The following is a 121,896-nucleotide window of genomic DNA, read 5'->3' as shown; positions in this document are numbered from 1 at the left end:
GAATACTGCTGAAGGCAATGTGGATAATAATAAGGCTAATTCTTCTTGCGTATGGCATGCACAGCCAAAAATTGTGGGACAACTTGTTCTATTTGATCGTGCACGGCCAGTTGATTGCACTCGTTGAAACAGGGCGGACCACATGAAGGTTGCAATCTCCCACCACAGGCCAATTATTGCTGTGTTCAGAGGGGTGACGCAATCCCATACAGGAAACATCTTCCCCATGGAGATAACCCATGCCATTATTCTGGTGGAGATCATGAGGCACTGTGCAAACTATACGTTGAAACTGGAGCTGGCTTCTGTGGTAGAGGGTGGAATGTAACTAGGCTAAACCAGCCATTTACCAAAGCACTATCACCACAAGGGCGACATTGCATGCAAACCGACAGTTATGGGCAATAGACACAAAATGCTGGAGTAACTCAATGGGACGGGCAGCATCTCTGGAGAGAAGGAATGGGTGACGGTTCAGGTCGAGACCTTTCTTCAGACTGAAGAAGGGTCTCGACCAGAGACATCACCGATTCCTTCTCTCCCGAGATGCTGCCTGTCCTGCTGAGTTACTCCAGCATTTTGTGTCTATCTTCGGTTTAAACCAGCATCTGCAGTTCCTTCTTGCACAGATATGGGCAATACAAGCAAGCTTAGCAATGCATTTCAAATCTTGTGTACAGATATTTGGGAGCTTAATAAATTTTATTAACAGTATAATTCCACAGTTAATATAACTAACATTTGGGCATTTCATTGTACAGGTTTCAACAAATTTGATTACTTGAATTGACCTCAAATATAACAGTCTTTAATATTAAACAGCAGAGTCTCAAGCAAGTAACAATTGCTCTCAGGTCACTTTATACAAGGTTTCAGATCATAAGACATTAGTTTAAATACACTTCCACAGTTGGGGGAGCTTAAAAAAAAAAATGGTCCAAGATATTAAATTCTGTTAATCTTCACGGATATTGTTTCCATTCTACTCACGCACTTGGAGCGTACTGCAACGCCAATCGATCAAACTCATTCTCCTGTGGGACAGTTTAGAACACATTTATTTTTGAAGTACGCGAACATATGGGGCAGCTCTTGCATACTGAATACATCTTTAGTACACACACCATAGAGAATTGCATCAGAAACTCAATTCACATCACAAATCACAGAACCCAGAAGGCGATGTCTGCTGGAAGGAGCTCTAACTATCTATAATAAAGGTGCTGTTCTTTTTAATATGTGTGCTACATTCACACCCTTGGGTATTCCCTTTGAGATGAATAAGAAGGCTGCACTTTGCTCCATATCGGCTGCAGAATTATAAATTACTGGCAATAAACACAAACAAATTATATAAATCTAATGCTGGAAACGTCCTTGGAATCTAGCCATGCAAGGTCTTGCTATCTATTGAAATATCGGATCACAGCCATATTTTTCAATTCCATTAATTCAGTGTGACATACATGTCACTAGAATCATATCTGATGTTCCCCAGCATGTCAGTTAGAGCCAGTTACAGTCTGTTGCCGTCGGGAAAATAGTATACCGAAATATATATAGTAGAGCAAAATTCGACTTATTTCTTGGATAAGTGAATGCGTCTATTGGTTAACATAATCAGAAATGATCTAGTTCTTGTCCAGCTATGTCTTGTGGTGTAAATTGCCTCTTGGATTTCCTACTGCTGCAGGTAACCATGAAGCTAAAGTACTTGTAGAGTGAAGCAATTTGAAATGTCCGATGGGTTTAAAAGGTGATGAGTAAGATATCATTTTGTTAATTATTCAGCATGAAATGCATTTTGCACAAAGGTGTGGACTAACCTGAGATGGCCATAACAGACATCGTTAAGACAACCTTGATGATGCATTCAAAGGCATTATGAGTCATGGTTCCACAGTTTAGCAGAATGCTCAGTAATATTGATAAGGGCCCACATACAGTGTCTATTAATCTATAATTAATATTCTGAACCAGACAGCAAGATCTAATGGTATCTTTGAGGGTTTTTAATTGTAACGTAATTAGTATGAGGCTTACTGAATAGCAAAGTACTTAACACTGACAATTCTAACATGTCCTAGCATGACTCAAGTACATCGTGGATTTCCCAAATCACTCTTCTATCCGAATAAAGATTTGAGATCAAAATAGTGATATTTTACTGGAAATGTTTAAAAACATTTTTTTAAACCAGACACCTTCATTAAATTTGCTAATGATAATGCATATTTGATTTACAAGTTTTCACATACCTTGGTCATATATTCTTTAACAAAAGGGTGCCCTCTGTGTCCATCCTTTAGCTGAGAGAGGTAGCGGTTACTGACCTGTTTAATAAAGACAGTGCACCTTAGTGTGAGGAGGCAACACCAACAGCGATGGATTGCATGTGGCATGACCTGAAATCTCACTGTTGGTTATAATTATCATAGGAATGCAGACAATGCAGCAAGAAATCTGAAATAGCAGTTAAAACCAACAGAGCAATTCAAACTTGAAGCCTGTGCCACTTACTGATGAATTGGAGCTCAGGGCTATTTTGTGTACCTGCGTAGGCCATTTACCATTGTCAATATACGGTTAGGATTATTGTCACGTGTACTGAGGTACAGTGAAAAGCTTTGTTTTGCATGCTATCCAAACAGTTCAGATATACTACACAATCAGTTCAAATTAAAGTACAATTGATCGAGCAAAGGGGAAGAAGTGTAGAATATAGTTCTCAGCATTGTAGTGCACGAGTTCCAGAACAAAGTCAAATGTCCACAATGGGGTAGAGTATTGGGACAGTACCCTAACTTACAGAAGGACCGTTCAGAAGCCTGGTAACAGAGGGGAGAAGCAGTTCCTAAGTCTGGCAGTGTGCGCTTTCATGCTTCTGTACCTTCTGCCGGACAGGACCAGGTGGGAGAAAGATTGTGAGCAATTTTGGGCACCATATCTGAGGAAGAATGTGTTGCCTCTGAAGAGGGTTCAGAGGTTTACAAGAATCTCAGGAATGAGTAGGTTAACCTCTGATGAGCGTTTGTCAGCACTGGGCCTGTACTCACTGGAGTTTATAAGAATGAGGGGAACCTCAGTGAAACGTACAGAATAGTGAAAGGCTTGGATAGAGTGGATGTGGAGAGGATGGTTCCACCAGTGGAAGAGTCTAGGACTAGAGGTCATAGCCTCAGAATTAAAGGACATTCTTTTAGGAAGGAGATAATGAGCAATTTCTTTAGTCAGAGGGTGGTGAATCTATGGAATTCTTTGCCACAGAAGGCTGTGGAGGCAAAGTTAGTGAATATTTTCTAAGGCAGAGATAGATAGATTCTCGATTAGTACAGGTGTCAGAGGTTATGGGGAGAAGGCAGGAGAATGGGGTTAGGACGGAGAGAGATAGATCAGCTATGATTGAATAGTGGAGGTTTGATGGGCTGAATGGTCTAATTCTACTCCTATTCCTTATGATAACATTCAAAATGATTTGTATGGGACGTCTTTGATTATGTTGACTGCTTTTCCGAGGCAGCATGAAGTGTAAATGGAGTCAAGAGTGGGAAGTGTAGACTGTGTGATGGACTGGGCTGCATCTATAACTCACTTAGAGCCTCAAAGGCCCATCTCCCACTACATTGAAAATTATATTGATGGCTTCCTGAAACTTCCTAACAACTTATCAAAAACATATAGAACTTCACTTCTGACATGTGCAAAGAACTGTTTTAACTGTTCTAAACCTACACTAGGCCCGCTTAGTGTGGTTTGCCTGGGGCAAGTGTATTTGACAGCTAGTTTAGTTTATTATCACGTGTACCGACGTACAGCGAAAGCTATGGTAGACAAAAATGCTAGAGAAACGCAGCGGGTGAGGCAGCATCTATGGAGCGAAGGAAATAGGCAACGTTTCGGGTTGAAACCCTTCTTCAGACTATGATGCCTTCCACGGATGATAGGGATAAGAGACTGTGGAAGAGATGGGACTCTGAACATAGAATCACATGAATTACGTGGACAATTTTGCAATCCCTCCCGAGCCCACTTGAACGTCATCTCTCTTCATCAGGGATGCAATACAAATTTTTGTGTCCCTTGGTTTAGTCAAGGCGTATGCAATTTTGTTCAGAAGAGATTAGGAATTCAACATGGGACAATACTTGTCAGAGCCTTCCATTTCCACAACGCATAAAGTATTTACTGACTGAGCAATGAGGAAAGATCAAATGAATGTCATGCCAATTTTTTTCAGAAGCCTTACCTCAGGAGCCTTGCCTAGATGCTGAGAAAGTGCGATCAGGTTGATGAGTGTTTCTGGATGATTGCTGTCCTATGAGGATTGAAGATATGTATTAATGGTTTAACATTCAAAGTAGATTCCGAACATACGACTCAAGGAAGTGTAGTTGCATTACGACCTCATTGATAAATCAGTATAGATAAATTCACTCAATTCTTCTAGGAAGAAAGAAGCATTGGGACCAGAAGGATTCAAAATACAGCAAGACCAGCACAAATGGCTGCGTTGAACATTCAGAACAAGGCATTTAACTCCAAAAAGACAAAGTGCCAGAGCAATTCAGCGGGTCATGCAGCATCTTTAGAGAAGATGGGTCGGGGATATTTCAGGTCAGGACCCCTCTTCAGACAGAAGGGTCACGTCCCAAAATGTCATCTATTCATGTTCTCCAGAGATGCTACCTGACCCACTGAGTTACTCCAGCTGTGTCTTTTTTGTAACTAGCATGTGCAGTTCCATATTTCTGCATTTATAGCCAACCTGTTTATTGGTGAAAGCTAGAAATTTCACCTTGCTTCACATACAAGGTTAAGCAAAATTAGAAAGAAAATCTTCCCACGTGCTACAGAACACATTGATAATGAAACATTGGTTTTAAGTTTAACATTAAATCATCCTACTCCACAAATATCAAAGATGCAGCTGTGTCAATAAGAAGGTTCTAGGTATCATGGCAAGTCTGCAAAGCAGCTCCTGGTACAAGCATACATGTGGAAAAGATAGGATTGACAGCAGTAGGTCGGTTATGGAAGAATCAATAAGTGTTGGATATAAAGGTTACTCGAGGGAAATCAATGGCATCTTATCGCATCTATGTGTGGCAGATCCCTGTGAGACTTCGGTGAGTAAAGAGCAGGCAGATGACAAGCGAGAAATCAAGTTAACTAAAGCCAAGGTGCTGCATCTGAATAGTTATAATTTATAGAAGATCAACAGAAATATCAATGAAACAAAATTAATCTCCATTAATTTTTGTCACTGCTTTAGCATTTAGTAAGATCATGGCTCAGCTGGTTATAACCATAAATCTGCGTTCACATCTACCAGTGATAATATTTTACTAACTTTCTTACCAAGTATTCATCTCTGCCTCAAAGATGTTTATTTTTCGATAAGGCAGAAATAAAACGATTAATATAGAGTGGGCCAGAGAGGACCTCATTTTAAAGAACACAAAGCAAAGAATATGTAGTTTGGACTCGCATGGGTGAAAATGATAGAATCTATAACTGTCAAGTAAAAGCTGAGTTACGGTGTATTTTCATGAAGGATTTTCATGAGGTAGATAAAATATGAGGAATTAATGTAGTAATTCTGAACCCTGGATATGCAGTGCATGCTGAAATATCTGAACCACCTTTCATTTGAAGTCTTTAGTAGAACATGATTGTAGACGGAGTTTTATTCTCCACAATCCAGACTAATTCAATATTTTTCATTGCAAGGTAGACAAAATTGCTGGAGAAACTCAGCGGGTGCGGCAGCATCTATGGAGCGAAGGAAATGGGCAACGTTTCGGGCCGAAACGTTGCCCATTTCTTTCGCTCCATAGATGCTGCCGCACCCGCTGCGTTTCTCCAGCAATTTTGTCTACCTTCGATTCTCCAGCATCTGCAGTTCCTTCTTGAACATTTTTCATTGCAACATCACCACTAGATGGCACCAAATCTCCTTTTGTACATCTTATTGGGACGACAGATGGCACAATGGGCTAAGTGTTCGGCTGGCAACCGGAAGGTAGCCGGTTCGAATCCCGCTTGGAGTGCATACTGTCGTTGTGTCCTTGGGCAAGACACTTCACCCACCTTTGACTGTGTGTGAGTGATTGGTGGTGGTCGGAGGGGCCGTAGGCGCAGATTAGCAGCCACGCTTCCGTCAGTCTGCCCCAGGGCAGCTGTGGCTACAGAAGTAGCTCACCACCACCGAGTGTGACTGAGGAGTGTATGAATAATGCGATGTAAAGCGCCTTGAGTATTCTAGAAAGGCGCTATATAAATCCCATCCATTATTATTGTTATTATTATTATTGTCAGCCCCATACAATCACATTGCACTTAGTTCAACTTTTAAATATTAAAAACATCATTGATTTATGAATGTCACAGGTGACACGGATAGTTACATCAGCCATTCATCTGATGCAACCCTAAGCAACACACTGAAAATTCCTACAGCGTCTGTACCAGCTTGCTGATCTCACCTGCCCCATCATCCCATTCTAGTTCTCCATAACACATGCTCAGTTTGGTGGCAGAAACTTGCCCAGTCAAACCAAGCTTTATCCAAACCCAATTCATCCACTGTTCCGCAATGACAGGAGCGGAGCAGAGCAGGTACTACGCCCGACTCTCCCCACCCTTCCTCACAAGGCCAAGGTTCAATTTCCTACCGCAAGTGATGATTAACTAACAACGGCACAACATTAGGGGTTGAAATTTGGACTTTTGATCTGCGTGATCAAGAAGGCTGAGTGCAAAGACAATAAACCATTTATAAATATAACAACAATACCCTTCAAACTTCCGGCCCAATCACCTTCCCCTGTAGATACTATGAATGACACTTCTGGAAGTGTCAAGAGAAACGCTCATGGTTTAGAATGATCAATTTAAGAACATTGAATATGTAGTTTTGATTTACCAGAGTGACATTCATTCAAAATCTGGGATAATGAGATTATTTCCACTGGAAGTGTTTTTTTCCCCATGAAGGTTTTGATGAAAAGGTAAATGTTGCTTCCTCTGGTTGGGGAATTTGCAAATGAAACATTAATTTTATATTAATTAGTAAGAGTTTTGATGTTTGGAGATAGGGATTGTCGAGTAGGAATATTCCCCTCCTTCACCTGGTGCACACCTACATCTCCCCTCCCCAGTGACCCTGCTCCTTCATACACTCATCTTTCATTCCCAAGACATCAATTCCCCTTTATCCCTCCTCTTTCTCTGCAGCCCCCAACCATATACCTCCCTCCAGCTGTACATGTCACTCATGCGCCACTCTTCTTTTCACCTCGAGCCTTTGTCACTTACTCCATTTGCCAATGAAACCCCTTCACCTATATCCACGTGCCAGGCTTTGACCTGCCTCAACCTCTCTGTTCCAGCTTTCTCTCTCTATTCCAATCCGTCTGAGCAAGGGTCCTGGCCCAAAATGTGGCCTGTCCATTCCCTCCAGATGCTGCTTGACCGGCAGAGTTCCTCTATCACTGTTTTTTTTTGCCACAGACTACAGACACTAGAATCTAGAGCAAAAGATTTCTGGAGGTACTCAGTGGTTCTGGCAGTATCTGTCGAGGAAAGCGAATAGTTGACATTTTGAGTCGAGACCCTTAGAAACATAGAAAATAGGTGCAGGAGTAGGTCATTCGGCCTTTCGAGTCTGCACCGCCATTCAATATGTTCATGGCTGATCATCCAACTCGGTATCCTGTACCTGCCTTCTCTCCATACCCCCTGATCCCTTTAGCTACAAGGGCCACATCTATCTCCCTCTTAAATATAGCCAATGAACTGGCCTCAACTACATTCTGTGGCAGAGAATTCCAGAGATTCACCACTCTCTGTGTAAAAAATGTTATTCTCATCTCAGTCCTAAAAGATTTCCCCTTTATCCTTAAACTGTGACCCCTTGTTCTGGACTTCCCCAACATCGGGAACAATCTTCCTGCATCTAACCTGTCCAACCCCTTAAGAATTTTGTAAGTTTCTATAAGATTCCCCCTCAATCTTCTAAATTCTAGCGAGTACAAGCTGAGTCTATCCAGTCTTTCTTCATATGAAAGTCCTGACATCCCAGGAATCAGTCTGGTGAACCTTCTCTGTACTCCCTCTTTGGCAAGAATGTCCTTCCTCAGATTAGGAGACCAAGACTGTACGCAATACTCCAGGCGTGGTCTCACCAAGAACCTGTACAAGTGCAGTAGAACCTCCCTGCTCCTATACTCAAATCCTTTTGCTATGAATGCTAACATACCATTCGCTTTCTTCACTGCGTGCTGCACCTGCATGCCTACTTTCAATGACTGGTGTACCATGACACCCAGGTCTTGTTGCATCTCCCCTTTTCCTAATCGGCCACCATTCAGATAATAGTCTATATAAGGGATAATAATCCCATCACATGGACTGATTATTTTTTTAAAGTTGGTATATTGGTGCAAAGAATAATTTGACAAAGGTTGTAGCTGAAGCTGACGAACCATTTTATCTCGAAAGAAAGATTAAATATTTCAAGCGAAGAGCAAAAGACATTAGGCAACGAGACAGGTTTGGGATTTCTATAGCAAAAAGTTGCTACAAATATAGTGGCACAATTTGTCAGGTTGAAAGCTACTGTAGTTTTACTCAGCCACTTTTAAGACCCTTGTGTAGAACGCAAAGTGCTGGAGTAACTTAGCGGGTCAGGCAGATTTTCTGGAGAACATGGATAGGTAATGTTTTGGGTCGGGACCCTGACCACTGGGTTACTCCAGCACTGTGTTCGAGGCAAGATTCCAGCATCTGCAGTTCCTCGTGTCTACACTTTAAGAGTTTCTTACCTTGTCCAGTGCTTCCTGCAGAACTCCTTCTGCATCATCCCACTTCCCCTGTGCCATCTGGCAAGCAGCTTGTCCATTCAGGAGCAACAAGGTTGCTGTGTACTTATCTGCCATTTCTTGGAAAATGTAAAAGGCGTCCTGCAGCTTGTCCCCACCCTGTAGAGAGCAGTCAATAAAATAGATTTGCCAGAGGGACAGCAAATTATACAGCACAGTAAGAATTCACAGAACATTTACAGGTTATTGTAATCGCAACAACGAGTGGTTTCAACCTACCAATACAGTCAATTAGTAATGACGTCATGTGCCTGGACTTTGTAGGGATCTCAATAACAAATCAAGCACACCATTACTCATCCCTGCCCCCAACACTTGACAGCATTTAGAATCATAGAATCATCCAGCACGGAAACAGAACCTTTGGACAAACATACACATTGACAAAGATGTCCCATCTGCACTAGTGCCACCTGCCCAGGTTTGGCCCATATCCCTCCAAACCTGTCCAAATGTATTTTATATGTTGTTAGGGTAGGAATACTTTATTGTCACATGTGACTAAGCACAGTGAGATTCTTTGCTTGCATACACAATGTATACAAATAGCAACCACCCACGGTGCTGACAAAGTTACAAAGCACGCCGGCTCCCCCTTTTGTCTCCCCCCCCCACCACAGCAGTTCCCCCAAGCCGGGTCCCCATTGTCCATATACCCATGGTATATCCCGTCCCCGTTGGCTCAAGAAATTCCTCTGGCTGCTCATTCTATTTCCCCACCACCCTTGGTGTGGAAAAAATTGTCCCCCAGGCTCCCCTCTAACCTTAAACCTGTCTTCAGGTTCATCTGAGATATCAAGCCTTGGAATAAGTTGGAGACATCCCTAAAGCAGAGATGTAGGTTCACTAACTAAATTGAACTTTCGCTTTATCTCTCCTATCGTCACATCACCAACTCTCTACCCACCCAATATCAGCAAATGTATCCAGGTTGCTAATCCATTACATATCATAAATCTTCACTAACCATAACGAGGTTCATCCAGGCTGTTGATAACTGTGTCAGGGTGGCATCTTCATCTGATTCGTGCATCTTCTTCAGTTCCTTTCTAAATTAGATATTGTTATTAATTACTCAAAATGAATGACTCAACTATGTAGACTGATAATAACAATGCAATTTATTTTCCTCAAAGTTCCCTTTTCCTCCCATTTGGAGTGCATCCTACTGATGCCATCCAATAAGTCTCAAAAGGTTTCTGTTTTTGATGGGACTCAATGTTCTTCAATTTGCTGGTGGTTAGAGAGAAGTTGAAGTGCCATCCTTTATCCCAATGGGATAAAGGAGGAAACAACTTGTCACTCAATAGAATCAATTACCTGGTCAACCTCCCTCTACCTTGCCCTGTGTCTTGAAGGCCAATTGTGGCATCCATCAACATTCAACAGTAGATATCACAAACTAAGAATCAGGACTGGAAGCTTCTTGGACAAGTCTCAATCTAGCAATAGGTACAAAAAGCAGGAGTAACTCAGCGGGACAGGCAGCATCTCTGGAGAGAAGGAATGGGTGATGTTTCGGGTCGAGACCCTTCTTCAGATGGTGCCTGTCCCGCTGAGTTACTCCAGCTTTTTGTGTCTATCTTCAGTTTAAACCAGCATCAATCTAGCATTCCAGAATAATTACATTGTGTCAGTTTCACTATTGGTTTGCTTAACTATCTTTGTTCAAGTTGGGAAAGAGACAGTAGGAATGACCTGAAAAATTATTAACTGCAGTGCATCAGTACCACCAAATAATTTCTTGTTTAAGAGTTCCGTAACATTAGTCAGTTATTCTTCTGCAAATGTGACGGTTGGATTGGATAAAACCTCTTGCTTTAATTGTAATTTTTGCTTCTATCTGCAGAATTTATCTTGAATAGGTGAGGGCAGGAATGCTATCAATCAATAAATGATCAGAAAAACCTAGAGCATTTGTCAGGATTGCAATGAGAATCCAAAATGTCTTTTTAAATGACAGTGGTCCAATATGAAGTTAGAATTATTCTTTTAATATTGCAAACCATTTAAGCAAAGAATATTTGTTCATAATAAACACTAGGTCTGGTAAAGTAGACAAATATAGTCCCTGTGGACAGGATGCTTGGGCAAGGTTGATCTTCAATGAGTCAAATAGCTTTTTCCAACTTCATGATTGTTCACACATTAAAGAAAATTCACAGAAAATAAAACAATCATTATCTGGGTTTGCACCCGAGTAAAACAAATTTGTGTGAATTCAATCTTAGACTGAAGTAGAAATTCCATATTTTCATCACCGTCCATTTAATCTCAAAACAATAAAGGAGAACAGAAGCCAATAAAATTAATTCCAACCACTGACTAGAATCTTTAATCCAAAAAATAAAAGAATACCTAATTCACTGTGGAACTGCTTCACCAAGCTATGTATCTGTTTTCACAAACCCACGCTGCTTTCCTGGAAAAGGGCTGGACTGAGCTGTTGTTTTTGTCACACGAGGGAGCCAAATCATTATCCAATTATTTGACAGCTGATTCTATCCAGCAGCACTGCTAAAATAGCATCTCAATGACATAATTGGGATCTGGTTCAAACAGAATGTATTAAAAAAGAAAAAGGATGTTTAATTAATTATTTTTTAAAAAGTTTAATTAATGTTCTGCAGTGAGGACAATTACTCCATATCAAGAAGGTTGTCCTTTGAGGCAGGGGGAGGAAGGAGAATGAATCAAGACAAGCAAAATAGGTGGCATTCTTAGCTGCAACTGTTAATCTCATTCAGATAATTTATTTGATTTATAACATTCCTGCCCTCACCTATTCAAGACGAATCATGCAGATAGAAGCAAAAAATTACTATTTGCAGAATAATAATTAATTTTAGTATTGTTTAAGAGATACAGTGCGGAAACAGGCCCTTCAGCCCATCGAGACCGCGCCGACCAGCGTTACCCTCGCACCAGCTATCTTACACACAGTAGGGATAATTTGCAATTTTACCAAGCCAATTAGCCTACAAACCTGTACGTCTTTGTAGTGTGGAAGGAAACTGGAGCAGCCGGAGAAAACCCACTCAGATCATGGGGAGAACATAAAAACTCCATACAGACAGCACCCGTACTCAGGATCAATATGGAACACTTAAACAAGAAATTATTTGGTGAGGCTAGTGCACTGCAGTTGCTACATTTTTCAGGTCAATCTTACTCTCATTCACGAGTTGTCATTGAATAATAGGGGTAACATAGGTAATTTGAGATATAATGATAGTGACAGGCGAGAAAAGATTTTAAGCAGCAATCCTGCAAACCATTCTTTGAAATAACCTAGCTAACTTGATAGGTTAATGTACGACAATTATTCACAATTCCTTAAAATTAACCTTTTCAGTCACCTCAATGAGAGGTATTTAGAAGTGATAGTTCATTCTCCAGCCATGATTTCTCAGAAAAGTGTGCAAAAATTTGAACTTAATCAAGTGATGCAATATATTTTCTTTTGAACTGCTATTTTGATGTATTTACCGAGCTAGATCCAGCCTGTCGAGCTTCAAAAAGATCTGTATTGACATGGCCATGCTGTAGAGGGTGAAAGAGACACAAATTAACCTAGGTTATTGACAGAATGAAAAACATTCTGTTAATAAAACTCCAAGAATTCAAAGGCAAGCAGAGATATTCTTAGTACATAGTTTAAATTCAAGAGAGTACAATTTAGCTCTTAGGGCTAACTGAATCAAGGGATATGGGGAGAACGCAGGAACGGAGTACTGATTTTGGATGATCAGCCATGATCGTATTGAATGGTATCAGCAGTGCTGGCTCGAAGGACTGAGTGGCCTACTCCTGCACCTATTTTCTATGTTTAATATGTTTCTAATTCATTTCCAAAAAATATATGTAAATAACAAAATTCTGCGAATGCACCATCACGATTGCTATTTCAGGAATCCAGATTGGGAAAAGCTGCAACATGCCATTAGTAAAGCAAGTAGCGAATGGAGTAAAACTGTTTCAAATCCATCCTGCTTGCTCTTGGGGTGACTCAGTATCAGCAGTGCTCAATTGATCCCATTGTTGTGTGCGAGTCAGGAAGAATAGTCATAGCAAAAGGATTTGAGTATAGGAGCATTCATAGCGAAAGGATTTGAGTATAGGAGCAGGGAGGTTCTACTGCAGTTGTACAGGGTCTTGGTGAGACCACACCTGGAGTATTGCGTACAGTTTTGGTCTCCAAATATGAGGAAGGACATTCTTGCCATAGAGAGAGTGCAGAGAAGGTTCACCAGACTGATTCCTGGGATGTCAGGACTTTCATATGAAGAAAGACTGGATAGACTTGGCTTGTACTCGCTAGAATTTAGGAGATTGAGGGGGGATCTTATAGAAACTTACAAAATTCTTAAGGGGTTGGACAGGCTAGATGCAGGAAGATTGTTCCCGATGTTGGGGAAGTCCAGGACAAGGGGTCACAGTTTAAGGATAAAGGGGCAATCCTTTAGGACCGAGATGAGAAAAACATTTTTCACACAGAGAGTGGTGAATCTCTGGAACTCTCTGCCACAGAAGGTAGTTGAGGCCAGTTCATTGGCTATATTTAAGAGGGAGTTAGATGTGGCCCTTGTGGCTAAAGGGATCAGGGGTTATGGAGAGAAGGCAGCTACAGGATACTGAGTTGGATGATCAGCCATGATCATATTGAATAGTGGTGCAGGCTCGAAGGGCCGAATGGCCTACTCCTGCACCTATTTTCTATGTTTCTATGAATATTGTGCACACAACTCCTGCTACAAAGGCTTCAGCAGAGGAGGCTGCACGTATAAAGGCGACTGAGATTTGCCTGCCAGGTACTCCTGACTTTTCTCTTGGACATCTAAATGCCTTGGCAATTTCATCGGCTGCTTAAACAGAACATTGCACGGGGGGGGGGAAGAGTCTTGTTGATAAAGTAGCGATGATAGGGAAGGCATGTTGGTTGGAAGGAAAACTATACCCTCTGGCCTTCAGGCAGTTGAAGGGAATCTCCTTGAAATGTATACAATTCTGACAGGTTCTGGCAGGCTGAATACAGTGAATATGCTCTCTGGCAGGGCAGGGTTGGAATGACACCTAGAAGCAGTGGCTAGTCTCAGGATGCGGTAAAAGTTTTTCAGGACTGATGAGAAATATCTTCATTGAGGGTGAAGCTACAGAATTCTCGACATAAAAAGATCTGGAGATTAAGTCACTGCATATATATCTAGACAAGAAATAAGGGATGTGGGTGTATGGAGTACTAAAGCAAAATTTTAAAGACATTTTGACAGGTACATGGATAGGAAAGGTTTAGAGGGATAAGGAAACACTGGCACGTGGGAGTAGTGTAGAAAGGATATCTTGGTCGGCATGGCCAAGTTAGGCCGAAGGACTGCTTCCATGCTGTATGACTATTAAGAGGCAGTTTGTGAAAAATTTAGTTTCGATATGTCGGGTCAGTCGATATGGTGGAGCAGTCTAGAAAGCCCTTGCTACCTTTTTAAAATTGTTTCAACGCTCTGTAAGTATGAAGTCATGAACTGGATAAAATACCGCTGTGACTGTCAGAAGATGATCTTTTAAAGCGAATGCATAGCTAAGAGATCAGCTGTATGTTCAATTGCTCACATAAATCTTAAAAGATCCCATTTGAGGATGAGCATGGTTCTCTGGTACTATTCAACATCTTCCTTTAATTTATTGCATGAGATAATCTTCGCTCATTGCATTTCTGCTCAATGCCGGCTTATGGCACATTTAAGACAATTCAGTGTTTATAAAATACTGATATATGAAAGATGTGGCCTGCACACACATACTCACCATTCCAGACTTTCTCCTTGGTGTAATGTGCGCAGGGCTGCGTCAGTGTTCTGTTCATGTAAAAAGATTGAGGATGCCATCAACAAGAATGTGATGTTGCTCACATCAACATTCTTTGCCATCTTCTTGTCCAACTCTGAAATAGTGTTGTCCCTGCATATGAGGTAACATTAAAAGTTTTATTTTTATATTCTTACACTTACCTTGTTTATATAGACTAACCATGAGTATTTTTATTAAATGACCAATGTAGTAATTAATATGCTCTGCCAAATTAGATCATGCCAGCCAGATTGTCAATTGCTCTCAACATCTCGGGATAGAGGTTAGAAATAGACAGATAGTTCTCCAATATTTTTTTCGAAGAAAAATTCAAAGACTTCATAGGTAATTATATAATTGGACTTGAATGCAATACCCTAAGCTGACAAGAAGCAACCATGCTATTAGAACTTAGCATATTGTATGCTTAAAAGTGAGCTATACTTATTCAGGATAGATCAAACACAAAATGCTGGAGTAACTCAGCAGGACAGGTAGCATCTCTAGAGAGAAGGAATGGGTGTTGTTTTGAGTCGAGGCCATTCAGGACAAATTAAACCAGATTTGCATCATCGCATCAAAAAAATAAACACGGGTTAAAGTATGGTCTCTTACCTGTGATCCTCACTGGACAAATATTCAGCAAACATTTTTACAGCCTGTAATTCGGGGGCAGCTCCTGGTTTGATATCATCCAACACCACACCATACTTTCGCTAAACAGGAAGATAAAAATAATGTTTGTTTCTGAACAGTTCACATTTAAATTCAGTGGCTTTGGCAGAAATGTTCACATTGAAAAGCAAGATTAAAAGTCTCCAGTTAAAGCTACGGCAATTTACATTCTTCACTTTTTATCACCATAACAAAGAAAACCTAGAACCCCCCCCCCCCCCCCCCTCCCCCCAGGAAATTCTGGTTACGGAAATTCCCCGAGTTAATTTCCTACCCAAAAATTTGTGATACAAAATAAAATTTGATGTCATAAAATGTTTTTTTATATCTGTATCTTATTTTAGTTGCAATATTATACGCCCATGCAATTGGAAGGCAACTGTCTAATCTCATCTCTCATCAAGCTTGCACAGAAGATGCTCCTCTCAGTCCATTCACAGGAGATAAACGCATTAACCTGATCGAAGGCCAACGCACCATGGGTGAGTTTAAACAATGGGGGATAATATTTCTATAGACACAAATGGGTGAAAAAGCTGGAATCTGGTGCAAATTCAGCAGTATCCGTCAAGCAAGAGGGATGGTCGATGTTTCGAGTCAGTTTTCCAGGAGTTAGTGTTTTGCTCCTTAGTTCTACAATGACAGTGCATGACCCAGCAGCATCAACTGAGAAGTCAAGTCAAGTTTATTCGTCACATACACGTACAAGATGTGCAGTGAAATGAAATCAGGTTACATGCCGTGCACATGCCAGGAATTTCTCTACGGGAAGTGGAAAATGGAGAAGGCATCAGCCTTGACCCTACCTAAACGATTTTGCACTGGGAGCCTAATACATCCTAATGGCCAAGAAAACACATCAATGCCTCTACTTCACTAGAAGACTTAGGAAGTTCAGCATGTCCCCAACAACTCTCACCAACTTCTACAGATGCACTGCAGAAAGCATTTTATTGGGATTCATTCATCACAGCCTGGTTTGGGAACAGCTCCATCCAAAACCACAAGAAGTTGCAGTGAGTTGTGAATGTAGCTCAGATCATCTAGCAAACCAACCTCCATTCCACTGACTCAATCTACACTCCACACAGCCTCGGCAAGGCCACCAGTATAATCAAGGACCAGTCTCAACCTGGTCACTCCCTCTTCTCCCATCAGGCAAGGCACAGAAGTTTGATAATGCATATCTCCAGATTCAGCGACAGTATCTTCCCAGCTGATATTAGGCAACTGAACGGTCCACTCATCAGCTGGAGTGCTGTCCCAACCACCCATCTACATCAATGGATACCTTGGAGGAATCTTTAATTGGACTTTATCTTGCACCAAATGTTATATCCTTAATCTGTACACTGTGGGGTGGGGGGTGGTTGTAATCATATATAGTGTTTTATTTGACTGTATTGCACGCAAACAAAAGATTTTTAGTGTCCCTCAGTACACATGGAGGCCAAGTCAGTGGATATTTTTAAAGCGGAGATAGACAAATTCTTGATTAAGATAGGTGTCAAGGGTTATGGGGAGAAGGCAGGAAAATGGGATTAGGAGGCGGAGATCAGCCATGATTGAATGGTGGAGTAAACTCGATGGGCCGAATAGGCCTAATTCTACTCGTATAACTTATGAACGTGACAATAATAAACTAAACTGAGTAACTCATAATCTACATCTCTTGAAAAAGGCAAGGTTGAAAATGAACATAGATATTCTGTAATGATCAGAATACCATCCGTACCTGTGCAATATAAGCTCTATAAAGGAAAACATCGCGCTCAACTTCTTTCTCGGGACTAGAGAACTGAAAAACAAATCGACCTGTTATTGCCACAAAGATAAACAGCAACAAAGACATGTAATTAACAAAACCTCTGCCTCCATTATCTGGAAGAAATGATAGTTCGCTGACATAGATCCACCGCTGTTGTTCTTCTAAAACTTTATCTAAATGCCTCATTCTTTGTGGATTCATCCCCAGACAATAAATTGGAAAATTGCTTGACCATGGATGACATCAAATTGATCAAGTTCAATCTCATTCTGGTTCATTTTCCACAGATCCATACCTCCATCATTATAACAAGACTGTACCAAGTGAATTCTATTGTCTGAAATGCCAATTCTGGTTAACAGCAGCTAATTCCAAAGTTTCAGTTTCAATGTTGTGTTCTACATCAAGTGGTGCCTTTATTTAGAGCATCAAGTCATTAAGTCACTATGTTTTAAATTGATAATCACTCAAGGAGGAAAATTTAGATGGTGGAATTACACACACCCCAAATTAGTTGATCGCAATTAAATTCTGTGAGAAAGCTCTGACAAAAGGGCAAATAAACATAGTTGATGATAGTATTTTTAGTTAAGGCAGTTCACTTTACTTTGGAATTTGTAAATGTATTTTCTGCTCCATTTAGATGGACTTTTATTGCAGTATAAAGTCAGTGAAAAGATCCACCTATCATTAATATGAATCCAGATAACTTCACCTCATTCTATGTTCAATATTTGCACACACAGCCTACAATTAACTATTTGAAAATTAGCTCAGATTTTATGTCAACAGAACCAATGAATTGTATCTTATTTTATATGGTTTAACAGGGCTCAATATTAATTCAAATTATATCATAAGATTTATGGTTTGCTCCAATAGTTTAAAGCTTTTGATAAGTAAACTTTTATTTTTTTTATTTTTTTTATTTTTATTTATTTATTAGTAGACATATTATAAAATGTAGTTACATATTATAGTAAAAAAAAACTTTTCATATACATCAGTCATACATTATTAAAATTTTCCATTATCAATTACTTCTGCTTCTAGTGTTTTTATTTTTTATAGAAAGAGGGAAAAAGAGAGGGTAGAAAGTTACAAATAAAAAAGAAAGCAAAAAAAAACACAACAGAAAAACAAGGGAGGTGGAATGGGTTACCTGTAATACATCAATGGAGATAGGTTCGTAGGTTAAAAAGTATAGCTTTTCATCTATTCCTGAGTTCAAGTTTCAGCTGGGTCCTCGTGCTGTGCCAATCTATCCCTTCAGATAGTTAATGAATGGAGCCCAAATTTTAAGGAAAAGATCTTGTTTGTCCATTAAGACAAGTCTAATTCTTTCTAAGTATAGGGTCTCCGACATTTCCGTAATCCACATTTTAATTGTGGGGGTTGTAGGGCCTTTCCAAAATTTTAATATTAATTTTTTTCCGGTTATTATACTGTAATTGAGGAAGTTTCTTTGGTTGTTGTGAGTGTTAAGCTTTGTTCTGATATTCCAAGTATTATTAATTTTGTGTCTGGGTCCAGTTTTGTATTAATAACTTCTGAAGTTATTTCAAAAATATCAGTCCAGAAAATGTTTAAGTTTTATACAGTTTGCAAACGTATGTGTTAATTAGCCTCTAAATGTAGACATTTATCACAAATAGGAGAGATTTGTGGGAAGATTCTATTTAGTTTTATTTTAGAGAAGTGTAGTCTATGTAAGACCTTGAATTGTATTAAAGTATGTCTGGCATTTAATGAACATTGATGTATTTGTTGTAAACTTTCGTCCCACATATCTTTCGTGATAGGATGACCTATTTCATTTTCCCATTTGTATCTATATGGTTCGGTCGGTGGTACCTCGTTATTTAGTAGAGTGTTATAAATATAAGCTATTAGTCTTTCAGTATTAGGATGCTTGTTCAGACATTCATCAAGAATTTCTGATTCCCTATTCCTGTAAACTTGTGTATTAGATTTAACATAATCTCTAATTTGTAGATATCTGAAGAAATTATTTGAGTGCAGTCCATAATTCTGTTGTAACTCTTGAAATGAAAGAAAAGTACCTTTCCCATAAAGATGTCCTATATTTTTGATTCCATAATTTTTCCATTGTGTGAAACCTTTGTCCATAAAGGATGATTTGAATAAAGAATTATTTACAATGGGAAGGCAGAGTGGTATATTATTCAATTTTAAAGCTCAGATTTTATGTCAACAGAGCCAATGAATTGTATCTTATTTTATATGGTTTAACAGGGCTCAATATTAATTCAAATTATATCATAAGATTTATGGTTTGCTCCAATAGTTTAAAGCTTTTGATAAGTAAACTTTTCTTAATGTTAACTATTGGGCTGGTTAACAGAAGATTTTAAATAAGACACAAAGTGCTGGAGTAACTCAGCGGGCTAGGTGGCATCTCTGAAACATGGATGGGTGACATTTCAGGTCAGGAACCATCTTCAGGTTGATTCCATTCATCAGTATGAAGAAGGGTCCCAACCCAAAACATTGCCTACCCTTGTCCTCCACAGATGCTGCCTGACCTGCCAAAGCCACGACGCTTACTGGGGCTGAGTGCTACAAAGGTAAAATATAGCACTGCAAAAGAAATATAGTAATAATAATGTAAAATGAGACAAGTTGATTCACGACAGAATAGTAAAATATAAAGTATTTTAAAATGGTCTTAAAATTAAGCCATAACACACTGTTAGCTCTGGCTTTTACTCTGGTTGTCATTCAGTCCTGTGTGTCAACGCCTCTCCATCAAGCCCTGATAAAGATAAAGCCCTGAAACCACCTCCAATATCCCCAATTTGTGAAGTCAACTACACATGAAACTGCATTTTTTAAAATAAAGAAGCAAAACTCTACCAAACCAAACTGACCACAAAGAACCCACCGGGTAGGGTGCTGAACCCCATGTCCCCCAGTCCTCACCCTTCCTCAGGTATCTCTTCTCCACGACACCCACCCCCCTCCCCCCATTTCTCTCCACGCACATCCCAACCCCATATTTCCCTCCCCCTTCCCCACATAATACTCCCTCCCATCCCCACATACCCTTATACCCCATCCTTACACATCTCCCCCCCACATTTCCCTCCCTTCTCCACATATCCCACCCTTCCATCCCCACATACCCTTCCCCCTCCCCTCCATCCCCACATACCCTTCCCCTCATACCCTTCCCCCTCCCCTCCATCCCCTTCCCCCTCCCCTCCATCCCCACATACCTTCCCCCTCCCCTCCCTCTCCACATACCCTTCCCCCTCCATCCCCACATCCCCTTCCCCCTCCCCTCCCTCCCCACATACCCTTCCCCTCATACCCTTCCCCCTCCCCTCCATCCCCACATACCCTTCCCCCTCCCCTCCATCCCCACACATCCCACCAGCCAGCTCCCTGCTGCCCAGGATCCCATCGCCTTTCCCTGGGCTCCCCGGCCCTCGCCTATCCTCCGACCCCGCGGCTGTTTACGTGCTCGGTTGCCGGGCGCTGTCAGGCTGCTCGGCCGCCTCACCTTGAGTTTCTGCGCTTCATTGATGCACTGCTGGTAGCTGCCGATGTAGAAGCTGTTCCTCACATCGAACAGTTGATCCGCCTCCCCCTGCTGCAACGCCGCCATCTTGCCCCCGTCGCGCCGAGTGCGCAGGCGCGACATACGTGGCGCCGAAGAGAACCCGGCGGGCCCCTGCGCATGCGTGGAGGGAGGCGGACACTTCCCTCCCCCACACAGACACTGCCCGACCGGCTGGGCCGCCCTGTCCCACTGACGATGCCCGACCGGCTGGACCGCCCTGTCCCACTGACGATGCCCAACCTGCGGTTCAATCCCGACCCAAACTGCCCCCCCCCCCCCCAGCAAAACATGAAATGACGCTCCTGTTTGACAGTTCCTGCACCTAAAATATTAGCACTGCAACACTGGTGGTTGCTTTGTACAGATTGACTATTGGATGGATATTCTCCGTTGTGGCTGTGACTACACTTCATTGGAGCTGAAATGCTTTAGGTCATTTTCAAAAAGTTGTTAAAGGTGTCATAAAAAATAAAGTCTCTAAAAAATAAAATAACATATTTTGTGCTTGCATGGGTGTGAAGTTTTTGGCTGGATAACATGTCTTCAGATGCTGTTTTACTGTCTTTATTTAATGTCCTTGTGAATCATTCGTTCACCTGACTAATCCCAGGGCAGTGTCTCCAAAGATGCATTGTTCCCCTAGAGCATCAATGAAGATTACTGGATCAATTTATTTTATGTGGTTTAAAATGACACCACCTGACAGAAGCAAGTTTCCCGACGACTGAGTGAAGCATATTTCAAATAGACTTATGGGAATTGATAACAGACTATATCATCTTGGTTTAGTACTCCATTTGTTAACTTCAGAACTGTTCAATCTACTTTGACACTTCAGCATGCCTATGTTAGGCTTTACTTTGTTCTGGGACAGTAATTGCCTCAGGAATATTTTCTAGAATTTCAAGAGACCAAACCTTTTGAAATGGAGACGATTCATCTTCCTCGGAGTTTGATATCCCATCTTAGAATCTCCCTGAACCTATAGACAAAAGCTTTTGATCTTACTAACCAGACTACCTTGGAAGTGCGATTTAACAGTGAATTCTTTTTTTCCATGTTGTGGCCTTTTGTCAGGTGCCAATAAATTACTGCAGTCCAAAAATATAATTGTGTTAAAGTTCATGGGCTCTCAGCAATGCATGCCCATATAAATTAGGGCAACACTTAAATTCAATACTAATCAGTAGCTAAAATAAACACAGATAAAGGTGGATCTGCTGTCAGGCTGCATCTTCAAATAAAAGAGTTAAATGTTTCTGGTCAAAGCCCCTTCCTTCAGAACAGTGGTGCTGCTGGTAGATTCACTGCCTCGCAGCACCAGAGACCCAGGTTCGATCCTGACCAGTGTGGAGTTTGCAAGTTCTCACTGTGACTGCTTGGGATCTGCGGTTTCCTCCCACCTCAGACTTGAGGGTTTGTAGGCTAATTGGCCTCTGTAATATGTCCCTGGTAGGCAGGGAGTGAGAAAGTGGGATACAGAACTGGCGTGAATGGCTGATCGATGGTCAGCGTGGACTTGGTGGGCTGCCATCAGACCTGCCCCTTCCATCGACTCTTTTAAGTCAAGACTAAAGACTTATCTATACTCCCAAGCCTTTCCTGACGTCCTCTGAGTGAGGGCTACATGTATATATGTATGTAGTTTGTTTTGATGTGCTATTCTTATAACAAATGTAAAGCACTTTGGCCAACGAGTTGTTTTTTAAATGTGCTATATAAATAAATGTGACTTGACTTGACTTGAAGGGCCCGTTTCCATGCTGTAGCTCTAAACCATCTCCCAGGAATGCTTACCTGAAGAAGGTCTATTCTGCACTCCAATCGGATTTCTGTCAGTCGTTTTTGCTTTGTTCACCCTTTTCCGTGGGCAGGAATTCTCTGCCTCAGAGGGCGGTGGAGGCAGGTTCTCTGGATGCTTTCAAAAGAGAGCTAGATAGGGCCCTTAAAAATAGCGCAGGGGATATGAAGAGAAGGCAGGAACGGGGTACTGATTGGGGATGATCAGCTATGATCACATTGAATGGCAGTGCTGGCTCGAAGGGCCGAATGGCCTACTCCTGCACCTATTGTCTATTTCCACTTAAGGGTCTTTGACCTGAAATTTTATCACTGTCTCTTATCCTGTAGTTGTGACCTGATCGGCTGAGTATTTCCAAATATTTTGTTTTTATTTTAGATTTCCAGCATCTGCAGCTTATTTGCTGTCAATCTGATCAGTAGGTATGATGTTCAAAGTGTCATCGATTGGATGAGACCCTGGATTGAAAGACAGTTAAGAACATTTAATTTTGTTTATTGTTTAGTGCAAGAGGTTGTATTAAGAATCCTGGTTGTCAGAGGGTGTTGGTGGGTGAGTATAGGGAGATCAATGCAGTATTTATGAAGAAGGACATCATCATCCTCATCTACAAGTTGAAGAGGGAGAGGGAAAAGATTAAAATAAGTGCCCTATCTATTGCTAAATGTCAATATAAGATTCCGTCCGCAGGGATTGCCAGTTGATCAAGGCTACTGTGGGGCAAGTGGTTCACTCCGACAGATCAGCATTGTACATTACAGAAACATCTGAGTCTTGTGCTACTCAGATAAATGGCTGATCGATGGTCAGCGAGGACTTGGTGGGCGTTTATGTGAGACAGGCAAAAAATTAGCACTGAAGAGACAATTTGCAATTGAATACCATTGCTTTACACATATGATAGGTGAGGGGGGAAAGATTTAATGGAAATCTGAGGGGCAACGTTTTAACCCAAAAGGTGGTAGGCGTATGGAACGAGCTGCCGGAGGAGGTAATCGAGGCAGTTACTATCACAACGCTCAAGAAACATTTGGATAGGTACAATGAGGAGGTGCTTTTTCAAGTTATCATTGATTAATTCACAGAAACATATCCAGCCAACTTGTGCAAAACAGAGGTCCTCCACCTGCCCCCATTGCACTACTATCTACCGACAACAAAGACTCATAGAAAAGCCTTGGACAACACATTCCATATTTCAGGAGCTACCTCTCGGCAAAGGCAGACATCTATGATTAAAATCATAGTACTAACATAGCATTTCACTGACTGATGAAAAGTGTATTTGAAGACCAAGACCTCAAACCCAGCATACAACTCTGCCAGGCAGCAATGATGCCTGATCTATTTGGTTCTGATGCTTCTCTACCTGCAACAAGCACATCAAAGTCCTGGAGAGATCCCATCACACTGTCTTTCCAAAATCCTCCATGTCCACTAGAGGAACATAAGGAAAGAGAAGCAGGAATGGGCCACTCAGCCCCCCATGCCGGACCCGCTATTCAATATGATTAGGGTTGATCAGCCCCAGATGTTATCTCCTCTTCCGTGCCAGTTTGCCATGACTCTCGATTCTCTGATATTATAAAAATCATCTACTTCCTTTCAGAATACCCCTAACATCTCACTTCAGTTTTAAATAACTATCGTTCTCTCATTCACGTTTCTCCCATTAGTGGAACACATCAACATCTACCCTGTGATGCCCCCTAAACATTCGTTTCAATAAAATCACCCCTCATTTCCTAGACTCTGAAGAAGTTATACGAATCAGCCCGTGTTCTTTCATACATCAATTTCCCCAGTATTGAGACCCTAATTATACTCAGTTAACTCATTTGGGCTGGACACACTGCTCACATATCGTATACCAATTTCCTGAAACAGACATGCAGAAGTCAAGTTCTGGAGTAAGATGAATGCCAGAGATGTAGGTAGGGGTATCAGGATATTTAATTTCCATTATGGTGCTTTAAAGAGAGCATTTTATTGACATAGTTGGATGTGTGTCAGATTCAGAAATCATATTATGCTAGCTTTTCCTTAACTTCAACTACTTAATTTAAAATTCCCCAGTGGCCATGATGTGTTAAACCCAATGGTCTAGAAGTATCGTTACTACTCGTGCAATTTTTCTACAGCATCAATTTACCCCCATATTGCTCACCTCAATATGGAATCAACTGGAGTTTCACCTGTGAATTCTTCAAGTACTGGTCCAAGACTTGAACACACAATCCAAGCTAGCATACGTCTTGAGGGGATGTTGAACAAGCTTTGGGATGAAACATTATATGGAGGTCATCTCATGTGGACACAAAATGTTTTATTACACAATTCAAATCAAAGGAATTCTCCCCCCCAGTGCCCCGGCCAATAATATTCTTTAATCGCCTTCTAAAATCGATTATTTGGTTAATATCTCATGCTTCTGGGCACATAAGGGTTGGCATCTTCCCAACAATAAGAACTACATTTTACGGTGTAATTTAGTGAAAGCCCTTTGGTACTTGGAGATCATGAAAGGTGCTATGAGGTAATGTAGTTTTCATTCTTCTTAATTTTAGAATAAAGAACAGTACAGCACAAGAACCGTTTTGCCCGTAAAGTCTGTGCCAATACCACTCATGTATTTTTTTGCAATAATGTGGGGCAGATTATTTTGGCAAGGATATGGGAAATTGTAAAATGTGTCCATTAAACCAGCAAAGAAAGCCACTATTTTTCAAAATCGATATTTTCCACTGCTAATTTTATTTTATCTGTGCTCTTCCTAATGCAGGTATCTGGATTATTACTTGGTATTTTGTTCAGATATAAGAGGCATAATTAGCAACAGAACTCACGTATGAATATTTCCACTGAATTAAAATATACTGATGCCGGTGTTATTTGATGAAAACTGTTTTGTGAAAGCAATAATAACCAAGGCAACCCATTGATTTCCTCTTCCCAGTTTTGTTCACATTATTGAAGTCATTGCTGATTCATATTAAGCCTACACAACAATTTAAAAAAGATTAAGGCACTGACTCCCTCGCCCGAGTTGTCATTCTTTACAATGCAGCCTAAATAACAAGTCAATTACTTGTTTTTCACAAAAATGGTGGCATCACAATTAAATCCAAATCTGTTCACATGACGCACTTAACACACGCTCACATTATACTCCCTCTCCGGAAGGGATCCATAGACACAATTCAGGAGTGGGATTCTGAATGGCTTTACAATTTAACATAACAATTAAGATTTTTCATCATGACTCTACTGGTGCAACACTTAAAACGGCACCATGGCTTGAAATCTAAGGCACTCAGGATCACTTTAGTGTTTCGTTTCTTGGAAAGTATACATTGCAACAATTGCTGTAAATCTGTGAAACAATCTGTTAATTTGCTGAAGAAGGGTCTTGACCCGAAACGTCACCCATTCCTTCTCTCCAGAAATGCTGCCTGTCCCGCTGAGTTACTCCAGCATTTTGTGTCAACCTGCTAATTTGACAGTGTATCAATAGATTTCAGCATAACTGAAGCAGGGAAAACAGATCACAACTAAAATAGTGAGTAGTGCTATTAACGCTTTTGTACAATGAGTCAATTAAGAAGGTAATAGTATGTTGATCTTTATTACAATACGAATTGAACATAAGTGAAATAAATTTTGCTCCAATTATATAGGGCCCTGTTGACACAGCAGCTGGAGTATTATTTACTGGTCTGGTGATCCGACAAAAGAATATTAGCAATCGCATTAGTTTGCCATGTGTCTGAAGCTACATTCGTGTGCATTTGGAATAGGTGATTTTTATTGAAAAATACAAAATATTAAGGTGGCCTGACAGTGTGTATGCAGATTCAATGTTTTTCCTGATTGGTCTGGTCAGAACAGATATCAAAATAAATGTATTTATCCAGAAAATGTGAATTCTCTCAAGAAGCTTTGAGGTTCAGTCACCAATTATATTTTTAACAAAGATCAATAGATTATTGGATATTAAAGGAATCAATAGATACAGAGTTAATGCTGGAAAGCAGAACAGATTAACCACGATCTGCTTTAATAGAGGAGCGGATGTGCTGAACCCAACAGCCTATTATTGCTTCCAGTATGTTCTTATGCTTGGAAGGGGTACAAAAAGGAAACACATCTGGCATAGGATTAAATTTTAAAATCTAATTTAATTACATTGTACAAAAAAATTACTGAAATTGTGTTTGTTGGAATACCCCAAATAAAACAAGGCTTTGAATTAGAAAATAGCATTCAGTAAAGATTGTCATTGGACATGTGTAAGATTTATAACAAGATGTTGATGTAGCATCTCTTCATCAACAAGAAGATTTTATTCCAAAAATGTTTCATTTTAAAATATTCTTTAAAAATATTTGTTTTTTGCAGTAGTTGTTTTAAAAGGCAGCCACCGTCTTTGCAGACTTTAACACAACAAAAATCATATGATTTTTTTGTTTAAATCCACTTTTCATACAAGAATTGCTTGCACATTGAAAAACGCTAATTTGAAAATGGGTAACTTTTTGATTACAGTATTTACAAAGCAGAGCTGTACAATTTGAAAATAATTCAAATGGTTTTTCACAGAAAGCCAGGCTGGAAGAGTTGGGACAATTAGGCTAACTCTTGGGCCAATTTTCATTGTGATTATCTCACGCTCATGTACATTAGATTGTTCTTTGCAGACTATTTTCTTCCCCTGGGTATTACATAAGGCTGACATCTATAACATTATATTTTCCAAACCAGTTTTCCCTCTATCCATTTGCTCCTGAATACAGATTCCTGCTGGGATACTTTCCCATAAGCACAGCCTCATTGTGCTGCTTCATCAAAATAATCATTTCTCTGATGTGCTTTTGTTCCATTGACCAAAAAGGACATTATAGTCACATTTAGCCTTGTTCTGATTTTCCATTACTTTGCTGGCCATGAAGATGCAGAGCTAGACGGTAGTCCTGAAGTTTTGGATTACCTGGTATTCAGTTACATTGTGATATTTGCATATGAAGCCAAAAGATTTCGCAAATGTTTTGTGGACAGAAATTAATGGTCATTTTGAGCCCCTTAAAACAATAGCTCCCTGCAGTAAATAGATAGTGAAACATTTGTTTAATGTTTCACTATCTATTTACTGCATGGAGCTATTGTTTTATGAGGATGTGTTTTCACAGGATTGGGTGTAGGCCCAAATTATGGTGTTTATAATTTTCATGATAGGCCCATGCATGTGAATTAGATTAAAAATATATATAAACTACGTAAATTTTATTAATCCAATACATATTCAGAAGGAAAACCTGTAATAAGACCTATCTCATAATATGACTTGGTTTATCAGGATTCTCTCCCAGTAATGTTAACAACATGCATTGCTAGTTTTCTGCTCTTCTCCCACTTGTTAAGGCAAACCACAAGAACTATCTTGCCTGCAGTCTTTATCTTGCGGCGATTGTCACAATGGCCCCCATTACTCACATTTTTTATTTATAAAAGGACGCATTATGCCCCTCAACTTAAAAGCATTGAATTTCTTCTCACTCATCATTACAGAAAAAGATGTGATGTAAACAAGTTGCAAAAAACCTATTTGAGCAAGGTTATAACATAATTCACTGGGTCATGAGAGCCAAAGTACGTAGCACAACAGCTCCTTGACCATGGCAAATAGAACATTACGGCTGTGGCTGATATTATAAGTTCCAGTCCTGATTTAATTATGCTTGTGAGACCAGTGACAGACTGTAGGCTAGACACTTCCTCACAGGAAGAGAAAAGATAAAAAAAACATACTCTGGGTCAAAAGTCTTTAAGTTGTTAATTCCCTGCTCTCTGCACATTGAATACTTGGGTTTCCTCCTACTCTACTTCCTACATCTTTTTATTATGTAGGACACTATTTGCAAGCTTTGTTCACACCCTACAATATGGAATGCCAAAAAACGAAGGCCAATAAAAAGCATGGAACAGCAGATTTACAGAGAATGATAGCAGAGTTGGGAGAGAGAGGAGTGTCACAAATAACACCTAATATTAATTGTAAAACATATCAGCAAGCGCAGAATCTAAATATCATATTTAACCAAGATGATTATAGTGTCCCACAGATCTACAGGATCATAAATTTTCACTGGGAAATATAATTTTCACCCTTCAAAAATATTGATGGCGTTTGACAAATATTGCCCTTCGATGATGTTACACGATGCATAGCTGAATTGGCACTTGAAAGAGTTCTCATATCTATGTACACGATATAAGCTTACCAAATCATCAACATTTACATGTATAAAAATATAAATTTGGCTGTACAATAAGGATTTTATGTGGTATCATCCGATAGAGTGAAAAGCAGCGCTGCATTTACAGCCAGAATATGCACATTTAATGTGAATTTAGTAACAATCAATAAATCCTCCTTCAAGAAAAAACAAAGGAAAAGTTACATTTTCAATATAAACATGTTGCAATGCATTTTCAAGACTGCTTTGCAGGACCGACCACAATAAAGCAACTTCCATTTGAACGCAAATCCAATCGGCTCAACTGGAATAGCAAACAAATCTTGACATTGAGATCAGGACACAGAACTAAAGTTTCGCCAATAGCTAGGTTTCAATATTCACGTGAAAGGAAGAGAGAGCTAGACAATTATTTAGGGAGAAGATTTTTGGGTTTGAAGTGAAGCTGATGAAGATATGCGAGTGGCTGGTGATTTTGGTGATAGGAAAGTGTGAAGACCACAGTGGATTGAAATAACTGAATTGAAAGACACCAATAGTCAAAAGTAAATGTTGGGGGCTGGGCAGTGAGTTAAAAAACAGAGCCTTCAGGATTATACTTTCAAGATTATTCCCTGTGCCACACACTAGTCTGGCAGGGTATTTTGGGAAAGGGGGGGGGGGGGGGGGGGACAGGGGTAGGACATAAAGGAGTAGTATCAGAGGAGAGAAATGAAGCAAATATTGAGCTTAAAGTGTGCAAGGCCAGGACATGGAACAAAGAAAGTATGATTATCTGAACATTTATTTTACTCAAGCAGCCTGATTGGTATGGCAAATGAACTCAGCACACAAATCACCACATGGGATTTTTCTATTATAGCCAATATGGAAACATGGCTGAGGGATGGGCGGGATTGGCAGCACAATGCTCCAAGATACAGCTGTTTCCAGCGCAATAGTGGTAAGAAAGGAGGATGAGTTGCACTAATGATTAGGGAGAACATTATAACAGCATTTAGAGAGGATATCCTGGAGGGAAATGCCCAGCGAGGCCATATGGAACTCGGAAACAAAAAAAAAGGGAGATCACTATTATTTTATGGTATTATACTTTTGGCCCTCCACTATTCGACAAGAATTGGAGGAGGAAATATGTGAGGAAATCACAGATAGGTGTAGAAATAATAAGGTTGTAAATAATAGGTGATTGTAATGTCCCTAATGTTGACTTCTTAAGGAGCACTAAGGGATTAGGGCAACATTTGTTAAGTATACCCAGTAATGTTTCCTGAAACAACATGTAGATGTCCCTATCAGAGAAGCGGCTACATTTGACCTGCTGTTAGGAAACATGGCTGATGAGTGAGCTGGGGAGCACTTCGGGATAAGTTACCATAATTCTGTTAATTTCAAGATCATTAAAGATAGGACTGGTCCACAAGTTAAATGTTCTCAATTGGGGCAAAGCTAATTTTGATGGCATTAAGAGAGGAACTTGCAACGGTTCATTGGAACAGTCTGTTAGCAGGCAAAAAGGAATGTCTGGCAAGTGGGTAGCTTCTACACGCAAGACTGGGTCCGAGTTCAGGGTCAGCAGGCTCCTGTTAGTGAACGACAAAATTGGCAGGATAAGAGAACCCTAGCAGATAGGAATATTAAGGCTCTGGTCAGGAAAAAAAGGAGTCACAGGTCAAGGGGGGTCAAACAGGTTCCTTGAGGAGTATTAACATGGTGTGCTGCAGAGAAGGGAATGTAGGTAGATGATCAGTAACTACATATTGATGCTATCGTGGACAGTTAAGAAAGTTGTGTAAGGTTACAATATGATCTAGACCAACTGGGAAAGTGGGCATTGAAATGGCTGATGGAATTTACTCAGCCAAGTGCAAAGTTAAACCAGGTATACATCTGGACCTAGGAAAGTGTGACTGATCAGAAAGTCCTTGGGATATAGTACATAGTTCCCTGAAAGCAGAAACAGAGGTGGACAGAGTAGTAAAGATGTATCATATAATGTTATAGTTATACAACTCATTGGCAAGACTGCACTTGGAGGATTATGTGCAGTTTTGGCTGCTACAGTATAGAAAGGATGCAATTAACCCAACAAGGATGCAGAAAAAGTTCAATAGATCATTGCCTGAGTAATAAAAAGAAATTGGATAGCTAGGATTACTTTCTCTGGAGAAAAGGAGGTTGAGGGGTGACCTTTCAGATGTTTATAAAATTATGAGGGACATAGATAGGGTAGATAGTCAGGTCTTTTTCCCAGGGCATGGGTGTCCAAAATAAGACCATAGGTTTAAAATGAAAGGGGGAAGTTTTAAGGGGATTTAAAGGGCAACATTTTCCACACAAAGAATAGTGGGTATATGGAATGAGCCGTAAGACGTTGTGGTATAGGCAGGTACAATTACAACTTTTAAAAGATATTTGGTCAGGTACATGAATAGGCGAAGTTTAAAGGAATATGGGCTAAACACTGGTAAATGGAATTAACATAGATAGGCATTTTTGGTCAGCATGGAAGAGTTGGGTCAAAACGCACGTTTTCTTATTGCAAAACTCGGTGAATGAATTGTGTTCGGGTAAATAACTCCATAGGATTTCTATAGAATCAGGAAACCAGCAACACTTAATGGTTTATCACATCCACTGTAGTACTAAACACTAACATTTAGAATAGTTGCAACTTTTCAAAATATTTATTTTATGATTTATTAGAATTGAGAAGCTGCGAAGACACTTAGGTTTGCATCTTACCGTCGATGAAACTGTTCTCCATGAACATTTTTCTGCCTCATTATTTCTCCACAGATAGTCTAACTTATGCGAGATTATGGATTCATGACACCGTTCCAGTAATTTACCATTCACATGAGTTAACTGATGAATTAGGGTCTGCAACTGGATGCACGCAATCAAGAATGGAATCTCGGCAGCTTTGATTATTCTTGTGTAGTCTAGAATCACTTAAATATATTTGAGTCACTTTTACTATATTTTACCAAATCCTGAAAATTAAATATTTAAATTTCACCTCAAGTTGCAAAAATACCTCAAAGTCATACCTCATGTGTCAATTCTCTGCCCATAAGAGAGATGCATTGATAAGATGGCCAAAATTATCCTTTTTTTTTGTTTAACATTTTGAACAATGAATCTTAAGGAAACTCTAAAAATCATATATTATTTCTATATCCTCAAAAGAGGCTTGGATGCTATGAAATATCTACAAAATTTGAATTTTGTCTGCATTGGAATCAGTAGGCTTACTGGACTGGAACCAGTTCCTACTGGACTTAGGAATCTCTGCAAAGCAAACAGGAACAACGACTATAGCTCATCCATCACCTTTCCAACAATGTGCAAATGTGACTGAATTGTACAAGTCTGGCTTGCTGGCTTAAAAAAATTAAATGTTATTCTCAATAACAAGGATGCACTCCACTAATCACAGAAGGTCCTCCTTCAGTGCGATCCATGCTCAAACATAACCTTGGAAAAGGAGCAGGTAGTCAAGATAGAGGAATTCCTCAACAACCACTTACTGGATCTCTACATCCCACTCTGTCCTTTTCAGGAGCAGTCTCATAAATAGGTTCCTCTGAACTCTGTATCTAAAGATCAAGAGCATGGGACTAAAGTGCAAAGAAAGATTTGGGAGCAACCATTTTTAACTGATGACTTAGCTAAAACTACATAAATCCTTGGACATTTTACCCGGTTTAACTCAAGATGAACTCCGTCTAACTGGATCAAGGAAATGTGGGGTTTGTCTGGTGGTTTTGTTCAGAAATTCAATCATTCAAGATGTGATTGGCTCACTACCAAAGATCGAAAGATAGAATAAAGAAAAAGGGAGCACAATTTCATTAAAAGTATTATCCAAGGGAAGGGATTGATAGATATGATACGAGGGTTGAACTAGCAAGTTTGTTGGACAGTGGCTTTCCCCTGTTCTTAACATTTCTTATTTCCTGCATTAAAATAATTTGTGCCATTGCGAATCATTAAACTAAAAGTTTGTCAAATGTGTATTCACTGTGATAAAATGGACATTAAGTGTTAATCACACACATTTCAATACTTCATGGAAGGGCACAAATGAGAGAAAAACAGATCCAATTGTCAGAACATGTATTTGCATAAAACACACAAAGGAGAAATTCAGTGATTTCCTTCTCCCAGGGATCAGCTAAACTCACCACTTGTGCATGAGAATTAAGGCTACAAAGGTGTATTCTTCACAGTGACAATGAAATAGCAATTCACAGTGCTTTTAAGCAAGCATGTTGAGTACATGAACACTGAGCTAACCCAATAGTACCTACAGTATCTGTTCAAAACCCAGTGCTCTTTTCAGTTGGGTTTATAAAAAAAATGCATAGACCAAAGAAAAAATATTTTTTTTCCTGAGGTGAAATATGCACAACATAGATTATGTAATCTTTTGTGGGACACAGAGAGGTACAGTATATTACTGAATACATAATATGGCTTATTCTTCCACATTTACATTCGTCCAGATATAGAGCCTCATTCATAAGAATAGGAACGTGGAAGATAGGGGCATGTGGGAGGTAGAAAATGCAACATTACATTACCCAATATTCATGACGTGCATTTCTCAAATAATTAATGTAATTTCCTTAGGCTTATGCTTTTGATTCAGTCTGATCAGCATCAATGTATTCCAATTCGTCAAGAACAAGCAATGGTCTAGCACAGCTGGAGTTTGCATTCTCTAGTAGTATAGAATTATTGTTGCTGTTCTTCTCAAGTGGATCTGCATTGGCGGTACTTGTAAGTGGGAGGTCAACATTGCTCAGTGCACCCTTTAATTGAGGGCCCTCTGAAAGTGATATTTTCTCCTCCACCTCCTGCACTGAGTTGTTCAAAATAATAGCTGATGTTCTTCTTACATTTTCATTTCCAGATGGCCGCAGTGGTAATGGCACATGACCTTTATAAATATTCCATGCAAGAAGAAATATGAACATCATGATAAAGAGTACCAGGAAACCTTTCAATGTCAATTCAGTTTGAAGGTAATTCTGTATCATTGGCAAGGCAGCCTTGCGACCAGTATTGTCTGGTAAGGTAGACACACCAAGATGCACCTTTGTTGGAAATGGATGTTGATCTAATCCATGTTTAGATGTAGATAACTGCAGAAAATAGCTTGCTGTGACTTGTGAAAATTGTTTCCCAGCCACTGTTTCAACAGAAAGGCAGTCATACTGTCCTTCATTTTCCGTAGAAACATTAAATATTAATAATCCATCACTGAAGTGGAGGTATCTTGGATCTGTTATTGTAATTTCTCTTTTTTTGTGTAACCACTGCATTTGAGCCAAGTTGGATGTAGGATAACAATTCAAAACCATATTGTTTCCAGGAATAATAATTTGCTTTTCAGCTTTATAGATTTCTGAAGAAGATAATATTTGTCAGTATATCAGCAAAACAGGATTTCTAAGAAATACTAAACAGCACAAGCTATTAAAGATGACTTCAGTAGAAATTCTAACAAATGCAGAACAATTAAATTCTTTGCCAAATTTGCCAGTTAAAATAGTGTACTATTTTACTATGCAACACAGTCCAGTCACATCTGGCTATCATATGTGAACTTTGCAACATGGATCATTGGCACTCAATAGCAGAATTCCACCTGATTCTATGTTTTCTGGGCCAAAAGGTTCAAACCCCATTGTGTCAAGATTTTGCTGGATCATGGCCCTTTCAATTTTGTAAATTGCCAATCATGTTCCAACATCTAAATGTACTTGAGACAGGGCATTGATGGAACAATCTATTCTGATACTATAGTCAGTTTAAAAAAATAAACAAATGGTAGTATACATTTAGTACAATCCACTATTTGAGAGTTTTAAAAAGATAATTTATTTCTATGATTGTAAGCAGGCTTAATGATAAATTAATCAAAACAGACTTATCAAATGGTTCACATTATTTTAAATTTAATGTTATTCTCCAAAAATTCATTGGCCATCATTTGGGTAATACAGCATTTGTTGTTTAGTTTAGATTCATAGAGTGATACAGTGGGGAAACAGGCTTTCGGCCCAACTTGCCCACACCGGCCAACATAGCCCAGCTACACTAGTTCCACCTGCACGCGTTTGGTCCATATCTCTCCAAACCTGTCCTATCCAGATCTCCCCTCATCTTCCTGCGCTCCAAGTCCCAGCCTACTGAACCTCTCCCTATAGCTCAGACCCTCTAGCCCAGGCAACATCCTTGTAAATCTTCTCGGTACCCTTTCCAGCTTGACATCTTTTCTATAACATGGTGCCCAGAAATGAACATAATACTCTAAATGTGGCCTCACCAACGTCTTATACAACTGCAACATGACCTCCCATCTTCTATACCAACTTCTAGTTTAGAGATACAGCCCACTGACTCCACGCTGACCTTTTTCAACCGTTCACACCAGTTCCCTGTTATCCCACACTCCCAACCATTCCCTACACATTAGGGGTGTTTTACAGAGGCCAACTGACCAACAAACCCACACGTCTTTGGGATGTGGGAGGAAACTGATCAGTCGCAAGGAGAACATGCAAACTCCACACAGAGTTCATGATCAAACCTGATCCGTTGCAGGTGATAATGTCCCAACTTTGGGAAAGCTTATGAATGTGCAACATTAAATTGTCACAAATATGTGTAAAATCAACAAGTCTGAACTTTTAAGGAAACAATCCTGGGAAGTTAAGGTATGGGTGAGGTTAATGGGGCAGGGGGGTGGAAGACAAAGGAGAAAGAAGCACAAAAAAAAAAAGGAACAAGTGAACAACCTAGCATTTATGCCATAACTGTGAAAAATATAACTATGGAACATACCATGACTGGGACATTTTGAAGGATCTCCATTTTCTATATTCTGAACTAAGTTCCTAAAAAATTTTTAAAAATGAGAACATTACACACCAAAAATATACTGCACCAACAAATAATAGTCTAAATAAATTGATCAAAACTCTGCAGATAAGCAGTCATGGTCTTATCAATAAACAGCTTTCCAACTCCAAATAATGACAAATAAATGTAAAAATATGGCACAATGATATTCATATTCTTAGTTTACTCACTGTATGTCAAACTTAATCTCTGAAATGTGAATACATTGGCTTGTAGTTTTATCCCATCCACAGTAAGGGTCTCTAGACAGTACACAATCCCAACAATTGATATGTTTAGTGCAAATGGCAACAGGCACTTGGACCACCAGTGATGGGGATCCAACATACAAATGACCCTAGGAGACAAACGTAAGTTCTGACATTAATACATTGTCCAGTGAAATCCATATTCAAAGTTGAAAACCACAAAAGCAATAAATACTTGACTTTATATTTGTTATACCCTTTTTGAAGAAAGCTGTAAGTTTTGTACAGGCTCTGCAGAAAGGAACAGCTGCACCTCTTCAATAATAAACATATCCTTCTCCAAGCTAAGGGCTTTGTGCAGGTATCCACTATCTGTAAAAGAAAACTACATTAACATGCAAGTTTTGAGTATGACTATAAAAAATATATGCTCACGATTATAATTGCCTTTGCTCTACCTGGAAATGCCACTTTATATCCCAGAGAGTTGCAGAGATTTGTCGATGTAGCCCAGTCCATCGAATAGACTAGACCTTCCACCATTGACTGCATTCTCATTTCACACTGCCTCAGAAAAGCAGCCAACATAATGAGAGACTTATCCCACCCCGGTCATTCCTTCTTCTCCGTTCAGCAGAAGGCACACATTGCCAGACTCAGGAATAGCTTCATCCCTGTTGTTAACAGGCTTCTGCAGCTTCCTTCGATTCCCCACTGACGTCAACTACCATGAAGCACAAGGGGCATGCTATTGCATTCCTCTGATGACTTGCATACCCAGGAGACTATTTCCCCCCAGAGATAATTAGCTTTAGATTATCATTATTGTTTCTGGGTCCATCACACAAGAAAATATATGGTGTTATTTATTTTCACCATTCATAACTTCAAATTCTTTTGGTTCATCTTGCATGAGGAGAAAAATCTCCAGCACAAATTTTGTGTGACAATACAAATTTAAGTATTTGATCTTCTCCCATCGGGACAACAATGAAATCAGCTTGACTGCCATATCAAATAATGTTCTAATAGTGGAATATGACATAGCACATGTGGGGGAAAATTAATCTTGTGATATCGTTATCCAGCCAATCCCACCTGGAATATAAGCAGTCTTGCAATGTAATTACTTAATAGGATGATAATTATATTTCAGTCGTGCCCTTCGCATCCCTTGCACAACATCCCAAAGCATTCTCTAACCAAGTTGCAATGGTGGAAATAAAATATTAATTTTGTGCACAGCAAGTTACCACATAAAGCAATATAATAGTGCCAAAAATCATCAGTTTTAGTAACGTGGAAGGAACTGCAGATGCTGGTTTACACCAAAGAACGACACAAGATCAGTGTTCGTAATGTTGCTGTACCTAAATTATATCTATTTTATCAGTTGAAAAGACATTGCAATGCAACCTACAATCTGAAACCAAGTCAAATAAGTTTATAATAAAAGGACTTCATCAAAAATTTTGTATATCACTTCAATATTGCATGTCAGTGATATTGTCGAGTTTCATGGAACAAGGTTAATTGCAGTTCAGGACCATTTCTGCTTAGCACCCAGAGATTCTTGCTTGGAAAAATCAGGTTTCAAACTCATTTATACAGCAAATGATAGTTGGGCTTTCTGAACTAAAACAGCAAATTAAAAATAATCACACCATGCAATGAAAAATAGATATTGGAATATGAATTTGAATTCATGAAGTTATCAAAAACTACCCACAGCATTAGTAATTCCTCAGTAAAAATGACAAACATATTTCATTTGGTTTACACAAGGGATAGATTATCATAATTGTTTCTGGGTCCATCACACACATAGAACCTATGATGGTGAGGCACAAGCCATGTTGTACATGCAACCTATTATAAACTTGGCACAATGGAATAAAATAGTAAGATTAAACGAGAACTTACCAGTTTGAAGTTTGATCTGTATTTTATGAGGAGTTACGATGAGGGATTACGTGAAGAACCCGCTCAGTGCGCAGGCGCGGCATACTTCCAAGCAGCGGTGTGGAATCACAGATAGACACAGTTATTTTGAAGTAAACATAGTAAAGATAAGGAGACATCAATTTATTAGTTTGATCCATATAATGAGGGTGGGAGCGGAGGGCACGTAATTCCCTCATCGTAACTCCTCATAAAATACAGATCAAACTTCAAACTGGTAAGTTCTCGTTTAATCTTACTATTTTACTTCGGAGTCACGTGAGTGACTACGTGAAGATTTCAAAGCTCTGTGATTTCAAACCGTGTAACAGTTTCATTTCACTCACTGCCGAAGTTCTTGAGGGAGGAAGTGTTATCGTAATGAACCAATGAGTCTATTTGTAGAAAAACACAATGGTATTTTTTAAACAATAACAACAAAGAATTAAGTTGCTCCCCTGGGCTTAAATTAAATATTTGCAGTTCGTAAATCTTTACTGCAAATAAACCAGGTTTTGCCAACGGCTTATTATAAAATTTCTGAACGGTCTTTTCCCTTCCCACCATCCTGCTGTAGCCAGGATGTGGTCTATAGGCATGTCCATTCTTTAGCCGTCGACATGGATGCTGCCCTGGTGGAATAAAATTTGTACATGTTAGTGTTTATCCCAGCAGTTTCTAGCACCTGCTTGAGCCATCTCGCAATGGTTTGGCTCGTACCCCACCATAAGGTTTTTGTGACTGACCCACAAGGCTTTTCATCTCCCTCGAATATTCTGGTTGTGTCTATGTAGGATAGTAGGTGGGTCATGGCACATAACCGTGGTTCTGGTGGGTAAGCCACGACTGGATTAGGTGTTCCTGGTCTGCTCTGTTTGACCAGTCGCTGGATAACGACAGATCTGGTCTGGAGCTGTGATCATGTTGTCCAGTCGCAATAGGTGTAGTGACTGGACCCTCTGAGCGCATACAAGTGCCATCAACATGAGCGTCTTTAGTGTAGCTTGCTCGAGGCCGGGGGATCTGGCTGGTGGCCATTCCCTGAGATATGTCAGGACCACACTGATATCCCAAATATGGGTATACCTGGGCTTAGGGCTTGATATTGTAAATGCCCTTCATCAGTTTTACCACCAGTGGATGGGATCCCATCGCCTGTTGTCCTGGCGCTGGTTTGAGATAAGCAGAAAGAGCACTCTGCGCTGTGTTGATGGCACTGTAGCTGATCCCTACATCGTGGTGTAGATGGCCAGGAACTCCAGTATGTTGGTGGCTGTAGCTGTTGCGTATGTTGTCCATGTTTCCTGGCAGTACTTCTCCCTTTTTTGACGCTGGTTAAGTACTGCCTCTTGGTGGATGTTCGAAGGGATGCCGACATGGTGGTGATGGTTTGTTTGGACAATCCCAGTTCCAGGTAAGGTCTGTTCAAACTTGCAACCCAGGCGTTTAATTTTCTCATGGCATGGGTGTTTAGCTTACCTGGTAGGTAAGTAGCTGATAGCCAAATATGTCTTTCGACATACCATTGCCAAATCATGTTGACCAATTTGTCGCATGATAATGATTTTATGCCACCCATATGGTTAATACAAGCCATCACCGTAGTATTTATCAATTTGTAACCGAACATGCAAGCGCTGCATATTAGATACATATGCTTTTAAACCATAAAAGGCGCCCAACATCTCTAGATAGTTAATGCCCAGTGTAAGTAGTAATGATGACTCTAGTTTAGTCCATCTACCACTTGTGCTGGATATGGAGTTAGTCGCTCCCCAGCCTTGAGCACTGGCATCTGTTTGAATAACTAAAGTAGGGTTAGTGATAAAGATAGGGCTGAAACTATGCCAAACGTTTTCTGCCCACCACTGTAGCTCTGATATTGCTTCAGTGGGTAAGTTCATGACACGATCATAGTGACCTGTATGTCGTTTTATTGCCCGTACCTTTGCTCTCTGTAAATTTTTTGATAGTGCAAAGGTCCGAATTGTGTAGCCGGAAATGCTGCTACCATTTCCCCAATTACTCTTGCTACTTGTCGAATAGTTGGTCGCTCGTTGACCATTAATTTGTTGCATGATTGTGCTAATTCAACCATTTTTGCCTTTGGCAAGGTAACAGTCATATGGACTGAGTTAATTGTGAAGCCCAGGTAGTCCATGATAGTGGATGGCTTCAACTTAGATTTATCTGGATGTAGGACGAACCCCAGAGTTTCGAGGAGCTGTTTTGTAGCTGATACTGCTGCCACAGCCAATTCCATCGTTTTCCCTACTATCAGAATATCCTCCAGATATGCCATGACAATATGTTTTTGTTTTCTTAGTATTGCCATGGCTGGGTTCAATATTTTGGTGAATAATCTTGGGCTGAAGTTCGCCCATAGGGCAATGCTTTGTACCATCCAGATAAATTTTAGGTATCTGCGATGATCCTTGTAAATGGGTACTAGATAGTAAGTATATTTAAGATAAATGCTTGCCATGAAGTGTCCTTTGGAATTCAGTTGTTTGGCAGTAACATATGTCTCCATTTTGAAATGTATATACTTAACAAATTTGTTTAGTGATGTTAAGTCAATGATGATGCGACAGACACCATCTTTTTTGGTTTTAGTGAATATATTCGATACAAATTCCAACGGTTCATGTTTGGTCTTTTCGATGACCCCCTTTGTGATAAGTCTCACCAGTTCAGCTTGTCCCTCACGTTTCTCTTTGACGGAGGGAGAAATACCCTTTGGGGCCATTGTTGAACTGGCGACGGTTTTTCTGACATGAATTGTATTTTATATCCTGTAATGTTGTTGAGTATATACTTGTCACTCGTGACCATACCCCATGCTTCTTTAAACAAGTGTAATCTCCCCCCTGTTAATAAAGCACCCTTATTCTCTATATGCTGGTAGGGACCAGACCCACCTACCTCCATGGTTATTGGCGATTCTGTTTCTTCATTTTCCTGAAGATTTTGTTCTGACGTGCTGGCGATGTTGGGGGGAGGGGCATTTTCCAGAGGGTCCGCTGCGGGCCCTGATCTAAAAGATCTTTGGGGATAATGTGCGGACCCCAAGCGGTCACCAGTCCCATATTGCGGACGTCGACTGGTGGATGCCGTGGGGTGCTGCCGCTTGGGTATCGGAGGTCTTGGTTTGCTCGTCCCGGGGCCTGCCCTCATTAGGCCGAAGGTTTTTGATGCTTCCTGCATCTCCTTCAGTTTTTTATTGAAATCTTTCCCAAATAGCAGCGCGTCCGTCTCCGCAGCTGGGGCTTTACACAAGCCAGCAAATTTGGGATTGAGGGCAGGTCTTATGTTTCCCTCCGGAGATTGTTGATCTCAAATTGTGTGGTACACATTAATGCCAGCACATCCTGCTGGCAGGTATCCATCTCCGTGGTCTCCACGGAACGAGCAAAGGCTGTGATGGCCGACGTCAGGAGCCTTAGGATCCGCTGTAGCTTGAGTTCTTGGGTCCGGATGTGTGACCCACATGCCCCCAGATTTGGCTGTTGGCACTTTTTACTTTGAGGGCCTCACCGTTTTCTGGTGCTGTGTTGTTTCAGCACCTCAGCGAGCACCTTTTCCAGTAATGGTTGATGCTGGCCGCCATTCTTGGTTCCAGCGGTGCTCCAGCCCGTGGGGTTGCTACAAGCGGTCCATCACACCCAACAGCTCTTCATGTTCCTGCACCCCTGGCATACTCCCGAATTCGTCCGCCTGCCCCTGTTCCAGACCAGCCCAGCCCTGGTCACCAATGCTAGCCTCCAGTAATGAGGGAGCAGAGGGCAGTGTACAGAACACTGTGGAGGGGGTGCCTGACCTCCCTCCGCGAGAGCGCTCTTTCTGCACATCTCGCTGGAGCTGCTCCAATTGCTGTTGGATGCAGCTCAGGCGGCTGTCTCTCCTCCATTTAGGTGGAGACATGTCCCCGTCCGACGAATCGGACGCCACCGGCCGGATGCCTGTTCGGATGGCTAGACATCCAGCCCGCAGTTCAGGCACTAGCGGGACTGGGCTCGGCGCGGTGATGGGGATAGCAGAGCGCCCAGTAATTGTTCCTACCGCCTTCTTCTGGAGCTTTTGTGCCTTGTAGTAGCGAGAGCGCCCCTCAAGCAGCGCGTCTCGCAGGCACCTGCTCCGTGAGCCGCTCCAGCGGCTCAGGCGGCTCTCTCTCCCCCCGTGCGGGTGGAGAGACGTCCCGTCCGACATCGGGAACACCTGCCGGATGCCTCTCGAGTGGCTATGCATCCAGCCCGCTGCTCAGGTACTAGCGGGCTGGCCTCGGCACGGTGTCGGGGAATTACGGAACACCGGGTAACGCTCCTACCGCCTGTTGCTGCCCCCCTCCCCAACGGGAAAACGGGGGACAGTTTTGTTCCAGAGCCTTTTTCTCTGCCTGTAAAAAACACAAGCAGAAAAAGGCTCACCTGTAAAAGAAAACCCGACCTCAGGGTACTCACCTGACGGTCCGGTTCATCCTGTAACGGGAGAGCCTAATTCCCGTGGCAGCCGCTGTTGCACTGCTGGCGTAATGCCGCGCCTGCGCACTGAGCGGGTTCTTCACGTAGTCACTCACATGACTCCGAAGTAAAATTGCTTGGTGCTCAATATACATGACAAAAATAGGGATACAGTTTATTTTCTAACATTTTCTCTCTCACTTTGATTATTACAAGTATAGCAAACTTAGAAGTGAATTTCTACCTAAATGTCAGGTATCTCAAAACGTGAACTCTTCAATCAAAGCAGATTAATTATTTCAGTAAATCAATGCTTTGAAATAATGTGTGTTTGCCATTTAGTTGATGCTGTCTCTAGTGCAGGGCTCAGTGTTACGAAAATTTTCAGAGTAAACTAGTTTCAAATCTTTTGAAGGTCACTCTTTTAGAAATACCTGGTTTTGTAGCATTTTCCAATGAACAACATTCCGATTAACATTGTAAAAGCAGAATATTGACAGTACAGTGCATTCGCAGAAATGAATTTACCTGTTCCCAGAAATATTACATCATATTCTTCAAGGTTTGCTGCTATAACTCTGTCTACAGCTATCTGGGTGTATTTTACACCCTGCTTTATTAATTTAGGTCGGTTGTTGATGGGGGTCACTAAATCATCCATTAAAGGATGGTCCCGAACAAACTGGAGTGTTTTGTCTGGCAGATCTAGAGAAGTCTTGATGCCACTCTTACGGATATCATTGTTGATACACTATGTGGAAAGAGAGGAAAGAGATCGCCTGAGTGAACTGGGTCTTCAATTGATACAAACTACACAAAAATGCAAACATTATTTGTAAAAAGCACGATAGAACTGGAAACCTTGGATACAATTTTTTCCTTGATACTTGTCTCCTCTATTGATAGTTTTGGCTCATGTGGGCAAACACAGGTTCTTGAGAGAATCTGGCCTAGCATAAAATATGTGTTGATGTAGATTCCACCTTCAACCAAGTCAAGTTCCTAATTTCTCAATTCAACTGCAACACCCCATAATAATCCCTGAACCCTGCCAGTTACTTTGGCATCCTCTGCGAGAAGCACTTAAACAGTACTGTTAACTGTGGACTAAATATATTCTCAACAAAAAATAAAAAATGCAGGCAGAAACAGAGTTAGGGTCAGTTACAATTCAAACTTGTTTTAAACTGCAGGAAGAGAATGTTTGCGATAGAGTTGGGACACAGAGAGACCGGACATTACTTGTGGTGGTGTTGGCTTGGCGGAGGGCTCAATAATCACAGTTGATCTGTCTGGAGTATTCAGAACCTGAAGAAGATGTATGAGAATAGGGAAGAGAAGAAAAAAAACTTTGCTGAAAATGTGGATGTAAAACACTTTTGTCAGATGAGATTTGAAATAAATGAATGCTGAAGATACTCAGCAGGTCAGGGGGTACTCTGTGGGGACAGAAGGACCCAGTTAACATACAGGTAGGTGAACTTGCGTCAGAACTGGTTATCTCTGAAAAAAAACTGGTAAGCCTGATCATCAGCTGCTTCAAAAGACACATTTCCTTCCTTCAGGCATAAACACTTGGGATTCCAATCTCCTCCAGACCCTTCTCCGACTTCCTCTATTCCCATTTCTACATCAGGTCATAAATCTTGCCAGGTTTTCACCACGTCCTCGGGGTGTGTGGGACTAGTGTAGATGGGACATGTTTCTGAAGGGCCTGTTTCTGTGCTCTATGACTGAATATCAGTCCTTGTAGGCAACCTTTGCATATTTGGTGCATTGGCTGTTGTGCTGATTACATTCATGCCTTCATTCCTGGGAAAGCTTCCTGAGCAGTGCAATAACTGAGTTTGTCTGAAGAGCCTATGCAGTTGAATTCAAAGTGATTCCTCATGGAATAAAAATCAAATCTGGTATTGAGAAGGAAAGCCTGGAAAAGTACTCCAGCTCTTAAATTACTATGAAGATAGATTTCCTTACAAGGAAAGATTGAATACTTACAGCACCTGGACGAGGGACAGGAACTGTTCCACTGTACATCACCCACTTGACGCGAGATTGTTCTACTGTTATAGCTGACTTGAATTTTCCTTCATTGAACACCTCCTGAATTTTTGACATTTTGAAGGCACAAACTGCAGAAATATCCTGTTTCCCCCTGAACAATTAAATGTTATATTATAGCTTGAACATAGGACAATACCTGACCAACACATGCACACAATTTTCTCCCTACTATCATTATTTTCCCCTCTTATTAAACAGTTGCTGACAGATTCTATTCAATTTTAAAACACCTCTCATTTATCTCATCGTTCACGTAATAGTGAAATGACACAATTCTGACCTTTATTGATTCAATGAAATAAATTTGCAAATGTGCTCTTTTATCTCCACTCAGGTTGCGCTTATTTTTTCAAGCAAGAGGGAGAACAACCAGAGAACACCGCAGTTATAACACTGTAGTAACACCGTAGTGATGTAACCGCCATATTGTCTCCAGATGCAGGATTGGTCAGGCCATCATAGCAGAGTCTAACAGGATCCTCCCTGAAATAGATGATGAAAGAGTCAACACCATGTGCATACACCAAAGTGCTAGGGGAACTCAGCAGGTGAGGCAGCATCTATGAAGAGAATGGACAGAATTACATTTCCGGTTGGGACCCTTCTTCAGACTGATGGAGTTGGGGGGGAGAAAGCGGGAAAAGAGTGGAAATCACATTGCTGATGACCCATCACCCATATTGGGCCATTCTCATCAGAATGAGTTCCAGAATGATTTGTAGAACCTGTTCTAGACATAGTACACTTCCTTTAAGAAGAACTAGTTTCACAAAATTTGAACTTTTTTCTGATGGATTTAGTGAGTGAATAGTGTGGAAAATACCATATGCATATTTTGCATTGACAGAATAAAGATAATACTGCAATAAAATAAATGGTTAAGTGGCAAGAGATGCAAAGTAGCAAATTATAAAATATTGTAGTAGCCAGAACCCCACCCCCTCCCAAGATGTTGGTAACCATTCATAATCCCTGGTCGTTCCGTGGTTCACTGATCTCAATGACAAATGAAAGATTATAATTGTACTAATCATTATTGCACAATGGAGAAGGAAAAAAAAATCAACTAGGGATTCCAGTCTGATTCATCACACCAGAACTCCAACAGTTTGCATCAAATATTCCTTTCTCTTATACTTCAACCTCTTTGTAATGAAGGCTAATATATTACTTGCATTTCCAATTATTTACCATACATTCATGATTCTACTGTACAACAATGGTTTTATTATTACACCTACCCCCTTCTTATTTACTCTTTCTGTATCCCATTGTAGTCTATTTGCACTTTCCTTACAGCTCACATTTCCACTTCACTTTATATCATCAGCAAACTTTCACGTTGTACTCAACTGTCTTTTCAATTATAACAAGACAATATACTGCGTTTATTTGGGGCCAAGTACTGGCCCCTAGTGTATTCCACTAATCACAGCCTGCAAACCTAAAATATCCTTCTGTTTTCTGACATAACTGCTATCATATTAATATATTGCATCCATCTGTGGTCCATATTTTATGCAAGATCTAGATATACCACATTCAATGATTCCTCCTTAATCCCGCTAGTTAACTATTAGAGTTTCATATTCTTTTCTCTTTCCTTCGTTTCTTAAATTATATTGGCTATCCATCCACTGGAATTCTGGAAAGTTACTGCTTATCTTTTACTATTTCTTCAGCCACCTCTCTTAGAATCCTGGGATCCAGAACACAAGAGTGACCTTCTTGGCTTTAGTGACCTTCACTTCCGTATTATTTTTTCTTCTGTGATGCTAACTGCTCCAGGTTTCCCACAATCATTGGTCCTTGGCTCCCCGTGATTTGAAGAAACAAGACTCTTGGGTAACTATTAAAACTATAATTCCTTGACTAGAACTACACAAATCTGGGCAACATTATTTGCTTGGCTTGCAAACCAGTCCTTATTCTTACCACTGCGGAGTAAAAACAGCATAGAAAATATTGTCGCTCCAGTTTGTTGCCCTCATCATAAAGACATCTTGAATAATATTAAATGGAAAGTTTATCTCAGGAGCAGAACACATCAGGCTGGCCTTCAGGAAGGTGGTCCACTTCCTCTGGAGAGTTCGCTGGCCACCTAGATCCCCCTGAAATACACAGCAAGATGCAAGAATCAACAGAAACTCAGTTTCAGTAAGAAATGTGCATCTGCCCAACTGAGACATCTCTACCGGTGATATTGAACAATTTGCGATATTGCATGATGCCACTAGATCATGAAAAAGAACAATATAAATGCAAGCCCTTTTCTCCCCAGCTTACAATGCTTGAGGCTCTTGTCACCATCATAATTCTTGGCTTTTCTAATGTTATTTTGATGTATATGCATGTCAATATATGTTAAAACAAAAACAGGTGTGCATGGCATAATTTTGTTTGCACTTAACAATCAAAAAAAATTCCTCCCTCTTCCACATTCCTTAATCCATTACGTAAGGCATGGTCACGAAAGGGAAACTGATGTTTAAAAAGTCCTGGTGAATGTTCACATATCTTAAAGGTTTATGGTGTTTCTTTCTGTCTCTAAACGCTGTGTAACCCTGCTGATCATATCGAAGATTTTGTTTAGAAATTTTAAATAAATTTGAATGCTTGGTCAATTTTTATAGGACTGACTCATATTTATTTGTCAATGTAAAGGAAATAGTTTCCATCACAGATTTGAATCTAGTTTAATGTGTCCAATGATATTAAGGTTAACATTGTGCAATTTCCAGTTATCTGCAGGGTGGTTTGAAACAAATGCCGTCATTTGAGTCTCTTTTTGTTGGATGGGCAAATGAGCATGCTTAATCGTGATTTTAATTTCCAGAATTAGTTAACTACTGGCAACAGGAGGTAGTATCCCCAAGTGTCAAGACCCATCACATCCACCATTTCCTCCCCACCCTCACAGCAAACCTATCACGAGACTACCGCACTGCCAGTAAGTGAGACTATTTGTGTAATCACTCTACCAGAGCATTTTACATCAAACATTATTTGTTTTTAGTCGAATCGTTTTTTGTTTTTTTTATAAAAGGTATCTGTTTAAACTAGTATGGAGATCACTAACGTTTGAGAATGTGACAGTTTTAACATTCAACTCACATAAAGTAAGATTATCTGCAGAACAGGGCTCAAATCCACAAATTTGCCATAGTTCTAAATACAGTGGTCTCTCCCCTTGTCTCATTTAATGACTCTTCTTTACCAAAATTACCAGTAATAGTGTTTGATTTGGATGGGTTTAAATGGTTTGAGTCCATACTTAGATATAAAAGATAATTCCTAACCCATTCATAATGCATATTATCGGCTACAGATGGGTAGTTTAGTATATTATCTGTCTGGGCAGAATTTGCTCATATGTGGAAGTTCAATGTGGAACTCACTGCAGAACTCCGTCACACTTCTTGATTGCTACATTATCATTAGCAATAAAACTGAAATACTGCAAAATTAATACAGGCAACCCGCACATTATGGCCATTTGGGTTACGTAAATTTGTTTGCAAATTCACAAATTGCAACCCATAAATTTGAGATATGCAATAATATTACACGTGGAATTTATCTGGGGAGAAAAGTACATAAACTAGCATTAAACTTCTATTTTTTTTTTAACTTGCGATTCTTGACACAACTTCACGTTGAGTTAAATTGTGATATAGCTATTCTCAAACATTCCCTGTAATGTGGGGTTCACCTGTACCTACCTTACATACTCGGGCAATTCTTGAAACCAGTAGTTTATTGTAGAATTCAAACTCAACAGCTGTCTCACTGAAGAAAAGGTAGATCTTATCATCATCTCCATCAGCAGCAGATTTACTCTCTTCAACCACATCCAAATGTATAAAATTAGGCTCTGTTTAAATTAAAAAAAAACATATCTAACAACTGTGATCAATCTCCTTCCCCACCCAGTTCCATCTTCCATTTATCCCCACCCCATTTGGTTCCACCAATCATCTACCAGCCTCTATTCTATGTGACCCCACTGCAACCCCCCCAACCTGGTACTGTTACACACTGGCAATCTTTTCTGTTCGCTCTCAGTCTTGATGCAGGATCTCAACCCAAAATGTCGACTTATATCTATTGCCTCCATGGATGCTGCTCAACCTGCTGAGTTCCTCCAGCATTCTGTTTTTGTTAAGGCCAAGACGCATTGGAGTATTCGAGACAAATTTTCTTTGCAACTATTTGTGCTGCACTTGGGTTAATAGCCTAGCTTTACATTCATTAGCCATTACATTTCTTACCTTGATACAAGATGCATTGAAGAAATTTCACTCACCATCTTTTGCATATCTAAGCTTTCATGATTCAGAGCAATTTTTTTATTTTGTAATAACTAATCCCCAATAAAATTAAACTGGTGTTTAATTCACAAACGCACCAAACAAAAATGGTATGTTTAATTTCAATACATTTTAAAATGACATAATGGAATAATGGATATGAGAAGTCTATTTGCACCAGTATTTTTTGTTTGCAACAAGCAAAACAACATTTCAATGAAATTTCCTAATATTTAGATTACACTCTGCTCTACAGTTGAAACAAATGAATTGGTTCTCCATTCGACCCCTATCCCCCCCCCCATTTGCATCTCTCCCCATAAATCAAATCTAAGAAACAAGAAGATTCACTGATGATCTTAGCATAGTATACAAAATGTCCTCACCATTTAGCCATGAAGTTTTGTACTCTGTCCTCAGATTGTTTTTCAGGCTACGGAGTAGAATGGGCTCAGAACCAAGAAAATTATTTGCTGTTGCAGAGTAAAATTCTCCATCTAAAATATATGAAATTAATGAAATTAAAATGGTGCTTTCACTCTTACAAGATTAAAGGCTTTGAAATTATATCTACCACATCTCAAACTCTTAATTGCTGGAAGATAATGTTTGTTTGAAATGAATAGAAAAGGGTTTTGGTTTCCATCTTCTACCAAATATATTGTATTCAATACTATTAACTGAATACTTGTAGCTTAATTATATACTTCATCCATTTCAAGACATAATTATAGTGAATATTGTATATCCGTTGGTTATGACGTCAAACCAAATTTCTGTTCACTAGATCAGATGAATGTAAGGATCCCTTGCGCATTGGCCATAGTTCAAGAGCCTCACTAGCATTTATCTTTCGAATAATATCAGAAAATGATAATGACACGCCAACAATTTAACTGTTGTTTGTGGCACCTAATATTATACATGTTCTACATAATATTAATTGTGGTACAAAATGTAACACATCAGACTCGAGATGTTTTAATATGCAATAAATATTTTCATTTCTTTCACTAGTTGCAATGTAACAGTTTTAAATTAACAAAATTTATTTTTGAAGGTATTGAAGGAAAGTACATAACATACCGACCATTACGGATGCATACTTCTGAGTCGGGTCAAATGGACACTTTCCTTTACTCTCTTCAGGATTATTTTCTAGGTGGATTTTGCCATTGTTAATAACCTGTCAAACAATAAACCCTCATGGTAATGCTTCATTCTACATATTCTGCTGAGATAATTTCCTGATGACAATGTATCAACAGTTTTTTCTAAAGAATGGGTGAAAATGTCCAACACTAGAGGGCATAGGTATAAGGTGAGAGGGAGAAAATATAACAGAGATGTGTGAGTGCAAGTTTTTTTACAGAGAGAGTGGGGGTGGGGGAGGTGGGTGGCGGTGAGGCAGATACAATAGTAGTGTTTAAGAAGGCTTTAGATATGCACATGAAAATGCAGGGAATATGGGATCATGTGCAGGCAGATGAGATCAGTTCAGCTGGGCATCGCATTTGACACAAACATTACGGACCGAAGGGCCCGTTCCTGTGCTGTACTGTTCTATGTTCCATGGATTGTTTTGTCTGTACAAGTCAGTGACTTTAGGACACTCGCAGCGTGACAACAAAAAAATAATCACAAGAGGGGAGGAAGGGGTTTTGGATAAGAAGTATTGAAAGAGGAAAAAATATTAAAAGTTAAAAAAATTAACAAAATATGAATCACATTTGTAGGAAAGATTTTACTGACAATGTTCACGGAATAAGTTATATTTAGGGCATGATTTACCTTACCATTATGTAAAATGATGTAAACATCTCCAGGAAACCAGAAACTGGAGTCTGGAGTAATGAAATTCTAGGTTAGGTGCCGAATTCATTCATTCATCATGTTGTGGTACCTATAGCTAACTCCGCAATTTAATTCCGTGTTTTTTTTAAATCCGAAATAAAAACTATCACTTCCAAGTTTCAAATAGACATTGTAATGAACATATACTTGTTCCAAGGATTACTGTAAAAATTAGCAATTGAGCTTGTGATTGATGGACGTACAGGTGTTGAAGCAAAGGTCAATTAAGCTGGATTGCCACATGAGTGGAGGGGAAGAAAGTGCGATAAAAGGGAAATGTGGGACTTGAGGATGGGAGATAAGCATATGAGGGAGGGGAAAGGAACAGGGTGAGTGGAGTGGCGGGAGTTGGTGAGATAAATGTGTCACACCACCTCGGGGGAGGGGACAGGGGAAAGAAAGTTGTTTTTTTAAACGAAATTGGAGAACTCAATGTTCATACCGCTGGGTTGTAAGCTACCCAAGTGGAATTTGAATATTTCTTTCCCCCATCACCTTCCATCTATATAGGTCCCTCCAGCTTTACATTTCACTCCTTCCTTATCTGATACCATACTGTCTCCTTTTCACTTCTGGCCTTTTTCACCCATCCGTCAATTGACTAAACCTATATCCACCTATCACTTGTCAGACTTTATCTAACCCCAACCCCTCTTTTTCAGCTTTGATCCCTACCTCAAAGAGTCTGATGAAAGGTCAAAACATCATCTGTCCATTCCCTCTACAGGTGCTACCTGGCCCGATGAGTTCTTCCAGCACATTGTTTTTTATTCAAGATTCCAAACATCTGCAGTTTATTGTGTCTCTGGTACATAGAGCATTCCATTCCAAATAACTTTCTTTGTGACCTATTATCCTCATATTCCCATCAGCTTCCCTAGATTCTACCAATCACTTCTTCTTCTTATCGAGTCCACACACAAGATTATTTATTTTTATTTATTGAAATCATATTCTATATCGCTCTTCCAGGGAGATGTTAACTGCATTTCGTTGTCTCTGTACTGTACACTGACAATGACAATTAAAGTTAAATCTGAATCTGAATCTGATTAGAAGTTGTTCAGCCAGAGCTGAACACATTTCTCAGCATCTGCATACAATGGTGTCTGTCTTGTGCTTCTTATGCGTGGTGGTGGAAAGATTGGTAGAAACAGGGCCGCGATGTGAACGCTCTTTCCTTGACCCCTACCAATCACTCATAGGCCAGTAGAAACCTAAGCATCCAGGGGAAGCCAACTTTGTCGGAGAGAGACCGTGTCAACTTCAGACAGACCACGTTGGAGGTTTTGATTGTTTAATTTCATAGTTTTGCCACGTACTCAGTTATAGAGAGATGCAGCACAGAAACAGGACCATAGGCCCAGTGAGTTTTCAGTGAACTTTAAGCAGCCATTTCTACATTCAGCCTATCTTAAATAATGTTATTGATTTACTTTTGGATATATATTACATGTCCCTATATGAGTACTCACCAAGTGATCACATGTTGGTTGAAATGCATTTGTTCCACAAACGTACATTCTAGTTTCACTTAACCAGTGGAGAATGCGTATATAGTTACGGCAATCAATCTGTAATGCAAAAATTAAATATATATCAATAGCGAAACAGTAAACTCTTAAGCCAACTCACACAGATCATTTGTACATTTTTGATTTTCAATCAGTAGATCAGTCTGTAATCTAGAGGGTGGAAAGGCTGAATGTTTTAGGTGTACTCCTATTTCTGTTTAGTATGTGATGGTCATCTCAAAAGCCTACTGAAAGTCGTACCCCAGATGCATCTAAAAATAAACTCTTGTTTTTGTTTTATTAAACAAATTTCAATAATTTTAATCCAAATGATTACATTCATGTTGAAAATCTCACATCTTCCGTTTCTGTTGAAAAGACCAAATTTATAGTAATTAATAATTTACAAAAACTTTGCTATTATAAACTTTTGTACCATGATATATTCAAGAAGCAGCTGCAATGAACCTAACATCATTTGAAATGCCTGGATTTGCTGTTTTCTGCTTCTCATCCATAGCTACTACATCTGTGCTGAGTATTTAATAATTTTACAACATACCTCTTGTGACTTTCCTTTGTACATGCATTCTTTCTGTTTCTGCTCAGAGACAGTCCACATCACCTGAAAAGGGGCAGTTAAATATGTAATTGTGCAATTCTAAGAATGAGGAGAGTCATTATTCAGGCAAGCTTGGAAGACTTTAAATAGAATTTTAAAAAAATAAAAATTAAGCACTCATGAAATTCTGGAAATAAAAAAGTGGGAACAAGATATATTAAGCAGTACAAGTAATACCATGAACCATACCTGGGACTAGATTTTACTGAAAAAATGCATTTATAAAACGAATTCAAGGGAAAAACAAACAAAACATATATGAAAGAATAAGGATAGACATTATAGCAACTATTTAAAAGTCATCAAATGTCTATTTTTAAGTATTTATATTAAATTTAATTTCTATATATAAACAATTAGGTAAATATCAAAAAATAATTGAATTGGGGAGAAATTGAATTTCCACTAATTTTGTCACAAAACAAAATCAATAGGAAGAATGCAAAGAATCGGGGAATTTAAATCCTCAGTGATTTACAGTATTAAATACTTGAAGCTGGATTTGTCTAACCTTTTACATTGATTCGTAATTCCATTTGCCAGACCTGGAATGTTGGAGCACTAAAGTTAAAATAGCAAAATTGAACCAATTGGGAAACATTTTCAGATTCGGTTATTTTCTTGGGCAGAAGGCATGCAGTACATTTCTGGTATCAAGAAACTGACCAGTGTACCAATAAAAGTAAAACATGATTCAGTATATTTTGGGGGATCCATTTACAGAGATTTGAAGTCAGGTTTCTTCTAGATGCAGAACTGGACTCCTAAACATGCTTATTTTGTGATAAAGCTGTGTTTATATATTTTTTTAAAAGCACCATTTCTTTTTCATCAAAAAGGATGTAGATTTGAATGCAAAGAAAATACTACACTTCTTGATTTTATGGAAACATTAACCTGAACTATTACGTAACCAGTGTAATTCTGAGTACATTTTGTGACTAACTTCCCAATTGCACCAACAGGTAAATCTCAACTGTATCCTAGCCAAGCTTCTTCTTCAATTCCCCTGCCCCCACCCCCCAATTTTTTGATTAAGTTTATCATAATCTGAACAGTTCCAAGTCCATGGTGCAGAAGGACAAAGTTTGGCCTTGGTTCCAGCAGACATACATTATTATGCAGTGCTTTAAATGTGAGAACAGATTGTACAGTTTAATGTATCAGAACATTGTATCAACTTGTATGAAGTTGGAACTACTGGAAATGGTTTGGTTTACTGAAAGTCTCTGTACTTGCTCACTTGATTTTTTATGTTATATAGTGTTTGCTGCATTTCTTATATATTCACCATAAAACCGTGAACCACTACCAGTCAATTCCCAAAACAGAACCTTACAAGAGTATAAAATCAAAGTACAAGTCAATTTAGTGGCCTATTGTACAGGGAAAAAAAGAGCTGCTCAAGGAACAGCAGCAGGCAGCATCCAAGGAAGGAAATGGGCTCATGACCCTTCATCTGGACTGAAAGAGTCAAGGGTCTTAACCCAAAGCTTCGACTGTCCATTTCCCTCCAGAGATGCCACCTAACCCACAGAGTTCCTCCAGCAGCTCTTTTTTTAAGCGACAGATTCCAACATCAGCAATCTCTTGTGCTAGCCTACAGTAGAGACCGTCTTTTCTATCTTGAAATATGAAGCTTGTCTTTTGAGGATATGGCTATTTAAAAAACCCAAACTGAAATATTTCTTTCAAACTGAAATATTCTAAATGTGAGACTTTTTCTTTGGAATGGTAAGAAACAAAGGCACTGCACAGAATATCACCATCAAAGGGATCTACAGGAGTTGCTGCCTCTAAAAGGCGGACAGCATAATCTGAGACACACACCACTCTGGCCACACTCTTGTTTCATTCTTGCCATTGGATGAAGGTATAGAAGCCTGAAAACTGTAATGCCCAATTTGCAGGGGCAGCTTGTTCCCAACAACCATCAGGCCATTAAGCACTTCAACCTCCAAATAAGCTCCAAACTACGTAGACTTGGAGGCATTGATTTTGCCTTTGCACTATTGTTGTTTGTTTGTATATTTTTGTTGGTGTTTATTATGGTGTTTACAGAGTACTATGTATACATTTGTGTTGTGCTGCAACATATAAGAATTTCATTGTTCCGTTTCGGGACATATGACAATAAAACATTCTTTGCCACTTGTTTGCCCACTTTCCCAACCTGTCCAAGTCCTTCTGCAGACTCCCTGCTTTCTCACCTCTATTCCCTTCACCTACCTTCGTATCATCTGCAAACCTGGCCACAAAGCCATCACCGAGATCATTAACATATAACGTGAAAAATAGCAGACTCAACACCAACCCCTGCAGAATTTATGCTCGCTTTACACTGGAGATTCTGCAAAAACTGTTCATGATCAATTAAAGTTTCATCTTCCTTCTTGTAAATATCCTGATAATAGCAAACCCAACAAGTGTTTTATGTGTTTTTACATTTTACAATTTCTCATAACTATCCTTTAAAGTTAAATATAGTCTTCCCAAAGGTGCTCCTAAAATAAGTGTTGCCTCGTACCTTCTCAGTAACTACACACCACACTTTTCTAATCCCATGAAAATAACTATTTATTGGCTTGTTTACTGAATTGTTGCTGAATTTTATCTGCTCTTTTTTCTAGTCCCTACTATTTCCAAACATATGCATTTGGATTTCTGAAGCAAGATTGGTTTCATGAAATTATTTATTGTTTTAGAAATTACAATTATAACCTAAATGCTTCACCAAAGGCATGTAATCGTAACAACAACAATAACTTGTGTCCCTGTTCCTTCCACAAACAATTAAAACTTGATGAAACACTTCCATAAATCTGAGGTTCTACTTAGCAAGCGGTTCCAAATTAAACCTGAACAAAACAACTTGTTCCCTGTAAGTTAAGTCCTGGCCCCTGACACGGAATTACAGTCAACAGTAACTGACCTTGGTTAAATAAACTCTGCCAAAGTCTAAGAGAGTTTCCAAAACAAAGACATAACAGCACAGCAACTTCCTGCCCTCTGTAGAAAAGGCTCATCCTAACCAGCTGTACAAATGCAACATGATAATCCCATGGTACATTATGTCTGTAATATATTCGTGTAGTAAAATTGTGAATATTTTATTGTTATTCACTTAAATTATTAATTACAAATTAAAACACTAATATATATAGTATATTTATTCTCCCATGATGTTTCCTCACATCTTGTGTTCATATCACTGCCACATATGGCAAATAAATTTTGTAATGAACTTTTAAAAACAAACACTAATCTTATTTCAAATTATATTAAAAAATAATTATTTGGCACTTACCATTTTCCTGTCAATTAAATTACACCAAAGAAATATTTTACAAAAAAAGTACTCAAGTTTCAATATCAACCATTTACTCTTTTAAGATGACAGGACAATGTTTTATTTGCAAGAGTTAGTGGTTAACAAATCATTGTATAACCCAAGGATACAAGATGGAGCAATTTTATTTTGCTATAGAGCAGACTCTTTCAAAATAAAAAGACGAACTATGGGGACTAGAATGTTTGAACGAGATAACCTCTGAAGTAACTCCTTTTGATATCGCCAGATCTATTCACATTTCTCATGTTTTTTTAAAAAATGACATTGTAATCCCTTTCTGCACATTTTTTTAAATCCCTTATAGGATTGACATGTTTGCCATCATACCCTGAAGTGAAAAAGTGAAACAATCCTACAAATCATGTCCCAAAATTAGCAATTCCTTAATGCGCCTATGCTTGCAACTGGACTTTAAAAAAACCCATGGCACTGAAAAATACTCTTGGAAAAAGCCTTGGAAACACACTACAGTAATCTATAATTCTATGGGATTCAGAAGTCCTTCAGTCTGAAACTCAACTGATTGTACATACTTTCCTATTTATTAATTTGCATAGTATCATTAGAATATGCATGGATATTCTAATAGTGAAGCAATGCTTAGCTTCACTGGGCATTTAAATATTGACATTGAAGCAGAGAAAAGGTAATATGTTGCTCTTCCTGCCATTACATCTTATTCCCATTAAAATGACAGAACACAGTATGACACGGAAATAAAGGACTTTTCTGCAGTTGCACAATAAAGGCAAACAAGGAGCGATCTTCACAAAGTTCTTAGAATCAGGAATTTCATGAGCAACAAAAGGCACATAGAAATTTAACGATGTAAATAGTGTTAAATGGATATAGATATCACAGACTTCAGAGATCATTGAACTTGTGTTATACCCCATTTTGCCATCACTATTTTTCTGTATTATTATTCTGTATTTTTACCAATTTGGGTATTCAGACCAGTGGGGGTGAACCACAAAGTAAAACGATTTTGCTTGATATTCTTACTTGTGAAATGGAGTTTGAAATATTTTCAATGTTGAGAGCGAAAATGGCATCTCTAGCGCCTACTAACAACAGGTCATGCTCCTCACTTAATAGTAATGTTGAATAATTAGAGATTCCTTGTTCTGCAAATGTTTTGAAGTTTGAATCTATAAAAAGTAAAAAAATAAATCTATGTAAGGTCGCCAAAAATGTTAAATGATATTTGAGGTAATTCTTAAATCAGATATGCTACTCATTAAATTTGCCAATATACAGATTAGTTAGAATACAAAGTGCAATTTTTGCACAATAGAATTATAATTCCAATCTCGGGCATTGTATGAACTTGTATGACCGTGTATGACACACCTACACCTGATATAGTAGAGAAATGTAAATAACGTGTTGATGGATGTAGACATTCAATTTTATTATATTAATCAAATGAACCTGCAGATGTTGGAAATTTAGAATAAAAACTAAAAATGCTGTAAACACTCAGCGGGTTCAGCCCTTCCATGGAAAGAGGAACAGGGAGTTAATGTTTCGGGTCCTTAATCGGAACTGGGATAGAAAAATTATTAGTTTTCAGTTTCCGAGAACTGATCAAACGGAATATATTTTACAGGACAATACCAAATGTGTTACAGCAACAATTTCAAGCAGTTATGCTTACTTGTCTCTGCTTTGTGTTGCTAATACAAACACTGCGGGTCTTGCCAAGCAGGCTAGGCTACACCAGTGGTGGGGGAAGGACAGGGCAGGGGAAGAGAGGGCATGGGGGGTGGGGGGAGAGAGGGAGTGGGGGAGAGGAGACTGGGGGAGTAGAGGGGGTGGGGGCTGGGAGAGTAAAAGGGGCGGGGGTAGAGAGGACAATGGGTAGAGAGGGGGCAGGCAGAGGGGTGAGAGTATAGAGGGTACAGAGTGAGACGCAGAGGGGGCAAGGGGTAGAGGGCGAGGGGCTGGAGTGAGGATGGTAGTTGGAGTGAGGGCGGGAGAGAGTAATATAGAGAGAGAGAGAGACGGACAGACATAGAGTGAGTGAGTGAGAAAGATAGATAAAGTGCAAGTTTCCTCAAGTTGAAGTATATGATAGAGTCCAAAAGCTAAAGCATGCCAAGATGATAGATCAAATATCAAATCTGCTTTGGGCCACAGTAGTAGCAATGTAGGAGGGTAATTGTTTTGCAAATTGTGTGTTCAGTCCGCAAGAGTACATCTAGCTTCTGGTTGCCTACAAATTTAATTCACCATCCTAGTCTCATACTGACCTATCTGTTCTCAAATTCACATCCTGATCAGAGGAACTGGATGAGAAACAGACCAGTCCATATTATTACAAAGTACCATTAGTTTTCCAATGAAGATGAATAGAGTGTCATTTGATATAATAATTATAATGTTAAATACAATAATGCCTCTTACCTTCATAATTTATAGTTTTTCTTGGTGTACAATCTAGTGCATAAGAGGCTTGTGAATGCAGTACAAATCTAATCATCAGATTATAAAATAGAATCCCATAGCCTTTATGCATTTTCAATACATGCATTTTCAGTGTCTGTCTTTCGATATCTAATGCTTTGGAGCTGTACTATTGAGAAACACATTTAAGGTAAAATTTTGTAATTTCTTCAAAAAGTTTCAAGAACCACTTTGCTGAAGAGGGTGCTGATCTGCAGGTCCAGGGTCCACAATTATCACTACCATCGTGCCACATTTGAACTGTCTTCTCAGGTAAAGGCATTAAAAAGCAGACATCCACATGAAAAACTATTGGCTAGGTTGTATCTTTTCATCACAGGTTGGTGGAATCCTCCATGAAGCATTAACCTGAAATAGAAGCTGATGTTAAGTATCTTGCTTTGAATTTCCATTCTTCAGTGCAAAAAAATTGCCTTAAAATTTAAACCTTGTAAATTTAACCAACTTTATTAAAGCCTTCATAGATGTTATTTATTTAGAAAACATGGAAAAGTCTAAATATTTTCACAGACTTACTTAAATGCAGAAAAATCAAAAACTAATGGAAACATAGAAAATAGGTGCAGGAGTAGGCCATTCAGCCCTTCGAGCCATTCAATATGATCATGGCTGATCAGTATCCTGTACCTGCCTTCTCTCCATACCCCCTGATCCCTTTAGCCACAAGGGCCACATCTAACTCCCTCTTAAATATAGCCAATGAACTGGCCTCAACTACCTTCTGCGGGAGAGAATTCCACAGATTCACCACTCTCTGTGTGAAAAAAGTTTTCCTCATCTCGGTCCTGAAAGATTTCCCCTTTATCCTTAAACTATGACCCCTTGTTCTGGACTTCCCCAACATCGGGAACAATCTTCCTGCATCTAGCCTGTCCAACCCCTTAAGAATTTTGTACGTTTCTATAAGATCCCCCCTCAATCTTCTAAATTCTAGTGAGTACAAACCGAGTCTATCCAGTCTTTCTTCATATGAAAGTCCTTACATCCCAGGAATCAGTCTGGTGAACCTTCTCTGTACTCCCTCTATGGCAAATGCATGGAATACCAAGCCTTTCTGCTTCTGCATCATATAAAAGGAGAAAAAGCAAGCTATTGTTGCCCCGGTAAGAACTTTCCTTTGAAAGGCTCAAGTGACACGGTCTGAAGAAGGGTCTCGATCAGAAATGTCCCCCATTCCTTCTCTCCATAGATGCTGTCTGTCTCGTTGAGCTACTCCAGCATTTTGTGTCTACCTTCAAGTAACACTGTGTTTCTTTTTAGTTCTGAAGTTTCAAAGTATTTTGCTATTGACAGAAATATTCCAATTAAAAGATGATTTGTATTAGTGTACACTTTAAAAATAATTCTGGCTATCAGAGGGCATTATTGCAGTCCTTTCTTAAACTTTAGTGCAGGTATTTTAAAATATTCAAGTTTAATCTACCCTTTACCAAAGTTGTTCTGTAAATAAATTCTAATTCCTGCACATGGCTGTTTGTATAGAGATTCATAGCCTAATCGAACTAAGTCTCCTCTTTATCTTATCTGTTTTCCAAGCAAAAAATTATCCTACATTACAGTTATAGACAATAGACAATAGGTGCAGGAGTAGGTCATTTGGCCCTTCGAGCCACCACCGCCATTCAATATGATCATGGCTGATCATCCACAATCATACCCCGTTCCTGCCTTCTTACCATATCCCTTGACTCCGCTATCCTTAAGAGCTCTATCTGACTCTCTCTTGAAAACATCCAGAGAATTGTCCTCCACTGCCTTCTGAGGCAGAGAATTCCACAGATTCACAGTTCTCTGTGTGAAAATGTGTTCCCTCATATCCGTTCTAAATGGCCTACCCCTTATTCTTAAACTGTGGTCCCTGGTTTTGGACTCCCCCAAAATCAGGAACATGTTTCCTGCCTCTAGTGTGTCCAATCCCTTAATCTATCTATCTATCTATATTACTAAAACTCTGTTCTTGACCGGTTTTGGCGATCTGTGCTGCGATTTCCGAGAGAACGCCGCCACCTACGGCCGTCATTTTTGGCCACCTCGTTCAGAGCCCCCCTCCGCCGCATGTGTGCTGAGGATTTTTCCCGTCGATGAAATATGAAAGAGATATTAATGATTTTACAAAATTCCCCATTCTCTCTGCTGCTCCTGCTGGTGGGATGGGGGAGGGACTATAAAACCAGGAAGTGGTGTGCCCCAATCAGTCTCTACAACATGGAGGTCTGAGCTCTGAATGACTGAACAAATGTCTACACAGCTGTAAGTAAGTACCCTTAATTTGATTTGAAAATGAAAATATGGTTATGGTTAGTTTGAAGGAAAAAGCACTGCCTGCAAATGGTTGTTTGGGGGGTTTGGGTTCTCTCTCTCCCTCCCCCCTCTCTCTCCCCCCCCCCCCCCCCCCTCTCCTCTCCCCCCCCCCCCTCTCCTCTCCCTCCATCTCCTCTCCTCTCCCTCCATCTCCTCTCACTTCCCCCCCTCTCCTCTCCCTTCCCCCCCTTTCCTCTCCCTTCCCCCTCTCATCTTCCCCCCTCTCATCTTCCCCCCTCCTCCCCCCCCTCTCCTCTCCCCCTCTCCCTCCCCTCCACACCCCCTTCCCTCCACCCTCCCCCCTCCCCACCTCACCCCCCTCTCAGCACCCCCTCTCTCTTCCCCTCACTCTCACCCTCTCTCTCTCCTCCCCTCTCTCTCTGTCTCTGCCGCTGCTCTCTCTGCTCTCACTCTCTACCCCGCCCCCCCCCCTCTCTAGATGTGACTGCAAGTTGGGGGCTAGCATCAGTAGATAGGGTGGTTATGGGGTAAAAGGAGCAAATTAATAATATTAATATAATATCAAGGGGGGTAATTAGCGTGAGTGCGGGAGGGGGGGGGAGGGGGGATAGTTAGTGTGTGTGACGCTGCATACCGCACGTTGGGGGAACAGACCCAACGGGTCTGCACTTGGTCTAGTATATATATTACTAAAAGTCTGTTCTTGACCGATTTTGGCGATCTGTGCTGCGATTTCCGAGAGAACGCCGCCACCTACGGCCGTCATTTTTGGCCACCTCGCTCAGAGCCCCCCTCCGCCGCATGTGTGCCGAGGATTTTTCCAGTCGATGAAAAATGACAGAGATATTAATGATTTTACAAAATTTCCCATTCTCTCTGCTGCCCCCGCTGGCGGCAGGGGGGATGGACTATAAAACCAGGAAGTGATGTGGCTCAATTAGTCTGCAAGCTGGAGGAAGGCAGAGGGTCACGTTTCTCTGAGCTGTGAATAACACTGAACACATGTCCACACAACTGTGAGTAAGTACCCTTAATGTGGTTTGAAAATGAAAATATGGTTAAAGTAAAAAAGCACTGCCTGCAAATGGTTGTTTGGGGGATTTGGGTTGAAATAAAAAGGCACTCTCTCTCCCCCCTCTCCTCTCCTCTCCTCTCCCCCCCTCCCCCCTCCTCTCTCCTCTCCCCCCCTCTCTCCCCCCCCTCTCCTCTCCCCCCTCTCCTCTCCCCCCCTCCCCTCTCCTCCCCCCCTCTCTCTATCCTCTTTTTCTCTCCCTCCTCCCCTCCATCCCCTCCCCCACCGTAGGTGCTATAACAATGCCTTTGAGACAGATCCTATGCTTTCTCTTCAAGTCTTGAATAAATGGGAACAGTAAGTTACCTAGGCAAAGTACAGAAAGCTAGGATGTGTGAATAACCTAAATTGCTCAGGATTTTCACCACAGCGGGCTCCTTACATACTGCAAATTTCTACTATTCCATGGTGCTGCTTTGAAAAATAACATTGGCCAGAAACATTTCAATGGATGGTACACAAAAAACTCAGCGGGTGCAGCAGCATCTATGGAGCGAAGGAAATAGGCAACGTTTCGGGCCAAAACCCTTCTTCAGAAGGAACTGCAGATGCTGGAAAATCGAAGGTACACAAAAAAGCTGGAGAAACTCAGCGGGTGCAGCAGCATCTATGGAGCGAAGGAAATAGGCAACGTTTTGGGCCAAAACCCTTCTTCAGCATTTCGGCCCGAAACATTGCTAATTCCTTTGCTCCATAAATGGATGTTTGATGGCAAATTAAGGCTCTTGACTTCAAATTCTGTGCACAACAGCATAATATATGTATCCTTTTAACTGAAAGGATTGTTTCCAAATAAGACACGTTTGCACTGGTCTATTTATTGTTTTAATCAGTTATTAACATTTTTATTAAAGTTCCATATATAAACATGTTGCTCCTGCAGGTTTCAACCCTGTGATATTCTCTAAAGTTTTATTCTTTTCCAACTATTCACAACACAAATACCTGCCATTTTCATGGGTTTCCAATCCTTTTTTAATATTATCTTTCAGGATTACAAGTAGGAATTTTGAAATTGGATAAATTTAATCCTTTTAATACTGGAAGGTTAAATTTAGCTCACAGATTGTGAAAGCTCTTAATGGAAGATAATATATTAAGGGTGATAAATCTTTGAATGATCAAACTTTCTTGCCACCAACCTAAGAAAAGACAGGCAAAAATGGTACCACACAGGTTTGGTTTAGTTATTAGCATAAAAATACCTAATTAATTACAATTATCTTGTGGATTTAAAAGCGCTAAACAGATCAAAAAGGTACTCAAACTTGTTTTGCAACATCTCAACCTATTAAAATCTTGGACATTTTTTTAAAGCTGGAAACCTGACGTGTTTACTGAGCTAACCTTATACGGTTTCATTTTTATTTTATTTCCTGATCTAATTTTAACAGCCAGGCAATGGTTATTATGATTTTTAACAGGTAGAGTAACTGATACCGTTCAGATGTTTAAGAAATATGACACCAGCTACCATACAATGAAACGGTATTGGTAGTGTATTTCTGCTTCACAGAACACCTGAAAAATTAGTTGGGATAAAGAGTCTAAACAGGTAATGATTAACACAGAGAGCGCCACTAAACATTTCCCAAGTTTGAGAAATGCATCAACAACTGAAGAAAAAAATTGTATCTCAGAAAAGGCAGGCATGGGTAGCAATGAGTTTAAAGAACATAATAGTTTCTTTACCCGTCCGATAACATAACTTCAATTTGTTTGCACTCAAAAGCTTTTCACTGTGCCTTTTCACGTGACAATTAAACTAAACTCAAATTGTTTTGCTGTTAGGTGCTCTGCATGAGGTGAATGTTCTACCGAACCTGCAAATCCTCATTAAACCATTGTAGTTATATGTAGTGTTCAAATTTAATGGCATAACTAGATAATGATAACTTCCTCTTTTTAGACTCCCTTGTTCTGCCATCCACATAATCAGAGAGTTATAGAGCTGTAAAGGCTATTTGGCTCAACTTGTCCATGCCAGCCAAGTTAGCATTCTGGGCTAGTCCCATTTGCCTGCATTTGGCCCACACCCCTCTAGACCCTTCCTGTCCATGTATCGACAAACTCGACAAATTTCTTTCATATTTAAATAAACACTGGTCAATCCCCTGCAGTATGTATGGCCTCGTTTCTTTTCCCCCCCCACATTTTCAGATGCCCAAGGTCACACTGATCTGATCTGATCTGTATTTATGCCTAAAATATTCTGTCATGCTCCAGCAAGCAAGAATTTCATTGTCCTATCTGGGACACATGACAATAAACTCTCTCGACTTGATTTGACCAAGGTGGGAGAAGATCATTTTAAATACATCCATTTTCATTACTTTTTCTGCCAGTAATATAAGTGGATGGTCAAGACCAGGTGTTGCCTTCAAATCAAAGGATAGAAGACAAGGAAGTAATTAGATGAGGTCATGCAAACATGATACAAGTTTTCATTTTAAAGTCTGGACTAAGTGGGACCCATTGGGTCCCAGTCACACAGGAGGCCTGATCTTCCCCAACGCAATTTTCCACCACTCATCTGTTCCCCCAGCGCAACCCGTTCCCCCAATGCAATGTTCCACCACTCTGGGGAGGGGTGTGTGGGGGGGGGGAGGGGGGGTGAGAGAGAGGAGGGGGGGGTGAGAGAGAGGGGGGGGGTGTGGGGAGGGGGGTGTGGGGGGGTGGAGGTTGTGGGGGAGGGGGGTTGTGGGGGAGGGGGGTTGTGGGGGAGTTGTGGGGGAGGTGGGGGTAGTGGGGAGGGGGGGGGGGGGTGTTTTGCCATCCAAAACACAATACTCTGATGCGGTCTCACCAACGTCTTACACAACTGCAACATTAGCTCCCAACGTCAAAACTCAATACTCTGACTGATGAAGGCCAATGTGCCAAAAGCCTTTTTGATCACCTGATCTACCTGCGACTCGACCTTCAAGGAACCATGCATCAGCACTCCTAGATCCCTCTGCTCTACAGCACTCTCCAGAGGCCTACCATTCTCTGTGTAGGTCCTGCCCTTGTTAGACATCCCGAAATGTAACACCTCACATTTCTCTGAATTAAATTCCATCAACCATTCCTCAGCCCATCTGGCCAATTGATCCAGATCACAACCATCTTCATTATCTGCAAAACCACCCACTTATGTATCATCAGCAAACTTGCTAATCTTGCCCTGTATGTTCTCATCCAAATCATTGATGTAGATGACAAACAGTAACGAGCCCAGCACCGAACCCCGAGGCACACCACTAGTCACAGCCCTCCAGTCCAAGAAGCAACCTTCCACCATCACCCTCTGCTTCCTTCTATGAAGCCAATTTGCTATCCATTCAACTATCTCTCCTTGGATCCCATGCGATCTGACCTTCCAGAGCAGCCTACCATGTGGAACCTTGTTGAATGCCTTACTGAAATCCATGTATACAACATCTAGAGCTCTGCCCTCATCAACCTTTTTGGTCATGTCTTCAAAAATCACAATCAGATTTGTGAGACACAACCTCCCACGTACAAAACCATGCTGACTATCCCTAATCAGCCTTTGCCCATCCAAATGCCTGTATAACCTATCCCTCAGAATACTCTCTAATAACTTTCCAAGTACAGATGATAAGCTCACCGGCCTATAGTTTCCAGCATTTTCCCTGCACCCCATCTTGAATAGAGGCACAACATTTGCCACCCTCCAGTCTTCCGGCACCTCTCCTGTATTTAAGGACGACTGGTAAATTTCAACCAGGGCTCCCACAATTTCCTCTCTAGCTTCCCTCAATGTCCTCGGCTATATCTGATCAGGCCCTGGAGATTTATCTACCTTCATACACGATAGTACCTTCAGTACTTCTTCGACAGTAACACTGACTGCTCTCAAGACACTTCCATTGACTGCCCCAATTTCCTCCGTCCTACTGTCTTTCTCCTCAATAAATACAGAGAAGAAATACTCATTGAGGAACTTGCCCATCTCCTGTGGCTCCACAAGGAGGTGACCGTTTTGATTCCTGAGAAGTCCAACTCTCTCTCGTTACCCTTTTTCCCATTATGTATTTATAAAATCTTTTGGTATTGTCCTTAATGCCACTCGCCAGTTATCTCCGGGCCCTTTTTGCCTTTCTGATTTCCTTTTTCAGTTTACTCCTTAGTTCGCGAAACTCCTCCAGTGATGCACTTGAACCCAGCTGCCTCTACCCGTCCCATGCATCCTTCTTGTTTTTGACCAATACCTCAATTTCCCACGTCAGCCAAGCTTCCTTATATTTGCCTGCTTTGCTCTTCACTCTTACAGGGATGTACAAATCCTGAGCTTTTTTCAGCACACTTTTAAAAACATCCCACTTGGCTGATGTTCCTTTTCCCTCAAATAACCTGCTCCAGTCAACTTGTGTCCTATCTCATGTTGAATCATTGGTAAAAGTGTAAAGGAAGACAATGTTAGAAATAGAAGCAACTATTCTATCATTCAATAAGATCATGGCAAATTATTTACCTCAGCGCCACTTTCCTGTACTAACCTTGTATTCCTCCATTTCCTAAATATCCAAACATTCATTAATCCCTGCCTTGAATAAACTTAAGAAACTAAATATACAAAATCTTCACAGCCATCCCAGATGGAGAATTCCAAAGGTACACTTTTCTCTGGGTGATTCAATTTCATCCCAGGTAACTGGCCCTTATTTTGAGATTGTGACTCAGCTTCAAGATATCACAATCAGGACCAGGACTGTACATGGTACTCCAAATATAGCTGTTCCAATGTCTTCAGCAGCTGTAACTTGACATCCCAACTCTTGTACTCAATACACTGACCAATAATAATAATAATAATAATAATAATAATAATAATAACTTTATTTATAGAGCACTTTAAAAACAACCACTGTTGCAACAATGTGCTGTGCATGACTAATCAGGAACAAAAAAATTATTACAAGACAATAAAAACATTAAAAAAGAGAGTAAAAACAATACAAAAAACATTAAAAACACTAAAACAGGAGCAAAGTCTCATGCAGGGTCAAAAGCCAAGGAATAGAAAAGGGTTTTAAGACTGGTTTTGAAGATGGACAGTGAGGGGGCCTGTCTGATGTGCAACGGCAGAGTGTTCCATAATGTCGGAGCAGCAACAGAGAAGGCTCTATCCCCTGAGCTTCCGCATAGACCTCGGTACCTCCAGGAGCAGCTGATCAGCTGACCTGAGGCACCGGGCAGGAGCGTAGGGATGAAGCAGCTCAGAGAGGTAATGCGGGGCGAGACCATTTAAAGATTTAAAAACAAATAAAAGAATCTTAAAATGAACTCGAAAGTACACCGGCAGCCAGTGGAGGGAGGCCAGAATTGGCGTTATGTGCTCCCTCTTTCGAGTTCCAGTTAAAAGGCGAGCAGCAGCATTCTGAACCAACTGGAGACGAGCCAGGGAAGCTCGAGTAACTCCAAAATAGAGTGCGTTACAGTAATCCAGCCTAGACGTGATGAAGGCATGGATTACTGTTTCAAAATGCTGCCGCTCAAGAATGGGCTTCACCTTTGCCAGCTGCCTTAAATGAAAGAAGCTGGACTTAACTACCGCGCCTATTTGATGATCTAATTTAAAATCACTGTCCATCTTAAAACCCAAGTTCAAAACTGTTGGCTTTCACCACCCTGTCTACCTGTGTCACCACCTTCATAGAATTATGTAACGGCAGCCAGGGGGATCTGTTTACAACACTCCCCAGAGCCCTACCATTCCTGCCCTCTTGTTTTCTACAAAAATGCAACACCTCCCATTTATTTGAATTGAACTCCATCTGCCATTCCTTGCTCATTGGCCCAGTTGATTAAGATCCCATTGTAATCACAGATAACCTTCTTCTCTATCCACTACCACAAGTTTTAGTGTTTGGCATAAAAACTTACTAACAACACCATCTATATTCATATCCAATAAATAACAAACAGCAGCGGATCCAGCACCAATGCATGTGGTGCACCAGTTGTTACAGGCTTCAAGTCCAAAAAAGAAACCCTCTATTACCATCTTGTTTCTTACCTTCAAGCTAATTTTCTATCCAGTCTGCTAGCTCACCCTCAATCCCATGTGAACAACCTTCCAGACTAGCCTATAACACTTACCTTGTCAAATGCCTTGCTGAAGTCCATCCAACAATCTTTACTGCACTACCCTTATCAATCTCCTTGGTCACCTGTTCAAAGATCTCAATCAAATTGATGAGACATAATTTCTCACACAGAAATTATTATCCCTAATCAGTCTTTGCTTCTCCAAATGTATGTAGATCCGAACTCTCAGGATCCCCTCCACCATAGATGCAAGGGGTCACCTTGGTGGGAGCTGGAAGAATTGATGCCAACAAAATAGCTGGTCATTTATAAAAGCTTAACATAGTCGAACCGAGCCAACAACGTTTTATGTAGAAATCAAGGAACTGCAGATGCTAGTTTACAAAAAAAAGACACAAAGAGCTAGAGTAACTCAGCAGGTCAGGCAGCATCCCTGGAGAACCAGGATGCGGGACATTTTGGGTTAGGATCCTTCTTCAGATTGATTGTGTGTGTGTGTGGGGGGGGGGGAGAAAGCTTGGACAAGGGGAGGCAGGACAAAGTGTGACAGGTTAATAGGTGAACGCAAGTGATGGGGCGTTTTGATGGAAAGATGGTTGGACAAAGGCTGGAGATGAAAAAAGCATTAGGTGTGAAAAAGATTGAAGTTGCAAATTATGAAGCCAGAGCAAGGAATCTGGGTGGGGGACGAAGAAATAGGTGCAAGTCCAGGTGGGAAAGCAAAGGGGAGAATGGGAGCCGTGAGGAAGAAAGGGTTGTTCGAGTATCTCCAAAATTGTAGAATTCAATGGTTTTGGCATGTAAGCTACTCAAGCAGAATATGTGGCCTCCAGTTTACGTCTGTCCTCACACTGGCAATGGAGGCGGCCCAGGACAGAAAGGCCAGTATGGGAATGGAAGTTTTAAAGAAAATGTATGCTCAAACCTCCTGGAGTGGTCTTCAACCCACAGATTTCTGACTTGGTGGTAATCTACTCTATCACGTCTGGGCACAACTGTCAGACCAAGACCACGCTGTCTGACCCGCTGGTTGTCCCCAGTTTTAAATAGTCAGTCTAAGAAGACTACGTTGTCAAGTCAGTCTGAACAAGGATCCCGACCCGAAACGTCGCCTATCCCATGTTCTCCTGAGTTCCTCCAGCACTTTGTGTAATTTTTCTCTAATAAGTTGCTGCTTGTTTGGACACCGATCTGAAGTCCCGGCCTCGCTTGACTGTTATTTACTGAACCGACCGATAGAGAAGGGTCACATTTCAGTCAGAAATCCAGTTACCTCCCTCGGGCTGTGTCTGTCCGCGTCGGTGTCGTCGAATAAAACACCGGGGCGTCAAAGCCGCCCTCCGCCGCGGCCGCCACCTTTCCCCGCCCGCACCTGGCGGCACCAACCAACGGCCGGGCGCGCGCGCGAGCGAGCAATACCAACCAAGCCCAACCAACGGCTGCAGCGCGGGAGCGAGCACGGGACACCCCGGGCGGCGGGAGCCAGCGCCCACCCACAACAACCTCAACAGCCTTTCGCCCAAATCTCCTCTGGTCCCAGCCTTTCATTATTATTTAAACAAAAATCTCCTACCTCCTCAACCCGAGACAGGTAAATCATTACTCAAAACCAAGGCGTTTGCTTGTCCTTTTGTCATTTATGTCTCGTTTTCCTCCCCACACAGCGTGTGGACTTTAAAACTTATATCCTGTTTCCGAGTCAGATGTGATGATCACTTCTCCCAGCTCCCACCAATCCTTCGTAATTGTTCCGAACAAGAGCAAAGTGCAATGCATACACAGGTTCCCATGATTCAAATTGTTGGAGGATGGGGGTGGATTTCACACGCCATCAACTGGTGAGAGACTGAAAGATGCCCTGGAGTTTTGGACTGGATTAAAATATATTATTTGCAAGTTAAATGTGGCAAATTGCAAAATAGTGTCGAGGGTGGCATTCTCAAATTAAAAAAACAGCATGATGGAGAGATTCCGTGGGACAAGAGTGTCTGTGGATATACCAGTGCATGCTGAGATATGAATGTAAAATATTACAGAAATCTTTGTGGAAATCTAAAATTAAAACAGAAAATGCTGTGAGTGCTTGGCATCTGTAGAGAGAGAAAAGGTGTTAAGCTTTCTGGACAACGTGCTGATGAAAATTGTTGACTTGAGATAACATAGGATTTAAACAGAGACAGGAGCAGGCAATTTCTGACTTGGTGATATTCAAATAACTACACTGCCACATTTCAGGTTATGCATTGAGATGGATATTATTTAACAAAGTTATTACTTGGCTTTTTTGAGGGAATATCAAAGTTCCCTGAATTTTCCAAGAACTGTCTGAAAAAAAGCACTGAGCATAGCAAAGGACAGATTGCACCCACTCCACACACATCTAGATCTGCCATCAGGAAAGAGATACCGCAGCATCAAAGCCCGGACAACCAGACTGCTAAACAGCTTCCTTCCACAGGCTGTGAGGCTGCTAAACAGTCATTCCACCTGATTCTGCTGCTTTTGCACTGACAATTTAATAACTGGCACTGAGTAATAACTCTGGCACTGGCTCAGGTCACTTAAATCAGCTGCCCTGGACATTTTATGACTTTTTTAAATTGTATTTTAATGTTGCTTTTTTACCTGCACTTTTTAAAAAACTATTTGTACTGTTTTTATCAGGAACTGGATTGTTTTTATTTATGTGTGAAATGTTTAAGTTTTTATGTGCGATGCGATTCCCTGAGAAACGTCTTCTCATTTTGCACTGTACAATTTGTTGCTTTGCATGATGACAATAAAGAATGATGATGATGATGATTTAAGATGTAAACTTACCACAGTGTCTGGTCAGCTATGGAGGTAGATCATTATTACCTCAGCACTAAATTCTAGTACTGACAACATGTTCCTTTATAGTTTTAGTTTCCAAATTAAATGATGGAAGTGTTTGTCAAAACTTAAAGCTGTGAACTGCATTTCGAAAGGAACAGAACAAAGGGAGAAGAGTGTTAAAATATGCACCTACTGTAGATGGTTTATGCATGCAACCTATAATGTAGCTACCTCAATACCACTAACCACGCCCAGCCATATCAGTATAACTGTGATATCCTCCCCTTGTTCCTCCCTGTTTGTTCCAGTACGCCTGAAGACTAGATGTAGTCAGTACTGGGACGTGTGTAACATGTGCCCTAATTAAAGACTCAGTAAAGGTTACAGTGTGTCAGACTCCACTCCTTTACATGGTGTCAGCAAGTTAAACGCGCGCCTCCTGTTTATCGGGTTTTATTTGTCCCTAGTCCAACTAGTGTTTAATTCCCTATTCATCATGGCATTCTCATGCCGAAAGCCCTCTCCCCTTGTCTTTGACGCTGACATTGCGGAACGCTGGGCTATTTTTGTGATGGACTACAACCACTTCATCAACATCGTGCACCGAAATGACCCTGATGCGGTCAAAGCCTCGCTCCTGCTGAACCTTGTCGATTTTTCACACGGAAACAGCAGCCTGATGAGCCTGTTGAATGTTTTATCGCTGACCTGCGCTACCTTGCTCAGCGGTGCCGTTTCGAGACCATGCGTGATCAGCTCACCAGAGATATCCTTGTCACCGGCATGCTAGATCAGAAGCTACATGCAGATCTGCTGCAAAGACCAGACCTCACCCTGACTCAGGCAATGCATGCATGCCGCATAGCTGAAGTAGTTGCCCCGCCACATGGGCAGAGGGGATCTGACAATCGGGCTATTAATCTGACTGGTGTTGCTATGCCCCGTCGCAAACAAGGCAACTTCCGCCCTACGCCGCGGCCGACTTATGCCCCTCGGGTCCCGCTTGTCAAGAAGTGTCCCAACTGCAATTATATTCACTCCATGCAGTCGCAGTGCCCAGCATTTGGAAAAGCTTGCAATTTCTGTAGGAAGATGAACCATTTTTCAGCTGCCTGTCGCTCCCGTGGGAACGTTCCCTCAGCTCCTAGACAAGTTTTAAACAACCTTCAGCAAGCTGATAACGATTTCGATTTCCAGTCTTCTGTCGACACTGCCCTCGACTCTGAGCCCAGCTGTTCCATGGGAGATGCCAGTGTTTACACTCTCCTTCATGGCCGATCTCGCCTCCCCGATCCTTCTGTACTCATTATTTTCAACAACAAGTCCTTCACTGCTAAGCTCGACACGGGGGCGAAGGTGAATGTTATGTCAACATCCCTATTCAAACAGATAAGAAATAATGAGCTGTTGACTGCTGATCGCTCCATATTGCGTGCTTATGGGGGAGAGGAGCTAACACCTGTGGGGAGGGCCACCTTCCACTGTGTGCTGCAGAAATCATCCCGTGACCTGTCGTTTTTCATTCTTGACTGTGACTGTGTGACTCTGTTGAGCAATCAGGCGTGTCAGGATCTCGGGCTGGTGTCTTTCGACCGTACGGTCCATGAAGTGCGTGTGATGCTGAATCCACTCTCTGAATACCCTGACCTCTTCGATGATAAGCTGGGGAAGCTGCCACTTTTATACAAGATCGCAACTGACCCATCGGTCGTACCAGTGGTCCGTGCTCCACACAGGGTGTCGTTTGCCATGAAGGGCAAGGTCGAAGCCATGCTGAAGAACATGGTTGACATGGGGGTGCTTGTAGCCGTCAGCGATCCCACCGAGTGGGTCTCCACCATGGTCGCCACCATGAAGAAGGGTAAGAACGAAATACGGGTGTGCATAAACCCGAAAGATTTGAATCTGGCAATAAAACGTCCCCACTACCCTATGAGGACTGTAGAAGATGTTGCTGCCCAGGTCTGTCAGGCCACGGTGTTTTCTGTTCTCGATGCCAGGAGCTCGTTCTGGCAAATACCCCTAGACAAACGCTCCTCAGACTTAACCACTTTTGGCACACCCTTCGGAAGGTTCAAATTTTTGCGGATGCCATTCGGCATAAACTCCGCTAGCGAAGTGTTTCAACGCTCCATGGAGCAACTGTTTGCTGGTCTGCCGTGTGCCATTATTGTGGATGATATCCTGGTGTATGGGAAAGATGCTGCTGAGCATGACCACCATCTCCGACGGATTCTAGACCGCGCTCGCCAGGTCAACTTAAAGCTTAACCCGTCAAAGTGCAGGTTCCGTGTAGCTGAAGTACCCTATGTTGGCCACATCTTCACGGCCCACGGGCTGAAACCTGATCCGCAGAAGACCAACGCTATCTCCGAGCTGCCTGCCCCGACAGATGTTGCCAGCCTGCAGCGTTTCCTGGGCATGGTCAACTATTTGGGGAAGTTTATCCCCGACCTCAGCGAGTTGAGCGCACCCCTGAGGCAACTGATGAAAAAAGACATTGCCTGGTCCTGGTTTCCCCAACACCAGCAGGCTTTCGACTTCCTCAAAACAAAGCTGATCAGCACGCCGACTCTCAAGTTTTTCGACCTGCAGCGTCCAATTGTGGTAACGTGCGATGCTTCCCGTTTCGGACTAGGTGCTGCCTGCCTGCAGCTCTATGATGATGGCTCGTTGCAGCCCGTTTCTTATGCCTCGCGAACCATGACGGACACTGAGCAGCGCTATGCACAAATCGAGAAGGAGTTTCTTGCGGTTGTGTTCGCCTGCTCCAAGTTCAAGGACTTCCTTTTCGGTACCAAGTTCACCGTCGAGACGGATCACCAACCCTTGGTGACAATCCTCAATAAACCCATCCACATCGCTCCAGCCAGACTACAGCGAATGATGCTACAACTCCAGCGGTTCGACTTTCAGATCGTTTACAAGAGGGGCACTGAGATGCATGTGGCTGACGCGCTGTCCAGGACCCCCCGGTCCTCCTGCGACAGACATCCCTACGAACAGGAGGATCTGCAGGTACTCAATGTCAACTTTGTTCCCTCTAAGCAGCTCCAGTGCCTGGTTGAGCACACTGCCAACGACCCAGACCTGCAACAGCTCGCAGCTGTCATCCAGCGGGGGTGGCCAAGTAAACGCACCTCGCTGCCTGCTGGTGTCCACCCTTTCTTTCTGGTTCGAGATGAACTAGTGCTCCGGGACGGGATCATCATCAAGGGTCACAAGGTGGTCGTCCCTGCCTCCCTGTATGACTTGTACTACAACGCTGCCCACATGGGGCATCCCGGAGCCGATGCCACTGTCTCACATGCCCAAGAACAATACTATTGGCCCGGCATGGCAAAGTACATTAAGGCCCGAGTAGCCTCCTGTCCTGATTGTAACACTCTTTCCCCACATCAGCAGCGCCAGCCACTTCTGCAGCAACCCGCCCCTGCTATGCCCTGGTCATCGCTGGCTGCCGACATATTCGAATGGCGTGGAAAGCAATACCTAGTGTTGGTCGACTCCTACTCGAACTGGTTCGAGGTGGACCTTCTCCCTGCTATCACCTCTGAAATGGTCATCAGTAAGCTGCGCCGACACTTCGCCACTTTTGGGTCCCCGGTCCGCTTGCAGACCGACAACGGCCGTCAATTCACCAGTGCAGAATTTAAAGCTTTCGCTGTGAAGTGGAACTTCACTCACTACACCAGCAGCCCTGAATACCCGCAGAGCAATGGCCTGGCCGAACGTGCTGTCCGCAGTGCCAAGAATTTGCTTGAGCAGTCTCGTCTCTCCAATGGTGACTTCTACCAGGGTCTGTTAAACCTTCATAACATTTCCAGGGACACTACCATGCGATCCCCTGCCCAACGTCTGATGTCCCGCATTCTTCGCCCACCGATGTCGATCGCCCAGCAATCCCTAGTGCCCAAGGTCCTCCAGCCTGCTGCCGTCCAGCAACGGATTGCTCAAAGCCATGAAGTACAGCGCCGCTCTCACGACAAGTCCTGCCGCCCTCTCTCACCACTACTGCCTGGCCAAGTCGTCCGCATGCAGACAGCCACCGGATTCTCCCGACTCGCAACCGTGGTTGGGATGGACAATTCACCGAGATCCTACTTGGTGGACTTTGAAGGAACTATCTACCGCCGTAGTCGCCAGCACTTGTTGGCTGTCAACGAGCCTCAGCCTCCTCCTGCGGCCCCCTATGCTCCTGTTGCGTTTCGAGCCTCCCACTACTAACTACCCCTCAGCTCCCTGCATGCCACGGTCAGTCCGCTTGCCGCGTTCTCCTCCCTCTGCCCTTCCGGGGTTCTCCTCCCCTGCCCGCTCTCCTTCTCCTCCTTCTCCCCCGTCTCCTTCCCCTGGCTCGCCTGTGCCGGTCGGGTCTCCTTCCGCATTCCCGGTTGGGTCTCCCCCGGCTTTCTCCTTCCCGGCTGATATTGCGCCTCCTCCTCTTCTTTCGGGTGGGGAGGGTGAGGGTGCCATGCGCACTCGCTCGGGTCGGGTTGTCAAACCTCCGGTCCGTTACGGTGATTTCGTTTAGATTTGCAGGGGTTGTATAACCACCCTGCCACTGTTATAACTTTAATTTTAAATTTCCAAGGGAAAGGATGTAGATGGTTTATGCATGCAACCTATAATGTAGCTACCTCAATACCACTAACCACGCCCAGCCATATCAGTATAACTGTGATATCCTCCCCTTGTTCCTCCCTGTTTGTTCCAGTACGCCTGAAGACTAGATGCAGTCAGTACTGGGACGTGTGTAACATGTGCCCTAATTAAAGACTCAGTAAAGGTTACAGTGTGTCAGACTCCACTCCTTTACACCTACAAAAATCAAATTGTAATAATTAAGTTGGATTTACATGGAACCTTTCAGGATGGTTCTTTACATTAATGCAGTTAAACATCTTACAACCAACAAAGTTATTTAAAAATAGTCATTGTTGTAATTTTGGATAATAGCCATTTTTTAAGTTTTAAGGCACAACAAATGCAATGAGGTAAAAGGCCAGTTGTCGGGTTAAGTCGTACTGTGTTGCAATTAAAAACAAACAAAATGCTGGAAAATTCAGTGGGTGTGGCAGCACCTGTGGAGGGAAATGGACAGTCAACCTTGCAGGTCAAGATCCTTGTCGGCTGTGCTGATAAATGGTCTTGACCTGAAATGTGACCATTCATTTCCCTCGGCAGATGCTGCTTCGCCTGCTGAGTTCCTTCAGCAGTTTGTTTTTGCACCTGATTTCAGCCTCTGCAGTCTCCTGCATCCACACTGTGTGGCGATGTCACATTAGATCATGCACTTAAGTCATAATCATCTGACTCAGTGGATGCACTCATGCCTCTATGATTAAAGCAGAACTGACGAGCAAGATGATTCTGGTGAGTCAGTTGGAGGCACTGTGCCAGAAAAATAAATTTCAAACTCATTCTGGTCATGCCACTATGTAATTCAATTATTCTTGGAAGCACTAAGAGAAGCCATAGAGGGAATGACATATCTCATGTTCTCTACAGATGTCATCTTGTGTTTACTGGATACTGAGATTCTCCACCACTGTACAGCTTAACTCAACTGTTAGTGACACATTTACCATAATAACCATGAATAAATCATCTGTGGGTGTAAATAAATTAGGGTGGGTAATGCAAGGACTCTGCCTGGAATTCTGAAGGTACCAGACAGTCTGAAGCCATTTCCCGGAAACAAAGCTGATTCGGGCAACCTACCATATCCCCACAGACCACTTTCCAAGACTAGGCTATTGACATACAATGTGGTCCATAAGTTTACATCTTTAGTTCAGGAAACTTTGATATACCCTGAAAAAAGTCAAATAATAGCTTTGTTAAATAATATCTATCTCAATGCATAACTTGAAATTTGGCAGTAGTTCTTCGAATAGATTATGAACCAAAATTGTAAAATAGGTTTACAGCACTATTCAACATTTTAAAAACAATGAAAGAGCAACACCTGGAATTAATTAACTTGCAAACTTCAGTGGAACAACACTAAGCCTGCTACTTTGCTTTTAAATTGAGGAAGTAAGCTGTAAAAACAAGCAAATTGAAAACTAGTTTATGAGCTGCATACATTTGATGTGGAATAAAGATGGTTGTGAAAGATATGGATATGGCAACAGGATATGGATCGATTGGCCAGGTGGGCAGAAGAATGGTTGATGGAATTTAATACCGAGAAGTGTGAGGTGTTGCATTTTGAGATGTCTAACAAGGGCAGGACCTACACAGTGAATGTTAGGCCTCTGGAGAGTGTTGCAGAGCAGAGGGATCCAGGAGTGCTGATGCATGGTTCCTTGAAGGTTGAGTCGCAGGTAGATAAGGTGGTCAAAACGGCTTTTGGCACATTGGCCTCCATCAGTCAGAGTATTGAGTATAGATGTTGGGAGGTCATGTTGCAGTTGTATAAGACGTTGATGAGACCGCATTGAGAATATTGTGTTCAGTTCTGGGCACCATGTTATAGGAAAGATATTATCAAAGGTTCAGAAAAGATTTACGAGGATGTTGCCAGGACTAGAGGGTGTGAGCTATAGGGAGAGGTTGAGTAGGCTGGGTCTCTATTCCATGGAGCGCAGGAGGAGGATGGGGGATCTTATAGAGGTGTACAAAATCATGAGAGGAATAAATCGGGTAGATGCACAGAGTCTCTTGCCCAGAGTACGGCAATCGAGGACCAGAGGACAGAGGTTCAAGGTGAGGGGAAAATATTTAATAGGAATCCGAGGGGTAACATTTTCAGACAAAGGGTGGTGGGTGTATGGAACAAGCTTCCAGAGGAAGTAGTTGAGGCTGAGACGATCCCTGGTACATGGATAGAACAGGTTTGAAGGGATATGGACCAAGCGCAGGCAAGTGGGACTCGTGTAGCTGGGACATTGTTGGCCGGTTGGGCAAGTTGGGCTGAAGAACCTGTTTCCACATTGTATTATTATATGACTCTATGGCAGACAAATTGAATCAGTTTCATGCATCAGTCTTCACAGCGGAAATTCAAGAGAGTCAAGGGGCAGAGGTTAGTGTAGTTGTTATTACTAAGGAGAAGGTGCTTGGGAAGCTGAAATGTCTGAAGTTGGATAAGTGACTAGGACCAGGTGGACTAGTGGCTGGGGATGAGAAATGGAAAAATAGGGATGGGAGGTGAAGTGGGGTGGGGGGGAAGGGAAGGTAGGGGTTGGAGGAATCTCAAACAGGAAGCTGTGAAAGACATTCATCATTTGAAGGGTTAAGCCAAATTTGTTGTGCAAATTATTGCATGCGGCAGACAAGATGTGCCTGTACTTCTGGTGAAAACAACTCTCCAATTCATCAGAATTATTGACTCAAACAGCAGGACACCGAGCTAAAACCACTTAAAATGTTTGTGTTGCATTTAGATTCTTGGTAATGGAATCAATGTAGGTCCATTTGAATGGAGTGGAGTATCTTCTCCCATTGTAAAAACACAAAATGCCAGAATTAGCAACCCAGGCAGAATTTGCGAAGCAAAAAACAGAATTAATAGGTCAATTATCTCTTGTCCTGTTTTCTCTTCGACATATTATTTTCCATGGGAAGAAGGTGTATTTTGTTACAATGCAAATAAAAGTAGCAGCTCCGTATGGTTCCTCTAGCATGTTTAAAAGAGACCTCTGAAATAGACCAATGCATCATCCCAACCTCCATGCACTGTGAGCTGAAACCACCGCTCTGCTTATCCGGCATTGTCTAGACCAGGATAATAGTCATTTGGTTTTGAATCAGTTAGCTTGGTTTCAAAGGAATGGGTATCCAGTAATTGTGATAATGCCCAGTCAAATAGGAAGTGCTTGTTTCATGTTGGTTTTCCTTTGGTGTAAAAAGTATTTCATCACTTCCATGCACACATGGCATAAACTCTGTTTCATGTGAGATGATGTATTTGCTAGCCCAAATCTTTCATGCTTTTTTGTTATACAAAGAAGAGCAGTCATAGAAAATACAACACAAAACTCATACGATATCCCTTCCCTATACTAGTTGTTCAGTCATAGATTTCAACCAGGATTTTCAATCTATGAGGTGGATTTTTTCCACATTCTGCTCAAATGAATGGGCAGAAAATTGCTGGGGACAAATAGAAAACACTAGATATCTACTCAGGAAAGGGTAAGTAAAACCACTAAATGGAAACTCTAAACTATCCTTGTCTACTCTGAGGAAGAGAACAAATTTGGTAAATTACCAGAAAAATGAGAAGATTGTTGACTACAGCATTAACAAAATGGGTTGAAAGGTTAGAGTGTTTGGTTTGATAAACTATTTACTTACTTTAAGCTGAGGAGAGTTTTCCAATGGTTTAGTGGATAAAGCACCATCTGGATGATTATTCATTCATTTGTGCTGAGCTGCTTCCTCTCCTCCAGTGAATCAGGCAAACTACAGCAAATGACATTTGCACTCCTGAGATTTAAAAAAAAATTAGGATACCAGCTCAATGCCCCATGGGTATGTGTGCAAATCATTTAATAGGATAATCTATGAGAAAAATATGCTTTCTCAACTTCATTCAGGACAATTCCATAAGATCACGGATGACCTGCTTAGATTTATTTTTTGGGGTGTACTGCAATGGAGGTTGAAGTCAATATGGGAACTATAGATCCTTCAACTAATGTGCCAAGTGGTGGTTGACAGAGTGGGCAGCTGGCTAGTCTGTGAGGCAGTGCATTCCTTCCAATTCTTATGCAGGGTTTCCATGTGCTCCCAATGCATGGCCTTGAGGTTTAAAAAAACATATTGAAAGCTTCTTTACTTTGAACAGTTGTGTGCCATAGGTTCCTTGGGGATGGTGCACTTGTTCAAATAAATTTTAAGCCCTTAAATCTCTTTCTCTGGTAATCTCCTTCATTATAAAACTCAGAATAAAAGGTCTGTTTCAGAAGTCCTGCGTCAGCCATGATGTGGCCAGTGCGATGTAGCAGATTGAGAGTACTCTTAATATTGGGAATGTTGGACTAAGAGAGGGCATTAACATTAGTTCTCTTATTCTTGCAAAGAGTTTGGAGGATTTTGCTGGGACAATGTAAATGTTATTTTCCAAATGCATTGAGATGTCTGCTAGTAGGTAGTCTGGGTCAGAAGAACATAAGAAGGCAAGGATCACTGCTACATGGAAGGTCATAATTTTTTAAGGTAGACACAAAATGCTGGACAAGCAGCGTCTCTCAAGAGAAGGAATGGGTGACGTTTCGGGTCGAGACCCTTCTTAAGACTTTTGTCATAACTTTTGAGCTGGGTTTGAGATCTTGATCAGTAACTCTTTCTTCAATTGACCACGCATCATCTGGGGCCTAATTTGTTAGGGTTCGGATGGTTCAGGAGAAGAGTTAGTGAGAGACTTTAAACAACTGTGTCTCCAGTATTTAGTAAGGAACTAAAGAAGTACGAGCAGCAATAGGTCATCCTTCCCATTGTGCCTGCCCTATCACAGTATCATATGTCCCCTCCTAAATCTCAACTCTACTTTCTTCGCCTATTCTTCAATCACTTGATTCCCTTGGTCGGAATTTTTGAATTGACCCAATTTTAAATAGCAGAGAATGCTGTTTCACTTGAATAAGACAGTTAAGGACCACAGGCAACAACAGAAATGGTGCAAGGATGTGGTCATATCTAGAGATCTAATGGAATGAGTCCTGGCTTTTTGTAAGTTCCCTGATAGATGTTGGTGTGGGTTTGGGGAAAGAGTGCACTGTGCATTGAACCTGAAGGTTACTTTTTGTTTTTCCAAAGAATGAAATCATTACTTATTTCAGCCTTGCCATTCCTTTTTGCCTGCTTAGGTTTCTCTGCCAAGTTTAACTTTACACAGGTCATTACAAAAATCAGAGAGTGTAGTTGATATAGAAAATCTTTTTTAATAAGGAGAAGGCATGAGGGTTCAATATTTCTTATGTTTATCACAATTCTTGGGTGCTTAGATAGCTACAGGGTTTGGGAGCTGATGATACAGCTGGCTATTAAAGTATGAGGGATAAAATTAATTTTGGGTTGAAGTTTGCGGTCTTTGGAGGGAAATCAATGATAGGGAGATTGGGGTGATAAGGAGGGTGTCGGAGTCTTAGGTGCCCATGACCTTAGGGCTATCAGAGCGTCAGGGTGTCAGGTGATCAAGACCTTGGGGAACTGAAAAACTAGCGAGTTACTAGGTTTTTAGAGGAAACATCATGGCTCCAATGTATCATAGCCTTCCTATGAATCGGAACCTTTAGGGATCAGGACATTCAGAAGGAATCTCAGGGGACCATTGGTTTATCAAGGAGTCAGAAGGTGAGGTGCAGAGATAATTATTGGGTGATAGACATGTTATAGGGTGATTCACCATTAAAAGATATTTGTCTCCTTGATCATAATTTCTGGGGGAAAATGAACCAGTTTTCCTGGCATGGGGAATAATAATAATCCCTGAATTTGCAAGTCTAATGCCAGTCAAGAAAGGCCTGGTTGCATTTGTGAATTATCCCAAAATGGTCATTGTCATGAATCATTCCACATAATGTTCATGATTCATTCCACATAATGTACATGGTTTCAGTCATGTAGTTCTGAATGAATAAAGCTCTGCATTCTCAGCTAATATTTCTATCTCTGGGGTCAACTATAGGGGGCATAAATATAAAAGTCATGAATAAATCATATAAAGAATTTAGAGGAAACTTAATTATTCAGAGTATAATTTAGAATTTGGAACTAGTTATCATTTAACTGGTTGAGATGAGCATCAAGAACCCAAAAGATAGGAAAAGAGTAAATGTTGATGGAAATCATAGAAACATAGAAAATAGGTTCAGGAGAAGGTCATTCGGCCCTTCGAGCCAGCACCGCCATTCATTGTGATCATGGCTGATCGTCCCATATCAATAACCCGTGCCTGCCAATTATGTCATATGAGAGAAAATTCATTTGGTTTGTGCTGCAAAATTATATGTAGCATAATTCCATGTATCAACCATATTGAATTCAAAAGAACAAAATCAACCCATCACCTTTGGGGTTCTATTTGAATATTTCAGCAAAGGCCAACGAGTCACTGTGCAGCCAAATCCCAGATTTTACTTCGGAGTCACGTGAGTGACTACGTGAAGAACCCCGCCAGGACGCATGCGTGCCATATCGCTACACGCATTGCAACGAGCCACAGCAGGGGGAACGACGTTCCCCTTAGCGGCAGAATTTGAAAGCCGGGAACAGCAGGTAAGGAGACTCTGCGTTCCTTCCACTTACCTTACAGGTGGAGACATGGACCAGATCCACGAAGGCTGCGAAAAAGCTGGCGGGGGAGAACTGCGGAGTTGCGGGCAGCCAGCAGCAGCAGCCAACGGCACGCCAATCTCCTGAAATGGGAACAGCTGTGCCCGACTTCGCTCCCGCGCCGGGCGGTAGAGCGAAGCAATTGACTCCGATGAGTCCGACTCTGAATAGCCACGAGCGGCCAGTGCCCGTGAGCATTGGGGCCGGTTGGAGCGGCCTCAGGAGCAGCCGCGAGCGGCCAGTGCCCGTGCGCATTGGAGCCGGTTGGAGCGGCTGGGAGCGGGGAACAAGAGCAGCCGCGACGGCCAGTGCCCGTGAGCATTGGAGCCGGTAGGAGCGGCTGCAGGAACTGGAGCAGGAGCGACTTCAGGAGCAGCCGCGATGGCCAGTGCCCGTGAGCATTGGAGCCGGTTGGAGCGGCTGCAGGAACTGGAGCAGGAGCGACTTCAGGAGCAGCCGCGACGGCCAGTGCCCGTGAGCATTGGAGCCGGTTGGAGCGGCTGCAGGAACTGGAGCAGCCGCGAGTGGCCAGTGCCCGAGAGCATTGGAGCCAGTTGGAGCGGCTATTGGAGCAAGTACTCCAAAGTGACAGGCTCCGGGAGATGGAGACAAGTCACAGTGGGCAGCTAGTAAGTCTCACAGCAGTACCTCTTGTAGGGCTGCACAGTGTTTCTCCCTCATCAGAGGGGAGTACAGGGGGTCAATTCTGGGCTGACCCTGAAGAGGGGTGCAGAACATACCCCTAGTGCACATGGGGTGCAAGAAAACCTATTGGATATGGCGTCCCAGTTTATTCAACCCGACCAAACTGGCCAAAACCTGGAACCTAAAATAGCTGCAAGTATCGACTACTTGTCATTCAACCAGCTATAAGGACAGGCATTATTGGACACCACAGCAAGACACTTACCACCAGGGAACTGCAAAACACTGAATGTTCTCAGTGTCAACCAGTGTATTAGGTAAAAGAACTTGACGAAGAGGGTAAAACCCTGGGGCTCATTAAAGCAACGTCTAAAAACTACTTCGGCCAGAAAAAAGCACCCCTATGCACCACCAGTCGGCCAAGACAAACTGGTGAAAGCTCAAAGGCCAGGAACACTCAACATCAGTCTTTTTAGGCCATGGCCCAGACCGGCCTTCCTGGGGAATGCGCTAACCCTCAACACCGACCCAAATACAGATCCAGACACCGGCGCCTCAACGTCCACGGAGGATGCCGAAAAAGTAACAAACCTACCAATAGTAACCATGGAGGTTGGTGGGTCTGGTTCCTTACGAGGTTGGTGGGAGATTACAATTCTATCTGGATGCATGGAATAAATTAACTACCGACACTTATATTTTCAGAAGTATAGGGTTATACCATAGAATTTATACAAAAACATAATCCTCCAGATCAGCATGTACCGAACCGAATGTTCATGCTTACAGGCAAAGAAAAATCAAAAGCGCATGCTGAACTACAGTGGCCATATATAAAAAAAAATAAAAATAAAAATAATAAAATAAAAGAGTAATGGAGGAAACACAACACGAATCACAGGAATTCGTGTCCAAAATCTTTATCATAAACAAGATGGTGGTTGCCGCATCATCATAGATTTGACTAATTTGAATACTTTCGTACTATATATTCATTACTAGATGGAAACCTTTGTTACTGTTAAGCAATTGATTTCCTAGGTTACTACATGACAAGCGTCGTTTTAAAAGATGCTTACTATACAGTACCCATTAGAGGTGACCACAGATGTTATTTAACACAATGGATCATCTGGGGTTCACCCTTAACTCAGTTCACATGTCAGTGACTTTACCGAAAGAAAAGGTTACAGCCTTCATGGAGGCTTGCAGCAAAATCATTGACATCACAAAACCATCCATCAGACTGGTAGCAAGAATAATTGGCATTATAGTGGCTGCGTTTCCATCCACACAAATCGGACCTTTACATTATCAAAAATTACAGAGGGCTAAAATACGAGCACTCAAAAATTATGGTGGTCATTTTGACAGACCAATGAAGCTACCAACAGAGGCCGTAATGGAACTAAAATGGTGGAAAGATAACATTAGGCATTATTCCAATCCAAACATTATCAGCTACCCGTCTATGGAACTACAAACTGATGCCAGTGCACTTGGATGGGGTGCTACCAATTCCATCTCCAGCTGTGGGGGAGATGGAATGCACAGGAGACATCATTATTACTAACACTGGGCATAAACTACCTGGGAATGTTAAGTGCATTCCATGGCCTTAAATCATATTGTTCTGGGTTATATCACCAGCATGTTAGACTACAAATTGACAACCGTGGTAGCATATATCACCCATATGGATGGAAACAAATCGACATTATGTGACAATCTGGCCAACACAATTTGGCAATAATGTATCCAGAGAGAGATATTTGGATATCAGCTACCTACTTACCAGGTAAACTAAATTTAGTGGCAGACAACAGGTCACGCAAATTCAATGAAAACACTGAATGGATGTTGGATAAAAATGTATTTGCTGAAATTACAGCACGGTATGGAACACCAGATATCGACCTATTCGCATCCAGGCTCACACCAGGTATCGAATTATGTTCATGGGAACCAGAACCTGGGGCAGTGGCAACAGATGCATTTTCGCTGCATTGGGGGATTGTTTATTTATGCATTCCCTCCTTTCTGCCTCATCAGTCGGGTATTTAGGAATATACAGCAAGACTCCGCGTCTGGTATTTTGATAGTACCCGATTGGCCTACTCAACCATGGGTCCCGGTGATACTCGACATGGTATTAGAACCATGCATCACCATCCATAAAGGAAATTTAACTTTTCACATCAATGAATTAATCAAACAAAACAGACAGGGGTCAGCAGGCCTAAAAACAGAATTCAGGGCCTACCCGACAGATGATCGTCTCTGTATTGTAACACACTTACTATTATATATGGAGTATACTAAGATCATCAGAGGGAAAGAATTGTCACTTTTAATCAGCTACAAACAGCCACTCAAAAAAGTGACAGTCCAGACCATCTCTAGATGGCTAAAACAGGTCCTAATAAAGGCTGGAATAGACACTAGCATTTTTTAAATCTCACTCCACCAGGGCTGCAGCTACATCGGCAGCTATGAAGTTGGATGTTCCTATGGACCAAATCCTCAGGACAGCATGATGGTCAACGGAGAAAACTTTCCAACGATTTTATAACAAACCAGTCATTGAACCTGGAACATTTGCAGAAACAATTTTAAGTTCTGTAATATAATTTACCCCATAAATAGGGGCTATAATTTGGTGTTAATATATTTATCGTTGGGTTTTCAATATCGTATTGATGTCTAACCATATAACCATATAACAATTACAGCACGGAAACAGGCCATCTCGACCCTTCTAGTCCGTACCGAACACGTATTCTCCCCTAGTCCCATATACCTGCGCTCAGACCATAACCCTCCATTCCTTTCCCGTCCATATAACTATCCAATTTATTTTTAAATGATAAAAACGAACCTGCCTCCACCACCTTCACTGGAAGCTCATTCCACACAGCCACCACTCTCTGAGTAAAGAAGTTCCCCCTCATGTTATCCCTAAACTTCAGTCCCTTAATTCTCGTCATGTCCCCTTGTTTGAATCTTCCCTACTCTCAGTGGGAAAAGCTTATCCACGTCAACTCTGTCTATCCCTCTCATCATTTTAAAGACCTCTATCAAATCCCCCCTTAACCTTCTGTGCTCCAAAGAATAAAGCCCTAACTTGTTCAACCTTTCTCTGTAACTTAGTTGCTGAAACCCAGGCAACATTCTCGTAAATCTCCTCTGTACTCTCTCTATTTTGTTGACACCCTTCCTATAATTAGGCGACCAAAATTGTACACCATACTCCAGAATTGGCCTCACCAATGCCTTGTACAATTTTAACATTACATCCCAACTTCTATACTCAATGCTCTGATTTATAAAGGCCAGCACACCAAAAGCTTTCTTTACCACCCTATCTACATGAGATTCCACTTTCAGGGAACTGTGCACAGTTATTCCCAGATCCCTCTGTTCACCTGCATTCTTCAATTCCCTACCATTTACCATGTACGTCCTATTTTGATTTGTCCTGCCAAGATGTAGCACCTCACACTTATCAGCATTAACCTCCATCTGCCATCTTTCAGCCCACTCTTCCAACTGGCATAAATCTCTCTGTAGACTTTGAAAATCTACTTCATTATCCACAACCCCACCTATCTTAGTATCATCTGCATACTTACTAATCCAATTTACCACACCATCATCCAGATCATTGATGTACATGACAAACAACAGTGGACCCAACATAGATCCCTGTGGCACCCCACTAGTCACTGGCCTCCAACCTGACAAACAACCATCCACCATTACTCTCTGGCATCTCCCATTCAGCCACTGTTGAATCCATCTTGCTACTCCACCATTAATACCCAACCATTGAACCTTCTTAACCAACCTTCCATGAGGAACCTTGTCAAAGGCCTTACTGAAGTCCATATATACAACATCCACTGCTTTACCCTCATCAATTTCCCGAGTAACCTCTTCAAAAAATTCAAGAAGATTAGTCAAACATGACCTTCCAGGCACAAATCCATGTTGACTGTCCCTAATCAGACCCTGTTTATCCAGATGCTTATATATATTATCTCTAAGTATCCTTTCCATTAATTTGCCCACCACTGACGTCTAATGATGTTAACACTATTCTCCCCATAATCAAGGCAGATGTGATGCATGGACTCGTTTCCACGGCATGAAATCACAGAGCTTTAAAATCTTCATAGTCACTCACGTGACTCCGAAGTAAAATAGTAAGATTAAACGAGAACTTACCAGTTTGAAGTTTGATCGTTATTTTATGAGGAGTGACGTTGAGGGATTACGTGCCCTCCGCTCCCACCCTTGATCATATACTCAACTGGTATCTCTTCTCTAATCTTACTATGTTTAGTCATTACAGTTATCTGTGATTTCACACCGCTGCTTTGAAGAATGACACGCATGCGTCCTGGCGGGGTTCTTCACGTAATCCCTCAACGTTACTCCTCATAAAATAACGATCAAACTTCAAACTGGTAAGTTCTCGTTTAATCTTACTAGTAAATTGTAAAAAAAAATACAATTAAAATGTGGAGTAAACAATGTAAATACATTTGAATGACCATCTCACAGTAAATGTATACAGTTTTGGTGCGGTATGCTTGTGAAATCATGAGCAGATGGACTATAGTATGAAATCATTCTCATTCCACATGCCTGTCAATGTGATTCAGCACGAGTACAGTTCAGCAATACTCTACTGGCCCATATGATCTCACCCCGCACAATGTGACAGCTGCAGCGTAGTGTAAAGAATCTGCAGGTAGCTCCAACTGTTTCAGTCCTTTTCAGGATGGACGATGACAGCGAGGTCAACATTTGTAACAAGATGGACACAAAAAGAAGAAGAAGAAGACACATCCTAGAGAGCATTCTTAACTTTTTATTGCTAAGATTGGTGAAGGGAATTTTTCTTAAAGAGAAAGTTCCCTCAACTGAAATGACACCAGCAAATCACATTCACATGGCATCTTTAATAGTTTTTTTTAATAGACAATAAGCAATAGGTGCAGGAGTAGGCCATTCGGCCCTTCGAGCCAGCACCGCCATTCAATGTTATCATGGCTGATCGTCCCCAATCAGTACCCCATTCTTGCCTTCTCCCCATATCCCCTGACTCTGCTAACTTTAAGAGCCCTATCTAGCTCTCTCTTGAACGTATCCAGAGAACCGGCCTCCACCGCCCTCTGAGGCAGAGAATTCCACAGACTCACAACTCTCTGTGAGAAAAAGTGTTTCCTCGTCTCCTTTGTAAATGGCTTACCCCTTATTCTTAAACAGTGGCCCCCAACATCGGGAACATGTTTCCTGCATCTAGCATGTCCAAACCCTTAACAATCTTATATGTTTCAATAAGATATCCTCTCATCCTTCTAAACTCCAGAGTGTACAAACCCAGCTGCTCCATTCTCTCAGCATATGACAGTCCCGCCATCCTGGGAATTAACCTTGTAAACCTACGCTGCACTCCCTCAATAGCAAGAATGTCCTTCCTCAAGTTAGGGGACCATAACTGCACACAATACACAAGATGTGGTCTCACTATGGCCCTGTACATCTGCAGAAGGAGCTCTTTGCTCCTATACTCGACTCCTATTATTATAAACGCCAACATGCCATTCGCTTTCTTCACTGCCTGCTGTACCTCCCAAGTCCTGTACCATCCCAATTGATTCACAGCAGCCTCAGCTCTCCAAATAAAGAGTTACTAGAACAAATATTTTTCAGAGATACATTGCAGAAACAGGCCCTTCAGCCCATCGAGTCCACGTCGACCAGCGATCACCCCATATACACTATCCTACACACTTAACCTACAAACCTCTAAGTCTTGGGAACGTGGGAGGAAACTGGAGCACCCCGGGAAAAACCAATGCAGACCACAGGGAGAACGTACTAACTTTGTACAGACAGCAACCTCAGTCAGGATTGAACCCGGGTCTCTGGTACTGTAAGGCATCAACTCTAACGCTGTACCACCGTGCCGGTGATGAATTATTATGATAAAATTAACTTCTATGTAATATCTCAAAGGAGAGGAAAGTTTGGGAAGAGAAATCATCATTTATGTTAAAGCTTATTTTTACTTTACTGTGTAGATATTGGCATTATATTTGCTGTGTTCCTATCAGTTCTTTAATAACCGAGAGGCTAACTACGCCATACTGAGCCAAATGATACTCGTTCCCTAGTTACACATTTGAGTAATAACTAAAAGACAAAGTACTGGAAGGGATCAGGGCTCAATTCAGTCAGTGCCTTCAATGGACAAATGGAAACATTGGTGGAGTCTAAATGTAATGTCTTATGCAAAAGACAACGCCAACAGTATAACACCATCAAAGGTTAACTGAGAAAATGCAAATCTGATATATTGATAACGAGGTTATTTAAGGACAGAGAAAATCTTTCAAAAATTGTGGATTCAACGATATTTATAGCCCTCGCTGCTCCTCGGCCGTGAGAATTATTAGATATTTGTAAAAACAGAACTGGTAATTTAAACTAATCCAATTATTTGTTGCATTCATAGAGACTCTCAAGTCCCAACGGTAATGAAGAAAATTGAGGGCAATTGCTGCCGAGGGCTGAGATACAAGATCAGAAGAGCTGTCAGCTGTGGCTTATAGGTAACATTCTCAGACAATGATGAGTTCACGTTTTGCTTTAGAGGCGCAAGAGAAAAAAAAACTAGGTTGACAATTCAGTGAAATACTGAGTGAGGTATTGTTGGAGATGCCACCTTTCAGATGAAAGCTTAAACTGATACCCGTTTGCATTCTGACATCTAAGAGGTTCCATGCCACTATTAGGAAGAACTTGCGGGAGAGTTCTTCCTGATATTTTAGCTAATGTTTCTTTCTCAAACAAAATCAATAAAACAAACCAGATGATTTGATCGTTATCACATTGCTATTTATGGGAATCGTGCAACATAAATGGACTGCGGTATTTCTGAAAATATGCTGCCAACAACATCATGATGTAAAGTACTTTGGGACACCCTGCGATCATTAATTTAGAAATCAATATAATACAGCATTATTTTTTTCAAATCCCCATGATGACAAATATGATGTCAATTTATGCCTGTTGCAAAAGACTGTACTTCTGGCGAGATAGCATCAATGTGTACTGCACTAGTATCTCACCATATTTTTTGTGTTGCTGCCCGTCTGCAAAATTTTATTTTATTTAATCTTAAATGAACGATACTAAGAAAGGACCTAATGGAGAACTTACAATTAAAAAAAGTTAGAATAGTTATTGCTATCTCACTCTTTCACCAAATGTTAAACTTTTCATGAAATGTTAACTTGATTCTCTCGCCACAAATAATGCCGGAGCTAATGTGTATGTCCAACATTTACTGCTTTGGGTTCAAATTTCCAACAAACATTGGTCTTCCCTTTGGTCATTTGTCTTAATGTGTCTTTCTGGGGCTTGGTATCAAATTTTGTCAATTTCTATTTGATAATGCTACTGTTAAGTACCTTGACAGACACCTTGTCAATGCAAATTGTTTCCTATAAATTATTCAGTGACGGCATGGCAGCATATTAAAATGCAAATTTAGAGCTGACGTCTAGCAGTTCTGCACACATTGGATGGATTTTGAACTTGGACTTTAGAAGTTAACAATATCAGAATTAAAGCACATACCTTGCGAAATGAGATGAGGAGGAATTTCTTTAGTCAGATGGTGCTGAACCTGTGAAATTCATTGCCACAGATGTCTGTGGAGGCCAAGTCATTGATGTATTTATGGCGGGCATTGACAGATTCTTGATTAGTAAGTTTGTCAGGGGTTTATGGGGAGAAAGCAGGAGAATGGGTTGAGCAGGAGAGATAGATTAGCCATGATTGAATGGTGGAGTAGACTAAATGGACTGAATGGCCTAATCTTGTCCTATGACTTATGGACTTTCGAACATTCAGGAAGTAACTGAATTATGGATTGGAAGATTCTTATAACTTTATGAGCTCTGGTAGTATTAACCACATTGATCAAAAATCCCTGTTTAGTTCAAAGTATATGGCATGTGACTTGATTTGCAGTAAATCATTGAAAAGGATGTTATAAATGTTCTCTGTATTGTAAGATTTCATATAATCAACCAGCATTCCTGGTAATTAACAGTGACCCTCCTGGTGGACAAGAAATCATCAAAACTGTATTAAAAAGAAAAATAACAAAGGAGCTCAGCGCAAAAGAGGTTTTGCTCATTGTTTTTTTTCCTCTTCAGTTTGCCAAAATATAGAGTACAACCTTGCATAATCCAGGAAATGATCATCTGATGTACTATCACCTCCTTCATTCAACAACTAGGAATATAAAAGCCCAGAATCTCCTAGCAACAGCTATCTGGAGGAACAATGGGACTAAAGTTGACAGTCTCTGAAAATAGATGCAAATATCACAATTGCTGATTAACTCATGACTCTTGACTGTAGAACAGACAGTATGTTTTTGTTATCTGTTCGTATCAATGCTTTTAGACTCAAGACAGCGCTATTGGCTTGACAGGGCAAATCAGCAAAGGAGCAACATTGTGACAAGTCCACACCAGCTACAGGTGGCGAGAACTTCTTAAACCAGAGGTGCAAACACTGGCCATCAAGCAGGAATTAAGCTGACCTGGAAGAGGGCACCGCACTATAGACCTTGGCGTACTAGGTGCAAAGTAAGATGTTGATGTGCAGGAAGCCATTATGCTTTCCAGACATGCCCATAAACTATTTCTATTGATGTACATCATCCAGGGTAAGGAGTACCAGCAATTCACTACCCTCTGAAACCTCCCTGTATCTCTCTCAAAACCTACACTACTGCACACATCTTTGCATCATCAGTAAACTTGGATTTATCACATCTGATCCTCTCATCCAAGTCAATGATATAGATTTGTAAATAACAGGACCAACAATACCAATCCTTGTGGCATCTTCTTACTGCATATAGGCAGTGATTGAAAAATACAACTATGACAAAGAGGGCTGTACAGAGCTGGTTGGGGGAGGCATAGGAGTGACTTTGGGACCGAATGGACAATAGACTGGATGATGTTCTAGACATGGTCCTGAATGAATACTCAGCCATTGTTCAGTAACGATTGGCAATAACACCTCTTCTTCGCTGAGCATAAGCACAAATGCACCCCAGAGCTGTGTGCTCAGCCCCCTGCTCTACTCTACACCCATTATTATAGAGCCAGACACAGCCGAATACCATTTTTAAATTTACCATCATTGGATGAATAACCAGAAACGATTAATCAGAATAAACATCAATAAACTGTTGAGTGGTGCCAGAACAACAAACTTACTCTTAACGTTAGCAAGACCAAGGAGCTAATTGTTGATTTCTGTAATGAACTAAGACACCATACACCTTCCTTCACAGATGGGGCAATGGTGGAAAGAGTTAACAGCTTCAGGTTCCTGAGCAAGCACATCGTTGAGGATATAGCCTGGGCCCAGCACATTGATGCAATCACAAAGAAAGCTCACCAATGCTTCTACTTCCTCAAAAGTTTGAGGAACTTGTTGCCAAATACTTTTCCGAACATCTACAGGTGCACAGAGGAGAGCATACAGACATCATAGCACATTTTGGAAATTAAAAGGTTCAAGAATGAAGAAGGTTGCAGAAAGTGATGGACAACGCCAATTCATCATGGGCACTGATTTCCCCACCATCAAAAGGATCTATAGGAAGTGCTGCCCAAGAAAGCAGCTAATATGATCAAAGACCCATGCAATCCTGGCCATACTCTCTTCTCGCTGTTACCATCAGGAAGAAGGTACTGGAGCCTAAGAACTTTTACCTCTAGCTTCAGGAACAGCAAACATAACATTCTTGAACCATCCTGCACAACCCATGGTCAGGTGCATTGATAGTAAAGGTTTAGAGGGATATGGGCCAAACGCAGGCAGGTTAGCTTAGATGGGGTATCTTGGTCAGCATGGACAAGTTGGTCTGAAGGGCCTGTTTCCGTGCTCTATGACTTGATAATCCCAACCATAACCCCACCTCAGCATTGAATTACAGTTGTTCAAAAAGGAACTGCAGATGCTGGAATATCGAAGGTACACAAAATTGATGGGGAAACTCAGCGGGTGCAGCAGCATCTATGGAGCGAAGGAAATAGGCGACGTTTCGGGCCGAAACGTCGCCTATTTCCTTCGCTCCATAGATGCTGCTGCACCCGCTGAGTTTCCCCAGCAATTTTGTGTACCATTGAATTACAGTTGTTCCACATACTTTGAATTTTGCACTATCATGGTCTTGTTTACTTAGAATAAATTATAATTTCTTGTACATTTATTGTTATTGTTGTATCTAATGTAAGGATGCAGTAAGTATGAATTTCAATGTCCCTATTCTTATCTGGTGTATATGACAAACACTCTTGATCTTGACCCCAGTGGTCAATAGACAACCATTAGGAAACTAAATGCATTGACACATGAAAATTAAAGATCTGCTTAAAATGCTCAATGACAACCAGTACATCCTCAAATGATCTATCACACACTCTTTGCAATTGCCAAAATCCAATCATGCAGAAATTTAAACAGATACCTTAATTCTGGAAATCTTACCAATAGTGTGTGCTTCTTCAGTTCAACACTAGATGGAAACGGTGACCCAGTAACAGACATAGCAGTACTATGATGGGGCTGCCAGGCGGCGCTGCTCGAGTGTTTATTGTTGTAAATGTATTTATTTCTGCACATGTTTACGAGCTAAGTTCTTTTCAACGGCTTTTAGGGTGTAGGGAGGCGCGAACAATAAACGTGCATTCCGTTTGGAATATAAATATTTGTTCAGGTTGTCTTAATTTTACACATAAGGAACTGCAGATTCTGGTTTACAAAAAAGACACAAAGTCCTGGAGTAACTCAGCAGCAGCATCTCTCGAGGACATAGATAGGCAACGTTTCGAATTGGGACTTCTTCAGAAGGGTTGAACGCCTTCAGAATGCCTGTCCACGTCGTCCAGAGATGCTGCCTGACCTGCTGAGTTATCCAGCACTTTGTGTGTGTTTTTTTCAATTTTACACACCACGTGATTTAAAGATACTTGCAAACACAATTGATCTTTGGAAAAGGATCGATCTGTTGCAGCCACAAATACAACAAAGAAATCTAGGACATTTTGTTTACGTGTGGGGACATTTGAAGAGGGGGAGGGGGGAAGGGGGGGGTCGTTGTTCATGGGTTTGCTCATGGGTTTGCTCTGTGTAACATGCTATGTTACCAACACCTGTTCTTGATGTTAAAGGTAAACAGTCCGAAAGATCACAGGAAAATATGACAGCGTAAAATGTGAACTATCACCATGCAAAACATGTTTACGATCTTTTGCATAACCCTTTGTAATTATATTAATCATTTTGCTATGGTTTACTTTTACAAAGTACGTGAGGTCTGCATGTGATTTTAAAAAATTGATACCAATGTCTCGTTAGGCACAGTCAATACTCCCCATTGGAAACTAGAGGGGGAGACTAGTTCTTTACAGTTCAATTTTCTTTTCATCCTGCACAGAATGTACTATTAATAACAAATAAAGTACATTTAGTAATGCTTTGTACTCCAGAACACCAAAGTGCCTTAGATTTCCTAGTGCAGTCAGCTCAAACGAGGAAAGCCTTTGCGCAAGTTTAATATTTAGTTTCACCTACAATCCACACACTAAATTACTAGTAGAGCCTGTTGCAGATTAAGTTTGATCAATAAGTGCAAATTGAAATCTCGCAGAATCTTCAAACTACATGTACTAGATGCATAAATATGAGCATCCCTACTTTTGTGCAGGAAATAGACAATTAATTTAGAATATTTCTGCAAGATTTCTCGTCAATCATCTTTTAACAACTTCCGGGATGTTTTGTTTTGTTGATTCGATGTTAAATTTTGCATAACTATTTTGTGTCATTTAAAATTGGAAATAAATAAGGCATTGCAGACGATATACAGACGCGTGCACACCTTATTGTCGAGAAATCAAGAGAGTATAATGTCACATTGCATTATGCGGTTTTCTTCGTAGAGATTTGAATTCATTTCAATCCAATAAAGGCAAGTCTGCGATTTAATATTCCCCACAGCACGCGAATCTTAGTCACGGAGAAATCTGCAGACACCAGAAAACAAAACCGAGATCGAGAAACAAGGAATTTCCCTCCGGCGGAAAAATAAAACGCGACATCTGCTGGAGTGCCCACGTGTTGTTGACTGCCAATTGCGAGAGTAATATGGAAATGAAGCGGTGGGTGGTTCGCACTGAGTATTTAAAGGCTGCCAGCCCTTGCTCCGGAGTCACAGTGAGAATCCGAGTGGAATTTGTATCGACTTGATAAAGATCGTCCTGCGGTGCCTGGGATTGTTACACTCAAACTGCGAAGTTTGCAACATATTGTTTCATTGTTGCACTCGCGAGCTCGTTTTAATCTTGGACTTAATTACTGCAATATGACTCTGGAAGATACTATTGGAACTGACAATACCGGCAAAAAGTAAGCACATTTCATCTTTGCTCAATTTTAAAACGTGCATTTGTTCTGTATGAGAGGTTTTTATTCCACGATGTGGAAAAGACCTTGTCTTGAAAATATGAAATGTTTTTAAAAGAAAAATGTTTTCTTCTCTCCAGGATGCAGACAATTGACCAAGCTTTAGAAGAGTTGTTGGTGGCAGCGCAACGCCAGGGTTGTTTAACCGTTGGTGTCTACGAGTCGGCGAAACTAATGAATGTGTAAGTATTGTTTAGTTGATTTTTTACAATAGCTGCAACTTGTACAACTTGTTGCAGCGCTGTTTCCCAGATCGATTGAATAGTACGCTTTATTGTTGTCTTCGTCATTCTGAGCATCTCGTTTTCTTGTCCCGTGCAGTGACCCAGACAGTGTAGTTATGTGTCTCCTGGCGGCTGACGATGAGGACGAGGGGGACATCGCCCTGCAGATACATTTCACCTTGATCCAGGCATTTTGTTGCGAAAACGACATCAACATTGTCCGGCTGCGAGGTGTCAAGCGCTTGGAAGAAATTCTGGAGACCGGGGAAGAGAGCGCCGAGCCCTTGGACGTGCATTGTATGCTTGTCACGGTAGGTTCTCTAATTCCATCAAGACTTGATGCATATAGTTAAATATGTTTTATTTAAATATTACCACTCATCTAAACAATTTTGCAAAAAAACGTAATACAGAATGAAATTGGTTTTAGTTCTGCAGCGTTTACTTGCTCGATTGCGGCATTTATTGGGTTAAAACTGTTGCGACAGACGTGAAACTTAGATTGCGTGACGAGGTGGAAGCTGACTGGAATTGACGTGATGGTATGCTGACGCGTTTCTTAATTTTATTTCCAGAATTCTCATACCGACGTTTGGAAATGCGAGGCGCTGGAGGAAGTCGGAAGCTACTGCCAGGAAAGCAGAAACAAGAACCAATGGGTTCCTATTGTTTCTCTGCAAGAACGCTGAAAGATCCGGGTGGAGATTTTTTTTTAAAGAAAAGATGCAAAAAAAATGCAATCTTTCAGAAATATGTGCCGTTTTTGTTTGAAGTAAAAGATGCGGATGGATGAGGAAAAATCTGGTTTGCAGCGGCACTATTTAGAAATGCAAGAAATCGGCGTCGCAGGCGGAGCTTGGCTGTTTTGGAAGCGGCAAGTGGATTGCAACCGCTCCCGGAGCCGAGAGAGGAGCAGAAGAGGAGTTGGAAAGGAGGAAGTAAATATGGATACAGAAGAGAGGTTTCCGAGCAGGACAGTTTATATGTGTATAATTTTCTTTAAAAAAAAAAAGGCTGGACTGAAACACGGAGCAGAGGAACGTATGGTGTACCAGGAAGGACTATGACGTGATGTTTATTGTACGACTATGCCTCGCACTTGGAAGTTTCACATCATGGAGAACACATTTTAAAAACCAGGCGAGGCTGTACAAAGGATTTTGGGGGCCCGTTTTATTTTACTACTAAGCGGAAAACCTTCCCCAAACTACTGAAGTGTTGCATCGATGAGAATTGCAGCAAATATGGACAAGTTGAAACTTACATTTAGTTTCAGACCAGAGACTAATGCAGAGACTCTTGTAATTGTTTAATGGGCATCGTGCAATTTGAAGGAAGATAATTATAACATGTTATTATATTTCACTTACAAGAGATATGTAATTATAACACTGATCTTTTTAAAATTGTTTGAAATATGTACTAAAGTGAACTTACAAATTTATATTTACAATAAATATTTAAATTTAAAAGTACTTTTTGGTCTGACTTGCCTTAATATCCACCGTTTTCAGGTCTGGGTACTTGAAAATACTTGAGTGACATTTTTTTGAAGAAGGTAGTTGCCATCTGTTGCACAACCTATGATATGAGGTTGCACCTGTCTGCATGTCCAGATGTATTGTCTCATTTTCTTTAGTTCCTTTCTCCTGACCACCACCTTCACCCCTGTTTCGTCTACATTCTTGAACATTCACTGCAACAACAAAAAAATCAGTCATTTTTGTGAATGACAGATTAAGTGCAGCCATCTGACTTCTTCAGTTTCAGGTCATCATAAAGAGCATTGCAACCTCTAATTACTGCCTCTAGGCTGGCCATGGACTATCAAAGCTAATTTATGCATGGGGGAGGGAGGGGGCAGAGTGACTAATTAAAATACCCTGGAAACATGAACTATTTTAGAGTTGGACAAGACAATGGGGAGAATTACTCTGCTTTTTGAAATTGCTCTACCTATTCATCTAAACAGTGGCCTTGCTAAAGCAACAGGTAGAGCCATTTCAAAAAGCAGACTGCGATCTACTTTTCAGATGTACTTATCTGTCAATTCTACAGCAAAATACCAAGGTAGATTTATGTTCAAGTCTCTGGAATTGGAGGTGAATCCAGAAATATCTGATTTGGAAGGGAGAGCTCTCGCTGTGGAGTCGAGACTGACCTGGGAAGAAGAAAACATCTGTTCCAAATGCCCTCCATTCAACACATTACTCATTCAAGTCTGATACGTTACTGGCTTTGTGGTGATTCACACTGCCAGTTTAAAAAATATATATATATATATAGTTACCATGGATTTTCAGTGCAATGAAATCCACTGGAAATGTTAATTAAGTCAGAACTAATAGGTTTAAAAAAAAAAGCAATTACAATCTATTTAAGTGCTAAGCTATGCATCAATACAATCTCAAATTTGGTAGCATATAGTTGCTATACTTGTGCTAACATTATGCTGCCATCGTGCTCAAGTCAATGGCCGTGCACAATAAGCACAGATCCAGAAACTTAAGTTTGATTCCCATCATGGCAACTTGCTATTCAAAAGCAATAATAACTAGATGTACCTGGAATGAAAAGATAAGGTCAGTAATGGTAGCTATTACATTACCAGTTTATTGTAAAAACCTTATCTTTTAACTGATGTCGTTTAAAGAGGAAAATCTGCTACCCTTAGTTGGTCTGATTTGTGTGATTCCCAACCAACAAATATGATCAACACTTTGTTACCTCTGGAATGGCCCAACAAGCCACTTTTCCATGGGGACTATTAGGGATAGACAGTACATGCCACCAACATCCACATCCATTGAAGGAATATGCTCAAAAAAGGTTCCATTGGTGTTGCCTTAAATTAATACTGCATCATTTGGCTTGTGCAAGTATTTCTTCCCAATGAAAGCCAGACAGTGAATAATGAAAGCAGCTACGAGTTCTAAACTATACTGCAGTATGTAGTTTTATGATTTAAACCAAATAGCTGTGTTATGTCTACAGACTTCAAAGCACACCATACTATAATTGTGTTTATTAGGAACATATTAAGAAAGAATACATCTAAACAAATGATCTAAAGGCAATTTGCAACTCTTGGCATGCAACTAATTCTCTCAATCATTAGTCAGTTTAGTTTATTGTCACATGTGCCGAGGTACAGTGGAGAGCTTTTTGCTGCGTGCCACCCAGTCAATGAAAAAGCTATACATGATTACTATTAAACTGTCAACAGTACAGATATAGGATAAAGAGTATAACATTTAGTGCAAGATAAAGTTCATTAATGATAGTTCAAAGGTTTGCAATGAGGTAAATGGGAGGTCAGTTATGCACTCTAGCTGGTGAGAAGATGGCCCCATTGCCTGATAACAGCTGGGAAGAAACAGTCCCTGAATTTGGAGGTATGCATTTTCAAACTCGACTAAATAGATTGTCGGGGATCCTGTGGACTAAGATTCCATTATTTTTAAGATGCTAATACTTATTAAGAGGCTAATGAGAAAATGTTCACCATCTTTATTACTTTGGTCCACAGGGCCACAGAAGCCTCAAACCCCTGTTTCCAAAGGCACTGAGTATACCATTGTACAAGGGATAATTTCCATCTGGACTACAGGAGCAAGCTATCATAATGGATTGCTTTTGAATGGCAATGTCTCCTGATGATTGACCACTTAGCCAAAGATTATTTTGGATGCAAGCCAGAAACAAAGAAGGTATGAGACAGAAAGTAGGGGAATATAGGCCAATCTGTCATTAGGAAAATGCTGGAATCCATCATTAAGGAAATAGTAGCAAGAGACTGATAAAATTATAATAAAATTCACCAGTCAATACAGTTTTATGAAGTGCAAACATGTTTGATATATTTATTTGAGTTATTTGAAGATGTAACTCTAATGTACTTAGATATTAAGAAAACTGATATAATGCCATGTGAAAGCTACTATAAAAACTCATGACATCGGAGGTAATATTTTGGTGCAAATTGTGGATTGGCTAAACAATAGAAACAGAGAGTTGGGATAAATAGGTAATTTTCAAGTTAGCAAGCTGTAGCTTGTGGGGTGCCACAGGGCTCCATTTACAATTTGCATTAATGACTTGAATTAAAGGACTTAGTGTATTGAAGCCAAGATGTTGACAATAGATGGAAAAGCAAATTCTGAGGAAGACAGAAAGTCTGGGTGGGTTAAGTGAGTAGGTATTTTAATAAGAATATATTTTTTAAAGATCTTATTTAAAAGGTGTCTAACAACTTCACCTAGCTGAATATGGCACATGCAATCATGCCGCTTCTGAGACTCCCTACAAACCATAGATCATTTTGACATGGAAATACATTGTTAATTCTACTTTGCTCCTTGATCAAAATACTCAAAACTCCCTGCATAACAATATAGCGATTATCTCTTCTCTAAACTAACTGTGTATTTCAAGAAGGTGGCACATCATCTCTTTGAGCTTAATTAGGGCTGGACACCATGTTTTGGCCATGCCAGTGGCATTAATGTCACATGAACACATTTATTAAAAACTGCACACTGGAAGTTAACATTATATGAAGTCTTTTGCCATTTCAATTAGGCTCAGCAATCAAATGGTTAATTACTTTGTAAGTAGGTAGCTCAAACTTTAGAAAAGAGATGAGAAGGAATTTATTTAATCCAAGGGTGGTGAATCTGTGGAATTCATTGCCACAGAAGGCTGTGGTGGCCTCGTCAATGGATATTTTAAGGCGGAGATTGATAGATTCTTGATGCATACGGGTGTCAGTGGTTATGGGGAGAAGAAAGGAGAATGGGGTTGAGAGGGAGAGATAGATCAGCCATGATTGAAGGGCAAAGTAGATTTGATAGGCAGAATGGCCTAATTCTGCTCCCATAACTTATGAACATGAAGCAAAGAAGAGCATTTTGGTATGAGTTTGAGTGCCTAAAGGCTATGCATTGCAGAAGCCACCCATAAGTGGCAGAAGGAGCACCCAACCTCACAAACTACCCACCCACTAAACACCTCCTGCACCATTTGTGGAAGACTTTGTAGTTTCCACATTGGCCTCAGAACCCACAAAACCAGAATGAAATTAAGGCATCCTTGATCCTCTATGACTATCTAATAATGTAAATATTTAAGAGAAACTTGTAAACTCTGAGTCAGAGATTAAATACTTGCAAGTGTATCATGACAGCAAATGACTATAAAATTCAACTGAGTCCCTTCAAATTCTTTTCAGAGGCCACGCCTGGAATATTGTTTTTAGTTTTGGTCACTTTATTTAAGAAATAATATTATAGCTCGGAGGATGTTCAGAGAAGTTTCACTGAATTGATTCCTGAGATTAAGGGGCTGTCATCTGATGAACAATTCAGCAGGCTGGGTAGATGCTTGGAGGTTATTTACTCTGGCAGAGGAAGTTAGAACCAGGAGGCATAATCTTAAGATAAGGACCTTTTCATTTAAGACTGATATGCGATCGACTTTCTTCTCCCAAATGGTGATGACATTTTGAAATTCTCTACTCCAGTGAGATGTGGAGTTTAGGTTTAGGTTTATTGTTGCAATGTGTGTCGAGGTAGAGTGAAAAGTCCTGTTTTGCATGCTATCCAATACTATATATAAATACAATAATGCCTAACTCAAGTACAGTAGGTAGAGTGCAGGAAAATATATAGGGTGCAGAATATAGTTCTTAGATGCACAGTCATTAAAGATATTAAAGCTGAGAAATATTTTATACTATAGGGCCTTCAAGGGTTATGGAAAATTGGAGTGGAGTTTGGACCAAAGTCAAATCAGCCATGATCTTACTGAATGATAAAATAAGGCTGAGGGAAGATACAGTTGATTGATACTGTACTATTTCTTATGTTCTGTTTATAGTTCCAATAAACTGTGGCAATGTTTATTTTCAGATGAACTCTACAAACTACTTGAGGAAGCTCCCTTCAAATCTATAATCCTATTGCATTTGCATGTTGAGTTAATGAGATATAGTTCCAAATCCCATGATCCATTAATCTCAAGCTAATAAATTCTTCTTAAACACTCACACACTGACAAGGTCATTCGCTCTTTGAGGGCAAGAGTGTTAATGATATCACCAAAAAGCTCCACACAATAATTGATTTTCAGAGTACAGGCTTTTCTTTATTCATTTATCGGACATGGACATCACTGGCAGGGCCAAGATTTATCTTTCAGAGATGGTGGTGAATTTTCTTGAGCTATGCAGTCAATGTACTGAGGTTATGGCCACAGTGTTGCTATGCAGGGAGTCCCAGCATTTTGACCCTGCAAAAAAAGAATTAGTAACATATCTCCAAGTGAGAATGATGTGTGGTTTATAGAGTGTTGGAGGTGATGATGGGACAGCTGCCCTTGTTCGTCTAGGTGGGACATTCCTATTGTGCCAAGGTTGCAATTGCAGGTCTCAATCCAAACACCAGCTGTTGGTATTATGTCTTCCTTCCTCTCAGGGTGCCAACAGCCTCCAGTAACTTCAACAAAGAGATAACCTGCATTTGCGTAGCATCTTTGGCAACACAATGCAAGATCAGTAGTCACTAGTAATCTAGAAAATACAGCAGTCAGTTTCACACTGAACTCCAACATATCGCAATGAGATACGAAACAGATAATAAATTGGCTGAGGGATAACAAGTGGCCAGGATACAGAAATTGTGCATTTATGTGCAGATGTGCACTGGGTCGGGTTTAATGCCTTGGCTGAAAAATTACATCTCAGCCAATTCAGCACAATCTCAGTACTCACTGCAATGTCAAGCTAGATTTTGTGATCAAGTATCTTGAATCCAGCACGATTACAATTTTTCTTAACATGCCACTTTTAAAAATAAGTTTATCTAATCCTGGACAGAGTGAGGAACTGAGCCTTATGCATTAAAAAGCTCCAAATTCATTGGCAACCTGAAACGGCGTCTATCCATTCCCTCCACAAATGTAGACAAGGAACTGCAGATGCTTGTTTATAATTTTAAAAAGGCAGGAAGTGCTGGAGTTTCTCATCGGGTCAGGTAGCATCTCTGGAGAACATGGATAGGTGATGCTTCGAGACAGGACCCTTCCTCAGCCCTGTAAAAGGCCCACCTCACAGATGCTGCCTGACCTGCTGAATTACTCCAGCACTTTGTGCTTTTTCACAAATTTTGTTGCGAGACTGCTAATCGAGAAAAACAATTACACAACTTAAATTTCTAGAGCTATTCAAAGATCCTCCATGCATAGAATCTGACTCAAAAGGGAAACCAGATCGTATTTAAGTTGCAGCCAAAGCAGGACATTTATCTCAAGTGCTTGTCCCATTGATGGCCGCGGACTTGCTAGCGCCCGCCGGGGGCTCCAACATCGGGACCCGGAGCAGGGCCTTACATCGCCCGGCGCGGCTTTAAATGGCCGTGGACTTGCTAACGCCCGCTGGGGGCTCCAACATCAAGACCCGGGGCAGGGCCTTACATCGCCCGGCGCGGCTTTAAGTGGCCGTGGGACTTGCTAGCGCCCGCCGGGGGCTTTGACTTTGACTTCGGGAGAGGAATGGAGAGCAGGGGAGAGACAAGACTTTGCCTTACATCACAGTGAGGAGGAGATTCACTGTGATGGATGTTTGTGTAAATTGTGTTGGTGTGTGTCTTGGTTCTTTTCTTGTATGGCTGCAGAAACCAAATTTCGTTTGAACTTTCTGTGAGGTTCAAATGACAAATAAACGGTACGGTATTGTATTGTATTGTATATTCTGCAATTGACCAGGACTCTGCATCTTGTGGAGGTAGATTATAGTCATAATTTTAAAAAATATATATATTTTACTAACACTTGATCAAAGTGAGAGATAGCTCATGGTGGGGGGAGGGGGAGGGGGGGGGGGGGGGGGGGGTGATGGGATTACACCTTGTTGGATATTTGTCTGCAGAGGTCAGTTTATTACCTCATTATTCACTAACTACTGCTGTCTAGCCAGGATAGCATGTGCACTTAAAAGGCTCACCTCGACTGATAAGTTATCTCACATGCCCTTTATTTAGCAGGTCAAAAAAATAGTAGATGAGGGAACATCATCAGGGTGTCTGAGATTAGGCACAAAATGTGAGCACAAAGAAATTATCTGTGGTTATTGTGTAAAGGATCATTTGCCTTCAAATTAGAGGGAAATCACACATTGGAAGACAAAGAAAATGCATTTGGGTTTAAGGCTATTTAATTCAATAAAAGAACAAGTTACTCAGCACAGGTACAATTGATTGAATGTTCTCCTTTTGTGATAACATGTAACAAGATGAAAACTCAAGCCCTGGTGATGGCTGTATTGAAGGTTGGTGCTAATATAGACCAGAGTTTACCACCTTCATTAAGCAAGCCCATGGTCGAGGCTCTGCATTCTTGAGGTGTAGTGCAAACCATTTTTTTTCAACGACACAATATGGAAATAGGCCCTTCAGCTCACTGAATCCACTCTGACTAGCTTCTATCCTCCACACCAATGACAATTTACAGGAGCCAATTAAACTACAAACCTGCACGTCTTTGAAATGTGGGAGGAAATCGAAGCGCCCAGAGAAAACCCACATGGTCAAAGGGAGAATGTACCAAACTCCGTACACACAGCACTTGTGGTCAGGATCGAACCCGGGTCTTTGGCCCGGTAAGGCAGCAACTCTACTGCTGCGCCACCGTGCCGCACAAATATACAAGACATGCATTTCTCTGCCACCACTGAATGGCCTTTCAGAGCGACTCAAAGTATTGTATGGACAATTAAATAGTTACTTGAAGTTTAGTCACTTTGAAAGGTAGGAAGTGCAGCAGAAACGTTGCGCACAGCAAAAGCTTCCACAAGCAACGATGTGATAATGATCAGTTAATCTGTTTGAAAAGCCGCAAATTAGGGAGAAGTTTTGGACAGGTCTCTGAGGAGAACTGTCCTATTGATCTTTGATATAGTGCTATTTGTATCCAGGAGAAGGGGATAGGGGCTTAGTTGAATCCATAAAAGAGGGCATCTCTGACTGGGTAGCTCAGCACAGCAATCAGTGGCAGCCTCAAATTTTGCTCCCAGGTCTGGAGTGGGACTTGAACCTGGAACGTAGAAACAAGGAGCTGCAGGTGCTGGTTTACAAAACAAGTCACAATGTAGCTGGAGTAACTCATCGGGTCAGGCAGCATCCCGGGAAGAGCATGGATATGTGACGTTACAGGAGGTGAAAGAGGAAGAGTCCCGAGCCGAAATGTCACCTATCCACAGATAGACACAAAATGCTGGAGTAACTCAGCGGGTCAGGCAGCATCTCTGGAGAAAAAGGATAGGTAATGTTTCGGGTCGAGACCCTTCTTCAGACTAACCCTCCTTTCACCTATCCATGTTCTCCAGGGATGCTGCCTGACCCCGCTGAGTTACTCCCTGCACCTTGTTTCTTGAACTTAGAGCTTTTAGATAAGTTTCCGGATACTGGCTGAAAGATAAATAATGATCTAAGATACTTCGGAGGACTCGCCAAATCTTGATAATAATGCCATGGACTTTTTTCCCGACCATGCTCTTCAAATGGCCAGTAAATCTTATACTGTAGGCTCTCACATGGCTAGACATTAAGCTGAGTAAGGACTGGAACATACTGGCAATGCTTATGAATCTGTCCATATTCCATTGTGTGTCATGACTTCAAAGGAGGAGAGGCAAACATCCAAGAGAAAACTTCAACACTGAACCTAACCAAGTCCCACATGAGACATCACAAATCCTCTGGGTTGTTTCTTGTAGTAGTAAAAAACAATCATTTATCTGCACACACAAATGAAATTGTGAAGGGAGATTAGAATGAGTCATAATTCAGGAGACCAGTTCAGATACGTAGGCGTCTCAGTAGTTTGTTTCAGTAATGCAAGCTGAGTGTGCCTGACCTTTTACACAGCATGTTTGTTGAAAACACCCATTGATACAACTTAGCACTCTGGTGCTGAACAATTAGCGTCTGGTTGTAGAATCTAAAGTATTCTGCAATAACTAGCAGTCCCTCCTGTTGCATTTATTAGATTTAAATATAAAAGCATGAAGCAGAAATGGACTGCAATGTATCCCCAATAACAAAGCATTTGTACTCTGGATCATCAGTTATTTGCACCTTTATTTTGCAGATTAGATCACGATTCCACTGTGAAAGTAAAATAGAACAGTGTGCAGATTGCAATTACCAGCTTCCGTTCTCTTCCTGTGGACATTGACCATCTTGGTCTTTTCGGCAACTTTCACCAAGTGATCAAGTATATCTCTTGATGGTGAATGCTTCAGACTATTTGACTGCAACAGCATCTCTCAGTCTGAAGAAGGGTCACGATCCGAAACAACGTCACCTATTCCTTTTCGCCAGAGATGCTGCCTGGCCCGCTGAGTTATTACGTGTCTGACTTCAGCATCATTGTTAAGGCAGACCCCGTCCTTCCCTGATGATCCTTCGTGGAATATTTCCCAACTCGGGATTGTGCGGGATCTCTGTCGGTTTCTCTTATTTTCACCCCAATATATTTGCACCCCAGTTGTAGTGCCCCCCTCATATCAGTCCTTTGAGATAAAGAAGCTCAAAGCAGATTAAGAATTCCATATAGCCATCACCCTCACACTGAGGGTGTTGGATATATGAGGTTCACACAGCGGGTGGTGGGTGTATGGAATGAGCTGCCAGATGAGGTAGTTAAGGCAGGTACTACGACAACATTTAAAAGAGCTTTGGACAGGTACATGAATAGGAAAGGTTTTGAGGGATATGAGCCAAACCCGGGCAGAAGGGACTAGTGTAGATGGGGTATGTTGATCAGCGTGGACAAGTTGGGTCAAAGAGCCTGTTCCTTGCTGTATGATTCTATGACCCTATGATTCTAAATTGGGGACTTTGTTGGGTTTGTACAAATCAGAAGATGGGGAGAAATAAAACATATGACCACAAAATCCCCTCCACAACACCTCCATTAAAAAAAAACCCCTCTGATTATACTTTACATTCAGCACTGAATGTGCAAACACTTATTAAATCCCTAGGTAGTACAGTGCAACTCTAATCGTAAAAGATATTGGTATAATGAGCTTGAAACTAGCTGGGTCGAAAGTAATTTTTATTTCTTTAGCTTCAGGTTTTTCAGCGATTAAACCTTCTCAGAAAACATCGCTGCAACAGAATGTGAACCAGATTTCACAAATGTGTGCATAAAGAATCAGAGCTCAGCTTAACTTTCATTTACTCGTGATTTTAAGCTATTTGCTGCAGACTGTTCTAAGATTGCCAAAACCAATCCCATTGCTGGCATTTGATCATTTTAATTTAAAGTCTCTTTCATCCATACCTTGATATCTCTATAGCTATGTTCACCTTTCCTTCCCATTAATTGCCCCAGTCATAACATGTAACGCACAATTAGAATATTCTCTTAAAACAACACTAAATGCTGGAGTAATACACCGGGTAAGGCAACATCTCTGGAAATCCTTTACAGGCGACATTTTGGATCGGGATACTTCTTCAGTCTGAAGAAGAGGTCCCAACCTGAAACATCACCTATCGAGAACCAGAGGATTAAGATTTAAGGTGAGAGGGGAAATATTTGATAGGAACCGGAAGGATAATTTTTTCACACAAAGGGTGATGGGTGTATGTAATGAGCTGCCGGAGGAGGTAGTTCAGGCAGGTACTATCGCTAGTTTAAGAAATATTTAGACAGGGACATGGACAGGATAGATTTAGAGGAATATGGGGCAAACTCAGGCAGGTTGGACCAGAGTAGATGGGACGTAGGTCGGTGTGGGCAAGTTGAGCCGAAGGGCCTATTTCTACGCTATATGACTATACAAGTGCACCCAAGAATAGATGGAATCAATAGATTTTATATGCATTTAGAAAATTATGGACGATATTTTTAAAGCAAAATGAGTAACGTCAAATCGGCCTCACTGATGTTTATTGTCAGCACAGAGTTTTAATGGCTAAAAAGATACAAAGAAATATGAGTAGGCCTTTAGGGTTCTTTATTTGTTTGTGCTAATTGTTTAAAGATGAAAAATTCAAGCTCTCGTACCAAACAGCCACAGTAAAGTTTAAATATGGATTTACTTTGAGCTTTCAAGCTTTGAAGCAATGAGTTTATTCTAAAGAAGTAACTTCCTTGGGAGCAATTAAACTGCATGAGATGGATTCACATAACGAATATAGTGTTGTATTGTGTTCATGCAGTCCACTCACATCCTTCCTACGTGGAGAAAGTTACACAGTAAATGAGAAGTTGGCAAGCTTGAAAGCAGTTTAGGGAAATACTGGGAATCTGCTTTGCTAATTTTGCATATGTTTTAAATTACACGGTGTATATGTCCGGTTACAGCTGGATGCAACATGCAATATGGGCAGTAACCGAGGATTTCATAGAAACGTGGAATATTGCAGGGTGTAAGTCTGCATGGAAGGAAGTTCATTTTTGTCTGCACTAGCGATTTGAAATGTCGCCCAGTTCATCGCACTTCTTTCCCGTTACCCTGCTGCTGCAGTCAATTAACCACAAGGCAAAAAAAAAAAAATCATGTACTAGATGCTGTGAAGATATATTATGCTGAAAATACTCAGCACTAGGGGAGGTTTTGAAAATGAGTCAGTGTTTCAGGTTGATGGGAGGTAACACAAAAGCAAATGACCAGAATTACTGGAAATCTGAAATAAGAATTGTAAATGCTGGAAATACTCAGCAGTAGCTACTTTTCTTCCATGAATGAATGGGTGATGTCCAATTCAAAATAAACAGATTTGCAAAGCATAGTGAATTAATGAAATAAACAGACTCAGAGATGACAGTTTCAATAATAAAGAACTATAGATGCTGGAAATCTGAAATAAAAACAGAAAATGTCGGAAATTCTCAGCAGGTCATATGTGGAAAGAGAAAGTTAATGTTTCATTACACCTCTCTCAACCCCCCCCCCCCCCCCCCCTCCCTACACCTGTGTCAACCTTTTACCTGCCACACTTTATCCTGCCCCTTCTCTCTTTTAGCTTTCATCCCCCCCCACCTCTCCACAATCAGTCAGAAGAAAGGTCCTGACCCAAAACATCACTTATCCATATCCGCCAGAGATGTGTAGGAAAGAACTGCAGATGCTTGTTTACACCGAAGATAGATATAAAAAGCAAGAGGAGCTTAGCAGGTCAAGCATCATCTCTGGAAAAAAGGAATAGGTGACGTTCCGGGTCAAGACCCCCGCTGAGTTACTCCACCACTTTATGGTTTTTTTCATAAACCAGCAATTCCTTGTTTCCACAGGAATCTCTTCAGTTCTGACAGGGAATCGTGGATTTGAAACGCTAACTGTTTTAGTTCCATCGGATGCGGCAACATCTGCTGGTGTTTCCAGCCTTGTCTATCTAGGTTCAATATCTTTGCTGTACTTATAGATTCCAGCTGGGACAGTAACTGGGGTGTGCGACTTTTCTTGACATGCATCAGGCTCTGTTTATTGTGCACCAAACAGTTTGACCAGTTATTTGACATCCATTATTGTATGAATTGGCCTCCTTTACAAATTACAGCAAATTAAATTAAATTAAATTAAATTTCTTTATTTATATAGCACATTTTTAGTCAACTTGCATTGACCCCAAAGTGCTTCACATAATTACATCCACACACACAGGCAAAGGTGGGTGAAGTGTCTTGCCCAAGGACACACACAGGCAAAGGTGGGTGAAGTGTCTTGCCCAAGGACACAACGACAGTATGCACTCCAAGCGGGATTCGAACCAGCTACCTTCCGGTTGCCAGCCGAACACTTAGCCCATTGTGCCATCTGTCATCAGCAGAACAAGTCAAAGAGCTTTGGAGTTGGAAGAGAGCCACAAAATAGTTTAAAACATCTTATCCACTCCAGAAATCAAAGTTGTTGGATTCATGTGATGGGGTGTGAGGCTCAGTGTGGCTGATCAGAGATAAAACATAGAATGTAGGACATAGAACAGTACAGCACAGGAACAGGACCTTCGGCCCAGAACGTCTGTGCCGAACATGATGCAAGGACATAGAACAGGACAGCACAGAAACAGGACATAGACACAAAAATGCTGGAGTAGCTCAGCGGGACAGGCAACATATCTGGAGAGAAGGAATGGGTGATGTTTCCGGTCGAGATCCTTCTTCAGGAACAGGACGTCTGTGTCGAACATGATGCAAAGATACACTAATCTCATTGCATATGATCCATATCCCTCTATTCCCTCTATTCCATGTACCATTCCAAAAGCTTCTTAAATGCCACTGCTGTATCTGCTTCCACCACCAGACCTGGCAGTACTTGTCAGGCACTCACCACCTTGAAAGAAACTTGCTCCACACACTTTTTTTAAACTTTGCCTCTCTCACCTTTATGTTATGCCCTAAGTCTTTGACATTTCCACCCTAGGGGAAAAAGTTCTCTTTGCCTATTTTTTTCTGATTTTATATACTGATATTTCATTGTTCCATTGTCGGTACATACTGCATGAAAATGAAGTACTCTTGATTCAGGTTCCCCCTCAACCTCCAACTTTCCGGAGAAAACAACGTTCCTGACTCTCAGTATAAAGTAGGGCCTCGACCTGGAACATCATCTATTCCTTTTCGCCAGAGATGCTCTCTGTCCCGCTGAGTTACTCCATCTTTTTGTGTCTATCTTCTCTAAGTTTGTCCAACCTCTCCTTGTAGTTAATACCCTCAAGATAAGCAGGGGGGGGGGCGGGGGGGGGGGGGGGGCGAGGACAATACCCCCTTAAATGACATAGACACAGTGCCCACAATCATTGAGAATATAGGAAAATCAGATTAATAAATGAGTGGGAAAAATAAGTTAACTGAGCCACCATTAATAAATCATGCTGGGGGCTTTGTTCACATATCTATTACATTGTGGGAAAAAGATTTTGAATCTCTGTTTTGCTTCAGGCTCGTCAGGTTTGTACTCAAATCCCCTTGTTCTATGACCTCTACGTTGACTAACCTGTTCACATGTATTACCTATATGATCTTTCATAATTTCAAAGCCATCTCCCAACTACTTAAAGGCCTGATCATAGACACTCTATGAATGATTATTTCTTATGCTGGGCTCCCTGATGACAAAGCATATTAGTGCTAGTTTGAAGGCTGGTATTACTTTAAAGTGAGCTTCAGTTTCAAAGCTATAGTTCTGCCCCATGGCTTAGTAGTACAATACCTCACAAGTTAATCACCTGCGCACAACAGCCACCTCCAGCCCTATCTGCAGAAGAGAACTTGGTTCTCATGTTGGCCTTATTGATCGCCTCAGAATTGGAGTGAAATCAGGTCATCTTTGATCGCAAGAGACTGCCTGAGGACGAGGTGGGGAAAGTTAAATACACTTGCTCATTTAGCACAGACATTCGTGTTTTTTTAGGTTCTAGAGATACAGTGTGTAAACGGGCCCTTCGGCCCACCAGTCCATGCCGACCTTTCGATTGCCTGTACACTAGTTCTATGGCATCCCATCCTACACACTAGGAGCAATTTACAGAAGCCAATTACCCTACAAACTTGCATGTCTTCAGGATGTGGGAGGAAACCGGAGCACCCGGAGAAAGTCCACGCAGTCTCAGGGAGAATGTACAAACTCCGTACAGAAAGCACCCATTGTCAGGATCGAACCCGGGTCTCTGGTGCTGCACCACTGTGCAGTCCTAGTTCTTTCATCTGCTAATCACTCCAACAACTACAATCTATTTGCATTCCACTCCAAGGGCTTTGCATAATCCATGATTTTCTTCAACTCAGTGTTGGCATCTATGACTTTAACCACCAAAACCTTGAGCTCTGAAATTCATGCCTAAAACTCTCCACTATCCTGTACCACCCTATGACTCTGTCGTGCCACATGTGCCTACAGAAAAGTAATTATCAGAGGCTCCCTATTTCCACTGTTTAATGTATTACAATTAGATTCTGCCTACCAGGCAAGAGAGGGGAAAACTGGCTAGGATATTTACTCTTTATTCAGTTAGAAAGTGTGATGACATGGGGTCCGGGCACAGTCCACTTCAAACCATCACCTGTGTTGCTGAATAAACCTCTTAAAGGCCCTGACAGGACTCATGAGCAAAGAGTGGCCTTGTGAGTGAGGGCCATAGGAGCCAAAGGCTGTACATAGAATATCGGACGGCATGGTGGCGCAGCAGTAACAGTTGCTGCCTTACAGCGCCAGAGACCTAGGTTCAATCCCGACTACGGGTGCTGTCTATAGGGAGGTTGTACGTTCTCCCTGTGACCGCGTGGGTTTTCTCCGAGATCTTCGTTTTCCTCCCACACTCTAAAGACGTACTGGTTTGTAAGTTATTTGGTAGAAATCTAAATTGTCCCCTAGTGTGTGTAGAATAGTGTAAATGTGTGCGGGGATCGCCGGTCGATACGGACTCACTGGGAAGAACGGCCTGTTTCCGTTCTGTATCTCTAAACTAAACAAGACAAGGAGTAACTCAGGTAAATGTTGCTTGTTTTTAGACACGCTACTTTATCATAAAATCACTGATTATTTGTTGTGTTTCAAACTGTTCCTGGGATCTGTGGCAGTTTTATTAACGAGGGAGGTTATAGAAACTGAACAAATATTGCAAGGCAAGCTGGTGCTAATTTGTGTCACTTCTCATAGATTGATTATTCCATTCATCTGCCTTTGTTTCTGGAATAACCGACTCCCTTGGCATCCTCCTGCTTTGCAGGGAACAGGCTACAAATTTCCACCACCCTTTCTGCCGAAAAGAAAATGTGTTGCCTGATTGACTTCCCTTCCAAATGGCATAACTATCATTTCAAGATTACATCTTTTTGTTTTGGACTTCTGCACCAGCAAAAATAGTTTCTATTTATTCACCCGGTCAAAAGCCTTAATCATTTAAAATTCACAATTAGATCACCCTTAAACTTCTAGTCTCAAGAGAAAGTTCCACATTTAAGTGGAATGACCTCATAATTTAACGCTTTAAGTCCTGTGACATTCTGGTGAACCTATAACCATACACTTTCTATATTTTGCCATAAAATTGATGGTGGGGAGGGGGGTGCGGTGGTGGGGGGAGGGGGGGGGGGGGTGGGCTGACCAAGATTCAATACAACTGAAGGTAGACAAAAGTGCTGGAGAAACTCAGCTGGTGCAGCAGCATCTATGGAGCGAAGGAAATAGGTAATGTTTTCTATTTCCTATTTCCTATTGCCTACGTTGCCTATTTCCTTCGCTCCATAGACGCTGCCGCACACGCCGAGTTTCTCCAGCACTTTTGTCTACCTTCGATTTTCCAGCATCTGCAGTTCCTTCTTAAAAACTCAATACATAGAAACATAGAAACATAGAAAATAGGTGCAGGAGTAGGCCATTCGGCCCTTCGAGCCTGCACCGCCATTCAATATGATCATGGCTGATCATAAAACTGCCACAGAATACAACTGAATATATGTAAGCAAAAAAATGCTGGCATAATACTGTATGTAAAACTCCACTCCTTGAGTAAGATTAGCCCATATAAATATCCTTGTAAGCTGTTGGAAATTTTGGTCATGGTTCAGTTGTGTTTTTTTGCTTCCTCTGATGTGGAACGAAGCACTTCCATTGTTTTATGAACCTTTTCATATCTCCCGGTTCCCTCTCCCCTGACTCTCAGTCTGAAGAAGGGTCTCGACCCAAAACGTCACCTATTCCTTTTCTCCAGTGCTGCTGCCTGACCCGCTGAGTTCAGCTTAGTTTAATTTTAGAGATACAGTGCAGAAACAGGCCCATCTGCCCACCGAGTCTGCACCGACCAGCGATCCCCGCACATTAACACTACCCGACACACACACAAGGGACAATTTTACATTTTTTAATATACAATGCCAATTAACCTACAAACCTGTACGTCTGGGAGGAAACCGAAGATCTTGGAGAAAACCCATGTAGGTCATGGGGAGAATGTACAAATTCCATACAAGCATCAGTAGTCAGGATTGAACCCGGGTCTTTGGCACTGTTTTGCAATAGCTATACCTCTGTGCTTCCATGCCGCCCTGTTAGTCCAGGTATTTGTGTCCAACCTCAATCAGCATCTGCAGTTCCTTCCTACACACTGGGCTGGATTATCTGAACTGGCTATTGCTAGTTGTTACTGATATCAATGTTGTGACTTACGTCAGTTTCCAGCTAGAACGTGGCTGGATTGGTGGAGTGATTAGCTGATTGTTGTGTCGACCACTTTCTGACCCTCTGCTCCATGATAGTTCCCCACTATGTCATGGTCAGTTAGGATCTCCTGGCTTTTATGCCCACGAGTGGACCCACCATTCAGAGCTCCTGCCTCACTGGGAGTTATTGAAGCAACTGGATCGCTGAGTGGCAGGAAGATATATAGTATCATTGGACCCTGGCCACTTCCTGGGTCTCTGGCTTAGCTTTGTCATCAGGCATGGGTGTGTGGGGATGAAATGAATGTTATAAATATGAAATGCCTGTACAATTAGTCATCGAGTCATAAAGCGTTGAAACAGGGCCTTCAGCCCAACTTGCCCACGTTGACTAACATGCCCCATCTACACTAGTACAAGCTGCCTGCTTTGTTTGCACAAAATATCAGCCATCAAGACAAATAATTGAAAAGGCACGCAATGTAACAGCTTTGATCCTGCAGTGAATAAGGGCAAGTGTATTGGAATATACCATGGGATTAGTCTGACAAACTCGCTGAGTTACTCCAGCATTTTGTGTCTAAACTCGGTCCGGAGTTCTGTGATGACTCCCGAGCAGCAAATGTTGTGGTTGCAACTGCAAGGCAGAGGTCAGACCAGGCAACTGAGATAACTGTAAGTAAATGGTGGTAAAGTGAGCAGCTGCAGGTCAATGTGAATGGTGATACCACAGGCCGAGGCAAGTCACCCTACTGCAGGGAGACTGGGGAAACATAACCTAGAAGTAAATGAAAGAGCTAATATACTACATTTAGAATACAATAGTTAAATGAAATTAATAGGCTCATGGATGAATCACCACAGATTAATAGTCTCTTGCCCAGAGTAGGGGAATCGAGGACCAGAGGACATAGGTTCAAGGTGAAGGGGAAAAGATTTAATCAGAATCCGAAGGGTAACCTTTTCACACAAAGGAGTGGTGGGTGTATGGAACAAGCTGCCAGAGGAGGTAGTTGAGGATGGGAATATCCCATTGTTTAAGAAACAGTTTGACAGGTATATGGATAGAACAGGTTTGGAGGGATATGGACCAAGCGCAGGCAAGTGGAACTAGTGTAACTGGGACATTGTTGGCCGGTGTGGGCAAGTTGGGCCGAAGGGCCTGTTTCCACACTGTATCACTCTATATGACCACAGGAATTCTAGGCATTTTTGCAGAAGGTGATATTTAGCAGAGCTGAGGGCATGACTCACTCATGCTAGTAATATACCAAGGAAATATGCTGCTAATTTGTGCAATGCAAGTGCACCTTCATGCACAGAACATTGCTCCCTCAATGGTTCAGTTAGTAGAATATTATCTACTGTTAAATCAGGCCATACAATCCTGGGTCTGCAATGAACAGCTGATGATGCCTGGGATTAGGGACGTGGGGGGAAGAAGACTCCAGCAGTAGGGGTAAAGATAACCAAGTTCCAAATCCAACCCTTCTTGTGACTCAGGCTTACGATGTCTGCATGAACATGATACCAAGACCAACTCTTATTTGCCTGCATTTAATCCATATCCCTCCATTCCCTGCACATCTACAGTGCCCCTCCATAATGTTTGGGACAAAGACCCATCTTTTATTTATTTGCCTCTGTACTCCACAATTTGAGTTTAAAGTAATAGAAAAAAAATCACATGTGGTTAAAGTGCACATTGTCAGATTTTATTATAGGCCATTTTTATACATTTTGATTTCACCATGTAGAAATTACAGCTGTGTTTATACATAGTCCCCCCATTTCAGGGCACCATAATGTTTCACACAGCAATTTCATGGAAATGAAAGTAGTCATGTCTAGTATTTTGTTGCATATCCATTGCATTTACACGACATTGCTGTGTCCCAAACATTATGGTGCCCTGAAATGGGAGGACAGTGTATAAACACTGTTGTAAATTCCACATGATGAAACCAAAATGTATAAAAATGACCTTTATTAAAATCTGACAATGTGCACTTTAACCCCATGTGATTTTTTTTCTATTACAAATCTCAAATTGTGGAGTACAGAGGCAAATAAATAAATGATGGGTCTTTGTCCCAAACATTATGGAGGGCACTGTATGTGCCGATCCAGAAGTCCCTTGAATGCCACTACCGTATCTAGAATAGCATGAAGACGTTTCTCGGTGAATAATTGCCACTCTTGTGAGCTACCATAGGAATAGGGGAGTGGCTGGAGTGGATTACCTCACATACGACTCCTGTCAGCTCTGTACCTGAGCTTGTAATTTACATAATAGCCTCATTAGCCATGCAGAACCTATATAACCAAGGTGCAAAGCAATTCAGTATCGATCCTGAGCGACTGCTTAAGAAGAAGAATAGCCCTTGCAACTGCAGGAGATGCAACACATGTTCCTATACCTCCACCCTCGACTCTGTCCAAGGACCCCGACAGTCTTTTCAGGTGAGGCAGAGGTTCACTTGCACCTCCTCCAACCTCATCTGCTGTATCCGCTGTTCCAGGTGTGGACTTCTGTATATCGACGCGACCAAGCTCAGGTTCGTTTCGCTGAACACCTTCGCTCAGTCCTCCTAAACCTACCTGATCTGCCATGAACACATGATCAACCATGATCACAATGAATGGCGGTGCTGGCTTGAAGGGCCGAATCGCCTACTCCTGCATCTATTGTTTATTGTCTATCTCCCGGTTGCTCAACACTTTAACTCCGCCTCCCATTCCCACACTGACCTTTCTGTCCTGGGCCTCCTCCATTGTTAGAGTAAGGTCTAGCGCAAATTCGAGGAACAGCACCTCATATTTCGCTTGGGTAGCTTACACCCCAGCGGTATGAACATTGACTTCTCTGACCAAGTAGCCCTTCCTTTCTCTCTCTGTCCATCCCCTCCCCCTTCCCAGTTCTCTGACCAGTCTTACTGTCTCCGATTACATTTTATCTCTGTACCGACCACTCCCTGACATCAGTCTGAGGAAGGGTCTTGACTCAAACGTCACCCATTCCTTCTCTCCAGAGATGCTGCCTATGGAGATGCTGCCTGAGTTACTCCAGCATTTTGTGTCGAGCCCTTGAACGATTGGACTCCTAGAAAAGATGCAGTGACCTGGAGAGAAATACTGGAACAAGTATCAACAGGAACATAATTATTAGGACACTCTGAGTTATTAATTGTGGCATAACACAGTTTGGAACTGGACCAAAGTACAGTTGTTCCCATTTGTAAATTATTAATTCAATGACTAGAGTGCGGTGAAAAGGTGACACTTGGCTCTCTATACACTACTCTCCCAGTTGAAAGAATACTTTATTTAATATGGCTGGAAAATTCAGCCAGGGATTGACTTAAAATAAATTTAACGAATCAGAACAGGATAGGTTCGGATTTGATCTGGTTTATTATTATTCTCAGGTGTACCAAGTTGCAGCGAAAAAATTTGTTAAACATGCTATCCAGGCAAACCATACCATACATGGGTACAACAGATGGTGCAAAAGAGAAAGGAAAAAAAGTGCTGAATAATGATACAGCTACAGAGAAAGTGCAAATTTAAAAAAGTGCAAGGGCCACTATGAGGTAGATCGAGAGATCGTGTATACACTCTTAGCTTATGAGAAATCAGTTCAAGAGTCTAAAGCGGTCACGGTGGTGCAGCAGTACAGTTGCTGCCTTACAGCGAATGCAGCACCCGAGACCCGGGTTCAATCCCGACTACGGGTGCTGTCTGTACGGAGTTTGTACGTCCTCCCCGTGACCTGCGTGGGTTTTCTCTGAGATCTTCGGTTTTCTCCCACACTCCAAAGATGTACAGGTTTGTAGGTTAATTGGCTTGGTAAATGTAAAAATTGTCCCTAGTGGGTGTAGGATGGTGTTAATGTTCAGGTCGGCGCGGACCCGGTGGGCCGAAGGGCCTGTTTCCGCGCTGTATCTCTGAACTAAACTAAACGGCGGGGAAGATGATGTTCTTGAAGGCGATGTATGTGCTTTCATTTTCATGTATCTTCTAACTGATGGGAGAGGAGAGGAGAGAGAATGACCAGAATGTGAGTGGCCCTTGATTATGTTGGCAGCTATCCCGGAGTGCAAATGGAGTCAACGTTGGGGGAGGAAGCTGGTTTGTGTGATGGACTGACACCTCTCTCTCATTTCTTGTAGTTGGGTAGAGCAATTGCCGTATCAACCTATGATGCAATACCTTTCTATTCTGAGCAAATATGAAACTTTCTGTCGTGCATCTGTAAAAATTGGTAAGAATCATTGGAGACATGTTGAATTTCCTTTGTCTTCTGAGGACATAGACGCATTGTGAGCGGCTGTAGCAACGACGTGGGTGCTATATTCTTGGTGTCATTGATGAATATAAATACTCACAATGCCATTCTGACTCATCGCAAATAACACCTTTCTATTCTGAGCAAATTCATTCTTCAGAACTTATTATATGATCAGATCTCAGGGACGATGGATCGTCAATAGACTACAATTGGGACTGCGGATGAGGTGATGACCTCGTAGTACTACTGCTTCATTCCAGCGCATCCTAACAAGTACATATGTGCCAACACTTGCTCAGAGTAACTCAGTTGGAAGGTTTGGGATTGGATAGCAGGGTAGAAACAATAACACATAAAAGAACACAGGTGACAAAGAAACGTCACCTATTCCTTTTTTCCAGCGATGCTGTCTGATCCGCTAAGTTACTCTAGCATTTTGTGACTAAGTGCTGAAGTAAGTCAGCTAGTCAGGCAGCATCTCTGGAGGTCTTGGATAGGTGACGTTTTGGGTCAAGATCCTTCTTCAGACCTTCAGAAAAGAAGGGCTCGAGCTGAAACGTCACCTATCCGTGTTTTCCAGAGATGCTGCCTGACCTGCTGAGTTACTCTAGCACTTTGTGCCCTTTTGGCTAGCGTGGTGATTGAGAAGCAGTGTGATTACACCTCAGCCCAGCAGTCAATGTGAAAGCTGGTGGGAGAGAGTACTGCAAAGGGAAAGGTTGGAGACTTGGATCAGTTGAGCTACAATTTGAGGGCATTGTGGAGTGGGGAGATAGTGCCGATAAGGATTGACAGGCTGCCTGAGTGATTGAAGAGGATGCCAATAACAAAGCACAGAGTGTGATGCAGAATGAGGATTTATGGTTGGGAAATGTGCAGACTGTTTAACCGCAATGGAACAAAAGATTCTGGAACCGACTGTACTTTGTGTTTAGCAGGGAACTCGGTCAGGGTGGGAGGCAGAGGAAGGGGGCTTGACAACTGCTATATTTGACATTGGACCTCAAATGGTGCTCACTGAATCAGAAAACACTCAGTTCTGCTCAAACACAAAACATCACAAACATACAGGACAATCTACCACTATTACAAGCCAAGCAAAAAACTGACTGTGCAGAGCTGCCAAGTTGCAGCAGTTAACTTTCTGCACAAGATTAATGCTCAGAAGGTTTGCCAACCTCAACTTCCTCCAACTCGTCTCCAACAGAAAATTCATAGTCCTGAACTTAGCTTAGGAATACTGACAACTTTACCCTACAACTTGCATCCCTGTCCTTCTCTCCACCAGTTCTCCCTCTATTCCCAGTTACTGCATTATGGAAGTCGAATTCCATGTTTGTTGACCTTACTCTATACTTATGATCCCGGATGCTTATGAAGCCTTGTATTTACATAGCATCTTTCACAACCTCAGGATATCATCAAGTGCTTTACAACCATTGATGTTTTATCGATGCAATGTCGGAAAAGGCTTGGATAGAGTGGATGTGGAGAGGATGTTTCCACTAGTGGGAGAGTCTAGGACTAGAGGTCGTAGCCTCAGAATTAAAGGATGCTCTATTAGGAAGAAGGAGAAATTTATTTAGATAGAGGGTGGAGAATCTGTGGAATTCTTTGCCACAGAAGGCTGTGGACGCCAAGTCAGTGGGTATATTTAAGGCGGAGATAGATAGATTCTTGATTAGTACGGGTGTCAGAGGTAATGCGGAGAAGGCAGGAGAATGGGGTTAGGAGGGAGAGAATTGAATGGCGGAGTAGACTTGATGGGCAGAAAGGCCTAATTCTGCTCCTATGACTTATGACCTTATGAAAAGTTCCCAACCAATTTCTTTATAGTGAGCTACTACAAACAACAATGTGACAAGATCCAGAGATGATGAAGATTGATGAGGGCAGAATGGTAGAAGTTGTCTCCATGGACTTCAGCAAGACTCTGACAAGATATATTGTTTGTTATTTATATTAACAATTTGGATGTGAATGTAGATAGTGTCGTTAGTAAGTTTGTGGATGACACAAAAATGGTGTTATAATGGACAGTGAAGATTATCTTTGATTACAAATGGCCACTGGGCCGAGGAACGGCAGATGGAGTTTAATCAAATGAGTGGGAGATGTTTCACACATCAGGGCAGGACATTCAAGTAGGTGGTAGGGCCCTGGCGAGTGTTGCACTAGAGAAAGAATCAGAGGTAAAGGTAAAAATAGACACAAAGTGCTGGAGGAACTCAGTTGGTCAGGCAGCATCTCTGGAGAACATGCATAGGCAGTTCGGGACCCTTCCTCAGATTGATTGACAAGAGGGAGAGAAAGCTGGAATGGAGTTCGTCTAGCAGTTTGTTTCTTAGTTCCAGATTCCAGCTTCTGCAGTCTCTTGTGTCTCTTAACCTTTTCTTTTAATTACCTTATTGCCGAGCCATGTGGTACCTGCGGGTTCCTGAGTGTTTGACCTAACGTGACTCCATAGGTTTTTACAAACTTATAGAAGTGGATCTATTGTACTAATGTATGGTATGATATGATGGCGAGCAAGCGGAACATGCATTTCACTGTATCTCTGTACAAGTGACAATAAATAAACTATTGAAGCATATCGACAATTAATGCTTTTTATTAAGCGGCCTCCATATTAAATCTCAAACTACTCGTGACCAATATTCACAGCTCGTCGAGTGTTGCTGTATGTTGCCGTGCTGTACGACTCTATGCTCTAGACCCTCCTTGGCATTGAAGTGGGACAGTTGTTTGGTGTGAATGTAGAGTACCGTGTACACGAGGCATGCTGAGGTTTTGCAGTGCGGTACTGGCAACTCTGTCTGCTTTGGACACATTCCAATTTCTTCACAATTACCTAACTTGTGGGCAACGCTCTCGTTGTAGAGTCAGAAATATCAGAATGTACCGGAGTGTTCAGAATAACATTCTATGCTGGCATTCTCATGCGGTTTAGTTTAGAGATAACAGGCCCTTCGGCCCACCGAGTCCACGCAAACCAGCGATCCCCGCACACTAACACTATCCTACACACATTAGAGACAATTTACAATTATACCACTGGAGTTTAGAAGGATGAGGGGGGATCTTATAGAAACATATAAAATTATAAAAGGACCGGACAAGCTAGATGCAGGAAAAATGTTCCCAATGTTGGGCGAGTCCACAACCAGGGGCCACAGTCTTAGAATAAAGGGGTAGGCCATTTAAGACTGAGGTGAGAAAAAACGTTTTCACCTAGAGAGTTGTGAATTTGTGGAATTCCCTGCCACAGAGGGCAGTGGAGGCCAAATCACTGGATGGATTTCAGAGAGAGTTAGATAGAGCTCTAGGGGCTAGTGGAGTCAAGGGATATGGGGAGAAGGCAGGCATGGGTTATTGATTGAGGACGATCAGCCATGATCACAATGAATGGCGGTGCTAGCTCGAAGGGCCGAATGGCCTCCTCGTGCACCTGTTGTCTATGTTTCTACCATGCCAATTAACTTGCAAAACTGGAGTGCGGGAGGAAACCGGAACTCCCGGCGAAAACCCACGCGGTCACGGGGAGAACGAACAAACTCTGTACAGACAGTAACCATAGGCAGGATCGAGCCCAGGTCTCAGGCGCTCTAAGGCAGCAACCCTACTGCTTGCTGCATTGCCCTCTGCCGCATTCTGGAGAGGCGCTGCACTGTGAGAAGTACCATGTTTCAGTTCAGTCACCTGCTCTCTCAGGTAGATATAAAAGATCAACGGTGCTATCTGAAGGTGTGTGGTATCCAGGAAAATATTTTCCTTTCCTTCAACATCAATTTTTTTAAAAACTGTTTATCCGTTGACTGACTGCTGTTTAGGCAAGTTTACTTTCAGGAAATTAATTCCGGCAAATCCTTGGAAAAGCAAAAAAAAAACGCTGATGCTGGAAATGTGAAATCAAAACAAAAAAATACTGAAGATGCTCAGCAGAATACTGCGTGACCGGCCGCATTTCTCCAGCAT

The 121,896-nt window shown here is 41.4% G+C and overlaps 3 protein-coding genes across 6 annotated transcripts; 1 reads left to right on the top strand and 2 right to left on the bottom strand.

Moving 5' to 3' along the window:
• Window positions 1–683: 683 nt before the first annotated feature.
• cope (COPI coat complex subunit epsilon) lies at window positions 684–20,849 on the bottom strand. Its single transcript, XM_033046974.1, has 10 exons — window positions 20,696–20,849; window positions 17,137–17,199; window positions 15,342–15,442; window positions 14,685–14,837; window positions 12,372–12,425; window positions 9,850–9,931; window positions 8,826–8,981; window positions 4,247–4,315; window positions 2,259–2,333; window positions 684–1,034 (listed from the first exon to the last, which is right to left on the bottom strand). Exons 1-10 carry the CDS (start codon window positions 20,834–20,836, stop codon window positions 987–989), a joined length of 942 nt encoding a protein of 313 aa, XP_032902865.1. The 5' UTR covers window positions 20,837–20,849; the 3' UTR covers window positions 684–986.
• A 5,865-nt stretch (window positions 20,850–26,714) lies between these two features.
• LOC116989508 (semaphorin-4E-like) lies at window positions 26,715–69,641 on the bottom strand. Of its 4 annotated transcripts, none has more exons than XM_033046970.1 (15): window positions 69,485–69,641; window positions 58,461–58,868; window positions 57,057–57,202; window positions 52,640–52,702; window positions 52,039–52,137; window positions 49,796–49,895; window positions 49,096–49,206; window positions 48,122–48,273; window positions 46,335–46,510; window positions 44,334–44,490; window positions 42,864–43,086; window positions 36,191–36,306; window positions 35,917–36,083; window positions 35,669–35,721; window positions 26,715–34,226 (listed from the first exon to the last, which is right to left on the bottom strand). In XM_033046970.1, exons 2-15 carry the CDS (start codon window positions 58,585–58,587, stop codon window positions 33,451–33,453), a joined length of 2,466 nt encoding a protein of 821 aa, XP_032902861.1. In that variant the 5' UTR covers window positions 58,588–58,868; window positions 69,485–69,641; the 3' UTR covers window positions 26,715–33,450. The 4 variants fall into 4 exon arrangements, with proteins under 4 accessions (XP_032902861.1, XP_032902862.1, XP_032902864.1 ...); XM_033046971.1 differs by lacking the exon at window positions 69,485–69,641 and adding an exon at window positions 69,185–69,291; XM_033046973.1 differs by lacking the exon at window positions 57,057–57,202.
• A 25,320-nt stretch (window positions 69,642–94,961) lies between these two features.
• On the top strand, window positions 94,962–96,934 carry LOC116989507 (growth arrest and DNA damage-inducible protein GADD45 beta-like). Its single transcript, XM_033046968.1, has 4 exons — window positions 94,962–95,178; window positions 95,316–95,417; window positions 95,557–95,770; window positions 96,035–96,934. Exons 1-4 carry the CDS (start codon window positions 95,135–95,137, stop codon window positions 96,146–96,148), a joined length of 474 nt encoding a protein of 157 aa, XP_032902859.1. The 5' UTR covers window positions 94,962–95,134; the 3' UTR covers window positions 96,149–96,934.
• The last annotated feature ends 24,962 nt before the right edge of the window (window positions 96,935–121,896 follow it).

This window comes from Amblyraja radiata, chromosome 29 (genome assembly GCF_010909765.2).
Source record: "Amblyraja radiata isolate CabotCenter1 chromosome 29, sAmbRad1.1.pri, whole genome shotgun sequence".
NCBI classification, from domain to species: Eukaryota; Metazoa; Chordata; class Chondrichthyes; order Rajiformes; family Rajidae; genus Amblyraja; species Amblyraja radiata.
Note: the sequence above shows the minus strand (reverse complement) of the source record. Positions and strands in the feature narration are given on the sequence as shown.

What these genes read in the sequence shown, in the direction of transcription:
- cope (XM_033046974.1), bottom strand. Translation starts at nt 20,836, where the DNA reads ATGTCGCGCCTGCGCACTCGGCGCGACGGGGGCAAGATGGCGGCGTTG. An exon ending in CCTGGATGAACCTCGTTATG is followed by an intron (nt 8,982 to 9,849) that starts GTTAGTGAAGAT and finishes TGCTCTCTACAG; the next exon opens with GGTGGGGACAAGCTGCAGGA. An exon ending in TTAAAGAATATATGACCAAG is followed by an intron (nt 1,035 to 2,258) that starts GTATGTGAAAAC and finishes ACTGTCCCACAG; the next exon opens with GAGAATGAGTTTGATCGATT.
- LOC116989507 (XM_033046968.1), top strand. Translation starts at nt 95,135, where the DNA reads ATGACTCTGGAAGATACTATTGGAACTGACAATACCGGCAAAAA. An exon ending in ACTGACAATACCGGCAAAAA is followed by an intron (nt 95,179 to 95,315) that starts GTAAGCACATTT and finishes TCTTCTCTCCAG; the next exon opens with GATGCAGACAATTGACCAAG. An exon ending in TCGGCGAAACTAATGAATGT is followed by an intron (nt 95,418 to 95,556) that starts GTAAGTATTGTT and finishes TGTCCCGTGCAG; the next exon opens with TGACCCAGACAGTGTAGTTA.
- LOC116989508 (XM_033046970.1), bottom strand. Translation starts at nt 58,587, where the DNA reads ATGCATGTATTGAAAATGCATAAAGGCTATGGGATTCTATTTTATAAT. An exon ending in GCTGTTTTTACTCCGCAGTG is followed by an intron (nt 44,491 to 46,334) that starts GTAAGAATAAGG and finishes TTAATTGTTCAG; the next exon opens with GGGGAAACAGGATATTTCTG. An exon ending in TACAGCTTTCTTCAAAAAGG is followed by an intron (nt 36,084 to 36,190) that starts GTATAACAAATA and finishes TTTGTCTCCTAG; the next exon opens with GGTCATTTGTATGTTGGATC.